The sequence below is a fragment of the Onychostruthus taczanowskii genome, unplaced genomic scaffold, assembly GCF_017590055.1.
Source record: "Onychostruthus taczanowskii isolate IOZ18803 unplaced genomic scaffold, ASM1759005v1 scaffold25, whole genome shotgun sequence".
Taxonomy (NCBI): Eukaryota; Metazoa; Chordata; class Aves; order Passeriformes; family Passeridae; genus Onychostruthus; species Onychostruthus taczanowskii.
In genome coordinates, this window is record NW_024499796.1 from 4,724,579 (window position 1) to 4,838,005 (window position 113,427).

The window sequence follows — 113,427 nt, forward strand, 5'->3', positions numbered from 1 at the left end:
ACCTCAACTAAAGGCATCACCCAAATTCCACTCACTTCTCAGAAGGGAAAAACATTTCTTGCTTTTGTAGCTTCTCCTTGCACTCTGATTGTAATGCAGCTAGTGCAGTGGGTTTATATAATCTATCATATCTTAATTAAAAGGTCGGCAGCTTTCCCTTGGACTTTGTTCATTTTGGTTTAGTGGCACCAAACTAAAGCAATTGGACATTATTGAAAAAACATGTCTTGATGGCACTGAACCAAGACTCCTGACAAATCAGTTGGCAGAGAACTTCACAAGTGTGTCCATTCATCATGCTCTGCACAAGTTATTTGTTTCAAAATGTCAGAATTTTCCACAGATCAGAAGTTCCCTTTCCTTTCTGTCTCTACTGCAAAGTCCCTCAGCTGAGACCACCCTGCACTGAGCCTTGTAGGAATGCACAGATCAGCAAGACATGTCAGCTGCTACTGAAAGCATAAACAAAGTAATGGAAATTATCCTTAGGTAGCAGAAAAATATGGATGTAATGTTATAAAATTGTTTGCTGAGTGTGGAATGAGGTGAGCCCTCCAGCCCAAGTATAAAACATCTCAATTATACAAACCCCAGATTCATTATTCCCACTTTGATGCTGTACTGCACACAAGCACAGTGCTGTGATTTCTCCTGCCACGTGGCCTTACTCCTTAGTTTGTTATGGAAAACTACTTTTGGGGTAGAGATTTGGCCCATCAATTAGTGGTTGTGAAAATGTGGAAGAAGAGTAAATTAGAAAAACATTTTCTCTCTTGAAAAAGTCACATTTTTTTTAATTTAAATATTTCTTTATCTGATTTACTACTTTAAAACCCCTGATGTTTATTTCCAAAACCCTCAATGCCTGATGAGGGAGTAGAAATGTTCTGCAGCAGTTCATGGTCCTCCAATCCAAGGGTGAGATTTTTTAAAGCAGTCTGTTGTTGAGGTTTCTCTGTCAATGTGGAGCTGGGGGGATGCTGCTCCTACAGTCAGGCTGCACTACCAGGACAGTCCTTTGCCACCCTACTGAGCAGTTCTGGGAGCTGGCAGAAGCATCCACAGCTGCAGTGACCTTTAGGCAAACAGCAACAGCTATTTGTAGGCAACAAATTTCACTTGCAGTCACATCAGAAGTTGAATTCTAAGGGTTAAATCACCCCATCAGAGAGCTAGAACAATATCCTGCCACGTATTCCCCATCAAGAGCAATCAGCACAGCTCTGAATTTTGTGGCTGTTTATAACAAACTGCCCATAAACAAGCTGCAGACCCAGGCAGGGACTTGAGATAACAAATGAATTGGAGCAAATCTCAGCAACAGCTCCTGGACAACTCGTGGACGGGGAGGAAACTAAATTAATCAGATAAATTATTTGCTCAACTCGGGTAGAAAATGTCAAACACTTCAAAACTAAGCTTTTGGCAGCAGGATTGCTGTTCCCGGATCTATTTAAGATTTCTGCCTTTTGCATTTGTCAACAGGGCTGGAAGTGAGTGTATTCCAGGGGGGGTGATGTGCCATGCTGGGCACGTAGGCACAGCCCCTGGCTACCTGCACTGAGGGTGCCAACCCCTGGATAGCAAAATGCTGCTCCCTGGGCTGAGGGAAAACACTTCCCAGCAGCTCAGAGCTAAGCCTGAGCACAGTATTTCTGTCTGAACTGATTTTTCTCTAAAAGGCTTTGAATGCTGATTTTCTAAGGGGTGTTTCAATGAGATTTATCTGCTCTACGGAAATATTAACTCTGTGTTTGGAAATTCTGCACAAAATTAATTTTTCTCGCTGGAAGTTGGAGTATTTTTATTCTGGAAGATTGCTGCAGGGATAGCCCAGCTGCTGTTCCCTTCCCTGTGGTCACAGGGCTCCCCAGGCAAGCCTTGGCATCCACAGTGGCACGTGGCAGACCCTGGGGGTGCTCCCATCCCACCCCTCCCACAGCCCCAGGGGCCCTGGAGGACTGGGTGTCCATTCAGGAAGTTTTTCTGTTGGTGATTTCTGTTTTCCTCAAGAGCCAAACCACACTTGCTATAAACCAAGACATCAACGCTTTCACCTGGAATTAAACAAACCCAACAACCACATAAATCCACACCAAGAAAAAACTCTCCAGAAAACCTTACTGTATTAACATGAATGCTATTTAAAAAAAAAAAAAAAAAAAAAAGTTTTACAAAAGGAGAAACAACATTTATTAGTGTTATATAGCTGCACAACTAATTTCATTTCAGAGCTAATCTCCAGGTGTAAAATTTTCCCTCTTGCAGAGGATCAGAGTAACATTCCTGTGGCAGTCAAATCCCATCCTCCCTTGTGTCCAGGGTGAGCAAAGGACAGGACTCTTTATCCAGGGACTTGCAATCAAAAATGTCAAAGAAACATGCAAAAAATTGTAAGTTTGGCAGGACCCTGGTGTGTCTCACCAGCTTGTGTCACTGGAAGTTTCAGCTTTCAACTGAGACTTGGTAACATCAAGTTACATCAAGGTGGTCTTTGGTTTAGAGCACCAGTTTGAAGGAGACAGATGAGCCTATAAGGCTTTTATCCACAAGGAAAAACTAGTATTTGCTGATAATTTCTCCCAAGCCAGCAGCTGTGTAGGTGAGTGAGGAGATGCCTGTCCAGTCTCTTACTTCAGGAAACTGGCAACTGTGAGGTCCCAAAACAGCCTGGATCTTTTCTTAGAAAAAATTACTGTATTTCAGGGGGTGTCAAAGCTGAAGGGATTGCTTTGCTGAGTCAGAGTTTGATTCCCACCCAGTGGCAGGATCATGGATTATTCCCAGCTGGAAGGGACTGGCTGGCCCATCGGTGCCTGCTGTGGATGGATCCAGATCCATCCTCATGCAGCAGGTGAGGACACCTTGTTAGCACTGCCAGGAGTGCCCATCCCACAGCCCCAGGGCGCTGGGAGCCCTCTCCTTCCGGGCTGAGTTCAGTGTTTATTGTGTTCCTAACCAAGTCTGTTATCAGCAGCTTTGGAGTTTGTTGCTATCTTAGACTAATCACAGTAATGAAGGCATTGAGCAGAGCCCTTCTCAGGTGGCATTTACCATTGTTTGCTGCAGATAACATAAAGCTTTCTGATTACAGTCGGCTTTTATCACTTCAGAGCAAATCTACTCCACTGAAATGTGCTAATAAAACCCACGGAAGCAACAAACTGGAAAGAAGTGTTACAGCAATAAAGGAACACGAGGGAAAATGTACAGCTTTTGCCACTGTTATCATTTTCAATTTATTAAGATCTAACCATTTTTGTAATATGGTGCTATTGCTGGGGGTTAATTTAATCTTCTCTAATGCCAGGCTCCAGTCAGTTTCCAGTGTCAATTTAGATGTAATGCATATTTCTGCATTGCAATCAGAGAAACCCCCTCCGTGGCCCCATGACCATATGCTTTCAACAATCCAAGAGGAAATGTCCAGCACTTTACACATTCACTTATGAGATTAGCTCCAGCCTTTAAACACACAAATCCCAGACAGGATCTTGGGCGTTGTGGCTCTGAGGTCAGAGTGGCTGCCACGGGGAAGCACTGAGAGCCATCCCTCTGTGCTCCCCTTGGAAAACCACCCCAGTTCTGCTGCCTCTCACTGCAGGGCCCCAAAGCCAGGGTAGGGAACTGCTGGGTTAAATCCTGAGGTCTTCATTCAATCTTTGCTAAAGACAGCAGCCGGTTTGCACGTGTAAGGGTGATGTAAAACCCAGCAAAGATTTTAAATTGCCACTGGAGTGGCTAAAGAGACAGGCAAGACTGCAACCTACATGAAGTATAGAAAGGGGAAAGCTGAATCCAAATATTTGAGCCAATGCAGGAGATGGACAATCTATGTCCTCCACATCTGCACACAGGATACATGCAGAGTTTGTATCTACAATCACCCAAAACAAACAGTACCAAACTTTGTGTCTGCTTTGCATGAGAGACACTGGCCTGACCAAGATTTCAATCCCTGTCTTTGCCTCCAAGTTACCTCTTGCAAATGAAGGACACCAAACCTCTCCCATACCCTGACTGATACCTGGCTCCATGCTGCCCTGCTCTCCTGTGATCTGCGGTGTTGTTTTCTTCTGAAACATTCAGCTCCTGCTTCTTCTCCTTTGCTGTGCTCCTGTGCAGCTAAAGCATTCATCTGACAGCAGGAGCAGGAGTAGAAAAGCAAGATATTTGGACACATTTCCCTTCTTTGGAGCCTTGTAGGTTTCTGGATTGCCCTGGACATTGTTCAGCCTCTGTGATCAGACACTGCACATTCCTGGACCCATTTCCATCTGCTTGTCCATTTTGGGGCACATGTTTCCTGATCCATGGGAGCCTCCTGGCTGTTCTCCCAGCTTCACTTTGTTCCCTTCGTGGGAATGCTTTTAAGAAGGGAGAAGAAATGGGGATTAAAGAGGAGGCAACAGATCTCACATCTCTGTATGCTCAGCCTGACATAACTGGCTCCCTCTGTCCTAACAGAGCAGATGGAGACATTGAATCTTCAAAAGATCCAGTGATTTGGCAAGGTCACTCAAGAGCAAAGGGGCAGAGATTGAATTTAAGCCTAGAACACTCACGTTCTTTTCCTCTCCCTCTGGTCTCTAATGAGAGCCCCAAGTGTGGAGCCATGGATGTCAGAGGTACAAAATGGCAAAGGCAAAGTGTCTGCAGCATTCTGTCAAAACCCCTCACAGAGATCACTCCCAGCTCAGGCACCTCTAAGAGAGGCCATGCAAAATCTAGCAGGCAATTAATGAGATTTCCAAGGCAATGGGTAAATTAGGTGCCAGCAGAGAGACTTCCAGCTTCCTGCAGGGCTTGTGGTGAGTGAGAGGGGTGGGTGCAGAACTGTGACACAGCAGGGAGGCACAAAAGGTGAGCCAGTGCCTCCCTCACCCCCAGAGCTCCTGGCAGGAGCATCTCCAGACGTGCTGTGTAACCCCAGGAGAGGCTGCAGGGTGCTGGTGGTGTGGCTGGTGTGATAAGGAGTGGTACTGTGCAGGGCTGGGCTGAGGTACAGTGAATAAAAGAGGAGAACACAGGTCATTCTGAATCTCAGGGACTGGGGCTGGGGGAGCAGGGAATGGCAGAGCCTTTGAGTGCTCTACCTGCCAGGCTGAGTGCCCTGTTCAGGGCAGGCTAAAAGGCATTGCTCCCTGCTGAATCAAGATTTCCTCCCAAACTCACCCCAGTATCTCTCCTGCATTTGCCTCAAGGCACCAGGCAGATCTCAGGGTCGTTCCTTACAGAACATCTTCATCCTCCCTGTCAGAGTGCTCAGGGCTGCAGGTGAGACTGGGAGGGGTGAGAAGAAAATGATCCAGCAGCCCCCCAGAGGAATTCCCGGGTACAGAGACCATGGGCAGAAAGCCAGAGATGGAGCTGATAAACTCAGCTGTGTGCTCCAGGGTCCAGCTGGGCACAGAGGGCAGAACAGGCAGGGCATGTGTGTCCCCTCCCTTCAATTCCCCAGCTCAGGAGCTGCCTTGTGAGCAGCTAATGAGATTAATGCAAATGGGTACAGTGAGTTCTACAACATATAGATGCCCTTCACACAATGACGGACACCTTCTGCTACCATTTATTTTTCCAGCAATCATCAGTAGCACTAATAATAATTAAATCTCAGAGGCTGTAATGAATAATACATAGCAGCATTCTGGTAGCAAAACAAAAAACACCTTTAAAGATTTTCTCCTAAGCTAACATCAGTGCTTGTTTCTTGCAGTGATTTATTTTTTGTGATGTATTAAGCACCCTTAAAGTCTGCAGTATTGAAACACAGATAGTACTGAGGCACAAAATAAACCCTAGACACAAATAAAGGCAGGTGCCACTAAGCTGAGCATTTTTATTTGTGTGTAACTGGCAGAGATGAGCAGTCACAGCAGATGCTGTAGCAAAGGACAGGAATGTGAGGGGCTGAGGGGACACTGAGCATAGCAGGGCTTGAATCCTGCTGTGTGACCTTGGGCACATCGATTAGGGAAGAAATCCATCTCTTCCCAAAGTCAGGCATTGAGCTGGGGCTAATCTGTGAGGCTTTCCAAGCCAAGGAGAGGGCAGGACTGGAGAGATCTGTGCCTTCCAGGAGGGGTTCAGTGGCTTTTGGTGGCCACAGTGATTTGGGCTGGTGTCACCTGTGCAGGTATCTCAAGGCATCAGGCAGGTCCCAGTCACAGTCCTGCAAGTCAGAATCATTTCCCAAGACAGCATCCCCCATTTGCAAAAGAGCAACTCCATGTTGTCTCCAACTGCTGCGTTTGCAGAGCTGCAGGAGAATAATGGCCATGTCAAATGTCTCCATTTACTCCAGGATGTAACAATCTGGTCACTCAGAGAGGCCTCCAAAGGGTCATCCCTTACAAAATGGGCTTGTAACACAGTGGTTACTCAAGGAGTATCTGAAGAGGCAGGGACGAGATGGTTCAGAAGAGCCCTGACAGCCCTGACACGACTTCACTGCCTCTGCAAACCCCAGATCCAAGTTCTCTTCTGGACTTAAGCAGCCAGGAGGCTTTGTGGAAGGTCAACCAAAAGAAAACCTCAGTGTGAGCCTGGTCTGGAGAGCAGAGAAGGGGCTGATTTTCCTCTCTGATACCAGATCAGAGAGCAGAATCGCCCACTAAAGGAGCAACTGGTTTAATCAGTTTAATCAGCTATCACAGGGATAAGCATGAGATAAACAGCCCCACAACACAGCTTGAATAACACAATACCCCAGCAATGAGCTCAACAGCAGCAACCCAACAGCACAGCAGAGAGCTCAGTATGAATAATCCAATACCATGGTGATTATCTTAGCATGAACACTGCGATACCACAGCAATTAGCCCGGCGTAAATAACCCCAAATCCTGGCAATCAGCATGGCATGAAAAATTGCATCCTGTACCAGCAGCCACGGCACAGCAAAGGCAGAAGGAAGACAAGTGGAAGAGCAGTGATATGCGTTGATTCCTGCACGCGTTTACCCAGCAGCATCTGCTCTGGAGCACCCCCAGTTCCCAGTTTGTCCCTGTGCAGAGTGAACACCTGCAGCCCCCCACAAAATCGGGGGGTGGGCTGGGCACAGTGCTCTGGAGGGAGCAAAAAAGGCTCATTCCCAGTGGAGGAAATGAGGTGGGTTTGGGGTATTTTTGGGCAGGTGGGATGAACCCAGGCCTGAAGTACTCTCCAGAACTGCTGCTCTGATTCTGCTCCCAACAAAGTCAGTGCAGGGACAGGACAAGGGGGAATGGCTTCAAACTGAGAGAAGGTCTAGATTAGATATTTGGAAATATTTTTTCCCCGTGGCAAGGCCCTGGCACAAGGTGCCCAGAGCAGCTGTGGCTGCCCCTGGATCCCTGGCAGTGCCCAAGGCCAGGCTGGACAGGGCTGGGAGCAGCCTGGGACAGTGGGAGGTGTCCCTGCCGTGGCAGGGGTGGGATGAGGATAATCTTTAAGGTCCCTTCCAACCCAAACCATTCTGGGATCTCCCACAGGTTGCTGGGGGGGCAACAGCTCCTGCAGGGTGCAGGGGATGGGGCTGGAGCTCAGGAATTCCTCCTGGGGGTCCCTCTGGCAGCAGTGCCATGAATCCTCCTGCCAAAGCCTCCTCCAGAGATGGACCTGGCAGTGTTACCACCCTGACTCCACTTAACACAGGAACACTGAATTTATATGTGAGTCACAAATACATCTTTTTATGCACTCTTAAAAACCAGAAGCATAATTACCAAGGTCAATATATAATGTTTATTTCCTTTATAATAGACATTATAATTTCACTTTAGGGAAAAGCAACTGTATGCATAAAAATAAAGACAAATATTAAAGTCACCAAAATAATGGAACCAGATCACTCTACTAATCCTAAATTTAAATGCATTAACGATCTCTGTAACATTAAAGGTCTGATAAGCCAAATTAGGTTTCTTGTAAGCATAATTAATCTTCTTTTTCAATGAAGATATTACAAGGGAGTTAATTTGAATCCCAAAGGCATTTCTAAAATTGAATTATATAGATAAAGCAAATATTTGACCTTTTACTGATAATTGCTATAAAAAATCAACATGCAAATGAAGCTTATGAAAACCTCTCCTGAAAATGGTATTGGGGTAATAAAATCCTCTATAAGCAAAATGCCAATCATTTAATGCTTTAAAAGAGAGGTAACCCCTACCTTAACCTATAAATTGAAAGTATTAATTACAGTACTGAGGTCTGTGTTTATTAACAAATAATTAAATGGAATCAAACAGAAATTATTATGTCAAATGCAGGGATTATCTGGTTTTATTCATAGGTCATTAAATTTAAAAGACTGCTGGTGTTGGCTCACCTTCTCTTCTGAAATGATTTTTTAGTGTCATTAAATGATGGTGATATTTATTGATTTAAATTGCCCTCTGACTGAAAGGGGCTTTCTCATGGCACTGAATCAGGTTATCTTTGAAGAAAATTTCAGTGTGGAAACAGCATTCACTCCTCCGCCACAAACTGCAAAATTCTCACACAGCTGGAGACTCACTGGACGAGTTTAGGATTAGGAGTGTGCCTCAGTGTCTTGTGGTAAGCATGGACCTCTCTGGCTGCTGGGACAGGCAGGACTGAACCACAGCTCATCAAACAAGTCACAAGGGCACCCAGGAAAAGCCTTTTTTTTTTGCCAAGGTTTTGAATTAAAATGACCAGGACATCCTTTCCTTGTGTTTGCACAACACCAGCAGCCAGGGGTAGGTCTGTGCTCGTGGTCACACATCCCTGCATGGACTCAACAGTCCAGCAGGATAAATCTGGGGTGAAATTAAACCTCAGGATCACCCATAAAACCAGCAAACTTCCTATTAGCCAGGAAGTAAAGGAAAATCTTTCTCATGCTTTGAGCTGCTCCATCCAGCCCAAATTTGAGGCCCACCAAAGCACTAGAGCTGAATTAAAGCTCATTTTGTAACAATTCTTCCCCCATTTTCTTGCTAATTCGAGGATTTTGATCTCCAGAATGGTCAAGGAAGAACCTCAGTGAGGTTTGAATGCCCATCTCCAAACTTCTGGAGCTGCTCACAGCCAGAACTGAGTTATCCAGCACAGCTTTGGTCTCAGTAAAAGGTGTAAAATTCCTTCTGGCACAGTCAGCACCACGCAGGCCACAGCTGGTGCAGTCCTTGGCTTGGCTCTCTGACCATGCTGGGAAGCATTTCAGAGCCTGGGAGCCAACAAGTCTCCCCAGTCCTTTAGGGTCTGGAAATATCTACCCAGAAATACATAATAACCTGATTTTGCCAGGTCTGGTTTTGACTTCAGTAGCACTGGTAGAGGATGCTCTCCAGTAGCAATTGGACTCTGCTCAAGGTCAGCAGGATCCTGCAGAGAAGGATCACTGCTATATTGAGAGACTTCTCCCAGACAGCATTAACCAGTCTATTCTATCTCAAGCCCCTGGTCTTTAGATATAATTGCTTTATTAAATGTCACAAATGTTCATTTGACTTAGATGGTGTCTGACTCTCTCTCTCAAAAAGGGAGGATCTTAATTTAGACACAGAAAATGGCCCATTTGCTGTTGAATTCAAAGCAAATACCCCATCTCTGACTCTAAACTCAGTCTCTTCTCTTGGAATGTTTGCAGTAAGGGACATTTAAATGGCCTGAAACAAAGTCATTTTCTTTGTCATTATTACACTGGAGTTTTCTATCTTTCTGATTAGATTAGAATTGAATCTGGTTGAAAGAAATTGAATTTGTACATTTCCCTAATCATACGATCTTCAAACACTGAACTTTCTAGTAGCAATTAGTCTGCCCTGATCGGAACGACCCTTCTGAGATGGGAATTGATGGGAACAAGGAATGAAAAGCTGTTGATGAAAGTGATGATCGATTGATAAACCACCACCTGCATAAACACTCTCATGCTCCTCTCAGGTGATTGCGTTTCTGGCATCTTCAGAGCTTCTCCAAAGCTGGTGGCTACTGAAAAACTGCTCTGTTCTTGTGGGGAAAAACTGCTCTGTGCTTGTGGAAAATTCACACCCTTCGTTCTCGTGGTGGTGGTCAGTTGTGGAATTGCAGTGACAGGGTATCCCTGCCTTGCACTTGGTTGGATTTTGGTGTTTTCGTCTGGCAGCAGGAAGCTGTTTAGTGTGCTGGGGCTTGTAAATCTCCTCTGAGAGCAGCTGTGTGTCCCTGTGCCTAGTGTGCCTGTAGAAACTCCAGCCAGGGTTCTCTAAGCACTGAAACACACATTTGTTGTTACACTTTATTTTCTGGGCATAGAACAGAACCCTCTTTCCATATGTTCCTGTTCACAAACTGAAAAAAAAAACCACCCCAACAATTTTGTACCCCCATGTGTGCCAACTGACTGTCTTTTCTCAGTAGGAACCATTTTTAATTTCAGATTAGACAACCCAGCTCACAATGGCAAAGAGCAGCTCGGTGACATCTCCTCCAGCCAGAAGCAGGGTATAAATGTGTGTGCACATGGGAGTGTGTCAGCAGCACACAGGATCAAAATAATGGCAAAAAAATGGTCCAAAAGCTGAGTGCCAGCTCTCAGCCTGTCACCCCTGTCAGCTGTGTGTGACCCCTCCTTGGTGGGCATCACTGAGAGCCTGAGGAGGGACAGGGGAGGGCTGGGGCAAAGCACAGGGGGAAAAGCACAGAGTTCTTACAGGTCTGGGGGTTATCAATGAGAAGCTAATCACGAGTATTCAGGCAAAGGAGATGGTTTCTGACAGCCACCCAGAGCTAAATGATTGCTGAAGTGATGTTAAATGAATTTGGTTTTGACACAGATGTATTTACCCCTCTGTGAGCAGAGGATCACCTCGCTGGGGCTGGGGTTTGTCTTCAAGCCAGGATTGGAGACAGTTTTAGTGGCTGCTCGAATGGAATGTGTTTTTATATTGAGATGGGTTGTTTCAAGGAAACATCTATCAAAAGGGAAAACAAAATTTCAGCAAGCAGAGGCACTGTTAGAGCAGAACCCGAGAGATGAAGTGCAGGATCACTGTTAGGGGAAGACTGGAAATAAAATAGGAGAACTCCAACTTTGAAACATTTGGCTTCATTACTCTTCATTACTCCTCAAACAATCAGAGCTGCCTCAAGTCATCTTCACACAGGATTTTTTTCTCCCTGTTTTGAACATTATTCCACAGGGACACTCTCTGAACTAGCTCACGTTCGTGCTGCCTTTTAAGCTGACATATTGTAGGAAAGCTTCTGCAGTCCCCAGAAACCAGACACAGCCCTGTCTGGATGTTTGTCAGTGTGTAGTACAGCAGTAGCATTTAAAAAAAAATAAATAGCTGTTCCAAATAAAATGAGCAGCTGGTGTTCATCTGTAATCAACAGAGAGAGTGAGAGGTATTCCAAGGGGCTGAATCACAGGAGATGTGTCTGAGATAAGGCTGCTCAATGGACTTGTCCTCATCTCAGGGGCTGTAGAGGGGCATGGATGAGCAGCATAGTGGTGGATGGCAGTAGTCAGATAAAATTAATCCATTCAAAGTGGCTAATCCCTTCCAGATGGCTTGGGGGATGAATAGTATTCCACAAAATTGGAGTCTGAGCGAGGAATCAGTGAGCACCCTTTGGCTTTAGAGCTCAGGGAGGCACAGGGGTGCTTGGAGCAGAGGAAGGTGGCCTTTGCAGAGCTCAGGGGACAGGATACATCTCTGCCCCCAGCACAGGCTGGCACAGCTCAGCTCTCACAGAACACACAGGCAGGGCCAGGAAATCCAGTCCTGGTGCCATTTGTACACCCTGAGCTCATCTGATGGATTCTACAGAGGAGCTGCAGCTCCTGCTCTGCCTGGGGCAGGAACCCAACATTTTACAGGCACCAAGGGAAATCCTGCTCTGCTTTCTGTGTGGTGGCCTTTTCCATGGGATCCTTCCTGCAGGGACAGTGGTCTTTGGAGGGAAGCGGAGGATGGCTGGTCCCTCATCACAGGCACAGAGACAGGTCCCAAATGATCTCCCTCTCAAGACAGCATTAGTGACATGCATTTTTAGCATCAAGCAGAGCCTTTGCAGAGGCTCCAGCTCAGAAGCTAATGAATGGTTGCACAAGGAAGCTATTTTTGCCAGCTGTTGGCAGTAGTTATTTTGCTTTTAATTGTGCATTCACATGCCTGAGTCTGATAACAGTGGCTGCTGTGGAAAAATGCTGTTTCATGAATAATAAATGCTCCCTTGGAAAAAAACTTCCACTCTGTTTTAGATACCAGAAACCTCCTGATCCACTGTTGTCAGCTCTGCAAAGTCTGGTATTCACCAACACATTCAGCATCCTCCTGAATAATGATAATTCATCTGTGTTCACTTCACTAAACTATCATATTTTATGGAAGGAGTTAATTAAATAGTGATTTGCACTTCCGCTGAACATTAAACATTTAATGCAGATGCTCCAGTCATTGCCTGAGCTCTAAAGTGGGAAATGCCTTCAAAACTTCATATTTCCTTAAGAGGTTTAATGATGCTAGATCAGGCTATTTGCATACATACATACACAGGCATATTTTATACTAGCATTTATTGCAAACAAACCCAGCTTTCTTCTTGCCATGTTCTCAAGAATACAGGGTGGGACACACAGATTGCAACTGAAGGGTCCTCTCTGGATGATTTGCCCCTGCCACCATCAAATTAATGGGCTCATTAATGAAAGATTTTCTAGGAAGGCATCAGAAAGAAACAGTTATCTACAGCGGGTTGTCTCTCCTATAATTTAGAATAAATTAATTGGTAATAAATTAAGAATGCTAAAAATTAATTCTCATACAGCAGGAGTGGGGCTTATACGCATTGCCTTCAGCTGAAGAGTCACAGTAAACCCTCTGTAAGTAAATCATTCTTGGGATGGGGGAGGAAAAGGAATTCATATTCATGTGCATTGGAGGGGATGACACAGAGGTGAAATGTAAGGCAGCCTTCGGGTGGGTGTGCGAGGAGGGTTTTTGCTCCCTGAAATACGGATCCTGCCAGGAGGCAGGGACAGAAAACGAGGAATGCCGGGTGCTTTGCATCCTTCATGCTCCGGGGGGCCCTGATGGATCTCCCTGCTCTGCCCAGCAGGTCCCGGGGAGGGCTCTGCCCTCGGCTGGATGTCACACCCTGCCTGGGCTGTCCTCTCCAGGGCTGCCACCGTGGACTTTGTGCGCAAGCGGTGCAGAAATGAGCTCCACTTTAACAAAACTTGGTGGTTTTTTCCCTGTTTTCCTCAAAATAAAATGAAATTGGAATAGTTTCTCGTTTGGGATGTAACACATAAAAGTGAAATTTTTTATTTTAAGTCATGTTTTCAACTGAGGCAAGAGGTGGGGAGAGAGTGGAGATGTTTCAACACATCTTCAAAAGCGAAGAAGTTTCATTCCCTGCACTCCCAGCAACAATTTGAGAAGAAAAAGGCAAAAATTCTCTTTAAGTTTTTCCATTAATAACATTGCATTTCCCAAGTGCCAAATTGCTTGGGTCTTTCCCTCCTCCCAAATTCACACAACTTCAGTTTGAAATATAAGAAACTCTGATTTTTCATCCTACCCCAGGATTTTCAGATCTAAACTTCTTTCAGCCCTTATGCAATCATCTCCCTCAAAAAAAAAAAAACCAAAACCAAAAAAAAAAAAAAAAAAAAAAAAAACTTAAAGCAGTTTTTGATGCATATAACAAATGCTCTTAGAGCACCAGTTATGCTTTAATGTACATTAGTTTTAGATCTCATTGCCCTTTTCCAACTAAGCCTGTGCCTAGAATTTTTTTAGGCTATGAAAAATTATTCACAGATATGTCAAGCATTAAGTTAGTAAATTAATATAGGTTTGAATTCAATTTGTTTTAGCAAACTACTGTTATAAAGAGCCTAGTGCAGCGTGAATTATTATCCAGATTTATGCTCAGCATCTGACAAAACGTTAAGCTACTTCTTGAAATATCCACTAATTCTAAATAAAGGTGGAACTGTGCCATTCCCACATGGCAGCTCCCACTGCAACAGGTTTTTAACCTGGTGCAGCTCCTGCCATTGATATCTCCCAAGCCCAGGTGCTCCAGCAGGGGCAGGAGGTGGGGACAGAGCTCTGGGAGGAGAGATGAGGCTCTCACACTTCAGCACCACCTGAAGAGCAGGCAGCTGACAGAGGGTGTACAAGTATTTCAAACAGTGATGGCTGAGGTCCACCTCCCCTCCCAGAGGTGAAATTATAGAAAAGCTGGTTTGCTCTCCTGCTAATCATGGCAATTTAGGGGGTAGAAGACAATCCCCACGGCTGGCAGCTTCCATCCCTGCTTGAGAACAGCAGGAGCAGAGCAGAGGATTTCCATGGGCTCCGTGCACAGGACCAGCTCTGCATCTCCAGGAAGGAGCAGGCAGCAGCACCTCACAACCCACACACCATTCACTGCTCCTCTGGTGGGGCCCAACATCTGATTAAACTCTGCCCAGCCTCAGCTCCAGCCTCCCCTGGAAAGGAGCCACCAGCACATTGCACCAGCAAAGCAAGATTTACAAGGAGCAGATGAAATCGAGCCCTACAATACTTCATTATAATTAACAAAGCTGGAATTGCACTGGGTTTTGAGCTCTATATCAATGCTAAATATCTCATTACCAGTGTAAAATATTTATGTCTCATGGTCTTTATCAGAAATGCAGGCTCACAGTTAGTGTGTCCTGGGCCAGAAGATGGATTCTGAGGAGAAAATGAACAGCTTGGAATAAAAGGCTGGCAGCCCCACAGGATAAAATTCCTTACTGCACATGACCCCAGTGATGGAAGGAGAAATGAATGCCCAGCAAATGCACAGCCTGGGGCTGCAGAATTATGGTCTCTGTAGGCAAATCCTCTCCACTTTCCCTCCGTGTGTCTCCTCAGGTCCAGATCAATCCTGGGCTGTCACAGCTTATGGTGGTTTGTGCTTCAGCTTCATCAAGGGCTGGCAGGTGCTCCTGGGTCCAGCTCCAGGACTGCTGGGAATTGCTGCTGCTCACTTGCCCATGGATCTGGAGACTTCCCTGCAGCCCAGCCTGCTCCACCTCCAGCCCAAGGGATTTGGGGATTTGCAGATCTTGAGTGGAAGATAGGGCTGATGGACTTTTTCATGGGCTCTGCATTGTCCAGGAGCTTTGGTAAGCTCCCCTAGGGTCTCCTTTTCTCTTCCCACTGGGAAGAATGCACCTCTGCCAGCACAGCCTTCTTCTAGCCCCCTCAGCACCCCTGGGTGCTCCTTCCCAGCCAGGGCACCGCTCCAGAGCCACCACAGCGACATGCCAAGGAGACAGAGAAGTGATTTTTTTTGTTACTCATTTTAATCTTTCCTCTGGAGGGCAAGGGTCAAGTCCTGGGCAAAGGCTGCAGCTCATTTTTGCTCACATGCAAAGGAGATAGACGAGTGATTTTTTTTTTTTTTTTTTTTACTCATTTTAATCTTTCCTCTGGAGGGCAAGGGTCAAGTCCTGGGCAAAGGCTGCAGCTCATTTTTGCTGGCTCAGCAGTGCTTCCCTGAGAACTTGAATTATTTTTAGGTGTGAATCCTGTTGTGGAACTTGGAAGAGCTGCACCCTGCCTGCCACGGGCTGGCTCTCTGTGCCTCTGAGTGAGACCTGTAAGCTTGATTCCCTTCCCCTTCTGCAAGTGGAGACAAAGGGATGTCCTTGTCCTTGTCCTTGTCCCCTGCCTGGGCCTGGCCTGTGGGTGTGGGCAGAGCAGACACATCTCCCTCCACTGGGACCTCTGGGCTCCACTCTGCTCTGAATAAACAATTTTCCCCTCTACTGCCTCTTGCTCCAGATCTGTAACGAGTTCCCAGGCTCACTGCAGAGCTCAGGCACGAAGCTGAGCCCCCCAGAGTCCCAGCAGGAGTGCAGCTCTGGCACAGGAACAGGCACAGGAGCCTGCTCCACCCTACAGAGGATCAGTGCCAGGTTAATGCCACACTGCCCTGAGCCCTGCAGGTCACCCTGCACCTTCCCAGCTCCTTGGGCTTGCAGGAATCTCCCTGGGAGAGGGCACACATTGGGAATCGGGCAGGAAAAGGTGACAGAGGATTGTCAGCATCTTTCATCCCGGAGTTGTGCTGTGAGGGATCCCAGCCTGGCTGGAGCAGGGCAGGGTAGATAGATTGCTTTTCTCACAGCAGCTCTCACAAGTGAGGTGCTGAATGGTTCAACTTGGCCACACTTAGTTTCCAAAAGCTGCCAACACACTCCAAAAAATGGGGCAATTTTTAAAATTCCAATTAGGGGGTGAGCAGTTTTTTGGCAGAGGGAAGCTGGAAGCACGGAGGAACAGTTTATACTTCGGACATTTATCTGGGAGATTAGCACCTCCTAGCAAACAGGTATTAACTAAAATCTGCCTGAATTATGCTTCTAATTACAATTTCATTTGTGGAGGTGTTGTGTTTATTACAATAAGCTTCCTCTGTATTTATTGTATTATGTATTGGAGTGAGGCTTGGGCTGCTTAATGTATGTGCTGAATGTGAGGGCTTCTAAACATTGCAGTGATTGCAAAGCCCTTTATGCAGGGTGAGTCATTTTATTCAAACTTTGGAACCTTTCTCTTGCATTAAACACAAGAAAATCCCAGGTGTCCACCTTCATTGCAATCTTTAGAAGTTTTACTCTATCACCTTTTCTTATTATTTTTGTCTCTCATTTTTAAATAACTGTTGCCCAAAATGACAATTCTATTTTTTTTGCATCAATAATCTCTTTCTATGATCTTTAGTTTTACTCTATCACCTTTTCTTATTATTTTTGTCTCTCATTTTTAAATAACTGTTGCCCAAAATGACAATTCTATTTTTTTTGCATCAATAATCTCTTTCTATTGGAGGTACAATTAGTATTTGGACCACCCTGTGCTTTAGGTGGGTGACCTAAAGGTATTTTTCTTCATTGCTGTTTTCTGAGGTGGGCATTCCCCTCCATTTTCTCAGGTGCATCAATCCACTCCTCTGGGCTTGGTTGCTTTTCTTTTTTCAGTGATGGCAACCTCCAAAGTGACCTAAGGAACAGCTGTGTGCTGTAAGGATCCCATTGCAGATTTTGTGCTGTAATATACTGAGTCTTTACACAAACACCCCAGGGCCAGGACAGCAATAAATTGTAGTCAGACCATTGTGCATTTAATGCTCTCATAAACGTATAAAGTTTGTCTCCAGAAAGCCATAATGAAGGAAAGCAGATTGAAGCCAGGAAGTGTCTCGTTAGCATGTGATGGAAATGTTAATCAGCAGTCTTTAGGAGGATGTAATTAGTTCCCCACACGGTGCTGTGTGAGGTTCCTGGGGGCAATCAGGTGGCAAAGGGCAGAGCAGTTGGAGGGAGAGGTGGGGAAAAGGTTATTTAGCTGTGGGAGAGGGGCTCCTTGGTGCTCTCCTCTATTTCATGGTTATTGGGGTTGGCCTGGGGCAAGGACCTACCTGAAACCTGGCCTTGGCTCGTGGAACCAGGTAAGTTGTGGCACCATTTCTTTCTGCTTCCAGGAGCACTCAGGCAGCAGAGCTGTCCAACACGTGCTGATAAAAGAGGCACTCAGCTGGAAATCTCCTCAGGTTCTGCTGAGTACCTGCTCCTCCATCTTCTTCTCCTCCCTACTGTTCTTACCTCTGCATTTTGGGGTTTGAGTGTGTTCTGCCTCATTCTCCGGGTCAGTCCCTGCTGCAGCTTGAGGAGTACAACCCAAACCCCTGGTGCTGCACAAATGGCAGTGATGGTTGTCTGTGGTGCCTCTGAGGGCTGCCTGTGCCCCTGCAGGAGCTTGAGCTGGAAGTTGCTGTGTTTGCCTCCAAATGAGCTCTGTTTGTTTCCATTTCTAATGAAATCAAAGCTCCAACTTCTGTGCTGAAAATACAGTCACTGTGTTTCACACATCCCTCTGTATGGAACTTCTTGTATTTTTCCAGTGCAAAGGTCTTTCCATCTGAATGGAAACTGAAGTTTGACTTTCACAGAATTCACAGAATCACTGGGTTGGAAGAGACCTTAAAGATCATCGAGTCCAACCCATGCCCTATCACCTCAACTAAACCCTGGCACCCAGTGCCACATCCAGTCCTTTCTTAAACACATCAAGGGATGAACTTTATTTCCTTGGACCTGACAACTTTTGTTAGCTGGGTTGGATCCAAATTTCCTCCTTGTTCACTCTCTGCCTGAGGCCTCAGTGCTATAACAGAAAAAACAAAAGCCCCGCTCCCTGGGGATCTCTATGGATGATGACTCCTCCAACATCTGGGACTATCCTACCCCAACAGATTTGCAAGCACAGAGAGACTTTCTTTTACTGGCTAATTCTGCAGGAAATAATAAAACATGCAAACCAGCGAGACTGTAAACCACTGCCATTAAACCTCATTATTGTCAATTTGTGCCTGGTACCTGCGGCTTGTCGGAAGTTCTCGCCTGTGGTTAACCAGAATTGTTGTTGTTTATGTGTTTATGAGCTCCAGCCCAGCATATGCTTAATGGCTCTGCTGCTCATCTCTGTCACTGTGGTTTTCTTCACTGCTTTTGGAAGCACCGTGGCCACAGCAGGCACAAACTGTCCCTGCCCAGCAAGGGCTGCTGACCTTCTGGCAAGAGGTGCCTTTGGTGGCAGGCTGTGAACTTTTGTCCTCCTCTCTAGCACTACTTTTGGCTGAAGAACTGCAAGGAGCAATACAATGGAGAGGAAAAGAGCTACAGCACCAAATCCTGTCTCAGAATGGCATAAATGCCCGACCCAACAGAGGGGGCTGATAGACACAAACATGAGCTGGGCAACAGGAAAAAATATTCCATCTGCAAGTTTGCTATTGTCCCCATAGGAGAAGACAAATTTGAGGGGTTTTCTAATATTTCAGTGCCTGAAATTATTTGACTGACTGTGGATGTAGGGTTCAATGTAGGAACACATCCCTCAGGGATGGTTTGGGTGGACTGCAGATCCCACTGCCTTAAAGTTATTTCCTGAAACCCCTGCTCAGCTGTCAGCTGCATCTAGAGGTGTCTGAACCCCATGGCCTGGGGAGTTTATTTATTTCAGTCTCTGAGGAAGCTGGCATTTTTATACCATGGATAACAGGACTGGGAAAGTTTGGTGCTCCCACCAAGTGTAGCCTCTGTAATCAGAAGGAAACGTTCATGGTGGAGTTCTCCTGGAAGAACTGGTGTGCTTGTGCAGGGAAGGAGCTGATGACACGTGAGGCAGATCTGGGTGCTCAGGCCTGGGCGTAAGTGTGTGATTTCCCAGCTCTGACAGTGGGGGTTCCAGCACAGGGGCTGTCTCTGAACTTTCCTCCTTAGTGAGGGATTATTGTCCCTTCCCTGCTGGAAGGTCCCAAACCTCTGCTGGAGCCAGCCCTCCATGGTCAGTGCAATACCAGAAACCCAGAGTTCCTGCTCATGTTTTAAGCTGAATTAGTGAGAAATGCAAACTATTACTTCAGTGCCTGCCTTTCTCTTATGGGGCTGGAGGAGTGTTACCTTTCCTGAGCTGGTGAGATAGATATATTCCATAACTCTTCAGGGAATTAATATTCATGTTATTAAGTTTAACATATTGCTCTCAGTTCCACATCTTTCTGGTTTAACAAGCAGTTGCACACTCAAACTGATGAGCATGGTTGCAGATGCTGCACCTCTCTTTGGGGTCTGGGGATGAGACTTTTACCAATTAAAGTGGAAATATGTTTGATCTGTGCAGTGGAAAAATCAACAGGAAAATTTGCAGCGTGTAAGATTAAAAATGCAATGGTGGGACCTCACCAGACCCAGTGTAACCCTCAGCTCAAGAGGGTCTCTGGGAGAGCTGATTTTGCCCCCTTTGCATAATGTTTGTCCTTGGGGAGGTTTATGGTGGGGTCAGAGCATCATTCCTTGCCTGGGCTGCAGGCAGACACGGCACCTTTCTCTGGGGTCAGTGCAATGGGACTCCTGTGGGTCTCTGCAGAACATCAGGTGCTGGTGGAAAAAAAATTACAAAATTTCCAGCATCTCTGGCGAATATCTGAAGCCAATCCTGTTTTGGGGAGGTTGGTTTGGTTTGGTTTTCTCTCCAGTTCTTTTCCAAGCAAGAACATCTTAGGAGAAATATTCTGTATTTGTCGGACCCCAAAGTTCCAGCTCCCCCTGTTATGGGATAGCTGAAGATTTCTGTCCAAGAAACTCCCAAAAATCTCCCTCCTGGGCTTTCTTTTTGACCTTCCAATTCAACAGATGCCTTCATCCCTCCCAGCTGCAGCTGCCATGCAATCTGTGGCACGTTGAGAATAGTCTTTACACCAGAGAAGTGGCAATTGGAAAAATCTCTCCCACGCTTATTTTGGAAGATACAACGGCTCAGGTGCTCCCTTTCTGCCAGTCCAGTTCCTCCTCTGGAGAACCATTTTGCCCAGCAAGATAGAAAAATATTCCTCCATCGCCTTCCTTCTATGAGGTTATTTTCCAAGGTGTTTTTGCCTTTTTCCAATGCATTTTTTACATCCTTTTGTCCCTGTGTGTTTTCAGGAGTGCAGTGCCAAGTTAAGCTCATCAGGGAAAACTGCAGCAGCATCAGGTTACTTGTCAGAATGGGCAGCAATAATCAAGAATAGATGTTTTGGATAAAGTTTAAAGGTTTTTAATGAGCAACTTATCAGGAACCAGCTTCTGGAACATTTGTTGGGTTTTTTTACTGTAATCCCAAGCAGTGCCTGGGTTTTTTTCTGACCTCTAGAAAGTTCTCAGATTTGAAAGAACACTTGAGAGGCTATTATTTATTCCAATTTTTTTAAAAAATGCTTGAAGCTCCCTGTATCCTCTGCAGTGATGGTGGTTTTTGCGTGGTGCTGAATTTCACAGCTAAAGCCCACTTTGCCTTTCTAAAATGTTTTCCCATCTGTGAGTTCTTGTGGCTCCTTCAGTGTCCAGGTGTCAGAGCTGCCGGGAGCTCTTCTGTGTCACTTTCACTGACCTTGAACGACTTTGATGCTGAAGCTGATGGCCCCTTCCATCTCCCCACCCATCTGTATGCACTTCCATAGATAAAGAAATAACAAGCCTCCACACCATTAAATTCAGGCAGCTGATGCATTTCAAATGCAGAAAACAGAAGCATCGGAAAGTCTTGCTAATTTTTACACTAATTTACACCAGAGGGAATAAGAAGTCTCTTAAATCAGATGCTAATTTTGTTTACTTAACTTCCTAGTCAGCACAATGACCTTTCATCCACGAGTAGGAACAAATTAGTGCAGAAGTTCTTTGTGGGAGACAGGAGAACTTGCCTCAACCTGATACTGAATAATACCCAATTAAATGTACTTCTAAACAGCTCTGCCTTCCCTCCTAGAAGGAAGCTTCAGATAAAAGAACAAAATGATATGCCTTTTATTTGCCACTTTACAAAATCCCTCCACGTAATGCAAACAACCCTAACCCTAGTGTGCCTGATACAGGATTTGCAACGCTCTCGGTTTTTGGTAAGAGGATAAGAAGCTTATTACTGTTTATCAGGGGAGGATAAAAGATTCCCTGTTCCCCTTGCTAGGAGGGGAATGGATTTTCATGTTTATCAACAATCAGAGAAATGTGGGTGGGAGGGAGGTATTTGGGTAACAAAGCTGTAAACACACCAAAAAAAAAAGAAATTTCTTTCTGGTAGGTGAAAAGAATGGAAGTTCTTCCTGTTTGGTAATGGGATAAGAGACACTGAGCAAACTCTTTGGTGAGATAATGAGCTTACATTCCAGTGGAACTGCTTTTTGGTGGCAATGCAGGGATGGAGAGGCCTCCTGAGGATTAGGAGGCAGCTGAGCAGCTGATTGCTGAGGGGAGCAGGGGGTGCTGGAGTGGCCACGGTGGGCAGGGACCAAACCCTGCAGCTCCTCGTGCTTGGGCTGAGGTTTGCCCCCAGATGGGGAACTGGACAGTGAGTGACAGGGACAGGAAAGGGAATGAGGGACAGAGTCCAGATGTGCCTTTGGTCACCAGGGATGTGGCCTGGAGCCAGCCAGGGGATGGTGCCCTGGACTTTGGGGTGTGCAGGTTTGAAAGGTACTTGAGAGAGAGAGAGAGGGAAGCACCCCAGCACCATCTCTTCTGCCACTTCTGTCCACTCTCCAGGTGTACTCTCCTGGAAAAACCAAACTGTTTGTGCTCAGCCTGGGAGATGTTGAAGAGGAAAAGCAGAACCCCACACTCACATTGTGCATTCCAAGGGATTCCTGTCCTCTCCTCTCTCTGGAGGCAGCACTTCATGCTCTCAGCCCTGCTCTCTTTGTCAGGTTGATGTAAATTTAATATCCTTGGGTTATAATGACAGAAACCAAACAAGTGCCAGGTATTTGTCACAGTCAGTGAATGAAACAATGTGCACCAGGCAGTGTTGGGTTCACTGGGCTGTGAAGGCAGCTGCCCACAACACCACCTTCAAGGGCTTGTTAGGGAGAAAGTGGAGTGAATAAGCTGGTGGGAGGAGGAAGAGGAGAAAAGTACCATGGCAGCCCCAACCCTGCTCAGTGCATCAGATGCTGAGGTGCCACCGAGGCTGGGTGGTCATCAGGAGAGGTTCAAAGTTAAATCTAAACTCTAAATCTGTGGCACAGGTCTTGTTCAAAGCCCATTGTCTGACAGATGGAGGTGTGTTTTGGATATAATGGCTCTGCTGCAGCTGGCATGGTGGAGGGATGACCTCCTTGCACTGTCAGTGCACAGCATGCCCTGAGTGTCTCTGGCACCTGAACAACAGCAGAACCCAACTCCTCTCTCAGTTCTTTTTGGAAACCTCTCCCTGGGGGTCACAGCTGCTGTTCCATTCACCTCTGCCAGCAGGAGCACATTCTGGGGGTCTCCTGTCCCCCTGGGAGCTGGGAAGGACCCAGGTGATGGAAGGAGCAGTGGGATTTTTGAGGTGCCAAGATACAGCCCTGGGGCCAGCCTGGGCTGACATGACCCCATGGGGACAGGAATCTGTGAGGGAATCTGTGAGAGGCAGAAATCAGGGAGGGACAGAGGGTGGGAAGGGCTGGATCTGTCCCCATGGGTGGGGTGGGCACCCAGCACTGCTGGGCAGAGGAAAGGAACCACTGGAGCCAAGTGCTGAGGAGATACAGCAGCCTCTCCCTCACTGGCAGCACTTTTCTTTCCTTTTGTTTTTTCCCTCTTTCCCATGTTGATTCTTTTCCACATTCCTGCAGAGGGACTTCACCATGAGCAGGTCCATGGCTGCATCAGTGCAGCTCCTGCAGCTCTGGCTTGCTACACCTACAAATGCAAGGCATGTAGGATGATAATGTGAGGTTTTTTACCTGTTAATGCCACTGGAAAGGAAAAGAAGTTCTCCATCAGCACACAGACCTTGCTCCAAACACACAACGCTGTGCAGATGGGAGCGTCCCACCTGTACCCAAAACCATCTCATTTTCATGCTTTGTATCAATTTTACATCCTCACCATTCTGTGCCAGTGTGCCTGCCTCCAGATAAAATATCCCAGGAAACTTCAGAGACAAAATGTGGGAGAAAAGAGATCTTTTCTTGACTTTCATTTTCTTAATCAGTAGTTTGGGGGTTTGGTTGGTTTGTTTTTTTTTGTTTTTTTTTTTTGCTTTGAGCAATGACTTTCAAGGGAGCAATGGCTCTTCCTGAGAAAAAAGAAAAACAGACAGACTGCTATAATTTTTTTTTTAAGTCAGTTTTCACATGCTTGTTAGTTTTTGGCAGCTTCACAGTCTGTCACTTAAATTAATTTTTCAGAAGTAGCAACTAATTGTCTTTGTTTTCTGGAGCCCCTGGGGCTCGGAGCTGAGTGCTCTGCAACCCGGAGCAACTCCCTTCTCCAACAAATTATGTTTAGGCTGACTTGTGACTTAGGCAGAAAGAAACTGCAGATATTTGCCTCTGTTTATATGAAATAAAACTGGGCTTGAAAGAACTGTGGTGAGGGGGAGTGAACATGCCCTTAAGGAGAGAATTGTGAGCAAAATGTTGAGCAATTGTGAGCGGGATCTGGTGTTAAACTGATTTTGCTGTGTCCGGCTGGGTGGCTCCTCCCTGGTCCCAGATGGTGAATCCTGCTGCCAGGTGACCTGTCTGCCCCTCTGGAAGCTGCTCTCCCCTTGGAGGGAGGTTGGTTTGGGGCCAGCAGGAGCTAATCCTGTTGTATTCCTGCCTCCTGGATGAGGAGCTCGGAGCCGTCTGTCAATCCCTGCACGGCTCACCAGGGTTCCTCCCGGGCCAAGAAACCAGCCCAGCCCAGGACCAGCAGAGCCACGAGGCATGTGGCAGCCCTGAGTCCAAAGGAATAAATCCATCTTCCTGGCCCCCTCCTGCCCCCTCGCTCAGCCCTGCGGCCGGGGCTGCAGATGGGAAGGCCGCAGGACGCTCCTCGCATCCAGATCCAGAGCCCAGCTCTCTTCAGATAAGGATTTCATTTTGGGCTCCTCTCCAGCTGGGTCCAGGCTGCAGATTCCTGCATGGCTTATCCTCCCCTTGACAAGCCCTCCAGCTCCGAGGATAAGCTCCAAGCTTATCCAAGTTATCGGCGGGATGCAGCTGCCAGGCCGGGCTGGCACGGCCAGGGCTGCTTTGGCCTCTCCAGGGGCGTGGAGTGGCACTGGCAATGCTCTGGGGGATGGCAGCACACCAGGCACGTCCCCAGTGCCAGGGCAAACTCACACGAGCGGTTTTCCTTGTGGGTGTTGCCCTGGTGGGGTGGTGGGATTCAGGGCTGTGGGAGAGGCTCCTGAGGACGTGTCTGCTCTGAGATCACCTCCCTGCTGTTGCATGACCGAGTTTTGAGGTGAAATTCCCCAAGTTTTCAGGGTTTTGTCCCCACACTGGGGTCTGAGGACTGCGGTGGGTCTGCCAGGGGCTTGGCAGAGGTGGAAGGTGTGGAGGAGCAGGAGCACCCCAGGAAGCTTCCAGCAAACCCTGCTGCACCCTAAATCCCAGCAACACCGGCCCTGGGAGCTGCTGCCCCAGCCGCGACAGGCAGTGGGGGACACATCGTATCATCTTTAATGGCAAATCAGAGCAACATTTAGTGGTTTATTTGTTTTCCCCATCCACAAAGCCTTGTGAAGGCCATGCTTCAGCTGAGCCTCTGTGCTTGAAGTGTGAGCAGCTGTGGGAGCAAACCTTCCACCCCAAATAAACCCCAATGACCCTCCTCAGCCCAAGCTGCTGCCAGAGGGGCTCCCCTGGCCTCCAGCAGCAGGGGAGATCCCACAGCCCCTTTCCAGATGAATCTTTCCCTCTGGAGCTTAACTCCAGCAGAGGAATGATTTGCTCTTACAGCCTGTTAATGAATTTTTGAAATAAGGAATTAATTACCGTCTGTCTAAATTAGAGTTGTCCTATCCTTTGAGATCCATCTTTTTGATTCTAATTAATTTTAAAAATTACTTTTAGAGTCTTCAGTAGAGATTCTAATTTATTTTACTCTAATATTATTTCTCTGATAAGCAAGTTAATTTTTAGATCAGAATCCGCCTAATCTCAAATTTGTCACACAAACTGCTCTCTAAGATTCTGTTTACAGCTTATTGGAGATGACAGATCTTGATGCACAAATCATTCTTTCTTCTTTTTTTTCCTTTTTAACCACCTGAATGTGTGTGTTCAAAGGAGATTAATTGAAACCCTTCACTGTGCTGTGTTTAGGAAAGATCCTTAATATTTTAGAACCAAAACCAAATATTAGTTATAAAGCTTCTCTAATTGCCCTTTTTCATGGAGGAAAATGCATGTCTAATTTGGTTTTTTAAAAGAACATTTGCTTTATGGGTATTTGCCTGAGTTTGACAGTTATTTAACTGGCTGTTTTTATTAACTCGTGTTCTCAGCACCAAGTGCATTGACAGCTGGGGAAAATTCAAATATCAATTTTATGTTCTTATCAAAGCTGCCATCCCACAGGCTGCAATAAACCCTGCAGCAAACTTCATTCTGGCTCCTGACTTTGTCCTGATGGAGATTTTTCCTTGTCCTCTGCTGGTGGCAGAGCTGACACCGACTCTCTGGGGACAGGAATGGGGAATCTGTGAGGGGCAGAGATCAGGGAGGTACAGAGGGTGGAAAAGGCTGGATCTGTCCCCATGGGTGGTGTGTGGGCACCCAGCACTGCTGGGCAGAGGAAAGGAACCACTGGAGCCAAGTGCTGAGGAGATACAGCAGCCTCTCCCTCACTGGCAGCACTTTTCTTTCTTTTTGATTTTTTCCCTCTCTTTCCTATTGTTATTTCTTTTCCTCATTCCTGTATTTGTGTTTTCTCTCTTCCCATATTTGTGTATTCTTAATATTCTGATGGAAGTTTAAAAACCCAGCAGTAAGGGACAGAGAAATTGAAGTCTTACAATGTCACCAAAAATCTTACAATGTCACCAAAAATCTTACAAGCAAAACCCCAGAGAGTCCTGGAAGTTTTCCTGGAGGCCTCAAGGGAACTTGGGCTGTCCCACTGTGTCCCATGTGTGAAGACCCCTGTGCTGAGTGTCCTGCTGAGTTGGTCTTTGGGGTCCCTACACCCCTCCCTGAGGCCACTACAGAGAATTTTTTGGCCCTGGCCTGAGCTGAAGGGCACCAGTTCAGCATCTGCTCCATGTATCCTGCAAGAACCAAACTCTCCACATTTGTATTCAAGCTGTGAAAGAACCTCCCCAGTCATTTTGGACAATTTTATATTATAGTTTGTTTGGGTTCTTAAGCTCCTTCTATTTGTATTTTTTAATTCCCACCTGTGTGGGGGCTATGGATCTTGGATTCTAAGAATCCCAGATGCTTAGCAGATGGTTAGCTTGAAAAAATAATCAAAGAGGCAGCAAAATTGTGTTCATGAGCTCCTATTTATTTCAATCTGGTGTTTTGCCTCACAACAAGACTAATAAGCAATTACTCTTGCATCTCGAATGCTTATGCAGTGTAAATGCATCTGTCAACCAGATTCAACATCATCAATAAAGCTGCCAAAGCTGCTCATAATTCAATGATATATGCTTTGAGCATCTTTTTTGAATATAATTTAAAGATTGCAGTCCTATGATTCTGACATTATTTCCTGGGTGTTTAAAATACCTCCAGCTGGAAGGATCCATGCCTGCATCACATAATCACCTCTGCCTGTGTGGACCATTCAAACTCTGCCATTTGGCTTGTGTGAGGGTTTTACTTTTTGGCTGGGCTCTGACAGGGTTCCCACAAGGGCTGCTGGGGCTGAGGGGCCTTTCTGGGATTTGGAGTATTTCTCCCTCCTTTCTCTCCTGGTGAAATTCAGCCCTGTGCAGAATTCCCTTGAAGTGCCCCAGGCCTGACGTGCTGTGCATGAAGGGGATTTGTTAGCAGGAAAAGTAAAGTGTGTTCTGCAGGGTCTGGGGAAATGTTGCTTTTTAAAAGATCTTTTGCAGGCAAATGTTTTTAGGAAACAAGCTGATTTGATAAGTCTCTACCTGTATGGATACCCATCTGAAGGGCTTTTCTGGATGTCATGATGTTCTAAATTTATTTTTATTCACAGAGTGGTTTGGGTTGGAAGGACCTTAAAGCTCATCCTATTCCAACCCCTGGCATTGCAGGGACACCTTCCCCTATCTCAGGTTGCTCCAAGCCCTGTCCAACCTGGCCTTGGACACTTCCAGGGATCCAGGGGCAGCCACAGCTTCTCTGGAAAATTAATTTATATGAACAACTCACCTGCAAGCTGGTACCTTCAAAGCCTTAGCTTTAAAATTATTTACAACTAGAATCCAGCACAGGCAGCTCCCAGGGCCAGTGTTGCTGGGATTTAGGATGGAGCAGGGTTTGCTGGAAGGTTCCTGGGGTGCTCCTGCAGCCCCTCCTGGGCTCTCCAGCTCCCTGAGGAGCTCAGGAGCCAATTCTTCACCAGGTGGGGATGGACCCTGCTCTACTTTCCTCCTGTGCCTGCCCCCTGAAGGACAGAACCAAACTTTAGTCCCTGAAGATTGGATTTTTGTGCCTTGGCTGTTCCCCAGCTCTCTCCCAGGTGTCTGTGCTCAGGGCTGCTGTCAGGGTGCTCTCCACTCAGAGGATTTTGGGGTGTGTGTTCTCCAGCTTGGAGTGCAGCTGCTAATCAGGGGATGCTCACTGGAATTTGGCTCCCTCTTATCTCTACTACCAAATCCATGCAGACTCTCTTGGCCATAGGCTTTTACTGCTGCTACAAGGAAGGATTAGCTGTTCCTTCCATCAGGATCACTTTTTGTGTGCCCAAGCCCTCTGTTCCCTGCACACACAGAGAATGCTAATGGGCTCTGCCTCTGTTTTCCAGCTACCCACTGGGGTGAGTTTCTCTTTCTCCTGGTTTACTTTGTGCCTTATGTCAGAGTTAATGGAATACAGATTTCTAAGCAAAGAGAGATCCCAGTGATTTTTTAAACTTTTTTTTTTTCCAAAGTCTCTGCATGAATGAGAATCCAAGTCTATCAATGCAGGAAGCAATCCTGCACAGTTTAATTTCTCTGCTCTCTCAACTGTGTCAACCCCTGAAGGGACAAAGGAAAAAAAATAAAAAAGAAGAGTTAAAACAACACCCTAGGAGTGGTAGTTCAAGGTTAGAAAAAGGCAGTGTTTTAAAACTGAATCTTTGGAAAGGATTCATCTTTATTGCCAGCCCTGTGCAGCTTCCCCTTTCCTAGAGATTTAGGAGTAACCAAATGTTAATCTTTTCCCACATCAACAGAAAACCATCCTGGCTGAGGTTTGAGCTGAAGTGAACATATTTTGTCCTAATGTCAATTCATTCTTCATCTCTCAAGAACAAGCCAGATTGGCTCTGACTGACTTTATGCTGGATTTTGCCCAGAATTCTCCAAAAATTGTGCCCACTGAGGAAAGCTGGGAAGCTGTCAGCTGGACCATGTGCTCCCAGCACTGGGCTGGATTTGGGGGTTGCTTTGAGTGATTCCCTGTTTTGAAAACAGTTCCCATCACTGCTGGAGATGAGTCCTCCTTTCTACCTGTCCTTGTGTTCAAATCTGTCATTTGGAGTCTTATAAAAATAAACTGAAAATCCAAGTCTGCCAGAGCACCCTCTGCCTTATTCTGTGAAAACTTTCCAAAATACCAGCCCCAAACCTTGGGTCTCAGTATTCACCATGGGGCTTAGGAGAAATTGCACGGTTGCTTTGGGTGCTGTATTTTACATATTGCATTCTTTTACTCCATTTCGTGCTTTCCCAGATAAGAAAAATTTTTTAAGACCATGGAACAAGTGAAAAGGTGAGGATGGCTTCCCTGTCCCAACCAGCTCTGCTCAGCTGAGCTCTCCACTGTTAAACCCAGCCTGGGTTTATGGCAAAGGGGAAAAAAGTGGAAAAATTTAAACTGTTTTATGAAGTATTTTACAGAAGAGTGATGTGGCATCTATAGAGCAGCACAGTGGAAAATTTTAAACTGCTTTATGAAGTATTTTACAGAAGAGTGATGTGGCATCTATAGAGCAGCAAGTGCTGTGATATGAGGAGTTTATTGGCACTGGTGAGCCACACAAGCATGTGCTAACAAAACCTTTACTGGACACCACATCACTCCAATCTCCTGAGCCAAATCCTGGTGCCCTCAGCCAGGTGACTGGTCCCTGGGGATGGAGCCAAGCCAGGCTTCTGAGAGACTCCCCCAGCCACGTGCCCTGCAAAGGTCAGGGGTTTGGTGGGCTCAGCAGCCCCCCACCTGTAATCAGTGCAGCTGCAAAGCTTCGGGTTTGGGCTGGCTCGTTTTTGGGTGTGTGCTCTTGCCCTCACAAGATGGGGGTTCTTTGAGGAGAAAAGCCCAATTTCTGGGAAAATGCTATTTTCTAGAAATACCAAGTCAAGTGGGTTTGAAGGTTGCGTCTTCGGGGGAGGAGCTGCAGCAAGGGTGGTGCCACACGGTCCCCAGGGTGGTGGCCATTCAGTGCCAAGGGTGGCCACTGCTGGGGGTGGCCCAGCCCTTTGAAAGGCAGAGGATGCATTTAGGCCATACAATATTTGAATGGTTTGGGTTGGAAGGGAACTTAAATCTCATCTCATTCCCATCCCTGCCATGGGCAGGGATATCATCCACTGTCCCAGGCTGCTCCCAGCCCTGTCCAGCCTGGCCTTGGGCACTGCCAGGGATGCAGGGGCAGCCACAGCTGCTCTGGGCACCCTGTGCCAGGGCCTGCCCACCCTGAGGCCAGAGAAGGTCCCATCCATGCAGGAGATCATGGAGGGGACTGGTCAGGCTCTGCTCTGGGTCTCCCAGCAGTTTGTCACAGCTGACAAACTCCAGGAGAAGCTGCAAAATCCCTCCTGAGCAGTCAGGAAAGCCAGCCCAGCACAGAGACCTCAGGGCCCACAGGGAGCAGATCCTCAGAGAGCTCCTCTGGCTGCATAAAATGTTCCTGCTGCTTCTCAGTTTCCCCCTGTCACAACTCAGTGCATGTTCTGCACTTTCAGGAGGTTACCAGGCCAACACACTTCATATTGATCTTTCTCTCTGCATTATCATCAGCTGGAACTAAAAACAATCAAGAAGCGGGTGGGTGCAAGCCTGCACTCAGGCAGATGGAAATACAAATATCCTTCCTGCTCTGCAGCCTGAATTCCATCAGGCAGATTGGCTTTGGGGTGGAAGTTAGCCCTGTTTCTGCTTAAAGTCACATTTTTCCTACAGAAGAGGCAGAAATGTCAGGTTTTGGGCCCGACACAAACCAATCAGGCCCCCATCAATGCTGGCTCCAGTTATCCTGAAATCTACTGATGGTGATGGAGTGAGATGGGAGTGGGAGATCAAACACGGGACAATCTGTGCTGCATTTCCAACCACCTGAGGCTTCAAAGTGCCTGTGTGGCATCTGCTGGGCTCAATAACTTGAACAGTGCTTTAAAGCACCTCTGCTGTCTGTGTTTGCCATTGTTAGAAATTAATAGCTTTCTCCAAGTTATTTTAACTTATCATCCCACATGTACCCTGCGTGTGTTGCTCTGTTAGGGACAGTGAAATTACAACAGCATGGTTCTGGTTTTCCTTAGCCACCGCTACCTTGCTAGTTTTTTTTAATCTTTCCTGCCTGGAGGAGTTTTTGAACAAAGTAGCTTTTAAAATCACGATGTTTCTTTGATGCAACGGCTGGAGATAAGTTTATTGTGCTTTTACAAGATAGAAGTAAACACATTTCTTAAATATATACCCATCTACAAAAAGAAAAATATCCTGCCGTGGCTTTAGGCAGGCAGAACATTGGTGGGGACTGTCAGAGCCCCAGGCTGGATGGGAGGATGGTGGGTCTCTGTCTCTGTGTGCTCCATGCCTGGGGAAAGCACAGAGAGCAGGGAGCAGCTGCCTGTGCTGGTGTCAGTTTGCCAAGCAGTGCCTGGGGACCGTGCTGTGCATTCCCAGCAGGTGAAATCGGAGCAAACAGGCTCAGACTGCCCTCGGGGGAAGCAGAGAGCTTTCCTTCCCATTGGCAGCCAGGTCTGTGCACGACAGAGTGTGGCATCCACATTCTCTTCAGCCAGGATTTTCGCCTGGGAAGCTCAGAGAAAAGGAAAACAATTCTTATCTCATTTGTTTCTCCTGTGTTGTGCTCATGTGGAATGAGTTTGGAGATTGTTTTCCCACAGCTGATTGTTTCATTGGGCTCTGCTGTGAGTTGTTTTCATTCTTTGGCCAATCAGGGCCAGGCTGTGTCAGGACTCTGGAGAGAGTCACCAGTTTTCATTATTATCTTTTTAGCCTTCTGTAAGTATCCTTTCTGTATTCTTTTATATAGTTAGTATAGCATTCTTTAATATAATATAAAATAATAAATTAGCCTTCTGAGAACATGGAGTCAGATTCATCATTCCCACCTTTGTTGGGACATTCCCAGCAAACACAACAATGGAGTTACTTAATTTTGCTGGAAAATGTGTGATTTGCTGTGGTGACTGGAGGGGAGGCAGGTTGGGGTTTTTCACATCTTTGACATTATTTTTCACAGCTGCCAACATCCCTCGCTGCCCCTCGGGTCCCTGCCTGTGCCTCAGCCAGGGATGCTCACACCAGGGCCAGGAGGGCACGGGGTGAACACCCCAAAAAGTGGTGCAGAGAGCCAGGCACAGGCTCAGAGCGAGGTCTGTGAGTCCTGGCACCCCCAGGTGTGGGAGCAAAGCCTTCCCAAAGCACTGCTCCAGTGTGCTTCTCCAGCTCCAGGACGCAGGGATGGGGCTGCTCCCGTGATTCCCAGGCTCTGTGAAGAACCACCTCGCCTCCTTGAAGCCACAGAAAGTTTCTTTATAAAGGCACCACCTTTAGATGTCATAAAGATGTTTCCCAGCCAGCCAGGCCATGCTGGGAGGTGTGATGAGAGGCTCAGCCTCACCTCGCTCCTTCCCACAGCCCAAATTCCCCCTGGAATTGCTGAAGCTCTCACATCCCTGCCCAAGGGACACGCTCCAGCTCGCTGAGAGCTCTCAGGCTTCTTTCACCCCTTTAGCTCTGCCCTGGTGGCTGCCAGGGTCCGTGTGTGGGTGGGCACATCCCTGGCACCAGCACAGGCTGCAGAGGAGGAGGATGTGGGGCTGCAGCCCGAACCCTGGAATGGGATGGGATGGGATCCTGACCCTATGCTTTCCCACAAAACCCTTCTGGCTCCACATGGAGTCCCTGGCTCTGGCAAAATACCATATTTCTTCTTGCTGAGCCAAGAGAAGATGTAAAGGGTGAGATGTGGCCTGAAGGCAGTTAAAATTCAAATTTTTCCACTTTTCTGAGCGCTAATACCGTGATCACACTGTCTAAATAATGTCCATGCTCTGGCTGCTGTATTACCTGTCCTAAGCATGATTTACTGCTGTAATAAATTAGCCCCTAAGCCAAAGAATCAAAAATAATTGGCTTTATATCTTGGTCCCCATTTTATCCTGTTCCTTTTTCCTTTCCACCTGTCCTCTCTCTCCCTCTTACTCATTCTCTGACAATTTTTTCCCTTCTCAATTCCTGCTCAGGGGCCACTTTTCTGGTTCTTTTCCACTGCTCATGATCAGATGTGGTTTCTTGTCCTGTTTTCTCCTGCAGATGTTCCAAGCTCTGTCCAGGGGAGCAGCATGGCCCGTGCTGGCTCTGTCCCACCCTGGGGGCTGCAGGAGGAGCCCCTGCCCAGGCAGGTGACACAGGTGCCCCAGCAGAGGTTGGTAAGGACATCACTGTCACAGCTGGATTTTAAATGGACTTTAAAAGGAGCCACAGGTGAGATTGCTCTGAAATACTCAACAGCCTCCAAGCATGGAATGCTGCAGGGCAGAGCGCTGGGGGTGGATGGGCTGGAAATCTTCTGCATCTGGTTTCTTGTGTCTGTGGTTCTGCTTGGTGTCTTTAACCTGAAGGGTTTGGCACCACACTTAGCAGCCTGTGCCCTCACTCTGTCACCTGCCAGTGTCACCACCTCCCACCGTGTCCCCAGATCACCTGCTTCCAGCCGAGGAGCGGAGGTGTGCTGGATTGACAAGGGCACACCTGGCAGAAAGCTTCAGACAATGGTGGTCTTTGGAGTTTCACCCAAAATGTTTGGCCCCATAGTGCTCCAAGACACAAGACACGGGACCAGGAGTGGCTGGGGCAGGATTTCTTTGTCCCTAGGAGCAGGAGTGGCCGTGTTTGTGTTTGTGTCTGTGGGGACAGCAGGAGGGAGGGACAGCGTGACCCTCCTCCTCTGAGCAGAGATGTTCCACCCGAGCTCCACTGCTGCCTTAGGGCTCACACACAATCCCAGAATGATTTGGGGTGGGAGGGATCTTAAAGCCCATCTCGTTCCACCCCCTGCCATGGCAGGGACACCTTCCACTAGCCCAGGATCCCGAGCCCCATCCCTGGATGCTGCAGCACCACCTCTGCTGTCCCAGCCAGCAGCTCTGAGCCCAGCTACTCCCCAGCAGAGCTCACATGGGAACAACTTGACTGCTCTGAGCAATCCCAGCGAGAACAGCTTGAAAAAGTGGAGGCTGTTTTTTCATTTTCCTTTAAATAAATGGGCATTTTCTGTTTTTTGGGCTTTTTTTTTTTTTTTTTGTTTTTTTTTTTTTTTTGGAGGTTTTTTTTTTTTTTTTTTTTTTTTTGGGCCCAGTTTTGGGGAGGCCCTGGAACTGTTAATGTTCATTTTGCGTGTGGGCACGATGCCGTTCCTGTTTCTGAATGCACACAGTGGAGTGCAAAAATCAAGATTGCATCTCATGCATAATGCATGGCCCAGCAACCCGCTCAACAAATTACCCAAGTAGATTCCTCCGACAGGGCTGGGGGGAAGGAGGGGAAAAATATATTTCTAACAAGTATCTTTCTAAAGAAATGACAAGATAAACACATAAAAAATAGGCATGCAGAGATTTTTCTCCAGGGGGTCAATTCAGAAATTAAAGATAAGGATGATGGGGCTGGAGAGTGTGGAGCAGCAGGTTGGGGATGGGGCAGGGGCAGCTGCAGGTCCTGGAGCTCCTGGAGAACAGGGGGGAGCCCAAAGCTACCTGTGGAGGTCTCTGAGGACTTGATTTGGTGTTGGGAACTTATTAGAGGAGTGACTTCCCGTGGAGAGAGGCTGGAAAAGGGATTATTTGGTTTATTTATTGCTTTCTGTGTGCTGGGTTTGCAGGGATGTGTTGTAGCTCTGTGCTGCTGTGTGACACTGGACTTCGTGCCACTTCTCTGGAAACAGAAGCCGTAAAAGTGCAGATACTGTGTGTGGGATGTCATTTTAGGTGTGGAGGATGGTGAGGAGGGGGACATAAAATGGGAATGGGTCACCAAAACCTTGCTGTTTTTCGGGTGTCACCAGCCCGGGAGCAGCCTTGGCTTCCCCCACTGCTGCTTTGCAAGACAAGGATGAGGCCTCTGCTCCCTGCAAGAGGAGTTTTCTGCAGAAGGTGCCAAAAGAAGGGAGCACAGTTGTTCCCTGTGGCCCTGCTAAGGCTGGATCATCCCCTGCAGGACAGGGAGCACCCACTGCCCCATCCCTCAGGAGCCAGCACTCTGGTGAGCCCTGGGAGCTGAGCTGTGGGTCCAGGGTCCAGGAAAATGGCATTTTAGGAGCAGACAGGGGCTGGTTTGCTTTTCCTTCCCCCAGGAGGGTGAGGGGTCCATCCCCACGGGCTGTGCAGGCAGCAGAGGGGTTTGCTGGATGGGGCACCCTTGGGAGTCTGCTCCTCCACAAGCCAAACCTGTCCAGGCTGGAGGCCAAACTTGTTGAAAAGGGTCAGAGGAAGGAATTTGCCTCCAGGGATGTAGACAGGCAGCCCCAAAACTTCAGCAAGCACTGAACTGGCTCATCATTTCCCCATGACAATAATGGCCAGGGCTCCTGGATCACTGTGATCCGTGCAGGGCACAACTTGTGACTGGACTTGGTTGGAGATTTTTTCTCTAATTTCAGTAATAACTCAGGCTCCAAATCTCATCTTATTCATGTCACTCACAGTAATGAGCCCAGCCTGACCTGGCAGGGATGTTTGGGTTCATTTCAGCTCCCTGCAGGCAGGCGCTGGGCAGGAGCTCAAGCCCAGCTGGGTTTGGCTCTGCTGGGTCCCGCAGCACCCCCGGAGCTGTGGCACAGCCAGGCCAGCACGTCCTGCTTGGGCTAGCACATCCTGCTTGGGCTAGCAAATCCTGCTTGGGTTAGCAAATCCTCTTGGGCTAGCAAATCCTCTTGGGCTAGCACATCCTGCTTGGGCTAGAAAATCCTGCTTGGGCCAGCATGTCCTGCTTGGGCTAGAAAATCCTGCTTGGGCCAGCACATCCTGCTTGGGCTAGCAAATCCTGCTTGGGCTAACAAATCCTGCTTGGGCTAGCAAATCCTGCTTGGGCTAGAAAATCCTGCTTGGGCTAGCAAACCCTGCTTGGGCTAACAAATCCTGCTTGGGCTAACAAATCCTGCTTGGGCTAGAAAATCCTGCTCAGGGCCAGCACATCCTGCTCGGGCTAGCAAATCCTTCTCAGGGCCAGCACAACTTTCTCAGGGCAAGCATATCCTGGTTGGGCCAGCAAATCCTCTTGGGCTAGCACACCCTGCCCTGGCCAGCACACCCTGCCCGGGCTAGCACATCCTGCTCTTGCCATCTAGTGGCACAACCACCCGGCAAGGCTGAGCCCCGCTCCGAGGAGCCAGGAGCCAGCTCAGGAGGGAAGGGGGTAAGGAGCAGTGCAGGGAGGGGGTTTGTGCTATTCAAGCAGGGTTTTTCCGAGTTGTTACAGCCGTGAGATGCCCTGCTATGTGGCATCCTCAGCCTGACATGGCTGTGCTTGGCTGTTCCCAGCATCCAGAGGCCAAAAACGCTCTGCCAGCAGCAGAAGCAGGCTGGAGGTGCAAATCCCCCTGCACGGCCACTGAGAGTGGCTCTTGGGGTTCAACACCAGGAGCAGCTTGGGCTCACTGGCACTGGAGTGGCTGGATGTCACAGCACAGACTGACCTCCCTGCAGGCTCCTGCTGTGCCCCAGTTCCTGCCCTGCCTGTGCTGGGACCCTCTGGGCTCCAAGGAGGGACCACAGGGGACCAGGGTCAGGTTTGGGCTCTTTGCGCCTCAGGAATGTGGTACCAATTGAGCTGCAGAGTGTTGCCACTTCCTTTTTTATATTTCTCTTCCCACATTGTCATTTAACTTGGGAGTGATGACAGGATTTGCTTTTTGTTAGTTCGGGAGTGTTTAAAATAAACCCAAAATGTCCAGAGGGCAGCGTTGGCTCTTTGGGCCAGGCTGGATGGGAGAAGTTCACCCAAATTGCTCTGTGGATCCGTATGGAGGGTGGGGAGGGCTCTGCCCTCTCCCCAAATCTCCCTAATCCCACAGCAGCCCCAGGAAGCCCACCCCTCACTCAGCACCCTGCAAACCTCCCAGTGAACGGGCAGCTTTGGTGGAGATTAAAATACCACAAGATCTGCTGTGGTTTTGTTTTTAAAAACACCTGAATGTATTTGCATTGATTTAATACAGAAAGACCTATGAGCTTTGGGCATTGTTTGTGTTGGTTCCCTTTGGCAGAGGTGGGTGTTCAGTGGTGGGCACGGGCCCTGCTCTGCCCCCAGGCAGTAAATATTGCCTCTTCCCAGGGACACTGCACGTATTGCAGGGGGCCTGGAGAGCTGGGATAACCCCTGCCTTTGTTATTTTAACTTTTTCCCCGCACTTTATTTTTTTCCTTAATCTCAACTGGCCCTCAGCATCCTCTCTGAGAAAGACCTCAGGCTGTTCCCTGCCTGTGAGCTGGGAATGAGCAGGAGGTTCAAGGTCACAGGCAGTGAGAGCAGCCTCCCCTCTCCCCCCAGCGCTCCTCCCTGAACCACTCTCTCAGCAATGTTTCCATTCACCTTGCCCACAGAATGAAAGCACGGGCAGCAACTCACTAAGCAAATGAGCCCCTCCTATAATTCCATTTGCTTATGCTGCTTATTTTTCTCCTGCATAATTATTTTTAAAGGAAAATTTAATTTTGTTTAATGGGAACAAAGTTTAACACTTGGTAAGCTTTGTCTTCCACAGCCACCATCTGGTGAGCTTTTTTCCTGGATTTTTTTTTCTAATTATTTTTAAACCAGCCCAGTAAATTGTGTGTGGTTAAGAGGCACTTCTCATTAAGATGAAATACTTTGATCTTGTAGGATCATCTGTTTTTAAAGAGGTAATGATATCCTCCGCATATTTTTTTTTAACCAATCTCAGTGGTGAGACCTGCCCAGGTGTGAACTGGGTGCAGCAATTAGAGCCTATCAGAAGAAAAAAGGGGTCAGGAGAAGATCTCTGAGAGGGCACAACAGGGACCATTAAGAAGTAAGTGGCAAATCATCTCAGGAAAGGGAAACATTTAACCTGGTTATTTATTTATTTTGAAGTGCAGATGGTGTGGGGGGAATAAAAGGCTGCAAGAAGACCAGGAGTCAGGGGAATGCTATATATAGCTGTACAGCTGTTTCCTTCAGGTGTGATAACTCAGAAACACACGATGATTAATTTTGAAAGTTGAAATGTATAGCGGATTCTGATTACATCTGAGTGTCTATAATTTAGCTACTTAGTAAAATTAACTTGACGTTTTTAGTGAACTGTGAGGACAATAATGTGTGAAGAGACTGAAGAACAAGTTTGACTGCACGCTCTTCCCTTACCTCCCCCCGTTTTCCCCAATTCACGGAGTTTATTTTTAACTTTTCCCGTTTTCCCCGAACGCAGAGGAATGGGGCTGGCTCCCCCTGCTGGCTCCGGGCTGAGCCTCGGCCAGCAGGGATGTGAAACCAGGAATTCATTCCAGGAAAACTCAAGGACACAGGGTCTTGCTGGGCACAGAGCACCTCCCAGACACCAGGGATTAATTTGAGGAAAACTCAAGGACACAGGGTCTGCTGGGCACAGAGCACCTTCCAGACACCAGGAATTCATTCCCAAAAATTCAGGGACGTGGGCTCTGCAGGGCACAGAGCACCTCCAGAAGGCTGTGGGATCCCAGTAAATCCATTTGTGTGTTTCAGAGAAGGTCTGGGCTGGGAAATTAAACAGCAGGAGCCAGCAGGGACCATGGGAAGAGGCCCCCTGGAAGTGCAAGGCTTTAGGGTGGCTTTCTCCAAAAAAAACCCCATGCACAGGGCTGGGGGGAAGGAGGGGATGGGAGAGATCACCTCCAGTGCAGACAATCTGTGACACCTCCTGGGAGGAAGGGCTGGGAACTGCTCAGCCTGGACAAGGGAATGTTCTGGGGTGATCCCATCGTGGCCTTTTCAGAACCAGAGAGGAGCAAAGAGAAAAGATGGGACAGAGACTCTTCACAAGGGCCTCAAGTGACAGGACACGGGGGGATGGCTTTGACGGAGAGACAGGAGGTTAACACTGGATATTAGGAAACTTTTCTTCCCTGTGAGGGTGGGGAGGCCCTGGAAGCTGTGGAAGGGTCCCAGGCTGGGCTGGGAGCACCCTGGGGCAGTGGACGGGGTCCCTGCCACGGTAGGGATGGGGTGGGATGGGGTTTCAGGTCGTTTCCCCCCATGTGCTGTGCAGGGAACAGCCCCTGCTCAGGGGTGGGTGAAGTTCCAGCTCTCCCCACCCTCAGAGCACAAATTCAGACTTTTGCCATTACAAAAGGGCAAAATCCAAGGGCCAATATAACCCCAATCCTGTATTGGGATCTCCCAGTGCCAGTGCTTGGATGCCAAGGGCAAATTTCCTTGTGCAATGAGGATGTCATCAGCTTGAGGGGGAAAACCATCGTGTGTTGTGCAAAATCAGTTCAATAAAATCCTCCTTGCACCACAAACTCTGCTTTTGTAACCAAAAATCACTTCAAATTATGGTCTTGTTAATGCTAAACTGAACTATTTTCCCAGTTCACTTTGTGCCACTCAGGAAATAAATGATGTGATGTGGCTGCTTTGGTCAGTAATGCCTGAAGTCTGAGGTTTTAAACAAAATAACACAAACACATTTGTGATTATTTTTCATTTTAATTGTCTGATTTTTAAGTAACATTTTCAGACACACCATCAATCTAAGTACCTAACACAAAGCCCAGCATCAGACAGCTTCCAGAAGAACCTTCCAGAGATGGTTAAAATGCTTTAAAATATTTAACATTTTTCACATTGCTACAAAACAATGACAACTGGCAGAGTATATTTTTTTTTAACCTACATTCTTTTAGCAGGAGAGAAACAGTGGAAGGTGGAACACATTCTTGATTCTTTTAGGACCTGTTTGACTACAACAACAAATAGTTTTACAACATGGCAAGTACAAATATAAAATTTCAAATGTGCCAAGTTTAAAAAAAAATCTGGATTTTTCCTCAATACCTGCAGTACCTTGCTTCTTAATAAATATTAAAAACCATCTTTACATTACAGAAAATGTTAAATAAGTTATTTACCAAAAGGTGTCATTTTTTGTCCTTTTTTTTTTTGGTCAAAGGCTGATTCCATTAAAATAGCTGAACAAACATTTTTTACATCAATAAATATTAAGGCAGCACAAAGCAAACACCACTCACAAACTCAGTCTCTGTTAGCAGAACTTTCTCCTTCAGAGAATCCTTTTTTTGCTGGTGTAGGAAGGTGATTTTTGATTCTCAGCTGGTGGAACCTGGTTAGAAAAGCAGTAATTAAAATTATTGTACAGTACTTCAATGCCCCACAATTTATCCCAACCCCATCCTGCTGCACAAGGATGTGCAAAGAGGAGCTGCTGTGCTCATCAGATCTTCAAATTAAAGTGGTAAGACTTTGTGAGCAGAAAGATTGTTTTGTGACATCACTTTGTAGCTCAGGTGGGGCTGAGAACACAGCTGCAGAGGGAGATGCTGGTGGGCAGGAGGGAGAAGGGATGCATGGAAAAGGTTAGAGGAAAATGTAAGGAGGGGCTGGGATTTGTACAGTTATTCAGAGTGGAAGGGCGAGAGGGGAAGGGTGGGATTTCAGTCAAGGAATGAATTGCATCCTTCGGGGAGAAAAGTCTGAAAAAGAGAAATCAAATCAGAGCAGGGGTTCCTGAAACACTCCCAGGGACTGAGCTGCCTGCACCAGCAGAGAGCTGCTGCCAAAAGCTGCCCCTGTTGGGTGTGTGGTTAAGAAATAAAAACTAAAAGCACCACCAGTGCCTAACACAGGCTCCAGCTTTTAACAAGGGTGTCTCTGCAGCAGGCAGGTTATCAGGCTGTGAGCTCCTGGAAATGAACTGCTGGGAGATGATGACAGACATGAATATTAATCTCAGGGAAGCATCAGGAAGGAGAGGGTTTAGGTGTTTATGTGGTCAGTCATAAAACCCTTAATTCAGCCATCAAACACAGCAGGCTATTTATCACACTAAACTGCTGTCACCCAGGCTTGATTAGGTAGCAAACCTAAAGCAAATCAGACTAATTCTGCAAAATACTCCTGACACAGTACTGTGTGTTTCTGACTAGCAGAGACCAAGGAATTCAATACAAGCAGAAATTTTACTTACTTCCAGGTTTCCTCTAGCCTTCTTCAAGACATCATGTGTTAAAACCACTGGAGAGAAAGAGGAGATTAAAAAGATTAAAAAGAATACTGCAAGTCTTTCTAAATTCCCTGTATTTGTCTTATGACCAAACATGAAATAATGTCTGAGCAGAGGATTCTCTCAGGACTGCAGCTCCAGAGCAGTGCCCACCCCTGGAATGTCATTCCCTGCTGCTGGTCTGTGCTCCACAATTTGCTTTTCAAACCTAAGCATCCTGGAAGTGGTTTTGAAGTTTTTCTGCCATGTGGAACAGGCAAAGCTCAGCACTGCAGGTACCCCCACACCTGCACAGCCTCTGCCACACTCAGCCCTCCATCCAAGTCATACAGGAAGATTTTCTGTTCCTTTTAAGGGGAGATGGTGCATGGTCTAACTCCACTTTGATCCTTTAAGTATCCTGTTTGGGCTGGGGAGGGCAGTTAGGAGGGGAAGAAGAGGACAGATGGCAAAAGGAGTCAGTTCAAGGACAAAGCAACCTCTCTGTGCCACGGGGAAATCAAAAAGCAGTGGCCTGCCCTGAAGGGTTCCAGGTTTTCTCCATTCATCCAGCCCAGTCTGTCTCTGTGGGGCCAGCAGGAGACCTGTGAATGGAGGAGGGGGTGTTTCCAAACACAAGTGGTATTTAGAAATGTCAGGTTAAATATGTGAGTCTCTAATCTGTGTCAGTTCTGTAACTGCTGAAATGCACCACTCACAATCTCAAATTTGATATTCCGGTCTCAAAAATAAACAATTTAACCATAATAAAGATTTTTCATTACAACAATAAGAAGCCAACAACTCCAAGGGTAGAGCTGTCACGAGATAATTACACCCCTGGCAGATTACTGCAATTTGGCACTGCATTGTTCCATGCTCAGAGGTTCAGATGAGGTTTATAAGCAATGAGCTCTCTCACCAGAGAGAGCACACAGAAGACTCTGAGTCACAAGAATGTTCCAGTCTCTGCCTCTAAATATATTTAGGAATGTTCAGCTACATAACAGAGGGAACCTGAATATCCTCACTGGAGCAGGCAGGTAACAGGGTGTGTGCAGAATGAAGGCAGGCAAGGTCACCCACTGCAGTGCTTTTCCTTTCTTGCTAGCAAAAGGAGAAGGGAAGAAATCTCAAAACTGAGGAAAGCAAGCTGATAAAATCCAGCAGCTTCAGGTAGTCCCTCAGTTTTGCTGTAGGCTTGGCCAGGAATATGTGTACAGATGCAAATTAGAAACATTTCTGAAATTGCTCTTTTAAGACAAAGGCAACTCGATATCCATAATTCCCATAATCAATGAAACTTGGAGAAAATCACATCCAGGTCTCTTTGTGTGGCAAAGTGCTCACTGCTCAGAAGAGCTCTGCTAGTAAACTCATTTCAAACCTGGCAAACTAGATTTTTCTAAATCAAAATTCTTAAATTCAGCCAATGATGAGAATTTGGAAGCTGTGCCACTGCTGGCACAGCTGCTGCTCTCCAAGCAGAGATTTGCATTACAGAGATTTCAGAAAATGCAGGTTTCAGTTTCTCAGCACCTCACTTAGAGGAGGCTGAATGCCCTGAAAAAAAAGTGAGCAAATTTAGGGCAACAGGCACTGTTTGCTTTAGGGAAGTGTGGGTGGCTCAGGGATAACATTTTGGCTCTAAGGGTAAAATCCATTGATTTATACCCAGCCTAGCTCTGAAATGACCCAAGTGTGTCTGAGATGACACTGGAACTGGACAAACCAGACCAGTCAATCTACCCCAGGGATATTATTTGGAAAGACATAATAGAATAGCTTGGATTTTTACTGACAACCCCAAACTGAGCTATTTGGCTCTACAACCTGAACAAAATATTATTTATTATTTAATACAAGTAATTTGTACCCGTATAATATAGCAATTTTGAAGGAAGTGACCAAACACCAGCCCATAAATGCTTGAAACAACAAAAATCTGCAGGCAGAAGATATATGGGCCTTAGATATAAAAATTACAGGCTATGGAGCAAAATAACATTTATCACTCTACATTCTGTTTAACTGACCTGAGTAACATATAATATTACAGATATTTCTATAACTTTGTATGGTGAGGAAAATTTTCCAGTCTGGATTAATTAGTGATAACACAAGTGCCACTCCAGCAAGAACTAATGAGCCATTCAGTCCCATCACTTCAGAGGAGGCAAGAGTGGATATTTTTAATTTTTCTTTTTCTTTATAGAAGAAAATTAACTCCTCCTCCCACAATACACATATTGCTCTAGCAGGAAGGTAGAGGAGAGTTCCATTCAGATCTCTTCTGGTGAGTGATTAAAGTCTAAAGCAGCAGAGATGGATCTCTTCAAACAGACACCTGGCTTAACATAGCTAAAATACTCCCTATGTCCCACTTGTTTTCATGTTTCCAGATCATTTTCTAGTCATGGGCCACTAAGGGTAAATATAATTCCACAGCATGCCCTAATTTTTCTTTAAAAAATTACTCATAGCAAGCTTTTGTTTCCCTTATTCTGAGCTTGTTCTCCTGCATTTCTCAGTCTGGTGCAGAGCACTGACAGAGCTCCTTGCAGGGCAGTACCTCAGAAAATGTAAAAGCCTAATTCCATATTTATTAAGACTGAGGCAAAATCACAATTTTGACAATATCAAAAACTTTGGCTGAAAAAGGTTCACAGCAAACAGAAACTTTGCCTCTGTCCTGAGCTGTTGTAAACTAGAAACAGGAGTATCCAAAATGGAATAACCCAAGTAGGGATTATTTGGGTGGCAGCTGCATGGATTGACACATTATCAGTGGTTTGTGTAAAACCATGAACAGCTTCCCATGAAATTCTCTACAGCCTTTTGTACTTTGGGCAACTTCCACCCACTGGAATGAGGCTCCACCAGCCCAGCACAGCCTGAGCCTGTCTGCCACAGCTGGAGCACACGAGGGAACACCAATTTTAAAGGTAACCACAGCCTACAGAAACAGCATCAGAATCATTATTAAAGCACACACTCACACTGGTCAATGATGACCTTCTCCATGTTTTCCTTCAGCTGGTTTGTGGAGTGCAGGCGTTTCACTGTGCTGTGCAACTTCTTCTCCTGCTCAGACAGTTTCTTACGTAACCTAAAGATTTCTGCTTTCATTCCTTCATCCTAAATTGAGAGAAGAAAGTAAGATATTAAACTACTGGCTAAAAGTACTTTCTACATTGAGAATTGCTCAGTACTTTTATACAAGTACCCTCAAGCTTCCTTGGAGTACCAGTAACTCAAAGGAGGGAAGAACCACCACTGAGTCCTGTCCTTCCTCCTTCACATCCCCCACGACATGAGATTCTGTGACACAACTCCAATTCTTAGCTGGAATTTACTGCAAGTAATTTTTCTATTAGACTGAGGAAAGTCTATTAGATTGGTGCCTATTTTTGTTCTAAACTAGAAAAGATAAGGAAGTCCAGTGCCACAGGATCAGTGTCTTGTGTGCCAGGTTCAGAATTCCAGCCTCCTCCTTGTGTTCTGTCACTGGCTGATGCTGTTTTATCACAGGGTTAAAAGGCACTGGGACAGTTTACCTGCAAAATTATGTGACTGTGTCATTATTAAGGTTCAGTTTTCACCACCAATCCCAACAAAGTTCTGGTCAGTGACTTGTAAAACAGGACTGTGAGAAGCCCTGGCACATCTGCCAGTGTCACTGATTTGGGTCCTTGTGCAGATTTAAGCTTGGATCTTTTTTCTTGTTGTGCCACTTGTTAAGTAACAAAACTTCTGGAATTTGCCCCCACTATTTATCTCTGCAGAAGAACTGATTGCTCCCAGCTACTGTGGGGCTGCAGAGAAGGCACTGAATACTCAGAGTATTTTAGAACCCAAACTTCAAGAGAGAGAGAGAGAGATTCTTGCATATTCTGCATTTAAGACATCAGGAGCAATCTAACATCCTTAAGATCAGGGGGTGTTGGATAAGAAACTCCAGAAAAATTCTATTAGGCTCTAATTAGGAGCATCCTGGGAATTCAGACCCCCACACACATTAAGATCAGCCTTGCAGAAGTGACTGATCCAAATCAAGGTTCAGATCAGTGACAGGAAAGCAGGAAAGCATCCCCCACATCCTGAAAGCCCTGTGTGGGTGAGGGATGTTCAATCCCTGCAATCCAGGCCAGCAGGGAGCTGTGGATTACACACATGAGGATAAAAATGGAAGTACACACTCTTGCCAAGGCATCCCAAATCTGCAGCTGAAACATCAGTGAATGTATCAGACAACAAACTGCACTCCCACTGCTTTTGTGATTTTATATATTTAAGGATGCTAAAAAATATCACCAAAAATATTATGAAATTGTATAGAAAATGTTTGTTCTCCTGAAGTTTGAGGGTTTTGTCAGAAATGTCCTGCTTCCTTTTATAAACACATACAAAAACCTCAGTGAAATCACTTTAGATTTATTTTAAAGCCAGGGTTTGAAACAGTTTCAATGCTGAGTGGTGGTATTCTGACAGCAGATATATTTCATTCCTCATTTAGTTTACTTTTATTCATTTGCATAGTGCAATCCTTTTTAGTTAAAGTGTTATAAAACATGTCTTGGGGTTTTGTCACACTTTTACAAAAGCTTCTTATTTTGGCATCAAGAACATAAAAGAAAATGTAGCTGAGATTACATCAAAGTTGCTGATGTTTCTCTTCTTACCAATACACACAGAATCAAACTGAATTTGGTTCAAGTAACAGGGAGCCCAAACCTTTTCTTGTGAGGTGGAGCATTTGCCACCTCCCTGGATTTCCTGGATCTCACATAACAGCATTAGATATTCCATTTTTATTACAAAGTACCATACAACATGACCAGGACATACTCAGCCTTACACTAAGCTGGAGAATGGGGCATGATTCTCCAAAATGACACATCTGTAACTGCTGTAAATTTTGGACATTCCCAAAGTCCAAAAAGCCAGCCCAAACCCCCAGCCCAGCCCAGCTGAAGCCCAGCAGTACCTGAATGCCCTGAGCAGAACCATGAGCAGCTTTCAGGGGAAGAGAAACTCTCCAGAGAAGCTTCAGGGAACGTGCAGCCTCTTCCAAAATCTGCTGTACTGTGTGAGTGCTCGTGGAAAAGCCATGCAGGGATGCCTGTTCTGGTACCTGTATCACAGGATTAGAGACATTTTATATTTTATACTTAAACCATTATGAAAATGTAATCTTAATTAATGGGTCTAATCCAGCTGGTGTGATTTCATATTTAAGATAATGTACACAGCCATTGTGTGCCATAAAAACTAATCTGTTAGTTAACAAAGGCTGCTGAATTATGTATTATCTGAGAATTTAGTGAGGGAGGGGATTTATCCTAATCAATAACCATGATTAACAATAGATTATATTTACTAGATTTGCTATGCCACATGGTAACACTTGGCAACTCTCTTCTTTCTTCATTTGCATTTTGTGTCATGTTATTTGAAAGTCAATGATTACAGACATCAATTTAAGCAATATAGATGTTTCTTCCTTAGCAGACCCTTTAAACTGTTCCATTTAATGCTAAAATAACTATCAGGGTACACATAAAATGTTTTCCTCTGCTGACAGATGAGAAACCAAATGGAAGAAATTGCATAAATGTGAAATAAAGGAGGGAAAGAATGTGAGGGAAGCAAATGAATTACCAAAGCAATGGTGCTACAGAAGGGGGAAGGGTAATGAAAAAAAGGCATTTGCAGTTCCTGCCCCATGCAGGATACAATCTGAATATTTATTTAGCATTGTTATCAAACCAGAATCCTCCTGTCACATACAATATCCCATTTGCTAAGTAGTCTGAAACTTCAGTGATGTAAGGCTTGATAGGAAACTGCAAATTGTGAAACTTATTGCTTTTATCTTTACACCAACAAAACAAGTTAAAAACTTAGAGAGATCACTTTTTCAGTCATTATCAGTATGTTAACTAGGTCATTGGGAAATATATGATACTTCTGAGAGTCTTAAGTGTCATTCAGGCATCACTTGACTGCGTGAGCACACATGTGATATCACAAAAAGACTTTCAAAATTGTTGCAGGCTGCACCTTCAACAGCTTCACTAATTATAACTGCAAAAATAAGTAGCACAAATTTATCCCTGCAGTTAAGACCTTCTGTTTTCTGAAGAGCAGTAAGCATGCTTTTTACAGCATTTATATTATCATAAAATCATAGGGGTGAAAAGGACCTTCATTAGACACTTAGTTTCCTTTCCCTCTCCAAGACAGGAAAGCATTTCATGGAATTTTTTAAACACTGGCATAATCCATCCTCAAAATTGCCTCCAGTCAGTGTCTCTGAGCACCCTCCATGCCAGTGGTTCATTATTTTTACCACTGGCTGCTGTTTTCCATGCCTGATCCAGGTCCCTCCTGCTGGGGTTTAAGTTTCTTAGTTCCTTATTAGATGCCACAGATGTGCACAGATTGTTCCTTCCCTTTAATTGAAGCTCGTAGGCAAATGTGTCTTTTCAAACCACCCCAAATATGCCATCATTAACTGTTTCCAAAAATTAATATTACATAAGAGAAAATTAGCAGAAGTAAACACTAACTAGTTCTCCTATTCTAGACAAAAAAGACTGAGGTTATTCAAGACAAAATAAACATTTTATTGGTAAAGCATCCTTAAGACTGCAGCAAGAGCACCACGAGTGCTAACACTGTCAGAGAATGAAGAAAGGATGATACTCTGAGCCCTAGAAGACAGTATTTGATCATCAATAACATATTCAAGTTTTTGGACTAGCTTATGATATTGTTAAATGTTCAACTGATAACCAGGAAGTGGAAAAATATTAAAAAATCTTCCCTGAAATATGAATGTAATATGACACAAGCCTCATCAGCATACATCAATCTTTAATGTCCACTTATAACCTGGTGTTACTAAAAGGCTGAATTTAACTAAGGGGAGAACTTTATCAGCTCTGTATCACATTTCTTTTAATTGTCTCATATTTCCTGGCTTTATCTCAAGCATTCATTATATGAAAATCCTAATTATTTTTACTCCTAGGTTACTTTTACACACCCCTAGTTTAAACCCTCTCTACAGCATTTTAGACTTTTACCTGGGGTTTTCTGCTGCTGCTTTTATTTGGCTTTTTTATCACTTCCAGCACAACAAACACTGATTTCCCTAGCAAAACCAAACAGTTTTACCTCATTTAAAGCCAAAACTGAAAGTGAGATTGCTTAAAGGCCTATAATTACCCACCTCAGAATCACACTGAGTCCATCTAGACACTGACTGTGCCAAGCTTGAGGGGTCCTGAGTTATTCAGTCAATTCTTCCCTACACACCACTTCCCACCTCTGGGTAAAATCCACCCTCCTTTAGAGGACTTCAGTGCTCACCTGTGGGAGCCCAGGGCACAGGGAATATTTCTCTGTCTGCTCTGAGGGGTCCTTACTCCCAGGGGAGCACTGAATTTGACCCGCATTTATGAAGAAAGTTTCCTAGACTTCAAGGTAGACCAGAATCCACCCAAGTGTAAAATAGATTATAGAAAGTAGTCCAGGTGTATCACTTGGTGAGAAATTTAGGTTTTGGGATTTTTAGTATGTTGTGGATGGGAGCAAGATGGAGGGCACAGGGTGTTGTCCTGCGCTTCCTTTTTATGCTTCTTCTTCCTTCTTCTTCATGGGTTTGGGTGGCATTTTGTAATTGGGCAGAAAAGTCCGCATTGCAGCTCTTTGGGATCAGTTACTGGGTTAAAAGGGAAAATAATCTAGGTGTCAGTTCTTAACTGGAGAGGTTAGTATTAAAAGACCTTGTAACAAGAGACTGTTAGCCATTTTGTGCCTTGCTGCCAAACTCACAGCAGTGAGGCTGTTTTACTGATAAGAAATAACAAACACTTGAGTCCGAGTCTGAACTACCGTCTCAAGCGCCTTCAATCCAGACCCAGAGAAACCAATACTCACCTTTAGTCCAGGCTCCTGCAGCTTGGTGCCAGTGACCCCTCTGAGAGCAATCTCCATGTCTGCCAGCACCTGCTGTCCCTCTGAGATGTGTTTCCTCAGGGCATCGTAGTCCTCGATGAGGCCCAGGACGTGCCGGCCGTTCCTGTCCGCCCACATCCGATGGCCGGGCACCAGGCGTGGGGTGCACGTCCTGCTGGAGCCCGAGGTGCTGCTGCACAGGGAGCCACTGTCCCCCTCACCCTTAGGGGCTGCCTGGGTACCTAGGACAGAAAAATCAGGTTGTTTTTTATCCTCATACAAAAAAAAAAAAAAAATTTAATTTGTACTTGACTGCTGTTAAACAGGGCTGGGTGTACCTGGGTTCTCTGCTGAAATGCAGTGTCTGTTCTGCTGCTTCTGTAGCTCACCAATGTTCCTCCTGGCAGCAGGGCAGTTGCAGAGATTTTCTACATATAAAAAGGGAGAAGGAAAGCTGTATTACTAGATTTCAAAAACCCCTCCCGTGTTTTCAGTTTTTTTATTGCTGATGCTACACTTGGCCTCTGGAAGCAGGGAAAACCAGCTGATTTTTCTAGTGTCATGCAATGGATCTTCCAGTATTTACCTACTTTTATACCTGAGCATCTATCCAAATTCTAGGTATTTCCCAAAACCAAAGAGTTAAAAAATCTAAAATACATCCTGATGAACATATTTTATCAACAAATATAAGCTTCCTATTAACTCTACAAGAAGAAGGACACATTTTTTAGCTGTACCAGACTAAAGATTGTCTCTATATTCCTCCTATCCCACGGATCTTCCAGTATTTACCTAATTTTTATACCTGAGCATCTATCCAAATTCTAGGTATCTCTTCCCAAAACCAAAGAGTTAAAAAATCTAAAATACATCCTGATGAACATATTTTATTAACAAATATAAGCTTCCTATTAACTCTACAAGAAGAAGGACACATTTTTTAGCTGTACCAGACTAAAGATTGTCTCTATATTCCTCCTTCAGAACTTCCACATTCCCTAAGCATCTATGAGAAAAGCACATCTAAAAAGCACAGCTGCTGACATTGCAAGGAATCTTTCTGGTCCATGTGGTTTTCTCTGGATGTATGGAAAGCTGTTACTGTGCAGAGCACTTTAAGGAGGAAGATTCTCATGCCCTCTGTATCACATGTACATCAATATTGGAACAATAACCTAAGCCTGGGTGTAAACATTACCCTTCCCTTTATTTGCTAAAACAGCATCACTTAACAGTGATTGAAATAAAGGTAAAATATTCCTCAAGGGCAAAGAGGGGACAACTGATTTATCCAGAGCCCATTTAGTGCACTTATTGATCATTCCTGAGTAATACACACTCACCCTTAGCAGACACTATAGAGCTCAGCAGTGGAAAAAGAACCCCCCAGGTAAGCAGAATTTATGGCAATTTACTGAAGGCATCCTCCCATCCCAGAGACTCTGCTTTGCTTGGATGCAAAGGAAGCACAGGCTGCTCTAGGACAGTGCAGTGTGCGCTTCACACCCAGCTCTAACAGCAGAGGGATTTGAGGAGAGCTGCTGATGGTTAAGGCTGTAAGAGGCAGAGGTTCTGCAGCACCCAAAAGCACACAGAGCACAGTACCATCCAGTCCAGCACAGGCCTGAGAGCCTGGCTTCAACACACAGTTGATATTAACAGCTGACACTGGGCCCACTTCCTCTCTCTTCCCTTTGGAAAGCTGTTCTTCTAATTTTTCATGCAAAGACTTGTTGGTGTCCATGCTCCTCTCCAGCTGCACTCGCAGGCTCTGGATTTCAGCCAGCAGTTCATGTAAATCAAGTGGATTTTTCTGATCTTTCTGGAATTCTTCTGAGGCATCACATCTGGGATCTGAGACAATTTCAAAAGAAATACAAACATCTCTAACAATTAAAATTATATTATCCACCAGAACACTCAGCAAGTAAGTTATAGTCAGTGCTATCCTGAATGTTAAGACTTAACTACAAACAGCATTAAGATAATGGTTTGACAAAAAAAAAAAGGTCTTAATTGCTTCTACCCTTGAAAGATTTAAAGGGCTGAATATTTTTTTTTACTTTGTCCATAAAAGCTACTATGTCTCATGCCAAAGGCTAAAAAATTAGATAAAAGGAGAATGAAGAGGATTTACAAAATGTGAAGTGCAGTAATGCAGTCTGGGGAGAGGAAAAGGAATGGGGAACATGAGAGTGTGGAGGAGGGATGGAATAGAACTGGGAGTTTAATTTTATATACCAAAGGAAAAAGAAAACAGTGATCACCTGGCAACCAGAGGAACAAATCTGAACCTGAGAAAAGCAAGGGCTATGTTTGCCTTCTCACAGAAAGAGATCAGTACACAAACAACTCATGCATTCTCTGCTGCTGAAATCCAGCTGTTCAGGGTGTTCTCCAGACAGTGGGAAGGGGCTCAGCTGCATGAGGAAGGTGCTGCCACTCTCTAATGACATCAGGAGCTCTGCAAGGAGAATCCCTTCCACCCCTGAGCCAGCTGTGCCTCAAAGCCTGGTGCCTACAGGGCTCTTCTGCTGCAGCCAGGCAGCAAAACCAGTGGCAGCTGGGCATAACACTGAGCAGCAGAGAGAAAAATTCAACTTTTAAGAACTTCCAGTGGGAAATTTGCTGGATGTGGTAATGGCTTTTCAGCAATGAAAGCATCCCACTCTTTACCTCAGCACACCAACAGCTACATGGTGGCACAACTTCCTTCCAACGGGGAGGAAGAACTCTGTAGTGAGCTACAGTCCTCCTCTCACTTTCAGTGACAGCAAAGTGGACATGAAATTACTAATTAACACCTCATTCAGCAAGCAGTGCCAACACTTCTGCCAACCCCAGGGAGAAGCCTCTCCCCCAACCCTCAGCCAAGAGAAAGCAGAAGCTACCTGGGCAAGCAGGACCTGCAAGGATGCAGCAGCAGGATTTTAGAAGACAAGTAAATATCTAAGATCCCCGGGAAACTCATCCAGCCTGAGCCACTACATCTTCAATTCTGGTTTTTAGCTTAGCTAAAAAGATAAAGGAAACTTGGGGGTGCCTGGTCAACATCTAACACACCTCAGGCTTGCAGTCACTCCAAGGAGAAAGCATCTGAGCAGCAGGCTGTCAGCTCTCCTTGCAGAGCAGACACAAGCAGAGGCAAAGGAACAGTGACCCAGCCCTCCTGGCCTGTGACAAGAGCATGTTCAGAGGGAAGAGGTGCAAGGGCAAAGGGCACAGAGCCAGCTGTGCATTTGTACCTGTTCCCTTCCTTCTTGCTTCTTCCAGCTTCTCGTACACCTTGATCTCAGTCCGCAGTGACTGCAGCAACTTCTCATTCTCAGAGACCTGATGCTGCTTTACATTGATGTCTGTTTGCAACCTGTTGAGTCCCAATAAACAACTGAGTAAAACTGTGATTTTTTTGTTTTTTCAAAATCTAAAATCCATTCCTCTTTCCCTTCACAATTCTTCCCCTGCCTTTTGAATATATCCCTGCCCCTCATTAATATTAATGGCTATGGCTGAACACGTGCCTGTCACACTGACAACTTCTCTAAATGAATGTTTAAGTGTGGACAGAATCAATACCTGTTCAGTTCATTGCGGCTGCTGTAAATTTGACACGTCAGGTATCTGATTTCATCTTCCTTTTGGCAAATTTGTTTTTGCAACTTTTCGTTTTCTTTCTTCATGCATTCATGGTCCTCGTGAAGATGCTCAATAATTGCATTCTTCTTAGAAAGAGATTCTCTTAACTTTTCATTTTCCTTCTGTTTATCTGAAACAAGAAGAAACACAAGGTGTCTGCAACACCCACGGTGCACTAAAGCTATGATTTTTAACTAAATCAGCTTTTTCAGAGACTATCCAGCTGCTACTCCATTATTGCTAATCCCAGCTTGAATGCTTATGGTTGAGCATGGAATTTCAGGGGTGCAAAGAATGGTTAATTTAATGAGTGGACTGTGAATATTTTATTGTTTTCTGATCTGGGATGAGTTGTAGGCTACTCCTGTACTGAACAGTTTACATTTTTACCTCTAGATCCTTTTGCTAGCATTGCGTTCAGAACTTGATTTTGCTTCCTCAGGAAATGTATTTCAGAAGTCAGGGAATTATGCTGCTCTGAGCCATGGATAAAAATGTTTGCAGAACCTATAAATATATACATAAAAGATGATTTATGAGTCATCTCTAGGTCATTAAAGATTAAACTTTCCAGACAAGAACAATTTAAAAAATTGCAGAAAAACATGCTATAAAAGCTATTTCTCCCCTATATATTTTGAAGGTTATCACTGCAGGCTAAAAGGCAGCTCGGGTTAATGCCAAGTAATCCAAAGCCCTGTGCAGCACAAGTGCCTCTCATTGCTGGGCAGCCATTACTAAAATTGCAGAATTATCCCTGGCAGTCTTTACCTATCAGCTAAAATCCCAACAGGACAAAATGCAGGAGTATTTTGTGACATTGCTATGATTTGAAAAGAAAACTGTAGGAGGGTTTACCATGTACTTTAGTCTTGCTCTGCTCATACTCCATTGTATTTAGTGAGAGAACAATGGGATTCTACCAGCTAATGCACAGGGGTTAATGCAGGGAGGCTTGTAAACAGTCTGGTGGGAGATCTCTTACCGCACAGGCAGGAGCACAAGGCTGGAGTCACTGTCCTGGCCTCAGATTGCAAACTCAGAGCCCATTTATGATCACAGGGATGAAGATTTATCCCTCTTAAATTCATCTTTCTTACATTTAGATAAATAAGCCAGTTTTGATCAGCCATCAGCAGCCCTGGGGAGGAACAGGCCCCTCCAGAGCTCAACTCACCCTGTCTCCCCTCTCCTCACATCTCTGAGGATGAGATCCCCTGTCCTCCAAGGGCTGGATTTCCCTGCAGAGCCTCCACGAGAAGCTCTGGGTAACTGGCAGGAATTAAATGTCTGACTTTGACAAACATAAGGATGATGAATCCTGCTCTGAGGATCTCACTGCACTCCCAAGTGACTCTAAGTGTTAAATCCTGTGTCCAGCCAGTTAAAGCCCAGCCCAGGCAATCCTCAATGCACTGCTCTGGTCATTCCCAGTGATGTGCACTGCTGCAGCACAACCTGCAAAGTGCCACATCCCACCCTCAAGGTGCTGCCTCTGAAATGCAAGTCAAGTCATTGTTATTGCCCTTTGCAACCTCCTCATGGTCACTAAAACACTTCAGGACCCACCAGAATTAAAAGCATTTTTCAGCTGATTGGTTATCCCAGCATCTCCTACACTTTAAAGCCTGAGATAAGTACATGAGTGTCAACTATTTGGTTAATAGAGAAATAACCAGCTGGCAAAAAAAATTAGCTGAATGTATGAGGAGGATGCCTTTCAGCTCTGGCAGTTCAATTCAATTTGATGTGCTGCACTTCCTCTGAGTAATCTCATTTTATTGTAATCCCAATTGAAGCTTTTACCCACTACCTAACTGGGATGTAGTGTGCCATGATATGAACCTCTTGTCACTGCTGAAAGACTCAAAGGCTCTGGAAGCCTGGCACTAATGGCATTTTACTATCTATATGTTAAAGAGTGAGGCAGCTATGTGAACTCAAAAGGCTTTCTCCTTTCAGACTGTAACAAAGCAATCCGAGTTGAAGTGGCAAAGCTTGATGGTCTCATCTTGATTCTAATTTAATTTATTGCCCATCAACCAGCTTTATCCTATTTGAAAAGTTATGCTATTGCAGTTCTACTGAAAGGCTTTAGAATATATCTATTGGTTATCTTACATAATAAGGGATAATGTAGAGCCAGTGGTAATAGGGCCACAATCCCACAATTTGACCCACTATTGAGACTGCTACTTCTGTGCAGAGCCCTGCTGACATCAATTACTCTCTCCACAGAGGCAAAGGTCCATCTAACCAGAGGAAAGTGGAGCATCAGGGCCCACAATTGCAACACACTTGAGTTTTCATTCTGTTTTGTGCTGAAAAAGTGAGCGCTAAGGAAGCATAACTTGAAGGTTTCAAAGGAAACACTGACTGAAAGAAAGGCACTATTGAAAATCACAGCAATGGGGAAGGAGACATTCACTGCCAGGGAAAGCAAAATAACGGCATTCAAAAGCTGAAAAAAGTCTGAGTAGAAACATCAGCTACTTGTGGGTTAAAAAAAGCAAACAAACCCCCTTTTCATGTTAACTGCTGTTAAGAACATTTGAAACCTAGGACACTCAAAATTAAACCTTTGATTTTATTTTGAAGCCTAACATTTGAAACTATTGAAGCAATTATTTTAGTTCTACTTGCACTGCGAGCCTCAGCTCTACAGGAATGATGTAGTCATTACCAGCATTTGAGCCATTTATAGGATACTGGAAGCCCAGAGGCATTTAAATACTTAAAGAATCTAAATATTAAAAATAACATGGCAAGAACAGTGGGCAGATGTGTGTATATACATTCATACAATATTTATCAGACAAGAATAAATCTATGCAATAACTTCTGTTGAACAAACAATTCAATATCACGAATTTAGCAGGTTGCCATAAACAATTAAGTATGTTACAACTTGGCCTTGTGTTTTAAAGGAAAACAAACTAAGGATATTCAGTTAAAAGCAAAAATGTTGAATGCAAGTCACAGAATGGTTTGGGCTGGAAGGCACCTTAAGGTTCAATTAGTTCCAACCCCCTGCCATGGGCAGGGACACCTCCCACTGTCCCAGGCTGCTCCCAGCCCTGTCCAGCCTGGCCTTGGGCACTGCCAGGGATCCAGGGGCAGCCACAGCTGCTCTGGGCACCTGTGCCAGGGCCTGCCCACCCTCCCAGGGAAGAATTCCTTCCCAATATCCCATCTTAACCTGCCCTACTTCAGCTTAAGGCCATTCCCACATGCCCTTGGGAATCCTCTCAGCTTCACTTCAGGATTTATTTTTACACCAAAAGTCAAAGAAAGCTCATCTACCAGGAAAAAGGATCCTTGCTACTAGCAAGAGAGCATATGCATATCTGATAGCATGAAAGAGATCTTTGATACAGAGAGAAACAAGAACTGAAAGAACACAGTGACAAAAAGGAGCTGTTCTAACAGGTAGCTGCTTTTTTCCTTTACTTTTCCAAATTTCTCCTGCACGCATTGGTAGATGTGCTAAGGCAACAAGAAGACAGATGGAAAGCTTAAGACAGTTTATAAAGAAAATATACTTTCACTGCATTAATGGATGCCCTTGCCAGGATCTTTATGAAGCTGTAAAAGAGTTGGAAGTGTTTCAGTGTGGTTATTTCACGAGCCCAGAATGCCTTTCCAGCAGTGTAAATACTTCACGAATGAAATGGATGCTTTTTATCCACCTTTTCATCACTGTAAATTATCCCTGAAAGCAAACTGCCATGTGCTGGTTGCCTCCATTTAAACAACAACAGAAATGGATCATGGGGATGATGTAAAACATAATGAATCTAATGTCAATACCAGTGGAACTGAGGAAAAGGAAAGTATGTCTGTATTTATTACCTGCTTCCAGTCTGAGTAATATTGCATATTAATCAATTTTCCTATGGGGGAAAAGGTGGGAAGGAGAGTGAAGCAAAGTGTAGAAAAATACAGCGATGGGGTGCTTCAAAAGGTATTCCAAAAGCACCTTTAGTGCTTGGAATACCAAGTCTGGCTACTTGTGAAAAGTTTTAAATCCACCTCATAGCTTGGCTTTCAGAGATGCTGAACACCAGAACAGAGAACAGTAGCTCCAAACCTTTCCAGTGGCATTTGATCCCTCAGGCTCTCAGCAGGAAAGATGGATTCAGTTTCTCATTAAATGAATTCTTACCTTGATCTAGTTCCTTGTCTGTTACTTGTCTCTCAAGCTGCTTCCTCAGTCTCTCATTAGTTTTTATGGAGTATTCTAAACGCTGTCTCAGGATTCTAATTTCTTGTAGATGTTCCATTAATAACTCTAAATAAAGCAAGAAACCACTTCTTATTTAGAGCAGATGATTGTATTCTTTTACACTATGTACTCTTGTCAAATCTAATGGGTGTTAATTCTAGAAGATGACACAGAGCTGTTAAAAATGGCAGATATTGAATATCTGACTCCACAACACTCTTTTCCTATACAGTGCTCAAACCATGCATTCAGTGACAACTCCTACTCTACATTCTAACTTAAAGGCTTTAAGGCTTGAACTTTTTAACTTTAACTTTTTTTTTCTTTTTTTTAACTCTAAGGCTCTTCAGATTTCTTCTTCCTACAAAAGTGGAATAGATAACAGTTTTATCTAGTTAAACATTCCCTGTACTGAGGAAAGAATCCAGAGGTCTGCAATGCAGCTCCACATTCTGGCTCAACACACCACCAGCACACATTTTTCCTTACAACAATAGGAAGCTCCCAGAGCAACTCAGAGAGAAATTTGACTTTGACTTACACAATGCACTCCACAATAAAGAAATCTGCTGTATCAAGTTTCATTACTGTACCTTTTCCTTCTTGCTTTGCTACTCTACAATTTTTCTTCCACTGGCTGCAAGTTTCATCCTTCCTCCGGAGCTGATCTGTTCCACCTGTCAGTGTGTGATGTGTCAGTTTATCCATGTCACACACTCCTGGTTTACTCTGCAATATTTCTTCCTGAACAGGATGTGCCAGCTCAGCTATTAAATTTTCATTGCTGCCGATAAAGTACTGCAAGCATCGCTTGTGTTTAGTGGAACTATCCAGGTCAAACATGACACCACTTATTAATTATGCAGCACTTAACAATTCTCAAGGAAACACAACACTGGCTTCTAGAAAATTGGAAAATCTCTCCTTTTCCATATAATAATCTCTTGACAATTGTCTATTTTCACCTTATAACTTGTCTGTTTAAAGAGTGTCTGGAGCAATGTAAAAGCTGGTAGCTTAAAAAAACAAGGACACAAACTAACACACTTTATGCTGCCTCAAACAGGGTGATTCAGATGGCTGCCATCTCTGTGTGCCTTATCACTGAAACTGCAATGATTATGCAAGGAACTGGAAAGCTGAGGCAGACAAACATTCTTCATTATTTCTTAATTAGTTCCCTTGTGTGTTATTTATCAGCTTTTCCCAATATCCAGCAAATCTTCCATGGGAAAAACATTACCTGGAGGAAACTTGCTTGGCAGAAGTGGCAGTGTGCTGTGCTGGCCTTCCAGGTCATGCCTGTGCTCAGGTGAGCCAAGAGGAGACTTCTCTGACAAATCAAAATCAGACGAGCTGTGAAGAGCAGATGGCACAGGAGACTCATCCTGCAGATGCTGGTACATGGTGGCATTCTTCTCATTATTCCTTTTGTGGCAAATAAAATGGTTTAAAATGTAAAAGTTATTCTATGATTTTGGAAGGTGAACAGAGGATGCCAAATTTTGCCAAATTTACAGGTAAATTTATGCAACAGGGCATGAAAAACCACTGCACATCAGAGGTTGTATCAAGACTGAAATTCAGAGCTGACTGAAGTCAGCAGGAACAAACACTGGCCCTCCAGCCTACTTTGTATTTTGCAGCACCAGGCAGTCACCTTTGTGTTCAGGGGACCTCAGGCTGCCTTGAACAGGGAGCTGAGGATTTCTGTAGCACAGAAGAATCCCAGGCTGGCAGAAAACCAACAAACACAGCACAACAACACCTGCTCTCTTCACCTTCAGCATCAAGGTGCTGTGACAATGAACTTCAGCACTGAGTGACCCTGAGCCAGCCCCAAGGGCATGGGGACACACAGGGAGGGACTGTCCCCCCTGGCACCTGCAGCAGGATAATGTCTCAGCATGCACCACAGTGGACATGGTTATTTTTTTGTTCATGAAAAGAACAATCCTGGTGGCACAGTGCATCTCTTTCAGTATTTCACCTGCTTGGTGAGAAATGGGGGAAAAAGCCTTAATCTGTTTTCAATAGGTGTTCTATTAACAAAATAGATATTAATAAGCAAAGCCCTGCCAAACAGCTAAACATGCTATAAAACATGGAGTTTCCTTATCAACCTATGAAACAACCATATTTTTGCTAAATATTCAGTTGCACTCTTACCTTTGAGCTAATTCATAAAGTATAGTGACTTCTGTACCTATTGATTCTCCTGCAAAGCAGAAACAGCTGATTAAAAACACATACTGAGAATTACATTTTTCCCCTCCACTGAGAACTAGGTTTCTCCTCTCCATCTTACTCTGTTTAAATACAGAGTAGTAAATTAAAGAGAAATTAGAGGAGTCAACAGATACTAGCACACTATGTATTAGTGTCAAATGCTGTATATGAGCAAAACCATTTATAGCCCAGCAACAAAGCAATAGCTTTGCTCTGGAACTCACAAAAAAATTATCAGGGACCATAGGTGTCAGATTTTACAGCCTTGGTTTTTTAATTAGCATACCTATTTGAAATAATTGTGCTACATGGCAAAAGGATTACAGGCACATGTTTTTACTTTTTCAATAACATTTATATAAAAACAATTCCATTGCACTTGGATTTTTTGTGCTTGTTTTGGAGTCAGGCTAACCAGTCATCCTTAATGAAGGAGCACACACAGGATTTTTTCTACAACATTCTCTGTGGAATTGTGTGTGAGCACAGGCACAATTCAGTGCAAGAGATCTGGACCCAGACACTAATTTGAATAAAGAAATAAGAGCTTGGTGGTGTCACCTTGGCTCCCCCTATTTTAATTTTTTTGTGCAATTAAGCAAAAGTGGCAGGGAAGAGTTGCACAGCTGAAATTTCAGGGGAATGAACTGAAGGTCAGGATGGAAATGCAGAGACAGACAGCTGCTCATGCTTCTTCTTTACAGTCAATTCTTAGTACACTGGATGTTCTTTACAACCCTACAAACATCATTTTGCTTTAATGTGTGATTCAATGCAGCACCATTGTGTTAGATATATTGAATTGTCTCAGTTGTCAGTGACTTTTCATAGTATATAGGATACCATCTGTTGGTTTAAAGGCATTTAATGTTTATTCACTACAGTCTTCTCATTTGCAATGCAAGGAATCTCTGTAGCCACCGAAATCGTTGAACACACTCAATCTTTTATTACCCTGCTATGACACAAGGCTGTAATACCTTTTTCTCATACACAGCTGCTTTATATGAGCAATCAAAACTGCAGCATCCTGCCACGAGCTGCAGTGAAAGGCAGAACACAGATCAGGCTGTGGCTGGCCCCAAACGGAGCTGAGCAAAGGCAGCTCCAGAGCCAGATCCAGGAGGATGGGAGGGTCAGGTCCCCATCTCAGGCACCTCAAGGGTTTTGCTCCTGCAGCTGACATCTGTGAAGGATTGCTGGCTGTTTGGGTCAGCAAGAGCAGCCCTTGTGACTCCAGGAAAAGGTCTTGCTTGCTGTTCCTCCCAACAGCATCCTTTTTCCATCACTTTCCTGCTAACTTACTCCAAACTACAGACTGAAGGCAGTATGCAGGTTATACTCTTCCTTCAAGTGCCAAATGTCAATTGTGATGCTCATTTTCCAAAACATGATTGTATTTTAGCTCTCTTATGAAAGGCAGTGTACATTTCTCCACCAGCCAGACTAGCAGACAGCAAGATGCAGGTCCCTTAGGATAATCATGGAATAATTTAGGTTGGAAAGGACATCTTAGATCATTGAGTTCAACTCTTACCCCAGCACTGCCAGGCCCAGCACTAACTCATGTCCCCAGGTGTCTTCAACAGTCAGCTGGGCTGTTCCCTGAAACAGGAAACCCTGAAGCTATGTGTAACAAAACTTCCATATAACCACTCTTTTTTTGACAGTTAAAATATGCTTGTGTTGAGATGACCCCAAACAGCAGGTGTCAATAAAGAGTACAGCTACAAAAGTAAAACCAGTCAAGGAGCAATGGCCACAAAGTAAAACACAAGAAGTTCCACCTCAACATGGGGAAGAACTTCTTTACATTGAGGGTGGAACAAGTGCCCAGGGATGGTGTGGAGTCTCCTTCTCTGCAGATATTCCACACCCACTGGGACATGTTCCTGTGGCATCGGCTCCAGGTGACCCTGGATCATCTCCAGAGCTCCCTTCCAATTCTGTGATTCTTTGTGATTCTTGCTGGATCATAAAAATCTTACCTTCCATCACAGTCCTCCCCATAAACCATCCTAAAGCAACCAACAGCAAGGAAGGTTTCCTTTCACCAACAAGCAAATAAAATCCTTCCCTTTTTCAGGGTGTTCATCTATCTGACAAGAAGCACAAACTATTGCTGCTCACCATAGAGGAATTTCATTTCCAGTTTCTCAAACAGCAGTACACTTTGGTTCAGCTGCTCACGGAAGCCTTCAGCAACATCATAATCAACATCACTGGCCTGGAGCAGCTGCTCAAAGGCCTTCACCAGGCTGGTGAGGTGCTCGTGGTAGGTGGCACAGCCACAGCGGATCTCCTTGATTTGCTGGCATTGGAAGGACAGCTCCCGAACTTGTGAATGAACCAACGAATCATATCTGAGAAAATGAAATTAGCTGTAAAGCCTGCTGGTCATAAATGACATTTAAATATAAATAAAAAGGGAATTAAGCTTATATTCCTAAACTATAATTTTATGTGGCTCAATTTGGTTTTAAAATGGTTTTAACAGCCACAATGAGAGATGTATTGTCTCTGCCTGTTGACTTTGGTATTTAGAGATTATTCTCCTTCACTTCACTGCATCATTTATAAAATGGGCCAAAACTAATGGGATGACTTGATGGCCTGCTTGGAAAGAACATGGATGGCAGCAGAGGTGCCAAATTAAACTAAATAAGAGTGATGCATGTAAATTGTTTCCAAGAATACACATATTTTTCCTGACAGGTTGGGGATTTTTTTTTGTTTGAAAATTCTCCACATCTCTGCATGTGCATTGCAAGAAACAATGACAACCATGTGGTGCCCAAACTCCTGTACTCCACAAGCCAGGATATAAATTTCAACTCAGATAACTGAATTTATTCATTGAATTTACACTTGCAAATGTAGGCATCCCCTTTGTACTGTCACTGTCTGTACCAGAGGTAGAATTCTCTCTCCAGAATCATCCATTAGTAGGGAAAAAAGGAGAGATGATGTTAAAAGATGCAGGGAATCAAACAAAATCTATGGTGATGTGGGTTGTTACAGCATTTTTACTGTCCTTTGTATAGGAAGAGATGCATAACTCATTTTGGGGTCTGTCATTTGTGACTCATGACATTGTCCTAGGCAGAGGCCATAAAAACCTCACAGTGATCCACAGGGTCTCATCCCTTCATTTACAGCTAGATCTTTCCTTGTAAAATGGATGAGGCATATTTTCAAGGTATATTTCTATGGAGTCTGTAACACCACTGTATTTTACAAGATTGAGCCTCAGACACACACACAATAGTCCATGCTGGTGGTTGTTCACTGTCTCCAAATATTTCCACTCAAGCATTTGGAAGACAGGCACAAGGCTGAAAGCCTTTCCTTGTTACAATTTCTGGTATTCCACAGGCCCTCAGGACAATAACAATATTTAAAAGGGAGAAAAGGAGGGTGGATGTTAAAAAAGGCTCACTCTTATGATCCCCCATTGTATGTGTGCAATTTGTACATATGCAGCCAAAATGCTGCCCCAAGTCTCATACAAAATCCAAGACTGATATTTTCAGTCTCCCATAAATGATTTTCCAGCTTATGAGCTTATGCTATAAAATTTCATTCATTAATTCTATATTTATCTGCTCTCACATCCTTCACAGGAAGGCATTACAGCCCTCAACTGCAAAATAAATTGGAACTAGAGCGTGAACATCTTATGTTTACACATCAAGTCTAGGCACTCAAACAGAAGGGCCAGCACCAATCTGCCAGCCCATTGCCCACAGAAACATTTCTGTCTTAAATGGGGTGTTCCATTTCCCTACACTTGGCACCTGAAAATATCCTGAGTGACACAGTCTGTGGTGCTCTGATGACAGAGGTGAGCCTGTCTCACAGGTAACCTGAGCTGGCTCCAGAGAGGATCTCTCACAGCAAAGAGAGTTGTGGGCCTGAGGTGTGGGAGAGACAGATGTCTCTGGCAGAGATGATGGCACAAATTTATCAGTTCTGTACTTAGGGGGTCTTTTAACAAAACATTTCAGTTCCTTTATGCTAATGTTAGTGAAATTTAGCCTTTACTGTAACAACACTTGTGAATAAAATTATCGTCATCTCACCTTGCTGTGCTATTTGGTATTGCTGTTTACCAAAGGGAACCTCAAAGAGCAGCAGTTTTACTCACTTGGATGGTGATGTTGCTCTCAGATTGCTCTGAAGAGGATACATCTCATCAAGATGCACATTCACAACTTGCTCTTTGTCAACTTCTGCCTCATTGACCCACAGCAGCTCCTTAAGGTTTTGTGCTGCCCACGTATCAGGTGCTTGCACAGACTCAGAATCCCTGGTTTTGGTGTGGATCTCATAATCCAGCTGAGGGACACCAGAGGATGTCTGGACTCCTTCCATGGCTGTACCTTGCACTTGTGTGACAAACCCTTCCACAGGCAGGCCTGCATCCCTCACCACTCCATTGGAAACACCACTGAACAAGAGCTGGTCAGAGCCCTGCAGCTGCAGCAGGAACATTTTGTACTTTTCAAGCTCAGACTGCATATTCTTAACTCTTTGTTTCAATTCTTCTATATCCTCTGTGGCTCCAGAACCCTGGAGTGCATCAGTTCTTGCTCCACTCCCTTGGGGAGCATGCAGGCACTTGGAGTCTGAACGTGCAGGGGCTGAGTCAATGTCCTCGTGTCCCATGGGATAAAACTCTTCATCCACCTCTTTGAATGAACTCTGGATATTCCCATTGCTAATGCTATGATGATTTTGCATTTCTGGAAAACAGGAGGCTCGTGTGTGAATATTAGTATTTCTTTAACTGACATTCTGTTCTTAACAATGCTGGAATTAATTATTTCAATTCTATAAGAGCAGAATCAAAATGTAGGTAATTACAAGCTATACATTATTAGTTTGGGACTTCTGACCTCTCTCTGTGATTTGCCATTAATTCAATTTGCATGTCAAGTATTCCAAATCCTTTATTACCTTTCAAATAAACAATACTCAAAATACAACCAACTTTTCTTCCCAAATGCTTGAAAATTCCTTTTGCCATATGCTCTCCTGAATCAGGTACTGACTTAAGCCCAGACCTTTCCAGCCACAAAAATGATAACCTCAAACATGAGGCAAAGGAGACTCTGACTTCACATGGTTCCTCCTAAAGCTTCTAATTAAATATTCTTCTTCTCCCCACTTCAACAATCTATATAAAATCAACTGGAGCATAAAGTCAGTGGAATTTTAAAAAGACTATCAACAAAATAGTCAGATTTTAAAACGAGGCTATAATAACTTCTTTTTAAAAGGTGTTCTAACCAAACCCACTAAAGTCTTTGGTATTAAAGGTTTTACATTTGATATGAACATAACATCCCTCAGGTGACTTTGCCATCCCTTAGTCATGCAATGGCCTCAGATTCAGCCCAATAAAAGCCATATATTCCTACAGATGATCCATGTTTAGAGTTCTGTGCACGTTGAGGGAGGTAGGTGTAAGTAGCCAGCAAAATTATTGTTTTCTAGTTACCAGTAAATTAAATTTTCCCCTTCTATTAGTTCTGAAAAAGATCACTTTGAATTAGAACTTCCCTTTTGGGAGCCAGTTCATTGATCTTTCAGACAGGTTGCAATACTTTCAGATTGGTTTCCATGGAGAATTTGAATGTCCAGGTTCAAAGCTGTAAATCACTACAAAAACTCAGGGGGAACAGCTCTGTGTGAAAGCCCACGACCAAGACCAGAAGAATAAAAACAAATATTACCTAAGATCTGGAATAAAATGAAGCTGTGATTCTGGGATATCAACATTACCCAGAGAAGCTGTGGCTGCCTCATCCCTGGAATGTTCAAGGCCAGGCTGGGCTTGGACCACCCTGGGGTAGTGGAGGTGTCCCTGCCCATGGCAGGGGTGGAAGGGGATGAGCTTTAAGGTCCCTCCAACCCAAACCATTTTCTGGTTTGACATCAGAGGAGATTCTCTGCACTCATTTTGTGTGGCACTCCAAAGGAAGTGGTTCCAGGAAAGTGCCTGGGTATGAATTCTGGAGGACACAAGAAGGGAATGCAGCACTGCATTCAGTAACTGCTGCCGCAGGAACACAGGTGGCAAAAATCCCCAACACCAGGTGAAGTAAACTCTGAAACCCTGATCCCATGCATCACTCCAGATAACAAACAGAGAAAATAAAACCAGATCCTAACAAAGATATTCCAGATCAGAGCACGGGCTATGGGTTTTAATGCAAGAGTGCCCTTTAATTAAAAAGGAGAACTAATGAGCTCCCTGTGCACGTGTCCACGCCCCACAGGGTGCACTGAGCAGGACCCTGCACACCAAAGGACTGCAGAATTGGCCATATCCTCTGCACTCTCCAGTGTTATCCCGGTTACTCCAGCCCTCCCAAGAAAGACTAATGGATGATGCACATACATGGAACACACAGCACTAAGCCTATTTACATTTTCATTAAATGATTCCATTAGGTTTCAGCCTACTTGAATGCCTTCAAATAATTCAGATAAGCAAAATTCTATCATGCAGTTGCTTCATTCCAATAGCTCAGAACTAGATGGAGAAGCAGTAACAAACATTTAATTCAGAAAGGAGTTCAGAAGTGAGGTCATTAGCAACAGAGATCAGAGTCAGGCATAAAACTCATTATTTTTACTGGAAACCAGACTCATAAATCCCTGTGGTCCTTCTGAAAGCACAACCCTGAAAGACCAGCTTGGAGTCTTGGAGCAATTAATCCATAGCAGCTAAGAAAACCAGATTTAAAATCCACAAATAACAGCAAGGGAGATGATTACCTGAAGCAATTTACAATTTTGTAGAACTCAGAAGAAACGGAAGTTTTTTAATTTCCTTTTTTTTTTAAATTCTGTACCATATAAATGCTCTACCTTGATAGTTTTGCTGATTTTTGTCCTTCACATTTTCATTCTTGTCCTCTGTACCTGGATTAACATCTTGGAACTCCACCTGGGTCTCAGTATTATCCAGTTTGAGCAATGAGACAACTGGAGAACAGTGAAGAAAGATAAAAGAGAAATCAGTAAGAGACTGAAAAAAATGAAGTGGGGATAGTATAAAAAAAAAATCTAAACCAAAACCAACCAACCAAATCAATAAACAAAATAAATTAAAAAAAAAATCCCACACCTCATAAACACAAACCTGGTTCTCTGACAGTTTGGAAGAGGAAAATCTTTACTGATAATATGAGTATCTTTAAATACTGGAACTAATTCTAAGGATAACCACTCAGAATTCATTGTGAAGGCTCCTACTAACAAATGAAGACAAACATTTGTAGGTTCCCTTTGTAATGGAACAGTAAATCAATCTCTAGTGCATTTTTAAATGTTTTATGTTCAGCTTAGAAAAAAGGCTTAGAAGTTTCTCCAAAGTGAGCATTGATCACAAACCAATCTGCTGCAATGACTGCAGCAAGTCTCAGAATCAGCAAGTGTGCAGCACCACTGTTACCCAAGGGGAAAACCAGAGTGGAAAGGAAATCACAGGACTGCAGCTTCTGATTCTTTCAGGATCTAATTCAAAGCCCTGCCCTTCAGGATTCTCCACAGGTTTTGCACCTACCAGAATTAATTGCTCCAGCCCCATCAGCCAAAGTATTTATAACAAATTGTACCATATCTGTGCCTTGCCAAACAATGTTATTTTTAACAACACTCTCTGCAGCCTCTGGGTCTGACAGTAGCTCACCCACCACTTGTCTGAGTCTTATTTTTATATTTACTCTCCCTTACCTATCCTTCACACCACTACTCAGTTTTTAATCTAACTGCTAAGTGCATTTTTATTTTTCTACCACCCCAAATCTTTATCTAATACCCATTCCTCTGTCTTACAATTTGTCATACTTTGCTGATCCCAGTACTTTGTCAACAACTGAGTTTAAATTAACCCAGCCACAGTGGGAACAGACACAGCTGACTTGACTGATCAGTGGAATATTGGAAAAGTTTAATTATCCAGCATAAACAAAATCAGGATTTTTATATCCTCTTGTCTCCATTACAGGCAGTTTTCATTAAGTTTGGCATCTTATTAAAGGAATTTTTTATTTGCCCAAACAGTGATATATGTGTGCCCATGTAAGCACCCTCTGACCTGCTATTTATTACAGACCTTACACGTGTACACAGCACTTTTTGTCCCACAAAAAGCTGGTGTACATCATAGCGGCAATCAGAAAAAAAGATGTTTTTTCAAGGTCTACACATGTTTGTCTACTCAAGAAACTTGTAAGATTAAGCAGTATTGGAGTATATAAAGATGATTTGCATTTACTTTCTGCTGCAAGAGAAGCTGCCACTACTCCAGGCAGGACCATGAGTCACCAGATTTGGTTTTTATTTACCTCTCCCTGATGTGTTTCCCTGTGCAGGCTCCTCTGGAAGGTTTTCATCTCCAGACTCATGCAATAACTCTCCATTAGGCTGTGCCTGAAATGGTTTGCTTTGTATTTCACAGGCTCTCAGACCTTCAGGACGTGCCCTGGAAGGATGCTGTGTTTCTGAAGCTGATTTCTGCAGCAAAGGGACATTTCCTAATGCTCTGCAGGGTCTTACAAGCACAGGCAGCCGTGATTTCTTGGGCAAAGAAGCAGAGCCAGTCTGAAAAAGGCATGGAAGAAAATGGGCAGTTAGTGACTCATATGTAACAGTCAAGTGTAGGAAGTATGAGCAAACAGTCCAGGAAAAATGAAAATTCTCCTGTAAAATCAGGCAGCTGTCACATTAGTTTTGAAAATAAAATTGCAATACCCTTGGCTACATGAGAAATAAACATTCACAGAGGCAAAATACCCATTTCACTGGTACAATTTTCTGTAAGTCCCAGCTGCTCATGCATCTTTAACTTTCCAGCTCCTGGAGCAGGACAGCAAATCCAGCAATGCCTACCAAAGGCTTTTAACCACCAGGTGTATCAATTAGCTCTGGATTTGTAGCTGCCTTAGGAAAATAGTTTCCCACCCAAACTGACCTCTCTAAGTGCTAATTTATATCATTTGTATCATAAATGTATGCCAGCCCAGCAACTTCTTCCCTTAAAACCTTTTTTTTTCTTTTTTAAATTTGAGGATCCTCCTCATTTTTCAACAATGCTTACAAAATTTCAAACAAAATTTCAACAAAAGCTTATTTTTCTTTCTTCCTTTAGTCCCACCCAACATGTCCTACTTCCAGCTTTGAGAAAATCAGCATAACTTTGCATCAGCCACAGAGAAATCCTTTACGAACAAAACCAGTTTCTTCACCCATTCACTCTATAAATTGCTTCTGAAGGATTCCCATTTCCTGCTGTATCAGACATTCCCTCACTGGAGTTGGGGGAAGCTGCATTTCCTAAGTCACTACATTTTTGCCTCTCACCTTTGAAAGACTCTGCATAAAATAAATGTTCCTTGTTTAAACCACACAGCATAAACCAGTGCTGTCTCCAAAAAGATAAAAGCATGCCATGTGTTGATGAGAGTTATGGAATTGTGTGTAATAATAATAAAAACCAATAATGGCATGTTCAGATAGATTTAGTTTATAATTTTGCTGTTCATTTGCTCCACCAGTGCTGTTAAGTCCCCTAATTTCTTTCACCACCCAATGTATTCTGAAATACCTTTCCACATTCACTTCTCAGCAATTACAGTCTTTACACAATTTAAAATCATAAAAAGCAAGTTCCATTTTCCAAATGCCATCCTCAATTCCTTTTGTACATATATGAGAACAGTATCCTTCACAGGCTGCAAAATAAATCCAGAACTTCCAGCTAACTAAACTGCTTTAATAACACCAAACCATTTCCAGCTGTCTCAGGGCTGTGGCACAGACACATTTGTCACCCAGATTACCCAAAGGCCACTTCAGCTGGCTACATCAAATTATTTATAAAAGCCATTCCAAAGCTAAAGATACAGTGCATTAGTCCAAACAAGAAAGCTTTTAAAGCAACTCATTCAAGGGCTACATTGAGGGTGCCACTGATTAAACCAGAGAGGAATCTGGAAATGGTGAATAAGAACAGTAAACTGAAACTCAGGGAAAACAGGAACTTGAAAAACAAAAGAAAACTGCAGAAAGAATCAGAAAGTCATGGAATGGTTTGGGTTGGAAGGAACCTTGAAGCTCATCTCATTCCATCCCCTGCCATGGCAGGGACACCTCCCACTGTCCCAGGCTGCTCCCAGCCCGGTCCAGCCTGGCCTTGGACACTTCCAGGGAGCCAGGGCCAGCCACAGCTGCTCTGGGCACCTGTGCCAGGGCCTCACCACCTTCACAGGGAAGTATTTTTTCCTAATATCCCATCTTCAATATCTTGCCCCCCTTCATCTTCAGGCCATTCCCCCTTTTTCTGTCACTTCATGCCCAGGACAAAGCCTTATCAACATCCCTTCATTTACAAGCCCCTTCCTTCAGAAAAATGAACCCAACAGGAACAAGCCAGAATAAAAATGAACCACTCCTAGTTGCTACCTCTCAGAAATCTCTTGATCACTAAAGTTATGGAAACCATTCTTTGCAGAAGGTGCTACAACATTCCCTGTTAGCAGTGCACAAAATCAAAAGCAACGCTCCCCTTTGTCTGCTCCACAGGAGCAAAGATCTTCAAAGAGTTTTCAACTTCACTTCTATCACTGCTGCTGAAACAATACACAGAACTCTTTAGCAGACACTGTTTTCCCACCTCTTTGTTTGGGATCACAGTCTGCCTGCAGACAGAAGCTTCAAAACCCACCTGGCCCGAGCACACCCTGCCTGCACTCCCAGAACAGACTCTGTGCACCCAGGTCCCAGACAAACACAACAAACTGCCCCCAAGCCACAGGGCACTCCTGGCCACACTTCTCAGGGAGCAAGACACAATGACAGGACGTTAAAAAAAGCCTAAAGTTAAGATCTGAGTTTGTGGAAGTGTCCCACTATGGAGGGGCTTGACAGCTGGCCTGCAAGCAAAGCGGAGTTAATAGAAGAAATAACAATTGATGATTTTCGGGTGTATCCATAGCAAGGAAGAAGACAAGGCCGTCAGCATGGAAACAGATTAGAAAAGATACATGAACATTTTTTGTTCATTTCTGAAGCTACATTACGTGCATAAGTAGATGTGTATACGTGCCTTATTAAATTTCTGTAAAACTTTTGCCAATTATATTGACATTAATTGCTTTGCACCAATGAATATAGTAAGTTATTGTGATGTAGTTAATGACTTAAGATCATGCTTTGTTAAGGGTATATAAGCTGGAGAACATGCAGAATAGAAACTTTTTTCTTCTTGGACCCTGATCAGGTGTGTGTATGTGACATCCAACCTAACAGTGACATCCCACAACCCCTGCACAGCCTGCTCCCAGATGTGATGCAAATCTGGAATTTTCTAGAACACTTTTGCCATTTTAGACTTCATCAGCTCCAAATGCTCTAGTTGTGTACATTATGAAAAAGAAACACAGACTCTCTTTTTCCAAAAGCTGTAATATTTACGAGTGTGTGGTCCCAGGGAGGATTGAAATTCAATTAATTAACGTTCTAAAGCACACTGAAGTAGGAGATGAAAAGCTCTGAACATTAAGAACAATTATCTAAAATATATTTGGCTTACATCTCTTTTCCTAATATTAAAACTCATACAAAAGCAAGATTTAATATTAGAAATGAAATATATTTTTCCCTTTTATACATCTATTCCCTAAGTACAAAAAAGAGAATAAACTTACTTCATTTGTTCTAGTAAAAGAAAGCCTTTCATGCTGTTCACCCTTCTTATACACATTTTCTTGCTGATGTTCTGCTTCTGCATTTAATCTTGAATATTTTGACTTTTCTTCTGAGGCTCCTTTTTTGCCTTCATGTTTGAATCTCATGACATTACTCTCTAAAGTCATTGTTTGCATAGCTGCATCTTTCAATTCCACTTTCAACAACTGACTCGCCTTATTAATCTGTGGCACTGCATCTGGATAAAGCTTCTCTTCCCCATCAAAAGTTGATTTCAATTCTGCTCGCTGCTTTAAGAATTTAGTGACCTGCTTGAAATGTTTGAGTTGAGCTCTTAGTTGAATAATCATTTGCCTAAGATCTTTTTCATCCTTTTTCTCTATATCTTCACTTGAACATTCTTCCTCTGTCGTGTTCAGATGATCTAACAGTTCATTTACAATTTTCATTTGTTCTTGTCTGCTACACTCAGGAAAGAGGAGAGAAAAGACATGAATTTAGATTTTTATTTAAGCAAACAAAAACACCTTCCAAGAAACCCTTCTGCTGTGTTGTGACATATCTGAAATTCCCAGGAGGTTCTGTTTTTACTCACTAATGAATTACTCACTTAACAGAGTTTTTGGATCCTTTTCACAAGATGAATTATATCATAAATTGCCTCATCATGGCTTTTCTTCTATTTCACACAGAAATAGAAGAAATATGAATGGATTCTCAAAAAAGTTTACTCTCTACCTTAAAAGTTAATTTATACCAACACCACACCAGACTCTAGATCATACAATCATAGTTTAGCCCAAGCTGGAAAGAACCCACAAGGACCATCAAAGTGCAACTTCTGGCCCTGATGTTGATTTTTTGCATAAATCTACCCCTCCATGAACTTCTAATGGAACAGGCAAGATGAAAAATGAGTAAACAGCCAAAAAGCCTACAAAACCAGCTCATTACAGACACCAAACTGCCCCGTGGATAACTAGCAGCTCATGGACAGCAATGTTTTAAGAGAAACTGAAGCCAAATAAGAGACATTTAAAGCAGAAGCAAGCTCTGAAATTCTAGAGACAATTTCATGTGTCCAATAGAGAGCTGTTTGTGCCATTAAACATATAAACCAGAGTTTTAAACAACTGCATTTGTATAATTTAGCATATGAAATGGTAGAAGCTAACTAGGCTTTTTATGGCTTCCTTTGGCATCTAATGGCATTAGTGAGAATTCAGCTATGCAAAGCACAGGCTCATCACCCATCAGCCTGGTCATTTATACTTGAACACAGGAAAAATTACACACTAGAGTGGTAAAGATGACGGTACTAGAATTACTCATTAGCCAACTTTTAAGTAAAGATAACAAATAAACAATGTTTTCTCTTCATTTCTAAGGGAGTACTATCTCCTCATTCACCACTAACTACTCCTGTGACAACTAAGACAATTTATGCCTGTTGGGAGAGTTTTAAATAGTAATGTGAAAATACAGAATTGCCTGAGTGAAGCCAAGTGCAGCATGGTGAGCACAGAAACCAGGGTTGTGTAACTCCACTGGAGATTCTGCTCCCAGCACTGACAGGCACTGCAAAAGTCACAGAATTCTGCACAGAGTCAGTCCTGAGACCAGGAAAGCAACTAGAGAAGGAAAAGGAGCTACAGAACAAGGAAAGGAATATGAGAATGATCTACAGCAAAGCTGTAACTCAGTGCTCAACCAGGAGATTAACTGGTGTGAACACGAAACTGGGGTAAATCAGTCAGGGTGTGTGGTTTTCCTTGCCTGGCATTGTCCAGTTCCTATGGAAATGAGCATTTCAGCTGGGAATTGATCAAATCCCAGTGCAACACACACAAACACACACTTGAATTCCACTGGTGCCAGTAGGGCTTGTATAGATTTAGTTCCACAAGTGAAAAGTGACCCAAGAACTGAGAACACAGCTCAGCCAGTCCAACATATGGTGAAATAACCCATTAGTCAAGTGCAGGAGAGGGCCCCAGCTCCCTAAACTGAGAGCAGCAAAGCCCTGTCCACCCAGCCCAGGTGTGCAGCACCATCCATTCAAAATTATCTCTGTAAAAAGTCACTCTAACTCCAGTTTCTCCATCCTTAGATCCTTTTACATACTGTTTTTACAGCAGTAAAGTGCTGTCCCTTCCACCACACCATTTTCACTGACCTGCGCTCTCCGATATTTTGGTTTTCCAAGAAAAATAGCAGCTACTGTCAACTAAGCTCTTTGACTCTGTTAGACCCCACCCTGAAAACAATCAGTCCCTGCAGTAAAGCTCTCTGGATCAGTAACTTTGCAGAGTTTCTTCCTAGCAATGGGGTTTTTTTAAGGATTTCTACTGATAGTGTGTTTCCTAATTACTTAATTGCATGATAGACTAAAATGGCTCTGAAGGTGCCTTGCCAATCTCTCAGGTAAATTAGACAGTGCCATTATCTAAATTCACTTTAGCAAAATTACCTTATTCTCTTCTCAAATAGAAATACTGTCAAAAGCAGTGCATATCCCTCATACTCACGTAGATTCCAGCACAGATGTTCTATTTTCTCTTAGAAGAGATGTGAGCAAGTTCTCTTCTGTTTCATGTTCACTCATTCCTGTTCTCAAGTGTTTGTCAGTTGTATCATGCTCAAATTGAGGCTTAATTGGACTCCTATAATGTCTGTCTTTGCAGAAACTCTCTGAATAGCCTGATGGAGTTATCTGTTAAAAAATTGCAAACATTGTCTTATTACACAGGTATGTAATGTTCTATTAAATTCAGGGCTGTAATCTTTCTGTAATCAGGTTCTGTAATTCCTGATGCTCTTTATCTACATTAAGAAGCACCCACAGACATTTTGCTGACTATTTATTAATAGAAAAACTAATTAACATCTATTTCATATGATTAATTCATAGGGATCAGTTGTTCAGTAAGGAGTAGGAAGATTTCCCTGAAGGTCTTTATCTAACAAGAGGTATGAAACTTCTGAAATGTGCCTGCAGACTGCAGCTAACAATTTTATTAGCTCAGCTTTGAATCACTTATATTTACAGTACAGATTCTGTCCTGGGATCTCCAGATTCAAGCCCTGACAGCTGGGACAGAACAAAACTTGGAAGCATTTACAAGCTGCCAACTTTCTGTATAAAACACCATGGACTGTGGGATCTCCACAATCATTCAAACCCCAGTTAAACAATCAAAATCTGCAGCAATGACATGAGTGTTCAATCTGGGCCATCTGGGTACAATTCCCAACAGCAACAAGAGCCAAAAGAGTTTTTACAATACATCACTTACCTGTTTATCCACCTCACAAGGAAAATCCAAAGATACTTGAAGGCATACCTGGTAAACAGAGAAACACAGAAATTACAGATTTCATAAAGCAAAATATCACCCTTCTTCAACATTACAAACCAGTTTGCAACCTGAGTTATTTTATGATTCCATGATGCTTTATCTCACATTGATTGGACTGAGAGGCCAGCAGGTTCCTGTTTGTATGAAAATACAGTTTACCATTTACCAAGCTATCAAGCATTTCAACCCTAAAGAAAGATCTACAGGATTTTTGCCTCAACCACAGGAAGTGAATCTCACACAATTTGTATTCCAGGCCTGACTGCAATGGAGGCAGAAGATCAACCCGTGTGGATGTAAAGAAACACAATTTCAAGGGACTCTGTCACCCCCACTCAGGGTGACTATGAGTACTCAAACAGAAAACAATGAAAGCAATCTTGAATGCAAAACCAGCCCAGAAACACAGGAAAAAGCTTCCAGAAGATCTTCAGGATAACAATTAGTTGAAAGCAAAATCAGAAACCAAGAAAAGTATGTTCTATGCAGAAGACTTTACGCTCTAAGAAAATGAAGGCATTTTAAAGGCATGCAGAGAAGAGAGCACTGTCCCATAATGCTCCTACCTGACTGACCCTCTCACAAAACTGACTGTTCTGCACCTTCTTGTCATTGTCACCATCTTCAGGCTGCATCACAGGCTTCTCTGTTGTTTCAAGACACTACACAAAGTATGGAATGATGTGAAAATGTAGCACAAAAAAAAATACTGTGATATGAAACGTGCATAAATAAGTCAGTGGTATGTCTTAAAAGAAAAATAAAAAAGCCTGTAATACAAAGTAACAAACACTGAATTAGATTCCTTCAACAAGATCAAAGAAAATTAATATAAACCCCAGGAATTACTCATATCAAATAAAGAGAAACTTTATCTTATACATTCCTTCATTTTTATTTAACCCTTCCTCCTCAGAATTTATAGAACATATAAAAACCATTTAACCTCTCATGGCAAAGGAGCTCTGCATCCTCAGTCGTGTCCCCATTCTGCCTATTTTATTTTCCAATTTCCAGAATTTATTTTTATTTGCTACACAATTTAGGCTCTTCTCCAGCATTCAAGAAATAGATGTTTTTAGAACTAAGCACATGTGGCTTGCTGTACACTAGAAAGATTTACTGTGCCACTGAAGGTTACAATCTGCTGTGTCTATGCCTACATTTGCCCATTTGCAGCAAATGGTGCCAAATCATCTTTTACTCTCTGTTTCCCACAGAACCAAACTCATCTCATTGCCTGAGCAAAGAGGAGGAGGAGGACTCAGCTTTTTTAGGAGCAGCACCCATGTCCCTGACATCAGCATCCCTGAGAGCAGAAGCAGAACCCCTTTGGTTTGCTGCATGCTGTTGAGCACTTCCAGAGATACAGAGGCTGCTCTGGGCACCCTGTGCCAGGGCCTGCCCACCCTCCCAGGGAAGAATTGCTCCTAATATCCCACCCAAACCTGCACTCCTTCATCTTAAGGCCATTCCCTGTGTCCTGTCTCTCCATGCCTTGTCCCCAGTCCCTCTCCAGCTCTCCTGGAGCCCCTTCAGGCCCTGCAAGGGCTCTGAGCTCTCCCTGGAGCCTTCTCCTCTCCAGGTGAGCACCCCCAGGTGTCCCAGCCTGGCTCCAGCCCTTGGAGCATCTCTGTGGCTCCTCTGGAAACTCTAATTATGCCCAGTCCATGGATGGGACACAGCCCTGACACAGAGGATCCCAACCCTAGGACAGAGCTAGTTCTGCTTCCTCAGAAAACTGGGAATTGAGTGGATGTGTGTGGTTTGATTTTGATTTTTTAACTGAGTATGCATTGAATGTATGCACATATAAATATATATATAGATAAAAAATATACATATATATGTACAAAATTAATGAGAAAAGCCCTTTTATCTCCCAAGCCCTTGCAGTATAAGCAAGTCTAATGGTTTTAGGTATGAATTTTAAAAGGCAGAAACTGGATGGTGCAGAGTATTAATATATTTGCCTTTTACAGATAGAATTCTAGATGGAAAACTGACTTCCAAGTCATGTTTGAGTTACCTTGGTATTTTCACTCAGACTTGCTTTTGTAGGACAACACAGAGTAAAGACAATTTGAAAGCTGGTGAAAGACACAGAGGGGGTTAGGGTAGATAACAAGAGCATTCATTACAAAAAAAATTTTTGTTGTAATCATGGGATGCCAAAAGTCCAATAATGTTAACTATTATTTTTAAAAAAACTACTTAGGTTGAATCTTCCATGTGGAGGTTCAGCACAAACCCTACATTTGTGTATAAAAAATAAACTTATTTGCACATATAACTTATCCATGTAATGCAACTACCTTTTATGGGTCAACATTATTTAGTATCTGCTTTTCCCAGGCTAGTATTTGGTTTAATAAGTGAGGATTCATTAATGAAATTACTGCATAAAACCAACAGGTTGTAAATACACTGTGACAATAAATCACTGCAGGCTGAGCCTGATCCTATGGTCCTGTCTGAGAGGCTGACACGTCCTGGACTCCAAGGAATATGACCTCACGTGCAACAAAATATTAAAAGAAAATAAGTGTCTTTAGGCCAGAAAGACAAGTCTACCAAAAATAAGCTGCCTGTTTTCAATACTTCCGTGGAGACTGAAAACCAGGAGAATGTTTTTCCTAAATGAAGCACTGATGTGCTGGGTTTGCAAAGCTCCCCAGAGCCCTGAAATCACTGAGGCTGCTCCTCTCTGAGAAGGCAGATGTTCAGAGGACAGCACAAAAACAACCTTTTCCTCTCCTCCTTCTCCCTCCCAGCACGAACAGGAAGGCAAGGAGCAGAGGACAAGGGGCTGTCACAGCCTGCAGAGGCACCGACGTGCACATTCCTCTGATTTGTGCTCTGCTTTGGGAAGGAAAAGCTGGATGGGAGCATTTTAAGAACCTGAGGAAGATTCCATATCCAAATTCCTCTTATAACACAGATGTTAGTGTCACCCCAGCACTACCTGCCAACAAATTCTAGCTCAAAAAATACGAAAAAAATGTAAGGGGTTTTTGAGAGTGGTTGTTAATAAGCAAAATACATTGCTGTCATACCCACAACCCAATATCCATTTATTGCCACACATGATAAAAAAATAGCTTTTGAACTAAAAACTTTTAACTAAAGATCCTTTCATTTTTGAGCTCCACAGTACTACAGTCATTCTGGCACTGATTAAAATCCATATTTGACTTTCCTATTTCCTTTCCCAGATGTTTATTTATATTTTACAAGCCTAACTCTGTGTCATTTTACGTCTGATTCTGCAGTTTCTTCAGTGAGCAGCCCAGTATGCAGCTGTCATGTCGAGAGGGGCAGGAGCACACAGCATCGTGTCACGATAATCCTGGCACAGGACAGGAATTCCCTTGGAATTCACCGTGGCATCCACGGGGATGCAGAGCCCTCTGCAGGATGATGAGACAAATTGCTGAAAATGTTAATTACAGAGAGTGCAGGCAGCCGGAGAGGGATCACCCAGCAGCTCTTCTCCCAAACCTCTCAGTGACACATAAATTCACCATTTCAATAAAACTATGGCACACCTAAAGGTCTGTTTCTAATTTAAAATATGCTTCAATTAAAGACAGCATGACTGTGTCTTAAAACTGAAGAAGCAAAAATATTTTGTGATTGTCCCAGTATACCTGCAGCACTTCCAGGAAAAGACAGGAGCTTTTTTCCTGAGTTCTGCAGAAAAAAAACATTAATTCTACAGTCCCAGTTCTTGAATCAGCAGTCCTGCATAGAACTGATGCAAACTATTTCTAATCTTGTTCTTTTGAGTTTAATTCAGGAATTCAAGACACAAAGTACCAGCACCATCATCATTCCTTTTGTATTTTTTCCTTCCTCTTCAATACATTTTGCACAAGGATGGAACTGAAAGCAAAAGCCACAAAGGAACATAAAGACAAACACTACCAGCCACATTTCAAGTAATACTTTCCAAGTTGGAAGGGTCACCCAGAACCTCCTGGACAACCTTCACACACACGAGGGGACCCAGCACCCAAAATGCAGCCAGTGCAAGGGTTTTGCCAAGGCCTCTCCTTCCCCACAGCTGAGAACAGTCCCAGCTCTGGGGAAATGAATGAAACACCCAGCAGGGATTATTTATTTCCTTGCACCTCTCAGCAAGCCACTACAGTGCTGGCCCTTCTTCAGGTACTGCTGTATCCTATATGAAGAAATAGCCACCTGCTTAGGTGACCTGAAGTTCTATTCCTTGGGTTTTGGCTACACTGAACCCTCCTATTCTGAAGAGATCTGAAAGAAACTCTTTAGATAATTAGACACAGCCTGAGAATTACTATGCAATAGCAAACAGACTTTCAGGAACAACTAAAATGTTTTTAAAGATATTGCTTTCTTTGTAAAGTTAACTATTTCCCTCCCTTTCAATTGACAAAACAAATAGATCACAGACCCAATTAATATTTAAATTAGTATGTTGCTTCCCTAAAATCAACTTGACACATCACTGAACACTTGCATTGAGCTGCTTCTCTGTCGTGCTAACATGTTAAAGTTGTTTACATCATTAATTTAAAAAGTTATTACAAGGAATTAGCAACCTCAGCCCCAAGGGCTTTACACTACTCCTGCACTGATGGAAATGACTCCACAAGGCAGATCAGATGTGAGAATCAGACTCACTACTTTAAAACAGAAAACCTACCTCTCTGTGGTTTAGTATTTCCAGCGCTTCCTTTCCTTGAGAATCCTTTGTACAACACCCAGACTGTCTTGCCTTAAGTTCTTGATTAATTGACTGCAGCTCTTTGACCATCAGCAGCAGGTCAGCAACCTAAATAACCAAAGGAAGAACAAGCAGAACTGGTAACATCCAAACTAGTGGGAAAACAAATGATGGCAGATAAATCTCCAGCTAAATGCAAACTGCACAGTTGGAAGCCTGGGTTTGTGTATCTGCTCCTGTGTTTATCTCCCTAGGTATGGAAACATGCTTCTGTATTTGTGAATTAGTGCTCAAGGTACCTTTGGAACACTGTAGTTCACAGTCAGTTATTAAGTTTAGGTAACAAGTTTCACAACTCAGTAGCAAGAACAAACCTGAGGGCATTCACACAAACAGCTGATTTGAGAAGAAATATTTCATGCAAGAAAAAACAGCATTACTGGAAAGAAGCAGCATTCAGGAACAAGCTGTTCTTCTCTCTCCAGCCCCCTTTAAAAGCCACTCTCATTCTGAGCAGTTTCACAGACACACAATCTGACTGGGCAGTTGGGTTCAAAACTCCCATGGCCACAGCACCATGAAGTGTATCAAGAAGACAAGGTTTGGAGAAAAAAGTGAAATCTTTTTATTAGACCAATTAATACACTTGGAAAACCAGGTCAGCTTTCAGTCACACCCTTTTTCCAGTAAGAAATTACTTATAAATATCTTTTGCTAATATCTTTTGTCCCTGAGCCTTCTGAAGGGAGCATGCTCAGAGATAAAAGTGGTGAAACCCCAGAATGGCACTGGGACACAATCTGGGGTTTTTTTAGGGACACCTGTTCCAAGTAAGACAAACTTCCTTCCTTCAGACTCCCCACCTCCAGAGCATGGGCACCTGCCTACAATTCAGCTGTCCCTGAGAAACAGAAAAACTTCACTTATGCTCACTCCCAACCAACCACACTCAAAATTATTCCTTGTCATGAACTTGTGCATGGATCAGATATCACTGTGCAGGATCAGGAGAAAGAGAAGAAGTTTCTGAACTTCAATACTGATTCATTGTTTGGTCTGCATATTTCATCTCTGTGAATTTCAGTTCTCCTTACAGACAACAGAGAACTCACCTCAGGGTTATTTTATAACATGCCCTATTTACCAAAAGATTTGCAAATCCTGGGATGGAGTGTGCTGTACAGAATATAGAGTATAGACACCACCACCTCCATGATTAATGAAGGTGAATAAAATACACATTGTGGGATGCTCAAGGCAAAACCTTTCTTTGGAGTTGATGTAGATGGTGCCTGAAACATGGTACTGAGTCAAAACCTTGAGTCCAGGAGTCCAACACCACAAAATCCTGGCTGCAAATCACTCAGCTTTCAGCTGATTCTGAAGCCCACGGGTGTAACAAAGTCTAAAGAGCTCATAAAAGGTGGGTCACAGACCACACAGATGGGAGCTTCAAATCCTTTCAGAACTACCCAACTGTACCTAAATAAATGTTTCTGTGAGAGACAAAGAAACTAAAAACAAAGCAGAATTAAGCCATTAGGAACAGTAAATAATGTAAAAGATCAATACCTTTTTTTTAAGTTCTTCCAGAGACAGATGGTCTATCTGAAGGCTTAAATGGTCTTGTTCTCCCAAACAGATACTCATATAAGATGTTTGATCTCCACAGAAAGATAGAGTTTCATCTGCCAAAATAGCCAAGGCCAGACGTTATTTCACAAACTCCATTTGCAGGGAAACACAGCACAGAATGCACAGGACATTTCCAATAAGAACCTTCCAGTAAGTCTGTGGGAGGCCAGTTAGAATGTTTCATTCCCAAAATAAGCTTTCTGTTTAATTGAAAAAAAATTTGTCCTCATATTTCTTTGTGCTTCTGTCACACAGACTTGCTGCATTTTCTGTGGTTATCAGCATGAGTTTTTAATGTAATTCTGAATTATAATTTACATATTTAGCATTACAATTAGAAATAATTTTTAGGAAGGATAAGTTAGGCATGAATGGTTATTTTGTTTTAACTACAGTTTTGTGAGCATGAACTCAAAGTCTCAAGGAAAAATGCCAGGTTAGACAAAGTTAATTAACTTATTTTGCTTTTGGGTCAAAAGAATGCAGTAATTGGATTGAAAACCATTACTTATTCACTGCCTCTATAACTGCAGGAATTATTTATGTTTCAATAAACACCTGTTTATTTACAATATAAATGACAGTCAATTCTATAAATAAATCTCATTAGATAGGGAGAAAGCATAACTAAATTAGGACAAAGAAGAGACATGCAAATCCTACTCCCAGTTCTGACACTGATCCCGTGGCTGCTGCAAGGACCCAAAAGTCACAAATCATTACTAATTTTTCAGCCTTTATTCCCACCAGCCTCACCCTCAGCACAACAGCTCCTGAGAACCCTGGAGTATCCACAAGACTCTTTGGCCCACCCTGGTTGTTGATTATCTCTGGGCTTTTGAGGTTGGAAACTCTGAAACAGCTGAAGTTTACCTTTTGTCACTTATCAGAGCTGTCAAGTGATGCTAAAATTGAAAATCTAAGTTGAAAGGGGAAGTGAACAGGCTTTACTGTTATTTATATATCCCCTATGGGATAAAACAGAAACATCTTGTACATATGCAGTGAACTATTTAATGATACCCACTTATATTATTCTTTTCTATATCTAAGAATATACTAAAAACACCCCCCAAGACATACAGCAAAAAAGCCAGAAGCTAAGCTATATTTAAAAGCTCTACTTTTTCCTGAATTACTAAGTAACAAAACTTCTGGGTATTTTTTTCTTTCTCTGGAAATCCTTCTGTTAGGAGGAGGTTACCAGGGCTTGAGCCACAAGCTCTTTGGGAAATAATTACGCCCCATGGTCAGAAAATGATCCCATGGTCACCGAGTGATTCCAAGGCAGGAATCTCTGACTTTTGTGGAAAACAGTAAATTCTGTGGGTACAAAGCTGCAGGCAGCATGAAATGATCCCTGCAGTAGAACTGCCATGGAATTTCTAACATTTGCTGCATGGAAAGAGAGAAACAGTCCCTCTGTAAGTGCCCTGATTGCTCCAAGACATTGTTACAAATCCACCAAATCATCTGTATAAAAAGTCAAAAAGAAATCTTTTTGCACCTTTCAAAAAGAAATATTTTCATATCTTTTTTACTCTCAAATATTTTTTCTCCATGCCAGCAAACAGACTGTAATAAAACCACTTTTCTTTTGCGCTAGAGGAGGGCTGGGCTGGGCATGGATACAAACCTTTGTGGTTTTTCATGTCCTTAATCTGATCTTGTAAAATCTTCTGGAGATTCCTGTTACCTAAAACATCTTCTTCCAGCTGTTTTCTCAACATGAAAATGTTGTTCAGTTCCACTTGCAAGCTATTTATACTGGGAAAAAAAGGGACAAATAAATCTCTGAGATTCAATTCAAAACGTTTTGGTGTGCACTGGTGTTTTCTCCACTCAGGCTTGCACCCACATCCCATTCCCCATGGCTGGGTTTCATCCCACACTTCCATCATTCTGATGCCTAAGCACAAACAAATCCCTACATAGAAAGAGGAGATTAAATGTTTACATACACAGCATTTTCCTGCTCTTTTGGGCTCTGCTGCCTAAATCAGCTTCCCCATGACAGAGCCTCTTTCTGAGCAGTTCTTTTTAAGGAAAATCTAAATTACTATCGTCTAAAAACTGTGCCAGAAAAATATCATTATCACATAATGCTGATGGCTTTGTGTATTCCATTATGTGGTGACCATGGAAACTTTGTTCCCTTGCCACAGAGCTATACCAGATAATCTAATCCTGCACTTAGGAAAAATATCAAAAGATCCTGTTCCATTGAAAATAGGACCCAGACACAACTAACTGTTTTATTTCTTCATTTACCCACAGCCTGTACAAAGACCCCTTGAGTTCTAAATTGTCTCAAATGTCTCAGTTACCACAATGGGGCATAAATGTCCAAATGTAGAATTTATAATTTGTCGAGGTGAATTAATTTTTTAAGCAACTTTGCTACTGAAGCTCTTCAGCATCAGCTGCCCCTCAGACCCCAGAATCTGCTGCCCTTTGCTACATCTTCCCACACCCTTCAACTACACCAGCAAGGCAGTTCTGAACAATCTGTAAAAAGATTTAAGTGCTGAAAATAAACCAACCTGAAATTGTAATAAAATGAAATAATTTTGATTTAATTTAAAAAATAGGCTGTTACTGAACTCTTTGTATTACTTCTTTTTGCTTTTACTTCACTTAGCGTTTTAAGATAAATTAAGCTGCTGCAGAATTTCCAAGCCACTGCACTAAATGACAGAGAACTCAGGGATCTTTAAAAAAATTTCAATCCACCCGATGGGAGACTGTACAGGAACACAGAGCACATCATACTTGCATGAGAATAACAGAGTATTGTAGATGCACATTAATTAAAAGCTACATGTATGAAAATCCTCTCAGTCTGTCTCCTGACAAGTGTGCTGTTGTCAGGGGCTCCTGCACAAGAAACCACTGCTTTAACCAATTCTTCCTCATACAAGAGCTTCTTTGAAGTGAGAGCTCTCTTAAATGCTCAGCAAAAACAGATTAAGAGTAAAACCAAACCAACACATGACTAGAAGCCAGGTAAGCACATTTTCTCTTTTTAATGAGTTAAAGGTTTTATAAAAACAAGCACTGATTCCCCTCTTGGAGAAAGAAGGAATGTCTTGGTCCTGACATCCAGTAGCTCATTTTGAAAAATAACCACCCAGGTTGCTTAAAATAAATAATGCCTAAAAGAAGATGTCAGCAAGAAAACAGATGTGTGCCCAAAATCCCTGTCACTGCTGATGGCAATTAAACCCAGCCTCCTCATCTGTGTATCTGCAGGGCTTGTTTACCATTCCCCAGAAGTTTGGGATTTAAGTCTTGATGAAGTTTCCAGCACATTTCAGCCCCCAAAACTGGGAGATGGAGGAATAAGAGCAGCTCCAAGCCCTAGCTCACTGTGCATCCTCTGCACTGACTGCTCCATGCATCCCAAAATCCCACATCAGGGATCAGGACTAATGATCCTGATCCTACAGAAGCTCATTGCAAAAGCCCAGAGATTGCACCTGCAGCTCTGGGTTTGCTTATTTGAGAGGCATTCTAGGAACAGCCAGTTTCAGAGCCACACTGCTTTGCTGTCATTGCTGTACAGAATGTGGAGCCTCTTCTTGCCCACAGAGCAGGAGCCACTGCCAGGCCCCACTCTTCATATGGAATCAGAAATAATCTCCATCAGCTGACTGCTAGCATTATTTTTCATAAGTATTTTTTGGTCCTGAGCTGTGGCCAAGCATAAGCTGGCATTGCTGTAAGTGCTTAACTCACACACAAATCTCATCTAGGCTAGTGCTACTTCTCTTCATGGTTTCCAAACTATAGTGGTCTATAAAACAACTGCAAAATATAAACAAACATTCCCCCAAAGCTGGCAGGTATAAGCCACTGCTTTCAGGAGCCGGCTCTCAAATGTTTTAAATACTTCATTAAGAAATTTGCAATTATAACAGTAAATTTTTTATGAAACATTTAAATTTCATTTGTCTACAGACTAAAAATTTTCTTTATCATAATGTCTCCTCCTGAACTGCCCAGCAATAACAGGATACAAAGCAGGCTGCAGATTTCTTTCTGAATTGTTAGGTTCTTTGATTTTAAAAGGTTAAAAACCACTTGTTCCTGCCACCCTTTTCAATGCTTTACACTGAAAGTGTACTATGCAAACTTCAATTACTCTGTTTTGTTTAACCTCCTCCCAAATCTTGCATATTTATATTCTCATCAAAATTCTCACAGTGTCACTTTAAAGATAAGCATTATCTGTATTTTAGGAGTAAAAAATGGCAAATTGTCCTGTGCCCAAAAGTTCACTGCAATTTGGTTTTACAACAGATGCCAAAACACAAGACCTAAGTATGGAAAATCCAGCTGCTTACTTTGGTACCTAAATGGAAATGGGGCTCATTTGAGATTCCAATCTAAAAAGAAACATTTTCAGAAACATTTTAAGTAATTTAGATAATAGCAACTCACTTACATAAATATTTCTCTTTAGAGACTACTACAGAGAGCTTATAAACAACTGGCCAGAACAAACTAATCTCCAGTAAAGCTGCACATTTTTTTCACATTTTTTTCAAAAGTTCTGACTTTTGCCCTTTGATTCAGATTATCCTCCAAAGCAGAAGCACTTACCTATCTGACTCCTTGAAGGCCTTCACTAGAGTAGAATAAATATTCTGTTCTTTCCTTAAAGCAAGGATCAGCTTCTCATATTCAGCTTCTTTGTTTTCCTAAATGAAAAGAAGAACATACTGTGCTTACAACGTGATTTCCATGTGTGTGCCTGTGTCCTGAAGCACTTGTGAAAGAAGATGAAATCCCAGTTTTCTGAACAGGATCACCAATGCCCAACATGGATCTGAGAACCATTCACTGCCCTTAAATCCAGCTGTTATTGAAGGAGGCAAAGACTGTTTCACTGTGTACCTACCATGAGTGAATCACATCTCAGCAGTGCTCCAGCATTTTTCTGACAGCCTCAGAAGTTTCCCCCATCCCCAACAAAAGAATCCTCACTCCCAAAGTTCCCACAACAGGAACAACCTGGCAGGCAGCGTTCCCAGAGGAGGGGAAGGGAGAGCAAACAAGTCAAAGCTCCAAGCACGCATTCTAGAACAAGTCCTCTTCGTGTTCTGGATAAAATTGGCTTTTTTGGGGTGAGGAAATGCAGCAAATTCTGCTCCAGCTCTGAATAAGAAGGATTATATTGAGCCCCAAATAAAGGATGAACATACCAGCCACTCTGTAAGTCAGTTTTCTGCACACTACAAGCTGCTGCTTCACTCGTGTGAAGAAAAGAAAATGGTTTACCTGCAGTCTTGCTCACAGAAAGGATATCATTATTATTATAAGAATAAACATAAACTCTTATGGTACATTCTCAGTAAGGATCCACTAATTTCCCCAGACTTTTTCCACTCCAAAACAACCAGACAGTCACTTTTTCGGCAGGAAGTAAAAAATGCAGCTATTTAATGGAGTATATTCTTGCACTTACTATGTAAAAGTATCTAAAATATCAGTCATTTCCAAAGAGAAAATAACTGGGATATTATAGCAAATTTAGATGTATTAATATCAGCCACAAATTCTGCCTCTGTTAAAGAATTTTTGGTTCTCTCAGTTTTCTATTTTGATGGAAAACTGAAAGGAGGAACAAGGAAAGGTGCCACAGCTAAGGGGGAATTTCAGCTAAGGGAACTCTTAGGAGATGCTAAATCATTAGTGAACAGATCATTAACAAGGAAGAAACTTACACCCACGAGTTTTAAGCAGCTGTTATTATTCCAACTGCAATTCCTAAGGAGGAAATTGCAACCAAAAAAAATTCAGCTACAATAGAATCTCGTTAATTCACACTAAAGATGCAAAGACTGCTAATTTGAACAATTCAGTGTTCTGCAAAGTAAACAGCACAAAAGCAAGGACAACCGGTGTTTACTTTTAATTATTTACACTCTTACTTCACAATATGCCAGCAAATATGTTAAATAATATTTTGCAAATGTAATCAAGCTGTGATTGGGTGACTCCAGTTAAGGTAACCTGCCTGGCAGGTCCTGCTGCAGCTTCTACCACTGATGCTCCAGAGTCTTTGAAGAGGTGACCTTGCCTTTGGACAGGTGCTCCATGTTCAGCTGCCAACATCTTCCTTGAGAAAGTCTCATTATTAAAGAAATGAAAAAGCTTTCTCCACCATTTCTGTGTACCAGTCTAATTATTTTAACTTTGCCTGATGCTTTTAGAAACCTTGGCACACCAGGCTGCAGACAACACAAAAAAAGACAAGAAATGTACCTCCAAAAGCAGCTCATTTGTTCAATGATCTGTCCACCATGATGCACTGAGGGAGTCAGAGAGTGATTCAAAAATTTAACAGTACCTAAAGGCTGCATTTAAAAGACACTCCCAGGTTCTAGTGCAATTTAGACATTAAATACTATTCTGTATCAAAGTGCAAAATCCTGAGCTTCACATCGAATTTATTATCTAGATGAGCAGAGGAAGAGCTCCCAGCAAAGCTGCTGACTGAGCATGGAGAAACACAAAAACAGATGGAGGTGGGTGATCCAGAGGCCAGTAATAAAATAATCTCATGAAAAAAAAAAGTTAAAAAGTACATCTTGCAGCCTAAATTAAGGAGTCTTATCAATGTGCTGGAATCTAAGCCTTTCAAGAACAGACATTAAGCAAGAAATGCATGGGCTGTAATTTAAGTTGGAAAAGTTTGATCACAAACACTGACCAATGATGTAGAAAGCAACAGGAAAAAATTATTCTTTTCACTTAATTTAGTTATTTCACAGTCTGTTAAAAGTTCTAGTGAACTCCTCCATATGTCTGATCCAAACCTTGCAATTATCACTGAAGACATTACAGAACTCTATCCTAATTAAAGCTCTTCCTGAAGCCCTGGCAGAGCACTGTCATTGCGCAGAGTTAGGGAGCACAAATGAGGAAAGGAATGGCTGCTGCATGAACAAAGCAGTGCCACACACAAACCCTGTTCCACTTCCCTGTCCCTTTTAGCATTCACATGTTTGGTTCTCCATTTGTACCAAAATCTCAGTAACCTCATTAAATCCTCCCAACTCTTTCTGCCTAACAGGAGACACGAGCTGTTTCTTAATTCCAAATGTCACGGGCTATACACAAATTATTAAATTCTAAATTCAACTACCTAGGTAAAGGTTAGCAAAATCACGAGGAAGTGTTCCTGATTTTTTCAGAATCTTTCATGAATAATAAGATGAGGAGATGCAGCATGAACATCCCTTTTTTTTGTACATTATTACTGTCATCTCTAAATAACGCGTAGGAGTGAATTATTTCAATCAACTCCCCGACGGTACACAAAACATAAGGCAGCTCTGTAACTTAAATAGACTGAAATGCTGTGGGAGTTAATGAAACATTAAACCTCTTGACACATGGTGTGAGGGAAAATGTGTTAGAGGAGATAGCTGCAAGACATCCAGGACCATATTGCAGTGAAGGATTTATATTCCCGTGAAAGGAGGCAATCTAATATGTTAAAGTCTATATTTAAGTCTGAAATACTACTCCTAAGCAGCAGTGGTGGAAAACATAACTTATTTTCATTAAAGGTTCCTTAGATTGTAAGCAATGAAAGTAAGAGGTTTATACCCCCACGATAAATAACTTATTGGCAACGTCACAAGAATATCTGGTTGCCTCACTGAATGTCCTCGTGCTTCCAACAACCCTCAGGACCATTTCAAAATCTCTGAAGATTAAAGGATAAATGACTCAGAGAAGGATATTAGCTATACCTCCTCACTGCTCCATCAATTCATCCATCACTAGAATTTGGTCATGTCTTCCAATTTCTAAATTCCTTGTCTGTAAAAAACATTTAATTCTGAGACTTCCCCAAGTCAGAAGTTGTCAGACTCCTCTAATTATCAATGTCCTCGCTCACTTTCTTTAGACCATGACAGTGGCTCAAAAACCCAAACTCCAAAATTAGAACCTAATTTAATTTATCTTTAATGTATCTTTCCTGGCCTGGCTAAGGCACACAGCAGAGCTTTGGGTGTTGGTTACTTTAAAATTTATCATTACATTAAAATAAAGTACAAAGATATCCTGAAAGAGAGAAAAGTTCTGTATCTCTCCAATCAATTTCTTCAACTTTAAAAGATCAGTGAGGCTGAAGAGCCTGGTTTCTGTCCCCTCTGGTGGGGAGGATCCAGCTGTGGGTTTGTTGAGAGTCAGTGCAGCACAGCAAAGCCATCCAAGAGTGCCAGGCAGCCAATGAGAGCAGAGCTGTGGATAGTCTGTGTCCAAAAACTGATGATTAACATGCCCAAGTGGGTCCTTACAGGAGATAGGTGACACAGAGGTTGAGCTGAGAGGACAATGGGCTGTGATTAGCTATTGTTCAGTCACTGAGTGCACAGCAGCAGAGAATGAGCTGTGATTAGAAGGTGGGTCTGGGTGATTGCCTGCACTGCCTGCCACTGCTCCTGCCCTGGTTATCCACCTGAGCCGACTGAGGGGTACACAGGCAAGGCAGTGTTTGATTTCCATTAATTCCCTGTGATTTTCTATCCTAGGTCCCTTTGTGACAGAAGTTAGGTGCATGCACTGCAGTTTGTTGTGCAGAAGTGGAATTTCCCCCCAGCCTTTCCCAGACCATTTTCTGTGTCTGCACATTCACATATACTGGGATAAAGCCTCACTGCTGCCCAGGCAAACAGGGCTGCAGCTCCTTTTCTCTGAGCTGGTCACACACCAGGACTCCACACGTTCTTGTCTCTCCCATGGTTAATTATAGTGCCCATCACATTCATCATCTCACCACCAGACTGCTCAGAATGTGACCCAAAACACTGCACTTCTGTTTCCTTTGCCACTGGCTCCCTTTATTTTGAACTTCTTGAGAAAGTCTCGTTAATGACTGACATATTATCAAAGAAATGAAAAAGCTTTCTCCACCATTTCTGTGTACCAGTCTAATTATTTTAACCTTGCCTGATGCTTTTAGAAACCTTGACACACGAGGCTGCAAACAACACAAAAAGAGACAAGAAATGTACCCTCAAAAGCAGCTCATTTGTTCAATGATCTGTATACCATGATGCACTGATGGAGTCAGGCAGTGATTCAAAAATTTAACAGTACCTGACTTCTTTTTGCTAGAACAGAATGGAGGGTAAAGAGAGAAGGAAGTACTTCTAAAACTAAAATTTTGACCTCTCTCTTCAGGTACAAGTCTTTTCAATTCATGGCATCAAATAAAGTAATAGGCATGTATTGCTCATTCTTTTTTAATATACATATTTCTCTAATTTCTCTATAAGTTCTTATTTGCTTTAAAGCAGTTTTCTTCTTGCCCTGGACATGTTTTCACTCCTACCTGTATTTATCCTCACATTCCATTTATCTCCTGTGGTCACCAGCTCTGTGCAATCTTTCCCCTTATCCATCCAAAGTACACAAACTCCTCTCTGCACCCCTCTCCAGAAATGCAGATATCCTCCCACTCAGTGAATTATGTCTGCCCTAACCACCAAAAAACCCCTATCTCTTTATGGCAGGCAAAACATCTGAAAATAGGGAATTTAGTGATGCCATATAAATTCATCAGAGCACAAAACATGGTGAATTACAACATATATCTGTCCACAGCTTTGAATCCAAAGTCAAAATTCTCCTCAATTTGGAGGTAAGGTACTTACCTGCAAATGATCAGTTATGCAAAACTCACCTCCAGCTCTCTGACTATCTTGATAATTGACTGTTGAGTCTGTGCAGCACATTTCTCCTCTACTAAACCCTCATTTTTCAGTTCAAGTTCTTCATTAGCTCTTAAAAGGTTCTTGCACTTATTCTGGAGCTCCTGCAGCTCTGCATCCTTTTCTTTAACTGTTCCATCAAGTCTCTAACAAAAGAAAACAGGCAGTTTTACAAAATTTATTCTACTTTGAAACTGCAAAATACTAAACCTAACAAAATTCAGAACAATATCCAAGGATGACCTGGAACGTTATTTACACACCTTGCAAAAAGAGCTCAATTTAAGACACCAGAAGCAAACCCAAAAGATACACAGAAGCTTTCCCCACCTATGCAACCTTTTCAGTATTAAAAAATGAAGTCAAGGTATGCACCTTTGTCTCCAGGTACAGAGCAACCTCAACTCCTCTCTGCATTGCTGGCTGAATACCATCACTACTTTTTTTACTCTGTGAAAACTGAGGAGGGGCCTGTTACCATTCAGGCAGGAACCTTCTCATACAGGACATTTGGGGCTCCCAGAAAAGAAGATAAAATATTTCAGTATCTATATCTATTCCTCAATTTCCACTTTGTGCACAATAAACTGAAAATCATGAGCACTTCAGAGCTTTTACAACTGTGACAATCCTACATAAGTATTAGCAAAGCTTTCTTCCCCCTCTGTCCACATGCTTCACAAAACCCTAACAAGAAATTCTGTTGAATGCCACACACTCTGTAATTACAGGTCTGTTCTGCAAATACAGTATTATGAGAAGTGAAGGATTATCTTCAAAATCAACAATAACTCCAGCTACAAACGTGATTTTGTAATAATTCCCTATACAAAATCAAATGATAACTTTCCCTTTTTCATTTCAGAGTAAGTCTACCAACCTCAAGCAGCAGATCCTTGTGATTGACACTGTCTGTCAGCTGCCTTATAACAAGTTCTTGGCTCTGCAGTTTCTGATTGCTTTCACTCAAAAGAATATTGTAATGGTGTTCAACTGCTTTTTCTTTCTCAGTCATTTCACCGTGTAATTTCTCTAGTTGATTTCTAAGGTCCTACAAAAAAAATGAAACTGAATATGCAGCAAATCAACTTTAAAGAAAGTTTAAGACTAACAACCCCCACTATCACTGAAGAATGTACTGAAGCCACTTTCTCTTGGCATCAATGAATATAATTAAAGAAAGAACAACTTTCAGATAAGATGTCAGTATTTTCTTCCATAAATCTAGGTTGTTGTTTAAATGCTTTTCATACAGAATGGCTGGTCTCCAAGGCTGTTGGGAATATTATGCACATAGATGTTGTCAGAATGAACATTCACTTCTGAGTCAATTTACTCCCTGGCTAGAAATAGGAGAAAATTGCTTACAGGTGATTCAGTTTGTCATTTGCCGTTTTTCTCATCACACCGTGAAAATTGTTGCACACTGGTTACTTTGGCATCAAACAAAAGGTCACAAGTGTTAAAACTTTTTTCTTTTGACAAGAACAGAAACTTCAAATGACCAACCAGGTCAAGCTCAAGATCAGAAGGGATGAACAGAACTTGATCTTGACTCTGGCTCTGTTAATTACTTCCTGCAGCTCCAAGATTAGCCGCATTACCTTCACACCTCAGCTTCCCAGCAGAGAAATGTGGACATTCTGCTCCTAAACCAAAAGAACAATCTCTTTCAACAGCTTCTACACAGCAGCACGTCCCAAGGACCCCGAGATCTGTTAGGACCAACATGAAATGCTGCAATGGAAGAGCAGCAGCTGCTGGGCTGCACAACCACAATCCCAGCTCTCCTCAGCAGCCCCACAGATCTGTCCCGCTCCAGCTGAAAATCCACCCCTGAAAACACAGCTCCCCATGGGGTTTCAAAGTCTGGCCACCTGACAAAGCCTTGGGTCCCAAGAAGTAACATCAAACAATTCCTATTCCTTACATTCTGCTAGGCACCAGGACAATCACCACATCTACGTGAATATATAAGATAATTAGCATGGAATTTATAGTCAGCTCATAGTTAGAGTGGAAAATATTTAAGAGCACAGGGCAGTAGGAGAATTTCCAACATGGCTTCTCTGTCCTTCCACCTTCTCTCCCACCCGCACTGTTCTGTGGTTTTTTCACTTCCAACATTTTTGCTGGTTGGTTGGGGAGTTTCAACACTATCAGCTGAAGGAGGCAAAGCTTGCACAGACACCAGCCTCACTTTATAAACCTTGCCTCTACTGCACAGATTGTGTGGAAGAGAGGTAGAAACTTGTAACACAGGAGCTGTTCCCTAAAATTAAACAATTAAAACTTGCAGGAGACTTTATAGTATCTAAACTTCTGTTCAGACCCAAAGAACCAGGTAACACAGCCTACATCTTCAAATAAATGTTTGCTGTTTATTCCCCAAAAGGGCCCATTTGTGAAGTAGCATGAGCCCTTTAAATAGTTTGCACATATGGTAGTCACTTACAAACTTTATTTTTACCTCCACTGGCATTTAAAATTTAATAGTTGTTTCTTATTCTAAGTCCAAAGAAATAGCACTAGAGACATTTTAATTGTAGTCTCTTTACAAACTGTTTTATGTCCTTTCTTGACTTTAATTACCTCGCTTCATGCAGGTTCACATCAAATCCTTAACATCACTTTATTACTTCAGTGTTTTATTTCTGTTTATTTTGCACATTAAATGCAAAATGTCATTTACAAAGCCTTTTGGCTAACTTTCTTCATTTTAGCTTCATCTCCAGGATTCAGCTAAGAAACACCTAACAGCTCCCAAAACCCCCTCAAATGTTATTCAAAGAACGATTACACCCTGACCCTCAGTTCTACAAACTGATTTTTTTTCAGGAGCAAAAGAACCACTTGCTTGACTAAGAAAACTGAAGAACAGCAGAATCAGGTCCAAGTTTTGTCTAGATATCCAAACTCTCCAATATGTTCCTGTTTTTCCCTCACTGCTGCCTATAAATACAAACTGCAGTGGGAAGCAGTGCAAGCTCTGATCATTGCAAAGGCTTTTGGCTCCAAGTTGTGGAGCTCTTCGAGTGGGTCCCGTTAAGCCTATTCCCACACAGCACTGCAATTGGAAGCAAAGGATCAACAGCAGTGTTATCACATTTCCTGTGCTGCAAAGGTCACTCCTTGGCTTTTTTAAATGTTATTTTTATACTATCACGTTACTGAGAGGCTTGAACTGACACATCACCTGGAATTAAATTTCAGGGGACTTTTCCTCTGGCCTGCAATTTCAAGTGACCAACACTGTGACTCTTAGTGAAAACCATGAGCAGCTTGAAGATGACAGACATGCAGAGTTAAAAAGAGGCTGCTGCAACAACTGTACTCCAGCTGTTGCCTCATCTCTGTCCTTTGGTGCACAGCACCTGTCAGGTGCAGAAACCTTAAAACAGCAGAACTCTGTAATGGCCACGTTCATGGGAAGAGCTGGACTGACAAGGGATGTAATTGTGGAATAAGTAGAACAGCCTGTGTGAAATTTGCAATTTGCACGTAACTTTGCCTCTACTATTTCTGCCCCCAGAACTCCCTAAATCCTTCCCAAGGCAAGCTAAAGGTGAAACAGAAAATTACCTTCTTTGCATGAGCTGGAATTCTATAACACACCAAACTATCCATCACTGTAGCAGTTGCTTGAACTCATTGACCACTCAAATTGTCTGGGAGAAAATCTATTGGTTTCTATACATTGACTTGCAAGGGTAATATAGTACCTACAGCTCTCAGAGCATAAACTTTGCAATTCTCTCTGCCAACCTTTTCCCCAAGAGACTTTCCTATGATTAATGATAGCTGAACTAAGAAAAATGAATGTGAAACTCTCTAATATAGAAGACTGGAGCAGATGCCTCCCCCTCCTTGTCAGATGAAAACCAGTTTGGTGAATAATTAAGTTGTGAAGCTCCAAAACCTTCCTCTCAGGCTAAACTACAGCTAGGAAGACTAAATAATAAATTCTGCCTAATGAGTTATTATGCATCTCCCCAACCAACTGATCAAATATGAATATCTAGTAAATACACTTTAACTGTCTACATTTAGGCCTGGAGAGAGAATGGATATGTGAAGTGTTTAGTCATGTAAATTTGAACAAAACTCTCAAGGAAGAAGCATTCCACAGTACCATGACAGCCATGAACAATATCTAAGGGATGAGATGTTTATTCCTCACCAACAGTGTGTAAAAATAAAGGTCCAAAGTTTCTTGTTCCAAAGAGCTTTAAGTGATGCTTAACAGCATCTCGATAGTGATGCTTAACAACAGCTTTTGGAAAGCACAGAACAGAAAGAGCTTTGAAAGCTCTTTCAGACACCTTTTAAAGTTGCCCACCCTAAGGCAGGAACATGGTTCAAGAACATCTAAACCCATTAATCCAGGAAACTCCTAAAATTGGACCAAGTCTGTGATCTGGATGATCAGCTCACATGTAACAATTGTATTTGATTTGGTTTCACCTTCTTCCCTTCCAGGACAGTAATGCCCAATTCATGTCCAGACACACTGGGTTTACAGAAGGCCCAGAAATACATTTTAGGGGGGTTGTTTGTTGGGGTGTTTGGGTTTTTTTAATAAAATATGCGAAAATTAGCCTTACCCCAATTACACTACATGGAAAGTCACTGCAAATTTCCCTGTGAATGAGTGAAAGAGCTAGGGCAGCAGTTCATTACAGAGATTGAGGGCATTTTCTACAGTTTATACACTTTTTTTTGCTAACTTTATTCCAACAAAATAGAAACACTGATGAATAGGCATCTTGGAGCATAAATAGAACTGAGTTTTTAAGGCTGTCTCATAAAAAGTTTTCAGCAGATCACCAAAGCAGTCTCCTATTTGTCAAAGAGCAAAATCTCACAGCATATTGTTTAACTCCCACATATCTACTACTTAATGGGCAACACTTCACAGGCAATGTGGTTCTATCCAATGCACTTGCAGCTCTGAAATTGAAGCAGCTGTTCTGTAAGGAGTAGGAAATAGGTTAGGGATATAATTTTTATAAGACTGCTCATCTTTTGGCAGGAATGCTTTTCCCCAAGGAGCTCATCATTTACATGAAAAACTTGGACATAATGGAGTCAAACAGGGCTTCTGTAATCCAGCTAACTTCAAATCCCCTGGCAACTCCCTCCTCACTCCTATTTTTCCTGTACAGTTATATTCTAGCTGAGCTGAAAGATGAAAAAAAAAATCTGAATAGAGAAGACAGTTAAATATAAAATACTTCAAATCAATAAATGTTCTTTGTGGCTGTTTTACTGACAGCAGCGATCTGTTCTCGCTCTCCTTAACCTCAACACCCCAAAGAAATCTCAAAGCACACCAAAGATAGAGATTTTGTGATGGAAGCCAAACCACAGTTGACAATCAAACAAAAATGCGTTAAATTGGGAGTAGGAGGGGGAGAGGAACTTAATTTTTTTGTAGGTAAAGAGACCCCTCTGCTGGTTTTATGAAATAGTGCAGGAGTAGCAATTTCCACGTCTCCCTGCTTTATTAAGGTCCTTATTCAATATTGGAGCCAAAACATCTAGTGAATAAAGACAGGCTCATTAAATCTTTTATGTAATTTAATATAGCAGGAGACTAATCCCTAACTGAGGAGGATCAGACTCTGGATATAAGCAGGACTCTGCTCATTATGCAAATGCTGCCCTCCTGGAAGCAATGGTGAGAAGACTTTAACAAAATCCACATGACAAAGCATTCAGGTGAGAAGTGTTTTGTGTCAAAGCCTCAACAGAAGCCACATCCTTTTTTCAAATTAAGAAAAGGAGAAACTTGGTTATTCACTTTGTTGCATCAGCTGTAAGTGCTGGGGGCAGGAAAGCTCATCTGGATGTCCACAGCAAGGTAAAAACCCTCAAGGCAAGATGAAGCAGCAGAATTAATGAACAGCACCTCATTTTTATCTTAAACTGTGATCAATTAATCCTGTGCTTTGGGTCTTTTGCAAGCAGAAGTTATTTAATATACAGCCTTTACAGTGACCATGCTAGAAGAGCAGAGAGCAGGCTGAGGTTTGGCTCCAGGTCACAATTAGAAGAAAGTTTTAAGTAGTGAAATTTAAGATAATCTATAGACGTGCAACAAGAAAAATATGGCAGAAATGTAACCATACATCATCCTGATGTTCAGATTCTCCCATCAGAAAAACTGGATCAACAGTAACCATTTACCACTTTTAAAGGTTAATGGTTTTTTTTCTAGGACCTCTCAAAATCATATTTAAAATATTCTGTGCAGATTATGTGCCAGAATTTTCCTTGATCTTCACACACAGCATTAGGCAGTGTCAGGCATTTCCTTCCCAAAAGTTATTTAAATTAAAAACCTAATTTTGTTAGAAAAGGACCTGCTAAAGCACTGAATGATTTCTAGACTTTAGGAAATAAAGCAAAAACATGATAATAACATTAATGGTTTTGTCACTCCTGCTCTTCTGCAGCTGTGCTTCATCCAGCTCCTTCTCCATTTTCTCTCTTTCCAAATTCAGATCACTCAGCTCTTGCCCAGTGACTTTAATTATCCTCTGCAGCCTGCGATTCTCAGCGTCCTTTGTGAGGTTCTCCGAGCGCAGCTCTGCCAGCAGGGTCTCCTTCTCCATCAGCAGAGCCTGATAATCTGCAGCACCCTGGAACACACAACAGCATTCAGGCTCCAGGAGGGGGTTTTGTGGAGCCTGGGAGTCTTTACCCCCATTGCATCCCACAACCCTGCCCCTCTTCCCAGTGCATCACAATTGGGGTGCAAAGAAACAGTGAAATGACAAAACAAGGAAAGTGTAACACTAAAAACTGCCTCTAGTGATGTAACAAAACTTTCCATGACATCCACTGCAGGCTGAGGAAGCCTGAGGTGACAAAGAATGAGGCAAAGGTTGACATGCAAAGGAGTCCACAGTGCAGAAAAGGTCATGGCAGTATTCTTGATTCACAGAGCTTTAATTACATCAAACTATTTCTGGAGTAGAGTCCAATTTCAGTCTGGACTAGGTCAGGAAGTTACTGAGTCTTTCATGGAATCACAGAATTAAGGTTGGAAAAGACCTTTAAGATGGAGTCCAGCTGCCAACCCAGCACCAGCAACCCAGATGCTCAGTGCCACAGCTGCACATTTTGGGATGGTGACTGCACCCTTCCCCTTGGCACAGATCTATTTTGTGTTCCACCACACTGCTGCAGCTGGCCCTGGAGTCAGAGCAGAGGGCTCTGCAGCACCTTTACTCACAGAGAGCTGCCTTCAGCTCAGGGCTGGAGCTAAGGAGCAGAGTGCTGAGGAGCAGGACTCACTCTGCAGCGTGGGGTCTGTGGACAGCAGGGATCAGTTGCACACTTTAAACTCAGAACATTTTAAGAAGTCTCAGAAATCATGAAGTCCCTTTTCTCCTTCTCTCACACGCAAAAAGCATTACTAAATCACATTTTCACAAATAACATTCCAGTATTTTATAAACAGTGGTTTCACATTTATTTTATAAATAAATCCAAGCAGGTGTCTCAAACCAAATTCAACTCTGCTAATAGGAAGCCTGTGCTGGCACCATACTTTTGGGAAAAAAACCTCAAGATAACCTCAGCTTCCCAGATATTTGTGTCTTTATTTTTAACTTATTCTGATATTACATGTTTCTCCCTTAAAGGTTCTCAGTTGGTTTACATGTTAAAAAAACCCAAAAAACAAGAAGGACAAACAAGGTAAGTTATTTTAACATTCTATTCCTCAAATAATTTTATTTCGGATTTTTTTTCAAAGTAATAAAGATTAAGAACTTTAAAACAACATTTTAAATTGATTTCCATTCCTCTGCTTTCGAAGATAGCAAGCACTGCCTGCTGTGTGGAATTACAGAGAAGGGAGAAGCAGGAATGGGAGAAATCACAACAAATTGCTTGTTCTTACCTTGAATTTTTGGACATGTGCCTTGTGAGTTGCCTCTCTTGCCTTAGCCAATGAAGCATTTAACTCCTCAATTTCAGAAGCCAGCTCCTCATTCTTTAAATAAAGTGAAATGAATACTATGTAGGAAGAGTTATTTCCAAGGGATGGCAATGCAGTAACTTCTACCCCATCTCATTAAACATTCATCCAACTACACAAAACACTTACAAGAACACCAAATGCATCATAGTAAATCCTATATAAAGAAATTTTTGCTGTTATACACTCACTAGAATGCCTATCACTCAAGTGAAGTATTTCCCACTCTTCCACACAATCTGAATTTCAGCTGATGTTGACCTCTCTCATTTTAGCTGCCTTTGACAGCTCCACTTACTCAACAACATAAAATACCCCTCGTATCTTCTAAGTGGTGCTCAGAGCTGATAAAAATCAGTATGCAGCTGAAAACATTTTTCTTTCAAGCTCCTAAGGGAGGAAGATACTTAACTGATACTCTCTCCTCTCTCCACCAGTCCAACTGCAGACAAGCAGAACTGCCTGGAGAGGCGACAGCAGTGACAGGGACCCGCTCAAAGCCTCCTCATGGTTACAGGGAGATCAGACCCTGCCACACACACACACACCCCACTCCGTGGTACCTCAACAAACCAGCAAGATCACAATGACCCTCACCTCTTTTTCCTTTGCTTTTAAGGCAACAGTTAGTCCTTGGATAGTTTTATCCCTTTTCAAACCATTCTTCTTTTCAACAGCAAGCTCATTTTCTCTCTCTTGTAGCTCTTCTTGCAGCGACTAAATTAGATTATGTGAAAGTTGCATTAACTTCCCACTAAGAGATACTGTAACTGCACATTAATAAGTACACTCCCTCGGAGTTCTTGGAGCTTATTACTCAGATTACCAACATAAAATACAGTCCCCAGAATGAGAGGCAGCATCTTAAAGTAGTGCCTGGAATATTGTATAAGAAGGGAGCAGGCTACAAGCAGCAGCTTCAATATTTGATGAGTGTGTCTATCAGCTTTACTGAAAATTGCTTCAAAAAACAGGAGGGGTCCTCTGTCATCCCAGATCAAAGAGATTTTAACAGAGGACCTGCTCTGCTGCCCTTGGAGTCAAGGCCTCTGTGCCTATGAAAGGATAACAGAGGGAGCCCCACACACACTGTAAGGGGTCAAGGAAACAGGAGCAAAACTGGAACTTACCTGAATCTTTTTTTCAAAGGAATTTCTCTCATTTTTAAGCTCCATTCTAAGAGCCTATAAGAACAAAACAGTTGTTATGGCCACTTTCATTCATTCTCAACACAAATACACTCATTAAGCATTAAAGTGAAGCAAAATGAGCTTAAAAACCCTGGGCATAAAATAAGCCAGTCAAAACTAGGAAGAAATAAAATAAAATAGAACAAAAACCCTCAAAACATGTTCTTCCATGCATGAGACAGAACAATTGCACTTGCTGAGTTAATAGAGGTGCACTTTTATGTGACATTTATCTTTGTCAGCAAGAAGCTTTTATCAAGAGAGATTTTAATTAGCACTTTTCCCTGGGGAGGTTACAGAATTATTTGTTTTAAAAAAGTAATCATACATAAAACTAGATTTCTGCAAAGGTAGTCATCAGATTTTTTTCTCCAATACTGCCCCCAAATGATCACATGCATTCTGTTCACCTCCAGTGAAATGATTAAAGATGATGCTGTTTTCACCTTGACACACAAATACTCTTGTGAATTCAGGGGGGGTTTTCCTGGCACAGACTGATTTATTTGCAAGACCACCCAGAACTGAAAACTTTTACTACCTCTAATCAATCCAATCATAAAAGATTCTTGACACAGACAAAAAAAAAGTGTGTACGTACTGAGCTGAGCAACATTAAGTTCCAAAACAAAAGGGAAGAAAAATTCTCAGATGCCTGACAGCCTCCATAATTAACTTTCTTAATTCTGCCAGCTTTAATTTTGTCTTTGAATAACGAATAGGAAAAAAAAAAAGAAGACAACAAGCCCCAGGACTTGTTTCTACATTCCAGCTTTCAGGAGCTCGGTCTTCCTATTTAGCAGCCAAATGAAATAAAAGACTGATTCTTGTACCTTTTGTAAGTTAAAGGGTAAACCTTTAAACCTGCACTTTATTTCACGAGATGTTTTTATGCCTGCCTCCCTTACCACAGCTTTTTTTCCAGCCCATAACAGCAGAGACACTTCCCAAGAACAAATTCTCAAGTCACATCCTTAACTTTTATAGCAGTTATGTCATCCAGTGAGGGATCTATTAACATCTAGGATTTCTCTAATATATATCTCTGTAAAGCCACTGCACTCTATCTACTCCACAGGCATCAGGTCAGTGGGAAACACAACCTCTCACTGAGGGAATGGATAAATAAGGATGAATATTGCCCACCAAGCCACAGCAAAATCCATGAATGGTAAGGAACTGGAGAATGGAGGAGGAAATAATATTTCTAAACATTGGCTGATGTCACTCACATAGTGTCATACATAAAACCTTTAAAATCCTACCCCCCCATGAGATTTATAACATATAATTCATCAGGCAGTTTCCTCACCTCTATCTCACTATCCTTTTCAAGCCTCAAGGCAATGGTAAGTTCTCTGATTTTTTCTGCTGGCAAGTTCCCATCAGAAGATGCACTCTGAGACTTTTCCTTCTCGAGGTGTTGAATTAGAGCTTCTTTATTTTTCAATGACAGATTCAGTTGCTCTATAAGTCTAAAATTACAAGATTTTAAGTATTAATCTTGCACCATCTACCACCAATTCTCCAGTCATTGCACTGAATCTTGCATACAACTCTCCTAAGTGAAGACTCAAGACAATACTTGCAGAATTTAAGGAAGGACTTTCATAACCCTGGAAAACCTGAAAATGGGCTGTAACTTTAACATAAGCAAACAGGGTTGAGCTATCTGCAAAGTGCTCCTTCTTATTTTCCTCCAATACCACTTCAAATATCAACAGTTCATTTTCAATATTTTACTTACATTGTCCTTTACAGCACACACAAAAACCTTATTGGTCTATTTCCTTCTTAGCCCACACACCACCTCCTTATGTGCCTTCAGCAAGTGTCTCTCGAGCAGTCAGTTTCACCTAAATTTGTATCTAAGTGGTTCTCATTTCACAAAAACAAAACAAAACCAAAAAAAAAAAAAAACCCACAAAAAAAATACTAAAAACAAGTCAGGTCAGTGCTGCTGTCTTCTGTCAATACACATCTTCACACTCCCAGTATTCCAAGAACAATAATGATGTTTTCTGGCAGACCTGAGTGCTACACATGAAAACTTTGCAGCATAAGATGCCATCACTGATTCCTCGTGTTCTGTATCCTGGATTGTACTTCTAACAGTGTTTCTTTTCCCATTAAATTTACCACCCTGACCTCTGAGCTTATGTTTCACACATCCTGGCCCTTTCAGGTTTTCAGGGAACTTTTAAAGATGACTTTGCTCCACAAAGCACTAAACTGGTTGCTGTGTTGCCATTCACTCCATGGGTGGCCAGTAACTCTCCTGTCCCAAGGGCAGGACCAAACTAATCAAACCCAAACCTGTGCTGACTCTTCACACTTTAACAATAAAGAATTCCAGCAGTCAGAAACATTACTGGCAACACTTCTGACCTGTCTTTCTCAGCTTCTGTAACCTTGTCCACATCCTTGGCAGGGGCATTGATAATTGAAGCAAGTTTCTGCTCAGCAGCAATTCTCAGAGCTTTCTCCTTCTCTGTCATAGCAAGGGCTTTTTCCACCTCTTCTTGGGCAGCTTTAAGATTCTGAAATTAAAACACACAATCCTGATGCCTCTAAGAACTAAATGCTCATGAATTTTTTCACATACTGAAGTTTATTCTATTCAACATATGTCAGGATGTTTAATTTAGGAACTTTTACCAAGTATTTCAAGTTCTTTGTAAATGCTTCTGAACTCTCTGTCTGCATTTTCAAGATTAATCCACTTTCTGTGGTATAGAAAGAAGGAAAATTTGTTTCAAAGAAATAAAAAATACCCTAACTGATAGCAGAACAAGAAACAAGTGCCCCTATGCTATGGTTTTAGATTTAGCAATTATAAAATGGTTTTGTCCCACTGTCCTCCCACTATCATAATAAATAGCTACACTTAAATGAAAGAGGTTAAAGAAGGGCTTTTTTGTTCAATAAAATTAATATTCCCAAGCTCACTGTAGCTAATTGGAACTCTCTCCAACATCATTTATAATATTGTGCAGGAATTGATAAAGTATGAACCAGACATTTTTCTCTTGAACAGCAAAAGAAATGGAGATAACAGCCAGAGATTTCAGTCAACTTCCTCTGGGTGACCCAACTCAGAGAGATGGAGAACACCAAAAAAAAGACACAAAACAACTTGCCATATACTACATCAAATTTGATTCAGATCTTCATTTTTACATTGCAAGCTGCCCTGCTGTGCTCACCCAATTTAGTTTCCTATGAAATAAAAGCCTTCTTGTAGCCCAACAAGCCATTCCCCTCCTTGCCTCCACATCTAAACTAAAAAGCATCTCTCTGGGGGAGGGAGAGGAAAAGCTCCCTCACCACTGAACTTCCCCACTCAACCCCTCCCCTGAAAAGCTGTTTTGCCAACATTCACCTGTCAATCAAGAACTCTGAAGGAAATTAATCTTTGTTAGCACTCCCTAGATCTATATAAGTACATGGTGCTGTGTAAACCTGTGACTAAAACCACACTGCAGTGTTTGAATTCATAAGCAGAATAAAATTAATGTCAGAGGCCAACAATATCTTTGGGCTACAGAAAATACCCCATCTCCATGAGATCAGGAAATCTGCTCTTCAACCTATCAGATCTGGAAAACACCAGCCTGAATGCCTGATTTGGGAGAGAGGAAGCAATTTATGAACTTCTCTACCAATTCAACAGCACAAAGAATGCTTTCAGAAATCCCAGCTCCACTAAAATGAATAAGAGGTCACACAAATTCCCCCTTCCTCCTCCCTGAAGGATCTCACTTTAAATGGACTTCAGTCATCCTTGTGAGTCCCTTCCCTTTACACTACAATTCCCCTGTAAAGTAACAAGAACTCAGCAATAAATACAGGAATAAACTGCCTCAAGCACAGATAGTGAGAAATTAAAAAAGATATTACGAAAATATAGGTTGAGCACAGTATCAAATCTCAGACAACTGTACAAAGACAGCAGTGATTCCTTGATATTCCTTCAGCTGTGGTCACTCACCTCTTCCAGAAGGTTTATTCTGCCAGTCAGCATTTCCTCCATCTCCTGCATCTTCTTCTGTGCCTCCTTCCCATGCTGCACTTCAGCATCACCACCCTGGGCCAAGCTTTCAACTGCCTTACTGAAAGAAGTAACACAGACATAAATCCCAGTGCATATCAACGTGGAACACATTTCAGGTGCCAGTGGCTGATGGATCATGCTCAAGCATCTTCCACCTTCTCTGTGCCTACTTATCACTTTAAGGTTCAATACAAACATCTACAGACTATGCAGCAATTTGGGTGCTCTCTGTTAGTTCCACATAAAAGCCTTGGCACAGTGGATAAAGAAGCATTTTAGAAGTATGATGAAAAAGTGAAATATTTCCTTTGTATTTCTAAAGCTTCCAAATACACTATAAAGCCTTCAGCAGAGCTGTGTTTTCCACAGGAAGCAGCACTGGAATAAACTGAAGACATGGAGCTGCTGAGATCTCTCCATTTGCCTTTTCAGTATTTGTTAACACCTTGGGAGAAAAGAACAGGTAGTGTCTCATTGCTCAACACCAGATGATCACTTGTTCATGACTGCCACCTAAATTTTGCTTTCTAGCATGACCTTGTGCAAGGTCCCCTTCAAAGCACAGCAGTACCCTTTGAGCAACCTGGAGAGATCAAACAAAATCCATCTGCTCCACAGGAAAACAAAGAAAATTCCACTGCAATTGAGGCCCGTGGGGCAATCAGCAGCTGCCAGCCTCGATTAGTTTTGAACCAGACATTTCTAAATAAGTGCCCTTTAGATCCTCCAGTTCCTAAAGCATTAGGAACAAAACACATAGAAGCAAATCCTAAGAAATGGACATGAAGAAATAAACTGGTGCTTACTAGGCCTTGATGAGCAGCTTCTCCCTCTCCTGCAGTTCACGCTTCAGACTTTCTATCTCAACTTTCAGCTCAATGTTCTGTGACAAAAGAATGAAAATGTCTGGAAAGAACTGGAAGATCATCCATCCCAAAAGTTAGTGGCAGTGTGTAGATAACTTTTTGCTTGGACCAGCAAATACAAAGTATCACTGGGATAAGAATAGCTGTTAAAAGACATATTTTGCAAGGTTCAAGCCTTCCAGAAATATCAATAGCATTAAGGACCATTGCACTCAAGCAACAGAAATCCCCTGCACACACATTTAACTGCTGTAATAGGGAGTACTGCACTTCAGTTTGGGAATTTCTAGGGTTTCCAAGCATATTTTCTCTTTAAGCTACAAGACATATTATTTTCTTTTCAAAACCCGATTTTATCAAGCTACAGAGGTTTTTAGTAGTTTTAGAATTTTTTTTATAGCTTGAGGAAACCTCTTATGATGCAATTGTACAAAGAACTCCTTGGCCAGGAAGCTGACAAAAACCATGTCAACACACCAGCAATTACAAAAAAATCCCCAGTGGAGAAGACCAGGCAGCAATATTCAGCTGCAACTGTGATCCACCCAAACATCAAGTCCTGTTCTGAACTACTGAAATATGCATCAAGAAAGACTTAAGTTTCCATCCCATTATGGAAAAGAGACCTGAGGAAGGCACCTGTTCAGGTCACTTAAATTTAAGTTATTACTGAAAAGGATAGGGTCAGAATAAAATAATCACACCAAAATTTCCGATAACAGAAAAAGACTTAAAATGAAACAGACAAAAAACAAACAAAACAAAACAAACTCTTCAAAAAGAGACACAGTTGCAGGAAATGTTTCTAAATGCCTACGATTTTGTAGATTTCTTCAGTGGGACCATCAAACTTCTGCTGCATTCGCTCCTCCAGAAAATAAATACGAAGTTTCAGGTTGAAGTTTTCTTTTTTCAGATCAGTGATTTGCTGTGAAAGACGAAAGATAATGAGTAAAAGGGAAAAAAAGGAAAAATCCTAACCTCCAACAGTTTTGCTTTCACCAGCGCAAGACCAGAATTCCACATCCTTGACACAGTTAAACTCACACATACATGTGGGTGACACACATGTATGTCCAATTATGAATTCCAACAGTTTTGCTTTCACCAGTGCAAGACCAGAATTCCACATCCTTGACACAGTTAAACTCACACATACATGTGGGTGACACACATGTATGTCCAATTATGAAGGTGTTAATTAAATATATAATAGGCTTGTGCCCTTTGAGCTATTCCCTGAAGTATCAAAATATTGACTGACTTGACCCAGTAAGAATTCAGGAGAGATTTTTGAATCTAACAACATTAAGTAAATCGTCTAAATGATGGGATTTGAACAAAATACAAGATACAATACAATTTTCATGTTGAAACAGAAATATTTTCTAAGCAAAAGCCTGGGAAGGCAGTTTCATTAAGAGGACCCAGGTAACTTTATTCATAGCAAGAAAAGCCACAAGCACACAAGTGAGCCCAATCAAACACCAGTAAAACCTTTATCCCATCCCATAATTCATAGTGCAATTCTTTGGGGAAAAATTGCTTATCACTTTTAACCTTCCTTGTAGAAGCAGTATCTTAGTTGATGGTTTCATTAAAGAAAGGAGTCTACCTCTAAATTTTTTTAAGAGATGAAGCATAAAACATTCATTCAAATAAGACTTATGTCCCCTGCCAGATGCTTTCAGCAAGTGGAAATCTAATATGTTACAGAGCTACTAATAAAATATTTATGTAGGCTTTTCCAGAACATTACAGTGCTATTTGTAAAAATTATTAGCAATACAATTTCCAAAATATTTGGCTTGTGAAACCCAAGATTACTTTCTGTAACTGCACTCAGAACCTGCATCTGCAAACAACAGTTCAGTTTAATAATCCCTGCCCAGAAAGCTGCCTTGTCATTATTCACAAAAGTGAAAATAATCCGAGCAATTGAAACTCCTACATAAACTTCATGGCTCACTCCCACAACCTGAAGCAACCTGTCAGTAAATCATTCCCAGCAGTCCCTGCTCATTCAGAAAAAGTCCAAGTGACAAAAACATTTTGAAGTTGTACCAGCTGAACTTCTAATTAGTCTCCCTACAGTAAATATAATTCTGAGTCAAAAGGAAAAAATAATTTCAAAATAATTCAACATTTCATAACTCTTGTTACATGTATTGCAGTGGCAACAGAGATAAACCAAAGTGCTTAAGGGTAATGTTTTCAAAAGGCAAATGAAACAGACTGTGCAATCATAAACCAAGGAGTGAAACAAATGTCATCTCTGATGTTCAGTGTCTTGGATGAATGTTAGAGCACACAGACAATTTACAGGTTATTGCTTCATGAAAGAAAACATGTAAAATATGAGAAAGCTCACATTGCAAAAAGATTTTAAAAGCAACCCTCTGAACTTATGCATTTGAAGACACAGTATTAATTCCTTTGTGCATTTTGATTTCTGTATTTAAACAAAAGGAATGAAAACCAAGACAATTATATGCATATTGCACAGAATATTCCACAGTATGGACAGCATGGCAGCAAATCCAAGCTCAGATTAGCTCCTTTCCAAGTCTGCATGGAGCCAGTTTTGTTCAAAAGGGATCTGTCAGCAATGGCTGTGGTTTCACAGCACAACAGTTTCCAACTATAAAGGCTGGTTTAGATTTACAGAAAAACTCTAAGAGGGTTTGGTGAGACAAGAAAGAATCCCACAAATATTATTACCCAGCTCCCTTATTTGATATCCATCACCCTTTCTGCTCATGAACACCATTACCCACAACAAGGTCTCCTCAGAGATGCTTCTCACTTTGCCCATGTAATCATGTTTTCTATAATAGAATGGTTACCTCCATACTGCAACAAAGTGGGGCTCCATAAATAATTCAAAAACCTGCACCTCCAACATTATCCAGCTCAGCACCTTCTCCAGGTACAAACATTAGAGGACCTTTCCTACATGGATCCACCTTTCAGCTCACTTAAGGGTCATTACATCCATCCTGTTCTCTCTGAGCTACAGGGCCAGAGCCCATTCTGTTACATCCTTCTTACAGCCTGTATGAATAACAGAGTTACAGAAATAAGTTTACTGGTGTTTTATGTATAATCTTCTTCCTTCATGGCAATGGATCTTTGAGCTTCATTACACTGCTATAAATAAATCCATAAAAGTTCTCATCCCATGGGAAGTTTTACAGCTCAGTTTAACATGAGGGGTCTGAGCATACCAGAATTCCAGACCTGTGGGGAGGCCCCTGCTCTACATCACACAGAACAGCAACAGATTGTTCCTTCTTTCTGCAACATTTTTCCCTGTGCCCAGGAACCCTGCAGACAGTAAACCACTAGCAAAATGTATATTCTGGACTGAGGTCTTTGGCACACATCAAAGGAAGAGATTTTAAGCACATACCAATGCCAAGGCAGTGTCTGTCTACCCCAGCCAACACAGAGAAACAAAAGAGAAAGGAAAATAGACACAGACTGTTAAAAACATCCTTCACCAAAGGCTTTCCAAAACAAGCTTTAAATTCTAAGCAAAGAGCAGAGCTTTCTCCTGAGGAGTGATATAAGGTCGCACGAAACTGAAAGAGTTTGTAAGAACCACTCATTTCAAACACAGCATTGCCACAAAAGGTAGCAGCAGCAGCACCCTGAAACTGCAGGCTCTTGGCACAGCCCAAAGGCAGCAGCCACGGCCTTTATCTATAGCAATCAACTCAGAGATTTTAGATTGCCTTCCCCTCTACAGCTTCTTCACACAACAATAATTACCTCAAAAGTTTTTCATTCTAGTCCTTAACAGAGAAGTTGTCCTGCAACACAGCCCAATCAAATCAGCGTTAAGCAGACATAAACAACTGTCTTATTCAATTTAAAAAGCCAATACAGTTTACATATTTTTAAAATTTAATGTTTTCTTTCATATTCTAGTAAGTGCCAAAATACTTTTATCTACAGAATTGTCACAACGATACTAGACTTCTACAACACAAGCATTCCAAGCACACTCATACTAAAAAGCATTATACTGTAGTCAATGAATTAAAAAGCCAAATCCCACACTAACCTAAATGAAAATAAACTTGATGCTTCCCTGAAATAAATCAGCAACAGATGTGCAAACCAAGCTCTGATGTTTCTGGTGAGCTGCAGGAACTTCTGAGCAGAGGGTGCCAATTTTGTTTCACAACTTCAGCACAGCAGTTGGCTGCTCTGAACAACAAACTCCTGCCTCAGATTTTGAAAGCAGCACTTAAGAAATGGAGGTGCCAAGCACGGACAGGGACATTCACCTGGTCACACCTCCAAAAGATGTGAATCAACTGAAACAAACTACAAGTCAACACTTCAGTCAGCATGCTGGAAATACCTTGGCCATAAATCTGTCACTGAGTCTTAAAATAAAAGTTCTGCTTACATTTTCATAGTCCTTCATGGTCCGAGCTCGAGCTGGTGAGACTGTGTCTTCTGCCACATCTGGTACCACTAGACATTTAAAGAGACATAACAAGTTCAGACAGCAGAAACTCTCTAAGTAGGTTTTCAATTTGGCAAAGATCTACACTAACCTAAACATAACAAAACCTTTAGGGAAGTGAGAGAGGCACTGCTTGGCCCCCTGTTTACATTACATGTCAGTATCTACATTCCATTCCGATCACGCTAAGCTGTCTATCACTTAAACTCCCAAATTCCATCACCCACTTAAATTATGATGTACACCGGAATCAGGCTATGTGAGGTGCGTCAAGAATAAATCCTCAGAGCAAGATCTGGATGATGCACAGCGTGCAACCTCCCTAACCCTGAGCAGAATGTGCCCCGGCAGCACGGCCTCGCTGGATATTCCAAGTATTTTAAGTACACGCCGCACAAAACCGCTGATCATCTTATATAAGGCTGAAAGCCCTAATGACCACAGGCAGCGAGCACACAGCAGTGACGGCAGCAGCTGCTGGCGCTTAAAAACTCCTAAATTACGTAAAAAAGCGCATCACTTAAAAGGGGTTTTTTTTGCCTTTTTTTGCCGTGAGTTTGAGGTTTTTACCGCAGGTTTGGCGATCAGCGCGAAGCACCGAGCCGGGGCAGGGATGCGCGGGCTCCGGCCGCGATCCAGCCCTACCTTGTCCGCCGGGCGGGCCGGGCTGGGGGTCCCCGCGGGAGATGTCCGGCAGCTGGAGGACGCTGGGGAAGAAGGAGGAGAGCGCTGAGAGCGCAACGCCCGCGGGCTCGTCCCCCTGAGCCCGTCCGCGGCCGGCGGGCCCGGCCCCGCCACACGCACCCGCGCTGCCCCGCGCATCCGCGCCCGCAGCTCCCCCGTACCTGCCCTCGAACGCCAGCGGCAGCGTCGGGTCCTCCCCCGGCAGCGAATCCATGGTTCGGCCGCGCGGCTCCCGCGGCGCCCGCCGCCTTTGTGCGCGGATTTGGCGGTTTCCCTGGAATTCAAACGCCCGCAATCGCTTCCGCCATCTTTGCGTGGAGCGCGCTGAAGCCGCCGAAGCCGCCGCGGAGCGAGCGGAGGGCGGGCACAATGGGGAGTGAATGGGAGCCGCCCTGTTTGATGAGGGCAGCGGGCCGAGCTGCGCGGACAGCGGCCATGTTGGGTGAGGGCAGAGCGGGGCGGGCGCCGGCCGGGCAGAGGGAGAGCGGCCGGCGCCATCTCGAGTGAGGGAAGGAGCCCAGGCTGACAGCCCGAGGGGACGGAGCGCCTGAGGTGGCGCGAGAGGGGACAGGGTGATCCCCGCCGCTCCCAGGGCCTTCCTCCAAAAGTATCCCCGTTTGGAAGAGGCTTAGGAAGGCAGGCACCAGGCTCCGGCTCCTGCCGAGCCTGGCAGAGCCGCTGGAGCTGATGTTCACCATGTTCCCCGCAGGGCAAAGCTGTCATGGGGCTTGGCGGAAGAAATAAACACGCGTTAGTTCCACATTCTGCACACCGCTCATCGCGACGGGCAGGGGTGCAGGCAGCCGCTGTCCTCCTCCGTGCAGGCGGATTTTGAACCATCTGAGAGGGTTTTTTTACAAGCAAAGTTCTAAGCATGTCGGCTCTCCCACTTTTTGTGAGAGAAAATGCGACTGCACTGAACATTTCTGAACATCAACAGCGGGAAATGCTGAACTGGGTTAAATGCTGAACTGGATTAAGTGCTGCTGTTGTGGCCCGTCCTTCACGGGGCATGGCCAGGGTAAAAACGCCGGGCACAGGTGGAGCTCCAGACCCCTCCTTGCTGTGCATCCTTGCCTTCCTTTAATTCATTTAGAACCCTTGTGCAGGATTGAAATGCCTCCCTGCAGTATTTATTTACATTCTCACAGATTCACAGAATTATTTAGGCTGGAAAAGACCTCTGAGATATGGATCCAACCTTTGACCAATCCCCGCCTTGTCAACCAGCCCAGCATGCTGAGTGCCATGTCCCGTCACTCCTTGGACACCTTCCTGACTCTATCACCTCTCTAGGCAGCCCCTTCCTAATCTCTAATCACCCATTTTGTGCATGTCCTGTCACTCCTTGGACACCTGCAAGGACAGTGACTCTATCACCTCTCTAGGCAGCCCCTTCCTAATGTCTAATCACCCATTTTGTGAAGCAATTTCTCCTGATGTCCAACCTGAACCTCGCCCCTACAGCTTGAAGCTGTTCCCTGTTATCCCTCTTGTTCCCTGGGAGAACAGCCCGACCCCCCCGGCTGTCCCCTCCTGTCAGGAGTTGTGCAGAGCCAGAAGGTCCCTCCTGAGCCTCCTTTTCCGGCTCCCTCAGCCTCTCCTGGTGGTCCAGACCCTTCCCCAACTTTATTCTCTTCCCTGGACAAGCTCCAGCTCCTCAAGGTCTTTCTGGTCACAGCACTCAAGGAGCCTCACCCGTGTTCAGCACAGGGGACAGTCAGTGCCCTGCCCCTGTGGCCACACTGTTGCTGGTACAAGCCAGGAGCCATTGGCCTTCTTGCCCACCTGGGCACATGTTCAGCCACTGTCAACCAGCATTCCCAGGTCATTTTCCACTGATCTGCCTTCCAGCCACTCTGCCCCCAGAGTGCATCAAACATCAGGTGGTGCCTCATGGTGGGACTTGCTCTTACTGTTCTCTGTAACACAAGGAAGCACAGGAGTGACCCTGTGCATTAGATTTGGTTTCCTCTTTTGGATTTGGTTTCCACTTTGGTACCAGCTCAGGTCAGGTTTCACTCACTTTCCTCAAGGCTGTCTCAAAGGGACTCTTACCCAGCCAGGAATTAGGCCACGGAGAAGGGCTGACCACAGGCCATGAATTCCATGAGTTTATTATTCCCAGTTCTGTGAGTTTATTATTCCCAGTTGGCCTGGTGCCCTGTGAACTCCATTTCCTCCAGGTACCTGCACTGTTTAAATTGACACTCACCTGTCAAATGCCCCAGACTGGTGGGAGCAGCCACTGCAGCTCTGGATGTGTATGGTCATGGCGGGCTTCCCATGCCTGCTTAATTCTTTCTGTTTTATGGGTACAAGTGCATGATGGAGCTGTAGCAGTTCCACACTGCCAGAAGTGCCAGACACTACTTAGCACAAGTAAAGCTCTTAAGCCCATCTCCTCTCCAATTGGACGTGCCTCATGCTTTGCATTTGGGGTCTGATGACCCCAAGGGATGTTTAGTCCCTTCAACTCCCCCATGAGAGACCTCAAGAGACACTGGTCACCTTATGTGACTGAAACCCTTTTGCAGTGGCCTCTGCCAAGCTGAAATTAAGTTCACAAAATCAGGTCTGCCATATGGCACCAGGATCTGATCAGCCAGGCTGAAATGTGAGTTTTCCTCCTTTACAGAGCAGATCATCATAAAATAACTAAGTCCACTCACTTGATAATACCAATTTGTTTATCTTGTTTAAGGTGTCTGTGAGGTTTTACGTATTCGATGTAGGTCTTTAAATCAGCATCCATCAGCCACAAGTAAATCACTCTGCACACACAGCACATGACTCTGAAGAGTCACAGCCCATGTGCAACCACTACAGTCAAAAGGAAATCAGCAGGGCCCTCCTGGTGAAGTTCATTACTTCATGAAGTGGCTGTCTGATGGACAAATATATCGATATATAGAGATACATCCCCGTCTGTCTTCCCTGAAAGTGTGCAGGGCCAAGCTGGCTTGGAGCAACCTGCTCTAGTGGAAGGTGTCCCTGCCCATGGCAGGAGGGGAAATTAGATGATCTTTCAGGTTCTTTCCAACCCAAACCATTCTGTGGTCCTATGATTCTATGAATACACACAGCCAGGATGGAAAATTTCCTTGGGAAATTTACTGCACTGCCCCAGGTTTTACAAGCTGCAGTAGCACCAGGAAGCTGCAAGGGGCAGAAGCGACTGGGAAATGTGTTGTTTAGAAGCAGTTAACAACTTGCCTTCAGATAATCTGCTTAATGTTGTTTAACCTTAAATTCATTAGTAGCACATTTGGGGAGATTACACTAAACCCTCATGCCAGGAAGCCCTGTTGGAGCTTTCCTCCTTCTCAAGGCAGCCTGAGATCCTTCCCACCTCAGGCAGAGTCCTGAAGGGAGTCTGGGAAAGAACTTCTGGGGAGGGCAGTGGTAGGGCTGAGCTGAGCAGGACGGCAGCCAGCTGCTGGCTGTGCTGGCACAAGGAGGGCTGATGTCACCACCAGCTGAACACGGGTCCCCCTCACCCTCCTGTTCTCACCCCCTGCTCTGGGGACCTGGTTCAGACTCAGCTCTGCCTCCTCCTCACACAGTTCACAGCAAGATTCTTCCTAAGTTAAGTCATGCACGATCCAACTGCTCTGCTAATGCAAATCAGGTCTCAATAAACTCCCTTGAATTGCACCAGTGTGGTCCTTCCTTACACAGCTCTGGCTCAAATGCCTGAATGAACACTTAAAACCACGTGCTTGCTCAGTGTATGAAGCCTTACCTCTCCAAGTTCTTTGCTTAATAAGGGCTGAAGAGTCACACACAGCTTTCATAAAAAAAAAAAAAAAAAAAAAAAGAGAGCCTTTAGCAGTTGTGTTTGCAAAACAAAATCAATTTCCTAACTCTGCCAAGAGAGAAGGAAATGCAAGTTTTCCACAGGCCCCTCTGCAAACACTCCCAGAACTGATGCCACAGATGTGCATTTCAGAGTTTCTGTAACAAAAATGGCCTTTGAAAGACATCTGTGGTCATGAAGAAAAATCTGATACAATATCCTCATCCCATTTCCAGCTTTGCTCTGAGGGTTTCCCGGTTAGTGA

At 43.2% G+C, this 113,427-nt stretch overlaps 1 protein-coding gene across 4 annotated transcripts; it reads right to left on the reverse strand.

Annotated features, from left to right (window-relative positions):
- Window positions 1-39,354: 39,354 nt before the first annotated feature.
- On the reverse strand, window positions 39,355-109,694 carry CDK5RAP2 (CDK5 regulatory subunit associated protein 2). Of its 4 annotated transcripts, none has more exons than XM_041406701.1 (39): window positions 109,525-109,694; window positions 109,250-109,386; window positions 108,620-108,687; window positions 105,017-105,127; window positions 104,140-104,216; window positions 103,271-103,391; window positions 101,668-101,819; window positions 100,592-100,754; window positions 99,220-99,273; window positions 98,687-98,806; window positions 98,012-98,104; window positions 96,525-96,743; window positions 90,980-91,150; window positions 90,072-90,245; window positions 84,971-85,068; window positions 82,002-82,132; window positions 80,303-80,418; window positions 78,710-78,838; window positions 74,592-74,687; window positions 73,963-74,010; window positions 73,195-73,379; window positions 70,666-71,128; window positions 67,306-67,561; window positions 65,825-65,941; window positions 63,093-63,690; window positions 61,076-61,308; window positions 58,886-58,934; window positions 57,960-58,144; window positions 56,657-56,782; window positions 52,882-52,998; window positions 52,432-52,621; window positions 52,101-52,222; window positions 50,461-50,709; window positions 49,191-49,280; window positions 48,835-49,094; window positions 45,875-46,021; window positions 43,887-44,025; window positions 40,873-40,919; window positions 39,355-40,008 (listed from the first exon to the last, which is right to left on the reverse strand). In XM_041406701.1, exons 1-39 carry the CDS (start codon window positions 109,575-109,577, stop codon window positions 39,949-39,951), a joined length of 5,964 nt encoding a protein of 1,987 aa, XP_041262635.1. In that variant the 5' UTR covers window positions 109,578-109,694; the 3' UTR covers window positions 39,355-39,948. The 4 variants fall into 4 exon arrangements, with proteins under 4 accessions (XP_041262635.1, XP_041262633.1, XP_041262632.1 ...); XM_041406699.1 differs by having other exon boundaries at window positions 109,325-109,386; window positions 109,525-109,670; XM_041406698.1 differs by having other exon boundaries at window positions 74,601-74,687; window positions 109,525-109,670.
- Between the last annotated feature and the right edge of the window lie 3,733 nt (window positions 109,695-113,427).

Excerpts from the sequence above, each read along its gene's own strand:
- CDK5RAP2 (XM_041406701.1), bottom strand. The coding sequence starts at position 109,577 with ATGGATTCGCTGCCGGGGGAGGACCCGACGCTGCCGCTGGCGTTCGAG. Across the intron at positions 96,744-98,011 it reads CACATGTCCAAAAATTCAAG|GGTGCTGCAGATTATCAGGC; the intron begins GTAAGAACAAGC and ends TGTGTGTTCCAG. Across the intron at positions 46,022-48,834 it reads TGCAGGAGCCTGGACTAAAG|GTACCAGAACAGGCATCCCT; the intron begins GTGAGTATTGGT and ends CCTGTGATACAG.